Source organism: Ixodes scapularis, unplaced genomic scaffold (assembly GCF_016920785.2).
Source record: "Ixodes scapularis isolate PalLabHiFi unplaced genomic scaffold, ASM1692078v2 PGA_scaffold10__122_contigs__length_95168666, whole genome shotgun sequence".
NCBI lineage: Eukaryota > Metazoa > Arthropoda > Arachnida > Ixodida > Ixodidae > Ixodes > Ixodes scapularis.
Window position 1 is genome coordinate 27,051,840 of NW_024609836.1, and position 129,984 is coordinate 27,181,823.

The 129,984-nt window shown below is 45.5% G+C and overlaps 3 protein-coding genes across 3 annotated transcripts; 2 read left to right on the plus strand and 1 right to left on the minus strand.

The window, feature by feature from the left end:
* Positions 1-1,647: 1,647 nt before the first annotated feature.
* Positions 1,648-12,184, plus strand: LOC8040327 (beta-1,3-galactosyltransferase 1). The gene is made up of 2 exons (XM_029971477.4): positions 1,648-2,915; positions 10,931-12,184. The coding sequence occupies exons 1-2, from the start codon at positions 2,228-2,230 to the stop codon at positions 11,410-11,412; spliced, it is 1,170 nt and encodes a 389-aa protein (XP_029827337.2). The 5' UTR covers positions 1,648-2,227; the 3' UTR covers positions 11,413-12,184.
* Positions 12,185-28,887: 16,703 nt separating this feature from the next.
* On the minus strand, positions 28,888-69,073 carry LOC8034427 (WD repeat-containing protein 43). The gene is made up of 17 exons (XM_042287555.1): positions 68,857-69,073; positions 66,116-66,268; positions 63,166-63,287; positions 57,089-57,206; positions 55,518-55,642; positions 52,220-52,319; positions 49,671-49,735; positions 47,835-48,009; positions 45,279-45,371; positions 44,648-44,752; positions 42,090-42,218; positions 36,921-37,039; positions 35,930-35,993; positions 34,475-34,588; positions 33,611-33,677; positions 30,568-30,623; positions 28,888-30,395 (listed from the first exon to the last, which is right to left on the minus strand). The coding sequence occupies exons 1-17, from the start codon at positions 69,040-69,042 to the stop codon at positions 30,279-30,281; spliced, it is 1,908 nt and encodes a 635-aa protein (XP_042143489.1). The 5' UTR covers positions 69,043-69,073; the 3' UTR covers positions 28,888-30,278.
* A 432-nt stretch (positions 69,074-69,505) lies between these two features.
* Positions 69,506-111,687, plus strand: LOC120835972 (equilibrative nucleoside transporter 3). Its single transcript, XM_042287564.1, has 13 exons — positions 69,506-70,027; positions 76,685-76,766; positions 83,116-83,264; positions 85,517-85,611; positions 87,587-87,637; positions 91,616-91,701; positions 93,085-93,231; positions 96,499-96,532; positions 99,966-100,036; positions 101,150-101,264; positions 105,924-106,009; positions 106,124-106,323; positions 109,787-111,687. Exons 1-13 carry the CDS (start codon positions 69,837-69,839, stop codon positions 109,896-109,898), a joined length of 1,419 nt encoding a protein of 472 aa, XP_042143498.1. The 5' UTR covers positions 69,506-69,836; the 3' UTR covers positions 109,899-111,687.
* The last annotated feature ends 18,297 nt before the right edge of the window (positions 111,688-129,984 follow it).

Consider the following 129,984-nt stretch of genomic DNA (forward strand, 5'->3'; position numbering starts at 1 on the left):
GCGAAAATCAAGGGACGGATAGATTAAATTGACGTAATCAAAATCAATGTAGAACTAAAACACTACTTGGATATGTGGCACAAGTCTATCCATCCATCCACCTATCCACAAATTTCTGTTAATGGTGAGGTAAAGCGCTGCATTTTCTACTTTCACCAACATCCCAGCGCTTCGATAACTCAGCGCCAAAAGTGTTAGCACAACAACGCGTGCCACGCAATCAAGATTTGGTAAACAGAAAGAATAAAGCAAACTCGGGGCGCGGGACGACGAACATTCTAGAGGTAGTGCGTTATGGTTCGTCGTCCATCGTCCAGAGTTTGCTTTATTCTTCTGTTGCCAGTCAATGTTACCAACACGCTCTTCAGTTAATGTGTACAAATATCACTTCACCAAATAAACACAATGCGAAAAACAGGCTTTGCCGCGCGTTACCCAAGCAGCGCATGAAGGGAACTGACGAGCCGGGAGATCCAAGATCTGCGCCGACTGTTCCACCCGCGACGTCACAAACGATGATGATGATAGCTAGAGAAGCGCCCCCCCCCCCCCCCCCCCCCACCCCCTTGCCTGTGACGAAAATTTTATATTGTTACGTGCAGGCGCCGGTTTTTACGGCTCATGTTAGATCGAGCTTCGGCATTTCAGACAGCCTATATACTGAAGCAATGGTGAGGGTGCAGGCTAGCTGGTGTAAATTGAGCATAGTTGTAACCCGAGACTGGGGATACGGACAAGGGACAAAACACAGAACGACAGGGACGAAGTAAATGGAAATAGAGCTGCGTTTGAGACTTCGTCCCTGTCGTTCTGTGTTTTGTCCCTTGTCCGTATCCCCAGTCTCGGGTTACAACTATGCGCAGCCTATATACCTTTAAAAAGGAGCCATTTTCTTTAAACGTGTGTTCGTGACGCTATGAAGGGTTCTCTGGAAGTCCTCGAGCACGGTATAATGTTATTAATGCTTCTCTCAATGATGCAGCAACTCTCCCATCCAGGATAAATCAGCTTTCTACAGATTCATCACCACCTTCGTGCCACCCTGGTGGTGGGGAGGCGAGCGAGATTTCCCTTCCCCGCCTCCGTATTGTTTCCATGAAATATTGTAAATGTCTGGAAAGGGAGGGGGGGGGGGGGGGGGGATTGCTTCCTTATTCCGACGCCGCTGTCCAGGAGTATGTAAGAACATCCTGACCACGCAATGAGTATATTAGTTTTTGAAACATCACCCTTTCTCAGATGTCTCTCACTGCGAAAGGTGGGCCACCTTACCCTATCCCGGAAGGGCGACCCATTTTCGGTGTTCTCGATCTCTTGAACGAAACAAAGTCGTCAGCCAGACACTCCGCAAAAAATGCCGCAGATCTATTTCCATTTACGCCATCGCCGCACGCTACAACATGCTGAAGCAGCCATTCAAAAATGCGCGCGTAAAGGGCTCCTTATGCGTCCGTCTGTTCGTTTCGTCCCGTATTCCGACACGCGAACACATTAGCGTGACGTCACGGAGTTACTCTAGGTCACGTAGCTATTGCTCTCCGCGCCTCCGCGCTCTCCGCTTGCTGCCACACGACGCGATCGAACGCAACCGCAGGTGACTCGTCCTTGAGCGAGCGTCGTCTGCTTTGGAAGCGCGCCAATTTCCATTTACGTAATTTTTGCACACACGTCCCACGAGTTGTCCCCCCGCTTCCGCCATCAAACTCGGGCGTGGTCGCAGCGTCTACTTGCCGCGAAACGGTCTCCACCCCCGCCTTCAATTAGTTTTCCCCGTGAAAGTTTCTCTTCCGACGATCTCTTCCGCCGAAGATGCATTGCGAGACGACGGCGTCGTGAGTCGCCTGCTCAGCGGGAGCGTCTGATACGGACGAGCGCTCTTTTCGATTTGAGCGACAGCGCAACAGGCAGCACAACCGCACCCTGCTGCGGCGTGTCTCTCCGACGACTACCCTCCCCGGCTCGCCTTCATCCATCCAGACTTCGGAATTGGTATTTTCGCTAAAACAAGCTCATGGGGCACCCCTGCGTTTCCCTCTCGACGCCGTTGAGCGAAACGTGTGATCGGAAAGAGGCAACGGGCGGTGGGACGTTCGGCGCGCGGCGCGTGGGACGCCGGCGGTTGTGCCTTCTAATCTCGCGGCCGATACGCAGTCGTTGCCGGCACGGAGAGAACGAAGCATGAGCTGAGTTCCAAGAGAAACGATCGCGATTGGCCCTCACGATCTCGATGGCTCTTCGCGCCAAACTAAAGAGGAACGCTTCAATCTTGTGCCTGGTGGTGTTCACCTACATCGTTGTCTTCAAGGCTGTGCAGCTGCCTACGGTGATTGACCAGACGGATTCGGTGCCACGGAGTTTGAACCCTCAGAGGTGCGTTCACGACCCGGTGCCTTGCCCGAGGATTCTATACCCGGAAAGAGACAACGAATCCTTGATTGACCTCAAGAACTTCAGTTACGTCTTGGATGCGAAGTCCTGCAGTGAGAGCGGAGAAGAGAACCTCTTGGTCCTGGTTCATTCGGCGGCTGACCACTTCGCTGAGCGGGACTCCATTCGAACCAGCTGGGGAGGTGGCAGCGGATGGCTCAAGAACTTGACCATCAAGGTGGTCTTCCTGTTGGCGAGGACGCCGGAGGAGTCACTCCAGGACCTTATAGCCCACGAGAATCGGAGACACGGCGACACCGTCCAGGGTGACTTCGTGGACTCGTACCACAACTTGACGTACAAGCACCTCATGGGACTGCGTTGGGCCGTGGAACGATGTCCCAGCGTGGATCATGTGCTCAAGATGGACGACGACATCTTCGTGCACCTGTTCAGGCTGAGTGAGATTCTGGGGAGCGCGGCCGCCATGAAGCCCAGGACCATCTTGTGCTACGTGCAGAAGCAGATGCCCGTGTCTCGGAGTGAAGGTGAGAACGATCCAAACTTATGCCGTCGTCAAAGATCGATCTAACCAATGTCCCTCACCCCCCTAAATAAATTTTAAAAAATGCTGGTTTTTATTTTACGGGCATTTTCCGACTAAATTTATTCAGAAGGTTTACTGAAGCCTGTATGTCACGGTGCAGCAGTGCTGTCGATTGCGAACCAAGGATCGTACCAGGCCATCTGAATTTTTAACTAAAATATTTTGAACAGTCCTGGTACTACAGACGCGCTCAAAATACTAATCTACGCAGCTACATTAGTGTTATTCAGACACGAACAAATATACCGGCAGATGACTAAATCTGATGCTTGCATGGCGAAAAGCGCTTTGTCATTCTTTGACTTTCTCTCGGGTAGGCAGATTTATAGTTAGTAGTAACTATGCAAAACCCGCCACTTTGGTTCCCAGCTTTTACGTTTATATTAGTGCAAATCTGCCGAGTTAGACCCCTATATTTATTGTGAACTGGCAGATCAACACAATTGTTGACCTTCTGTATCGTTCAATTTTTAATAAAACGTTTTTTTTTTTTTTTTTTTTTTTTTGTATAAGTGTGTTACACGAAATAAACCAGTGAGAATATGCTAGGCTCACTGTTTCTAATCTTGCCAGCTAAAGGGATAAATAAATCGCGTGTTGCTGATGCAAGGTCAGGAATGTGGTGGTCCATCAATTACCCGTCACGAAATTGACACGCGTATTTTTCTAAAGTTTATGCAAGGATAAATAGACTTCCCCCTGAAATTGATAGTCCCGTATGTAGGCTTCCTAGAAATGGACAGAGCGCCACTCGTGCCCTCTAGGCGACTGGTGGCCGCTGGTGGAACTCAATTTAATCTTGAGTAAAACACCTCCATGTTGGGGTCTTCCCGTAAATCATTATATGTAACATTCTAAAGTTTCGCTTGACCTACACTAATTTAGAGGCTTCAATTTTAAAACCAGTAGTTGGAAAAAGGCATTAGTAAATGAGGGCTGCCTGCTAATCTGTTTGATACATTGAAACATTGTTTATTTCCATCATATGAGCAATTTGGGGGGGGGGGGGGGGGGGGGGGTGCATTGAGGAAAAAGTTGAAACTATCCAGCTTGACGAGACCTCGGTACCCTTACAAAGGCAAACAACGACAACACGACACGAAAGAGGAATAATAATCATAATAAAATACACAGATTATACAGACGATCTGAAATAAGGGTAGTGAAATAGGCTCTGGTGAACGAACAGGCTTATAACTCTACGTAAAGAAAAAAAAAAAAAAAAGATGAAAAAATTTACAACACAACGATTTTGTGTTGTTTTTAAAGGGAAACAAAAACGGTTCTGTATTTGAGGAAAAACACCCAAATCCTCCTTAATTGGCCTCAAGGATCACGAATATCCAGATTATTTTTTAATTTGGTGCACGGAGGCTGCAGAATTTAATTCTTAAAGTACCGCTGACGCTCCTTCGCGGGGTGTGACGTCACACAGAGAGTTTTCGGAATCTCTGCTCTCGCGCATCTTCAGCGCCTGTCAAAGCTATGCACGCGCACTCTTGCTATTTTCTAAATAGTCAGAAAGAGACGTCATGGCAAGCTTGCAATTGCACGCGCTGCCATCACGAGTGACTCGCGCTTGGCGGCCCGAAGATCCTAGTATGACGTCACGACGAGTGGTCGGAGGTTTTTCGTGTTTTCTCGCGTTTAGTTACATCTTCGGGGTAAACGAACGTGATATTCAGATTCACGGGATGAAAATGCGCCAAAATTCACCTCTAACTTGTTTTCTTTTTTCTTTTTTTTATGAAATCTTTTAGCTTTTTTTTTTTTTTTTTTTTTAAGATGTCTGTGTGTTGTTGTCTTTTTCCCCTTTGTCTCGGGTTTTTTTAAGAATACAAACGGGGGGTGCTTTTCCGTGCAATTTTTTTTTACACCTGCAATTATCAGTAGTTTATTTAGGGGGTACACTTTACGGCGTATGTATATCCTCATGTGTCCGTTGCTGTGTGCGTTATTTTGTTTACGTGCCACTACTAGAAGCTCGTTACATGGCACGTAAACAGCGTCTCGGTAAAGATCATGGCCCGGAGGGAAAGGGGGGGGGGGGGGGGCTCAGCCCCCCTTCACCCTCTCTTCCCTGGATGTCACCAGGGGGGGCACGAGCCCCGATGCCCCCTCGTAGTCTACGCCTATGAACACGAGCATAAACATACAAAGAATGAGGATGCGTTAGAAATATTTGCACCTTCCGGCTTGAACTGCTTTTTGATGTCCGCAATCGGTAGGACAGTATAGAAATTATAATGACTAGATTAATTAATTTATTAATATTCGGCCAACATCATTTTTTATGACTTCTACTACCCGTGAATTTGCTTGCTGTGACTGTCTGAGGAAAAAAAAAAGGAGTAAGCTTTTTATTTTAATTTTTATATCACAGTCGCAGTTATATTTGTATAACACGTACAGCTGCTGTCTAGCACTTTGATAGGAAACGTATTCAATAGACGACGACTATGATCTTCTCAAATTTCCTGATTGAAAAGATGTTGGACAAAATTAAACGCTGGTTAATTTGTATTATCCTGCCGCAAAAATAGTTCTTCCCCGGATTCGCATCGCCTTTAATCTTTCAATTAGGATCAGGTGTTTGATTTTAATTCGAAAAAATTTTATTTTCAGAAAAGGGGCGAACGTTAGGCGGTGGCTTTTTTCACCTTGTATTTATCAGGTTCGGCGCAGACATTAGACGAGGCAATAATGGCTATTAAGTTGACTGATTAACTAAAACTTTCTTAATGGGCTTTTTAATTATTGGTTTTAGGGGTCATATGCGAATTGCAATGTTGACAGCAAAAGCATTGGTTTTAGGGGTCATATGCGAATTGCAATGTTGACAGCAAAAGCATTGGTTTTAGGGGTCATATGCGAATTGCAATGTTGACAGCAAAAGCATTGGTTTTAGGGGTCATATGCGTATTGCAATGTTGACAGCAATGACTATCAGAGGTCAGACCGATTTAAAGAATTCGTAAAAAAAATGTAATATTTTTTAGATATTATTCAATCATTTTTTTTTTTGCCTGATTTAAAAATGTTTGCGCAAAAAGAGCGCATCAAGGCCTGGCGATAATGAGGCTTGAAAGAGTGACGTAGTTGTTTAGGTAACTTCGTCACTGTCGTCGGCGCACCCACCAAGGACACGCTGCCGAGACAGGGATAAAATTATTCAAACGGCGACGTCACTTTTGCTGTGACAGGGCTTCGACGCTCTTTTTCAGCGCGATTATAAAGGGGCCATGAAACGATTTTTCTACTTTCGCTAAATACTACTCAGAATCACTCCCTAACGCTAATAAGCGAATAAACTTGCCTTATTATTTTTTTCCTTCTGAGCAATGGCAGTCGGCAAATAAATTCGAGAAATATGAGCATCGTTCATCCCCTCAACTCGGAGTCAGAAACGGCCGCGTGGCCTGGTGCCTATTTTATGCCATCAACTAGTGCCACTAAATAAGCTGCGCTTCAGAGTAACGACACTTGGCCATATTGTGTCTTAAAATCATGGTGTTATCTGAAGCTTTATCTGAAATCACAGGAAACGCCTTTCCGCCCTCCACAAATGTTTAAACAGTTCGTAACAGAGCAAAGCAATATTGCGTGACCTTCTTAACAACAAATCTAAATCTGAGGAAGTCGCACTTTTGAATCTTGACGATCGGCAGTTACGTCTGCTCTGCATACGAGCCAAAATGGCGGCGCCCACAACAATGCCGGGGAACGGAGTGCCGATACTCTAAGCGCAGCTCATTTAGTGACTCTACCATCAACGTTAATCATAGCCACGCGCCGGCACCGCAGTGGTTGTACACGAGCCACTGCCCGAGAGTCCGCCGAGGCATTGTTTGTTACGAGCCGAAATCCACTCACGCAGTTCTCGTGTCCAATCCATAAGCCGAGCTCGACCGTGTCGTCAGGCGGGTGGTTTCGATCTCGCAGTTACGTCATCAAACTTTGCGAAGGCAAGACTGAAAGGTGGAGGTCCGTGCGAGTATACTTGGGGGCCAGACTAGGAACAGTACGCCTCTGTAAAGTCATAAACTTTCCTACCCGATGTCGTTTCATGACCTCTTAAAATCGGGCGCCACTGAGAGCGCGAAATTTGATAGCGTAATGTCTAAAATTCATGACCTTTTAGCAGTCTTTAAATTGGTCTGGCCTGTAATAGTAACTGCCGTCAATACTGCAATTTCAATATGGTCCCTAAAACCATAATTTAACAAGTTAATCGACAGATTTTAGTTAATTAGTTAACTTACCGTGACAATTATTCCCTCATCAAATGCCAGCCGAGCCGATAAATACATGGTGAAACCGAAAATTGTCTAACTCTCATCCTTTTTTCTTTTTTAATCTGGTCGAATTAAAATTAAACACGTACCGTGTATGTTAGTTTCCACGCATACCAAGTCAAGGTATCAAATTACAGCGTAAAATTGTACGAGTGATTTTTGTTTTTCAACCTGCGATGTACAGAGAACAATTAAGATAGAGAAAAGCTGTTTTAATATACACAAAAATTATATGCATATTGTATTTTCTCCACGTGATCACACAGATTTAGGCACTGAAATGGCACCAAAATTTGGATGACCTCCTCAAAAACAGTTGCTGCCTGTTCCACCACGCACAAATAAGACCTATACAGTCGGCACGGACATGTACTATGGAGAGAACTTCATGAAGTTTTTGGAAGGACGAACATACGTCCATGATGATAAGGGTCAGGGAGGAACGTCTGCGACGACCGGCGTTCTTGTTCGATGCGGTGGTAACCTTCCTTGAGGAGGGCATCCAAATTGTGCCACGTCATGATATATGTACGGCGATTATGTGGAGAAGTCGGTACAGTAAGTATCTAACTGGTTATGCATATTAAATAATTTTTCATGATACAGTTGTCGTCCAGTGCATCAAACATTAAAAAAAAAAACGAGAGAAAAAAACGCGCGCGTCAACCATTTCGTCGTTTACCCTGAGACTGGGGGGTTTTTGAAGAGCAGAAGTAACAGAAAAAACAGACAAGTCTCAAATTTTTTGAGACTTGTCTGTTTTTTCTGTTACTTCTGCTCTTCAAAAACCCCCCAGTCTCAGGGTAAACGACGAAATGGTTGACTTCCTTGTGGTCGGCTTTCTAAGATTAGCCAAACAGGCACAGGGGCATTGCCAAAGTGTCAACTTCGCCCGTGCATTTTTAAATACATTATCGAACTTGTCGCCACCGATAACAGGTAGCCAGGACCATAGCTCTTGACGTCACGACGAGGCGAATCCTGGTCGTGACGTCATGGACAAAGACCACGAGATGGCTCCACTGAAGCAACATGGCTCCATAACATGGCGAACGGTACCGCTAACTATAATAGGGAGAGAGGCCGTTACTGCGCTTGCGCGCCGATGGCCTTGGCTGTGGAGTTCCGGGTATCGTAGCGGGTTGCGGAGAGTGCTGTGGGACGGCGAAAACCATATACGTAAACTCCCTAATAGGGAGTGATCGTTTTTCTCCTCCGCTACGGTATCCCCGAAGAAAACGCCGCAGCTGAGCATGCGCGCCGCCAGCCTTGTCTGCATAGTTCATAGAGATCATACATGTGGCGGATTACGGAGCGCTATCCGGGTGCTTAGCGGGCTGCGGGAACGGTCTACTACAATTCCCTAATGACTACAATAGGGAGTTTTCTTAGGTCGTTTCCGCTGTCTCCCAAGCGTTCTCCGCAACTCGCTACGAGATCCGGGACTCTGAAGGCAAAGTTAGCGCCGCGCGTGCGCAGTGGTGGAGTTTTCGTACCAGAGAGCGTATACGGCGGAGCTGGGGAAACGGTCTGCGAAAACTCCGTAACGTTGATGGAGTCAAGTTGGGAAGCGCTGTGAAAAGTCGCTGTCAGAACGCGCCTTGCGGCGCCGACGACATCCAGCGGAAAGGACGCGAAAAACCGAAGCGGGGAACTTTACGGCCTATCCAAGTGTGCAGCGAAAACTGGCTCGCCCCGGCGGTCGAAATGTGAAAGGACGTCAGATTGCCAATTTCATTTTTTATAACTGAAGTAATGCCCATAAAATTTTAAGAGAAATGTTATCAATAAATTGTAGATACTGTGGGAAAGGAACCAGGGTTTCCAAAACAAGGAACTACATTTAATGTTTGAAGGACGGGACGAATAGTGGAACACTATTCGTGCCCCACACACTAGAGCGTTCGGCGTGCGGGTGCCCATGGCCGGCCTCGGTCCAGAAGATCCCTTCGCCCTTGTGGCGGCGTCCTTTTAGGTCCAGGATCCGAGGCCCTTGAATGGCGCGCGCGTCGCGCTCTGCGCCAGCGTGCGTTCCTCTCACAAACACGCAGCCCGCGGGCCGCACGCGGCCCGCAAGCCTCCCACGGATGCGAGATCCCATTCCCTAGAGTAAATGCATAGCTCTACCATTCCCATGCTTTGGGCGCCATAAATAATAGTATTATATTTTCGAATCATTTCCGCCCGAAAAAGATTTTTTCTCATATAACATGTTCATTCATTTTGTATTATTCCCTTTTCTTTTTGGACGGACTTGGTCTAAATATTTGCTTCTCGGCCCTTTCTCACGTAAGTCAACCGGAACGGCACTACCACTACACCTCGGCTGCACAAACTCTTGCTCAGCTGGAGCAGCTCCCGGAGATGAAGCTGTGAGCTCGGGCTTCTGGCTGTCTGAAATGCATTTAATATTAAAATATTTTCTTATAATCCTGGTATAATAATCGGCAGGAAAGCAAGGACTGCCATATGATGATAATTTTTCTATGCCTGTTGGGTCTTATGAATTGTGTGATATGGTTCAAGGACGGTGTGCTTGTTCTCGTTCTGTTGAAAACTGCCAGCACGTTCGTGTTTTAAATCTTCTTATAACATCAGGAGTGGGCCCAAGGTTGTTGTACATGCAAATGAAGGCTAAAGATGGCAAAACGGTGAGCTTACATAAAGCAGAAAGCACAGGGTTCCTTCTCTAGAAAATCTCTGGGGTGTTACTGGGACAGTCGACTTTTGCAAAGTGGAACACCACTGCTGTCTGTCTGTTTATATTTTTTGTCCCGTGATAGCAAAATAATGTCCCTCCCTCTCCGATGGCCCTCGTTCTTTCAAGGGTGAGCAATCTGGCCCCCACACTCGAATGAGTTTGAGAACCCTGCGCTAGAGTAACCGTCGAACTGCACAGAGTAACTGTACTCTACGTTGCGCCAGGCGCGCAAAATTAAAAAAAATAATTATTTATTTTTATTTTTGCTCTTTGTTGCGTTTTACTTTTTTTAAAATGAAATTGTTGCAAAGTTTTTAAATGTGGTAGGCGGAGAACTCCCATATTCCTGCGTGCCTGGAACTAAAACAGCTTTCGTAAGGAAGTTCATGAGACACTTCTCTACGTTCAGTAAAATAAATTAACTAGATTCTGTTTAATAGAACTTACAAAGCAGCAATAAGAAAAAAAAAACGAACAAGAGGACGAAAACGGACATGAAAACAGATATGTACATGTCTGTTTTTGTCCTCCTGTTCGTTTTGTGCTTGTTTACTGTTACATCTGGTCCAACACGCTCGTCAAAATCTACAAAGCAAGATTAGCAATTGACTATAGTTCCATTCAAGCGATTCTTGAACGCAACCGTGCAAATAAATTGAGCGAAACTGCATAGTTGAAAAAAAACGTACATAAATTTCAAATTTATGATCTGAAAAAAAAAAAAAAAAAGAAACACAAGAGAGGATTAAAGTCATCGAAAAGACGGTCCACTCTGCGGTTACACATTATAAGAAAAGTGAGCCTACAAGCACTTGTTATGTCAATAACCCCAACGTGTTATGGTCTGAGAGCCAAGGAGATGGGGTATCAATGACAAACTCAACCTTAAAAATCAGTCTTTTTTTTAATTTTTTTGATGAATGAAGTTTTATTTTACTGACTTCCTCCCACACCATGCAGGCGGGAAGTGGCGGGTCCGGGAGAGCGACTACCCGGGATCCTTCTTCGAAGACTACTGCTCCGGCTGGGCCTACATCACCGACGTCGCGTCCGCCCGCGCCCTGGTCGGCGAGTCCCGCTTCCGACCCTACTTCTGGGTGGACGACGTCCACGTCACCGGCACGCTGGCCCGCATGGCCGGCCTGACCCTGGCCAAGATGAACGGCGTTTTCACCACCGAGGCGGACTCGCTGAGCCTCTGGTCTCAAGACTCGCAGAGGCGGAGGCTGGACTGGCGGTTCGCCTTCGGGCCCACCTGGGGCGACGTGGACCTCGTGTCTCGGGCACACCGGAAAGTGTTGTGGTGTCGGCGGAACGCGTGTGCGTGCTGCTTCAGGGCGTCTTCCGGAGGGGACGCGGAGAAAGACGTGCTCGGGCGGCGGAGCGGTGTCAAGGGTGCGGCGGCAGGAAGGGCGGTGGTGCGCAGGGTGTCGCGCCGCTGAAGGAAAGCGAAGGAAGCGGTCAGGCGTTGCGTCGGGTTCATTCCGGGTGAAGGATTTCGTGTTGCAGCGAGCTCTTGATCAACAGTGGTGGGGACAGGTTGCTCTCCGAGTAGGATAGATCGCCTGAAGTTCGGTGTGATATTGTTAAAATGTTTGAGGATTGTCAAATTAAAATTCGATCACAATGGGATTTTCGGGAATGGGGCTAAGGTGGGACTGTAGGTTGTATTCACTTGGCGTCGTATTTGAGCACGGTAATCACAGCGCATGCCCATGAATGGGCCGCCACTTTTTTTTTTTTTTTTCCTGAGAACTGCAATCTTGGTAATCTGGAATGCACGTTGCGGAAGCGCTGTGGAAGTTGATCGTTAGCTCGCACTCAGTAGGGACGGACTCGACTAGGGCTGCCTGTGAATTATCTGTATCTCATAAACGTTTACAATGCGGGCGAAGATACAGGCTCGCGAGCCTAGTTCCGTTAAATCGGGAGCACTTGCGAATAAATCGTGACGCTATAAAAGGAACTTAGCAGAGCCACCTGTTCCTGCTCGTGCCTTTTTAGCACTGCAAATGTTTGAGAAAAGGCAAAACACAATGACGCAGTCTATGGATTCCTGTAGGTCGCGTGCTTCACAGCAGATAACTTTTGTTCCCAGCGTTTTAAGATGCTTTGTCAAGCATCTTAGGTTTTATCTGGACTCAGCCATGCACAAAATTCAAATGACAAAATATAAATTCAATAAAAAAAAAACCCAGCTCAAAAGGAAATATAGTCAATTAAAACTTGTTGTTGGCCTAGTTGGTTCATGATGCAGTATAGAGGTTTTTTTGCGCGACACAGGGGACAATTACAAGCGAGTAGACACGCACAAGCGCAAAAAAACCTCTATACTGCATCAAAAGGAAATAGTTGTTCGAGGCCCTCGGGTATATGGCACATAACTAAAAAAAGTGTTACCACTGACAGGTGCAGCCGCTTTGTAGATCTGCTTCGACACCGAACGCGCAGAACAGGCGAGGTAAGACATCATAAATGCCAAGAAACGGGCGAATATAGGAGAAAGGGGGGGGGGGGGGGGGGGGGGAGTCAAATGCCCCCCCCCCCCCCCCCTCAGCTTTCCAAGGTCAGCTTTTCTCCAATAAAATAATTGATAAACACCAGCCAAAAGTTTGGGGACATAGCAAGTATTGGGTGAACAAAACAGATTTGGGCAACGTTTCGGCCATAACCGTCCTATCTCAGCAGACCCCCCCCCCCCTCCCCCCCCCCCGGGCAAGCTGAATACCTACCGCCCCTCCTAGGCCTGACCCATAAATCCGCCCCTGCCGAGAAAACGGTTGCGAAAGCAGACAATTCGCGTGTTCGTTTGTGTGTTGAGTTTCACCACGTACACAGTGGCGTCACTATAGGTCAGCGGTACCCGCCTCGGGTACCGCTGACCTATAGTGACGCCACTGTGTACGTGGTGAAAAAAAAGGTGGGGGGGGGGGGGGCGCCCCGCCCCCCCCCCCCCTTTTTTTTAGCTTTCCGGCTACACTTCCCTGAGCACTGCACCCAAGGAAGTTTCCCCCCTAGTGACGCCACTGCGTGTACTACATACCACAGACAATATGAGCCAGCCCATCGTGCTACTTCGACGCTCGTGCAAGATTTTTCTTCTTTTTTTAAAGCAGTTTTGGTTCAAACCATAGACACCTCTATTGTAACGAAGCCTGGCAGTTCGACGACGGAGCCACATGCTGCGGTGCGTTGCGGAACGCCAAGCGTCGTCGGTTGCTAGGCGACCCGCTTCTGCAGTCGACCGCAAGCATGCCGCACCGCACTGGAACGCAGTCAAACGCAACTGTCTGAACTGGCCTTACATAGAGTGTCCGGTTGCAGATTTGGAGCGCGAGGATTAGCACAGAGCATCAAAGAGCCATTTCTTGGGGAACCTGGACATCAGCGCACAGCTTTGGCTGCGGCGAGGACACGAAACACACGTGTTCGCTCGGGAGAGGTGTGTTTCGGCGTCTCGCCGCATCGGGGCGCCGGTCACGTGGCTCTCCTCTGATCCGTTGTCTGCTTTTTTTCATTTCGGCGGCCGCTTCTCGTGGCGATATGCCAGGCTTTGTCAGTGTATAGGAGGCTATGTTCAAACTTAACTCGTAAGCAGGTCTCAATCTTTGAGCTTTTTGACAATTTGGGAGATAATGGATCTTGTGGGAATGGTAGGCGCAGCAATACGTTCATATTTCAGCTCATATTGTCCGGGGGGGTGTACTTCCCACGTTGATCTCTACTCCGTGCGCGTACACTGCTCACAATGCACGGCGGGGCTCGCGATTACGAGCATCAGGACGTGAAATATTCTAGTCTAGCTTCAGTGCATTAGGAGCATCCTTTGTTTGAACGGACTATGCACTAGAGGGCGGTTAAATAAAGGCGTGTTTAAACGAACAAAGGCCATATCTTTCGTACTGCCACGAAACGAGTGGATCTCCAAAGGAAGTCGTTCGTCTTATAGGGACACTGTATTCCCCTCCAAATTTGTTTATGTGACTAGGTAGGACACGTATTTTCCGAACTTGCCCTCCCCCCCCCCCCCCCCCCCTCAAAAAAAAAAAAAAAATTAACAAAAACAACAACAAACAACATATAAGACTAATTTTGATTGAGTTAGGAGACTTGAAACATGCTTCTGTGTGAAGACGCCGACCCAGAAAAGCATGTTTCGATATCGATCCTAACTCAAAATGACCCTAAAACGTAAAAAAAAAAAGAAAAAAGAAAAGAAAAATAAAAAAAAAACCCGGACAGCACAACGAAGTCTCTACTATGGATGTCATTCACCAGCTCGCCTGCGTTTGTTTTTTTTTTTTTTTTTATTTTTTTTACCTTTTTTTAGTATATTTATAGCCCTTTCTTTTCTTTTTTTTCTTTTTTTAAAGGAAAAAAAAAAAAAAAGGGGGGGGGGGGGGAGACTTTTAGCGTACGCGTTCTCTCCGGATTAAAAAAAAATGTTTTGGGAGAGTAGTGTCCTTGAAGTGCGGTATTCGACTACCTGAATGTTGAAACTTTTTTTTTTCTCTTAACTCAAGCATTTCCACAACAATGAATGGCGCCACTTTTCCCAGAATTTAGGGCATGGTATACGGTCGCACTCCCACGCGGCTAAAGAAGTTCCATTGCTCCTTCCTATAGGCGACCGTGAAGGTCACAAGGTAAACAGATGTATAGCCCGGTCATAAACATGGCAGGGCAGCACTGAGCATCTGGCACTGATCAATTTATTTAACTTCTTGGAAACTTTTTCGAAAGTAATCGAGAAAGAAATAAAACACAATCACCCAGGTAACACGAAAACATTAGAATAATGTTATTTTTATGTTCGTCCCAAACGTTCGAGGAATGTTCTTAATGTCCGCCTGTATAAAGCTATTTGAACGTTTGGCAGAACATTCTTATAACGTTTTGATAAACGTTATTTGAACACTTGGAAAACAATTTTGCAACGTAAATACAATGTCCGGAAAACATTAGCATAACATTACTGTAAACATTGTAATAACATTTGTACAACATAAATAAATCCTTTACGCAGTGTTATTACAACAGAAATATAATGTTTACAAAACATTAAAATAATGTTCTGGTAAACGTTATAGTAACATTCGTAAAACATGTTATTACTACACTATAGCCAGTGACAGGTCAAGAACCAAGTAGAAGCTCCTCCCACCTCTTTCCACTTGAGCAGAGCAAATGCTGGAGAGGAGCTCGCTTCCTCTCCAGCGTTCGCTCTACTAAAGAGGAAAGAGGTGGGAGGAGCTTCCACTTGGTTTTTGACCTGTCACCAACTACAGCAAAATGTATGCAAAATGTTCGGAGGAGTGTTCTGAACCATGAAGACAAATATATACTGTAAAAGACTGGCTCGGCAACAGCCCTGGCTATGACTGCATAGCCAGGGCTGTTGCCGAGAGACGGTAAATTGCCATGGCAACACCTGTCACTTACGGTAACTCAGTCGTCTTACCAAGGTGCAAGCCCTGCAACACAGTCAAATCAGTGTTTGAAGTAGCCTTAGTTCAGATGTGCCCCGACACACAGTATATATTTGCCTTAATCAGAAGTGTTCCTCCAAACTTTGCAGACATTTCACCAGTGCAGTAACATTCTCTTCTGTTTCACAAGCATTAACACTTTTTGAAACAATATGTGGTGGGCCAAAACAATTCTACACAGCAATGACACCCCAGCTATTATTGAGTATTGTTTACTCAGAAGATGGGGGCTTTGCAATGAGCATAAAAATGTGAGGCGCAATCATTATTAGACCTTTTCAAAACAGCAGATTAACACATTTCAATATTCCACGCCAGTGAAGACTAAATAAAACAGACATGTATGGTTTGTCTTCGTGACTCTTAACAGTCCCTCCAAACATTTTTTCATAAAAGCAATTGCATCTTTTTTTTTCGTGAACACTAAACAAGCTAGGTGCGCTTTTTGCTAATACAATCAAAAAAAGAAACAAAAAAAAAACCCAACAAAGCCATAGTAGTGTGCAACCTCGACCTATGTGTGCGCGTCCTGCCGGTGGCGTGGGGAACTATCCCCTCCAAGTACTGGCAGATTGCGAGATTAGCGACTATCAACACTCAGTTATGTGGCCTGCACTGCTGCCGTACTGACAGTCATTTGCCTAAAGTGGCGCACTGTACACTGACATTGAAATGTTTTGTCAGCTGAACAGACAATGCGCTTTTCAAGAACTTTATTTGCAACGATGCATGCTTTTGGTTCAATATGGTTGTCGTGATGTGAATCAAAGCTTATTGTGCTTCACTGGAACTGTAGCGAAAACAAAAAGGAAAGACATTCTGTTGCGTTCCGCAATTCCAAGTACACACGATCAGCTTATTCGATACAGATAACCAGCCTTATCGAGATGCAGTGTAGAGAGTGCCACTCTAGGCGTATGGTCGTTAGTATGGTAGCAGGGCGGCAGAGCAGGTCATCTAAACGGATGCTGACAGCAGCTAATTTCACAGCTAGCTGCAGCAGCCATCGATACTAGTTCTTTTCGCTGCCGTCATGAAGTGTGCGAGTATCTCGAGGCCGCACGCTCCTGTACCTTCGTTGAATCTTTCCACGTCTGTACATATATGTCAGAAAAGGATTCTACTCCAAGTGGCCTTTTAATTTATGATTATTGTAATATCTTTGCACTCTTCACCCAAAGTTTCAAGTGAGATCTAAGCAGAGAATGATAAACAAGCAAACAAAAGTTGATCTATGTTTATCATTCTCCCAAACTTGTCAAATCTGTTTGGCCATATACTGGTTGTCCCAGTAATTGAAGAGTGTGTTTGTGAGAGGCATAATAATTTAAAATATTGAACACTAAACCATCACAAAGCTTCTTTGCGACAACAGATGTAAGCATAAATATAGAAAGACAGTTGTTCGGAACATAAACAGCTGTGTGCGCCTCACACTTTTCCGGGGAGGAATAATCAGAAATTCATTTAGTCAGCTTAGCCATAATGCCACTCGACACACCACTAATTGAAGAAAAAAGTGTTCCCTTGGTAGAAAGTGTGGGATACAACCATCACCAGATTTAGCACAGCACAAACAAGCATCCATACAGGTGATTAATTGTAGAAGAACTTGTAGTTGGGCTAGTTGGTGAACATTGGAAATCATAGTGTAAGGCGCAAAAAAGCAATGGACACAAGAGAGAAAACATACATACAGGTGCCGCTCACAACTGTATTTGAAAAGTGCAGAAAGAAAGGAATACTTTGTCATCTTCATCACATCCACGCATGCGCTTAGCCATGTGTTAGACGAGGCGTACATCACATGGCTAAGCACATGCGTGGACGTGATGAAGATGACGATAGATGTATTCCTGTCTTTCTGAACTTTTCAAATATATATAGTTGTGAGTGGCACCTGTATGGTCTGTTTTCTCTCTTATGTCCGTTGTTTTTTTGCGCCGAACACCACGATTCCCAGGTGATTAATTGCAGTCTACCCCTGCTGTGAAAAGAAAACAGTTTGGTACATGTTTATGAGTACATTTATTGACTCTCCAAATTTGGAACATGGAAGTGTACATGAGAAGCGACAATATTGCTAGACTATGCAGTTAAAATTATTTTCTCTCTAAAAAAAAATAAAATTATTTTCCCTCTAAAAAAGAAAAATTAAAGTGAAAAATTATGAAAAAAATTCACACTTTCGAAGAAGCTTCAAGGCCTGTAAATTGGGTTCATGAAGCTCACATAATTAAAGATAGGAGCGAGAAAACTCAACAGTGTTTCTCTACCGCAAAAATAAACTACCGTAGACATCACAACGACCTCAAACTCTGGTAGAATATAGCCCTGGCGATTGGAGTAGGGTGCAAAAGTTTGAAAACACGACATTACATGGATCAAAAGATAATAATAAAAAAAAAAAAACGAAATTTCTCTATGAGCTGACGTCCATCTTAAGGCTAATTTGCGGTACATAAAAAATAGCACCGAGAATGCTAGCACTAATTTTTGTGGAAAAAGCTTGCCATCATGAAGAAAAGCAAGATTATCTTTCCTGCTCACAAACTTTCTCATTAAAATGAATGCCACAAGAACTAAAATGTCATCTTACGGTTTTTCAGTGGACTCTCTTCATACCAAAATTGTTTCTCTCTATTATAATTTTATTAAATGTTCTCAAACGTTCACATCCTACTCCAACCGCGAGGGCGTTCCAGAGGAGTTTGAGCTGCTTGGCATTCTCATGCCGAGCAGCTATAAATGTTCAAGTTGCAAAAGTAAAAATAGAGCTATAAAAAGCTTAAAAACCTGTCTGGAACACATGATTAGGAAAAGGCTTTAAAAGAAATGTCCACAACCGATGACTAGATGAAAGCAAGACAAAAAAAAAAAAACATTATTGCCATACTGAGCAGGTGGCAAATACTCATGAATAAATTGTTTTTAAAGGATAAAATAAAAGTAAACACAGAATGTCGTCTTTCTAGAGCTGAGATTCGCACCAGCACTTCCTGCTTTGGACACGATGCTTAGGACTTCTTTGCCTGCAAACAAAACAACACAATACTAAATGCAAAACACCTAAACTTGTTAACAAGGTGCTATAAAGGAAGCACAGCATGCTTTCCTGAACTTACTTCGCTTAGTTCAATATTCAGCCCTTTGTCAAAGATTTGCAGGGATGACGGAGAGATAATGTGGGCAGTTGTCGACTAATAGCAAACATTTTTGTTGAAAAAGTAGTGCGAGTTGACCTGTTTTCAAACAAGGTTCTCGAAAAGTTCTCCTGCCCTCCTAGTCATTGTGCATACCTGTGGGGACTGACATTTTCAGCTTTTGCAACAGGCAAAACAAACAGTCGTGTCCCCATGTGGGACCAGACCTCTCACTAGCATTTGCCCAAATTTCACCGAAGAATTTCCAAAATCGCAAAGAAACTGCTGGGCACACCGTCGCACTGATGACCTTGCCCATGTCGCTACTATAGCTCGCTTGCCAAGCTCAAAAGACCTTCACTTAAGCTGGACGACCGGATTTCAGTACCACCCGACTCTGAATCTGTGTCCACGCAAAGATCACTGAAACCGTTCGGTAGCACTGCTTAAAACCTCTTTCGCTCCGTTGTCGCTGTCCTCTGCTCTGTCGACCATCAAATCCCTATCCGCCGCCACAAAAACTGAGTTCGGAAAAATGTCTGCAAGATGGTCGCGGACGCTCTCGGCAATAATTCTTTTTTGCCGGGTTGCACAGACGATGTAACGGTTTTCTATGTCATTTCATTTCTCCCCCTCTTGTTACTTTTGAAACAAAGAGAACGACAGGATACCGGTTTACGTCAGATTGTTTTCAAGAAAATAAGCACGTGCACAGTGGTTATCAAAAAGGTGGTTACTTACCGTTCTCGAGTCCCGCCGTCCAGAAGCTGTTTGGTTGTCCGCTTTGTCAGTCAGCAGTCACCGTTGTGGACGCGGCTGGACGTAGCTTAATTGGAAATCAAAGAAACTCAAAGTTCAAACTAGTTCAAGCTATTCAAACCGTCCCAGAAGTTCGCTCGAAGAAATCGAACCGGCGAAACCAGCGGTGGCAGGGGTCACAGTTGCGTCGGTTGCGTTCAACTACCTCGTTGGTTGCGTTGCAGACTTGCAGTGGCGGGAACGCGGATGGATGAATATTGGCTGTTCCCTTTATAACGGGCGGTAGCTTGCGCCACCTAGCCTCGAATTAATTAATTGAGAAAAATTTCCTTTTTTCTTTTTTCCGTTTTCTCCCGTACTTAATCCTCTTCCTTCACCTCCTTGCAACTATCACGGGGCAGGTAGAGAACTTTTCAGAAAGACCTTTAAAAAATCGGGCGAAAAAAAAAAAGGAACCGGCGAACATATATTTTTTACATTATTTTATTGTTTTACAAATAAAGTTATTTGAATGTTTTATTTTCAACATTATTTGATTGTTCTACAAATAAAGTTACATTAGCGTTTTATTATTCACACTGAAATAATGTTAGTAATGTTAGTAATAAATGTTCCAAAATCATTATTTTAAAGTTCTATTTTTAACATTATTTGACAATTACATATGTGATGTTACATTAACGTTTCAATATTAACACAGAAATAACGTAAGTAATACATGTTCCAAAATCGTTATTTGAACGTTCTATTTTTAACGTTATTTCACAGTTACATATGTGATGTTACATTAACGTTTCAATATTAACACAGAAATAACGTTAGTAATAAATGTTTAAAAATCATTATTTGAACATTCTATTTTTAACGTTATTTCACAGTTACATATGTGATGTTACATTAACGTTTCGCTATTAACACAGAAATAACGTTAGTAATAAATGTACCAAAATCATTATTTGAACGTTCTATTTTTAACGTTATTTCGCAGTTACATATGTGACGTTATATTAACGTTAATAACACAACATATAACATTATATGTTTTACTGGAACGTTATACTAATGTTTCAAATACAACTAAAACATAATATGTTTAACTTGAACGTTACATTAATGTTCAGGTATAACACATAACGTTATTTAAACATACGCAACAATAAAATAACGTTACTACAATGTTTGGTGCTACCTGGGCAGTTATTTAAAGAAAAAAAAAAAGCTGTCGAATAACGTTGTTTTTATCCCTCAAGAACTGCCCTGTTACAGAGCATTTGTTGAGGGATGAAAAGAACGTTATTCAACAGCTCTTTTTTTTTCTTTTTTTCTGTGTATTAAAGTATCTTTCCCGACCATCGTCCCACCCACAGCCTTCCCTATGCCCCTTAGGGTGTTAGCTCTGGGAAAAGCTGATTTACACCCTTAAAAGGGTGTAAAAAGTTTTCGTCTCACGTTTTCTTTCTCACCGCTGATGTTGGCGGCCGCTCTTGGGAAACGCTGTTTAAAAAGCGTGCTATTGCCTCTTCCACCATTAACGGGGTCTGGCAATCCAACGAATCGATACGAGTGACGCGAGGCAAAAAAACAAACAAAAAAAACGTGTCTTCGCGTCAACTGTCGCGCTCGGTCGTGTGCCGTCGTCTGCTGGCCACTCGAGTCGCGATCGCGGCGGACGGCGCAGTGGCCTGCTGCCATGCTCCCCGGGCGGAAGGTCGGTGCTGTTGTGTGACCTGAATCCGGACGAGTGGGCGCCCGTCGCGGCGGCCGAAGGACCTCGCGTCTCGGTTCAGTGTGGGCGACGTCCTCCAGGCGCACCCAACGACAAGGCCGCCGCCGGGCCACACTGTACAAGTGCCTCCGCTATTCGACTCAGATATAGACCTATACACAAAAGAAAAGGGGATCGCTGCAGACACGAAGACAGAAGTATACCTGCGGACATGCCTCATTCACGTTCCAGGCATGTTTGCTTTACACACATTTCGAGCTTGCCTGCAGACAGCTTTGAGTGTAAACAATGCTTGTAAAACCCGCTGAACCCTGAGCGTTCCCCGTAAACCCGAAGCATCGATTTCGGGCTATCCCACATGGTCAGAACGTCCCAACCCTGGCAGGACGTTTTGGAGGCGTCCCTGGGGAATTCCAAACGGTCAGTATATTCTCGTCCAGTGAGGGATTTTTCCAAGACATATAGGGGCACGGCCGCCTGATCGCATGCCGCTTCGCTACAGCCTGCCGCGCTTCACAGGGAGATGAGTCGAAGAAGTGATCCATGCGGCCGAGTATCCTGAGTTCGTTGGAGGCGCATGCCACGCGGCCCGCAATGGGTCGAACCGAAATTTTTTATCGGCTCGGTTCCGGTTCACGGCTTTCGGTTCAGTTTACGTTCAGTTCCGGGGAGCCACGATAACGGTTAAAACCGGTTCGAACCGCTAAACTGAAAATATAGTTCTCGCGTTGTCTTGCAATAGGGACTATTTTTGCCGTGAAACGAGCAACTATATAATTTATTTTCTTTTTATCGTTCATTCACTTTGATTTTTAGGTACCCAAAATAAATTTCGTTATTTAATTTTGACGCTATAGTAAAAGAAAATCTAGACAACATACAAAACGTCGCATTTATACGTCTCAACGTCCATTCGTTTTTCAGTCACATATATATTACCATAATTGAAAGGTTGTCAAGAAAGTGGTACGTCGCCTAAAATACCTGTGATTGGTGCAGCGTTGCAGTTTTCAGTCGAATAGTAAAGTTGTGCTTTTGACCTAAGGAATTGCAGTGCATAAAATCATGGAATGGGCAGCTCATCGCCATACATATTGTAAATATAGCTATGACGACGCTACTTAGCTAATATATATATATATTTCAAAATCTCACAAAGTTGTCAGGACAAGCTCAATCAGTTTGCCTTCAATAGAAGCAGAGGCAATTACAACGCTTGTTTTCATAACAAAACATTATTTACACTCAGCATGGTGATGCAGGCAAAGTATCATGCAGAAAGGATTGTTCAAAATTGTCCACTCTAACCTAGAGTCACTAAATGAGCTTATTTGCCACTAAATAAGCGTAGCTTATTTAGTGGCAAATAAGCTCTAATCTATATGCACCTTCATACTCGGGTCGAATATGGTCTAAACTGGCACGCACCCAAGTAAACATTTAGCCTGGCTGTTAGGGTTTGTTCTTGACAAAATGCCGGTCTAATCAATTAGCCAAAAAAGAAAAAAAGAGAATGCACACCACGAATTGTGGCTCTGCTAACACATTTATTATTAGGGTGTTTGAAATAACCAGGCTCTACCTAAAATGGGCCGTAAAAATCGGCGCCTGCACATACCAATCTAAACTTTTCGTCACAGGTGTAATTCACGGGTCAGTTTTATCTCGTAAAATTACAAAGCGTAGCTCCCTCTTTCCTAAAAACTAGGGTAAAAAAAACTTGCCAGGGTAAACGGCGGACGGCGACACAGACGACCGTGTGGCGGGGCACGTTTGACGCACATAGTTTTCTTGATTTATTCTTTATTTCTTTATTCAGAGATTACCCCGCAGTGCCCGAGGGCGTTACAGCAGGGGGGTTACAGTGATGAAAAAAAAAAAAACACAAAAAAAAAACATCTTCATTTTCACTGCACACTTGCAGCTCCGACAGCTTATATATCCACTCTCAGTTTTATTTTTAAATATCAAAAACTGAAATTTTAAACAAAATTTTTTTACGACGGGCTGAGAGAGGTTCCCAATTCAGTTCAGTCTTCATACAGCTGTCTCTCCGCCCGTACCGTCCCAGAACAAACCTATTTTGTATTTTTTCTAGTTTGTCTATTAATGTTTTTTTTTTTTTTTTTTTTTTTGTTCCGGGTCCCAGACGGCACAGGCATATTCCAAAATCGGCCTAACACATGTTAAATACGCGGTTTCTTTTAAGTTAGGAAATGAAAATTTTAGGCTTCGTTGAATAAAGTTCAGTGCCCTGCCAGCCTTTACAATCACGTCATCCACATGTGAATTCCATGGACAGTCAGTTGATATCGTGACACCTAAGTATTTATACTTAGAGTCCTTGTTTACTATATTGTTATTTATATAATACTGGGTTTCAATTTTTTTTAGTAAAACCTAAATGCACACACTTTTTGGGATTCAAAGTCATTTTCCATAAATCTATTTGCAACTGGTTGGCATCATCTTTGTTACTAATTTTTCTGTACAACACGCAATCATCGGCCAACAACCTAACACATGATGAAATACCCAAGCAAATATCACTGATATATATTAAGAACAAAAGCGGGCCTAAGACAGAGAGAGCACTGTGGGACTCCCGATGTAACATTAACGTATGCCGAACTTTTACCATTCACTAATACACACTGACAACGCTCTAGTAAATAATTTTCGATCCATCTTAGTACCGTCAAGTCTATATTTAACATCTTAAGTTTATTGAGCAGAAATGAATGCGAAACGGTATCGAAAGCCGTGCGAAAATCTAGGAATATACAATCTGTTTGGCATCCCCCATCAACATCAGATGACAAATCATGATAATATTTGACAAGTTGCGTGGTGCAAGATAAGCCTTTACGGAAACCGTGCTGTTCTTTAGATAATAGATTGTTTTTTGTCATGTGATTTATTATTTCAGTATATAAATATGTTCTATAGCCTTGCATGAGATGGAGGTTAATGAACTAGGCCTGTAGTTTTCGAAATCTTTCCAGGAACCATCTTTGTGAATGGGAACTACGTGAGCGGTCTTCCAGTCGTTTGGCAAAAGACCCCCAGAAAGTGACTTCGCATAAATTAAATAAAGATAGAGCGAAATCGGATGAGCACACGAGGAGATATGTCATATGGGACATTTGCCTTAGTTAATTTCGTCGATGCTGTTTAGTAGAACTTCAATACCACTCACGCTTAGTTCTACTGGCTGCATTATTGGGACAGTGCTCACGGGTGAAAAACAATTACGGTTGTATTTGGGTAAGAAAACAGATTGAAAGTAATTATTTAGACACGAAGCTTTTTCTGCATCATCTACAATTACCTGCTGATTATAGGTAATTTCGTTTATTCCTGCAAAATTGGTGCCGCATCCCTTTAAGTATTGCCAAAACATTTTAGAATTTGTTTTCATCCTATTATTGAGTCTACAAAAATAATTTTCCTTTATGCTCAACTTGCATTCCCGAGTTACCTCAGCAAGTTTCTCTAAGTGATTATTACTTTCGGTTTTTTTTTTTTTAATCTATCAAATGCTCGCCTACGTTTTTTAATTATTCCAAAGACACGTAAAGTCACCCATGTTTGTTTTGTGTTTTTTTTTCGTTTTTTAAGCATTGTTGAATCTATGCTTGGGATATACTTATTCGCAAGTTCAAGTAAATTCTTTTTAAAAAAAAACGACCATAATGCGTGCACATTATAATCCTCAGACAGACACTCAAAAACACGTAAGTGGTCAAAAAGTTCACTGGAAATACTATAGTAATTACTTTTCTCAAGGAAAAAAACTCTTCTTGATGCACACGACTTCAACCGATTAGTTTTAGTGTTTATGCCTGCAACGACCGCGAGATGATCACTAATACCTGGAATGACGTCTACCGTACTAACGAGATTTGGTGAGCAACAAAAAAAGAGGTCTAGAATAGTATCATCCCGAGTTGGCTCCTTCACGTACTGTAACAATCCGAAAATGTCCGCTATGCTTTTCATTTCAAGGTTGACGCGGCTATTAACCTTGTTTACACAAGTGCCGTCTTGCCAGTCTAGGTCTGGCAAGTTAAAATATCCCGCTAGCAAAATACTTTGGCCAGAGGCCTCGGAGACAATATCGTACAGTAGCTGCAATGTGCCAGAATCCGAGTTTGGTGGTCAGTAAAACGTCCCAACAACACACGAAGAATGATCAGTTAAAGTGGCTGTGCACCAGATTGACTCGACGGCGTCGTGACCAAGATCGAGTACAGATGACGTTAGTGAAGAATGAATTAGCAGCGTTAGTAGAATGAATAGTGATAGATGACGCTACCTCCTTATCGAGATTATAGTTAGCAAGAGTTGTGCGTTCTTCCCCGTAGCGCCGTCTTTCCTGCACGGCATTTGGAGCCTGCTCCTCATATGACTGGATTCGGCGAATATCGGCGCCACCGCCACGCTCAAAGGCAGGGGAACGTACGCCGCGGCGCGTGCAACGTCTACTTTCCTGCACGACATTTCAGTCTGCTCTTCACGTGATCGGATCTCGGCGAATAGTGGCGCGGCGGCACGTGGCAAACAAACGCGCAACTCTGGCTCTAATCGAGACTGCTCGAGCGCAACAACCGTGGTCTGTTAAAATGAACATAATCTTTTTGTAATGCACCTTTGGTTTAAAAATAAATGCGGAGAATGAAGGCAAAACTTGAACTAAAATTACGCGGTTGCATAACGACTGCGCTCTAGCGCAGCCGACGGAATTCGTCAGCGCGTCGTCTGCTTTCTTTCGCTGGTCGGCTAGACCTTTCGACGGCTTTATTCCTACACTGCCACCGACGCCAGCTGTCAATATGTGCATCAAACGCACCCCGCCACTCGATTAGGTCGTTGGCGTCGACCCTGACAAGTTTTTTTCTTTTTCCTAGTTTTTGCATTTAGAAAGCTACGCTTTGTAATTTTAAAAGGTAAACCCAGACCTGTGAAATACACCTTTGAAGAAACCATTGATGCGATTGGCCTATGCCATTTTGGAACACTTTCGAAGCAGCCAAAACACTGTTTTGGAGCAGAAAATGTGGCGTTTGGAGCAGCCAAAAGCAGTGTTTGGGAGCAGCAAAAGTGGCTTTTGAAGCAGATATTCTTAGAAATATAAAAATATTTGTTCTAAGTGACGTACAAAAAAAAAAAAAAAAAAAAAAAAAAAAGGCATTTTGTGTTGTGTTGTATTCTGATGTGACGTGTTGTGACGGAACTCGCTGCTTGTGTTTTTACTGCTGAGACAAGTGTACAATGCTGTAGGCATTGCCGAGCAATTCCGAAAATCCGCTTGCCATCGTTTTACTGATTCCCGACGTGCCAGATTTTCGTCGCAAGTAAGCGAACGTAGAACAATCGATTGCAAGCGTCCCGGCTGGTGCCTCTGTCGTGCAATCATGTTCGCATGCACTTGAGGGCAACCTCAGCAGGTTCGCAGTTGTGCATGCATGCTTCGTCCGGAGATGACGGCTGTTCGATCGAAACCGAAACCATACCAGTCCACTCCATCGTCAACTGATTCCCAAAACTGTCCCGCATTGAGGGCTCGTGTCCCGCGTCGCGCAAGGAATTCCCAAATCTTTAAAACGTCCCGTATTTCATACTGTCGTAAGATTCACTCCGCAACTCATGGTGCTGCAGAACAACGGGGCACGGGGAAGCGCGGAGGTCGCTGTTAACCGTGTGAATCGCAATGGTACCCAAGCATTGCGGTAAACGACCGTTTTGCATGAGAACCGACACGTATGCTCTGTTGTGCCTCTCCCTCTCCCCTTGGTGCCAAACTATTAAAAAACAAATTGCTTTAAATATAGGATATTGTTAATATTTTCAAGTCAGTTACTGCGAAATGGTTGCTGTGGACTTTTGTTTTTGGTGAAGACAGCCACAAAAAGCCTGCAACTCACAATGGTCGAAAAAGAACATAATGTTAAAAAAGTGTATAGGACCATGTTGACAAAAGCAAGAGTTGACAGGAAACAATAACCCAAAAAGATTCACTGTTTCCTTTTTCCATTTGATGCTCCAAGTTCTGCTGCAGTTGCTTTTTATGCTTTCAACTTCGACACATTTCGTACCATATTTTGCATAAAAAATATCACTGGGAGCGAAAATTATTTTAGTCTAATTGATGGAATACGTTTTGCAGGTGTATAAACTGCAAAGGATATTGGATATGTTAACAGAGCCTCGGTTCATGGCGTGCGTGTTCATAAACTTCCTCTAACCCCCATAAACTCACCCGGGGAACGACGCGCGAAGCGGCGTGTTGTCCGTCGGCACTCCCGTCGAAAAAGGTGAAATAAAGACACAACTACTATATATGTACAAGAAATATCACGCGCAGAAGAGAATAGGAACACTTAGAAGCAATAAAAAATACACTGGAATAGATAAAATAGGTAATGGAATCGAAAAACAGGAATAATGCGGTCTCAAAGCAGAGCGGCCAGGCAAGGGACAGTCTCCCCCACAATTCATCGCGCGCGGGCCGGGCGCTTGGGAAAATTGCAAATCGTCTCGCCTGCTTATTCGCCCGGTTGACGCGAAACGTGCGAATCACCTGGCAATCAAGTCGTAAATCTAGTAAGACGGTGACACTTCAGCTTAAAAAAAAAAAAAGAGGCATACACGTGCCATGACTTGCATGTTTAATTTTGCGGACCGAAATGCACATAATCGATAATGCGCTTCTTAGCGGGCGATTTTAAATTTGTACACAATTCTTAGTAAAAAATTCGCCTGAATTTGCCGGGCCATTTGTCCGACAATTTAAGAAGTTATGAACATTTCTGCTTTTCTTTGGAGCAGACGTCGCAATGTGACAAACTTCTTTGCCATGTATTCGATGCAGGAGGAGCTAAGCGTCAGTTTCTGATAAGCATTTGCTCGTCAGCAACTGTCAAGCCACACTTGGATAGAAGCGTCAGTATCGGCAAGCTCAATGTAGCAAAGACAAGTGGGCGGCGCTTTGCAACACAACTGTGCGTGCGTGCACAGCTAAGATAACAGCACGTCATTTACTCTGGTCAATGCAAAGCTTTTTTCAACAAAACTCTCCCGATCCGAAAAAAAAAAAAAAAAAAAAAAAGAATCCGAGAAGCTGTGAAAAACCCCGACGCACGCTGTGCAAGCTCCAGACTTGTTTTTGAACATTTGATTCTTTTTTTTTTTCTTTTTAATATGAAAAGAAATTTTAAGGCGCTGTTATTCATTAGGAAGATAACTCACAAAAACATTGTACCGTTTCTTAAAATAAATCGTTTCCAATAAGCATAGACGCGAAGTACCAAAGCCACTCTGTGCTTTGAAAAAGCACATCGTCCGCTTGCATCCTAAAAGCTCCGTCACAGGAAAGCACCCGCAAGGCGGCGCCACCAAAACATCTTGGTCACCATATTTACGAGAGTGAAATGCGGGACAGTTTGAACATATTTGCATTTCTTGCAGGATGTGGGACAATAGCCCTCAATACGGGACAGTCACGCGAGTCGCGGGACGGGTGGTCACCCCAATTGAAAATATGCACACCGAATCTTTCTACAACTGACTGATTTGGTGGGTTTTGATGGCATTCTGCAAGTTTTTAATTGAAACCAACACAGACGATTAGACCGCAATACTATGTCCCCCTGGCCGTACAACTCGCCTGCACAGGCTAAGTTTTATAGCTTTCACGACTTTTTCAAAAAACCTCTCAGAGCATAAAAAAAAATCACAATATAGTGGTTTTCAGATGAAGCAACAGTATGGTCACTAAAAAATAAACACGCAACAAAGCACTGCAAAGAGTTTTTTTTTAATCGTTTTGTCACTGGCATTTTTACACGGTTCAGAATGTTCTGTACACTTCACCACCTGTGCACCGTCCCTTTTGACTCCAAAATTTAACTCCTCCTTCCTCGACAGTATGAAAAAGAAGTTCCAAACCCCTTAGCCATCTTCAGAACACATTCCTTCTGCAACAAAGCAGCAAAAATGTGAAGTATGCAATGAAAAACCATGCTGTGCGTCAACTTTAAAAATCCCAGGGCTGTTTAAGCATGTTGCCCTCCGAGGCAAAGGCGAGAAAGGCAGATGGGCAGAAAAAGTATGTGCCCAGGAAACAACTTGCATCTACCCCAAATACCCGGAAAAAATACGGATGGCACTATGACGGAAGGTTGTGACGAGGACATTGCAAAGCAGACATGCCGAGACTAATTTTGTGCGACCTGCAACCTCCCAATTATAGTCTATCTCGCTAGTTGCGTGCAGTACTGTCGAAACAAACGGGCGGAAGGAGGAGGAAAGCCGCTCATGTAAGGATTTTAAGTGACGGGCTAATCTCCGAGGGGGAGAACAGCACTGTCTGGGATACACAAAATATGGTGGACCGGGTAAGATGGGAGTTCCTCTCCTCCCCAACTGCTTGGGTTATGCTCTCGCCCCTGCACCTTTGGTAACCCTGTGCACAACTAGCGAGATGAAGGATGTCACAAAATTTTGTTCAACCTCAAGGTTCGACTAATACGCCAAACCTTCCAACCTTTGTTGAAACTCGACGAAGTTAGACTCTCCCAAACTGTTGCTCAACTTATACGCAAAAAGTAAAAAAAATTTTACAGAAAAGTAATTGATCTTTCAGTTTATCGACAGAAATTGTGATTTCCCAAGCTAGAAACGTTAGAGAGCCTGCGCACCAGTTTGCTGTAAATCTCAGAAAACGATTAGCAACAATTATGTAAGAACAGAAACATAACGTAACTTTTCACGGTTTAGCTTTTTCTCAATTTCCGCGCGTGCGCGTAATAGTCAAACTTCGGTCGAACTTTGCGTTAAGAGCTAGAAAAAGTCGAACCTGGGGCTCCGAGTTGGACGCTCGGAGAGACAGCCGGCGACGTTGCTGACCGCAGCGATTGGCCAGCGCCAAGCATGACTTTGGCGCCGACCAATTGCCGCGTGCCACTGGCCAATTGTGGCAGTCAGCAAGTTCGTGACACCCACCCCTTCCAACAAATCGCATAATGGAAGCCTCGCCACCAGGCATTGCCTCTCTGTTTTCCCGTCCCTTCCTTCCACAGCGAGGTTTAGAAAGGAAGGCGACATTTTGCTGAGTGGCGGTCTTCTGCACGTGGATGTCTCGTTCTGCCTGTACAGGGGTGACGGTCGAGCGCGTTCGACGAAACATCCTATGCTGCGTCCGAGTCTTCGGCCGCCTCTTCTTCTTCCGCGGAGTCCTCCTCGCCCGTGCCTTCCACTTCTTCGCTCGCTTCGCTTCTGTCCTCCTCCCACATCTCCCACATGTTCTGCAAAGGAAAAGAATGAGACGCCACGTGACTGGGACCTTTTGCCTACGGACCACAATCGGGCAGTTCCAAGTTGCCTCAAAGCCGCGGTTACACTGCTAAAACCTTCGAACGTGCACGGGCATCCCGACAACTGCTGCTGCCGAATCAACCGAGGACGGGGCTAACTTACCTGTACTTCTGGAGATCCACGGCCGTCCTGGTCCATGTCCTCGTCGTCCGACGACTCTGCATTGATGGGATAATAGGCGTCAGCACACATCCACTCATTGGTACCTTCGACAGCACAACGGGTCACGCTGCAATAGTACTCCGGTACAATGCCGAGATTGCGTCTTTGACCGGTGTTTGACGCTGTCACGATAACGGCGGACAATTGTTAAGGGCGGTCCAAACCAGCACGCAAAACGTCATCCGGGACAATCCGTGGAACGGAACCCATTTTATAACTTCACCAGGCAGCAACGGGTGGATCTATGCGAATGCGTCTGGACGATTTAGAGAGACAGTTAGCGCACAGGCATGGGGCGAATGGGAGGGGGTGGTTGAGCGTGAGGGAAAAACATATATTAGTTGCGAAGAGTGGAAGGGAGAAAAGGCCCCCTTGTAGGATTTTTGAGTGGCTTCGAGAAAGAGAATATAACAAAAGCAACTGCTTCTTAAGCCTCCCTTTGTCCTTTTGTAGGGTTCCTGAAAATGAATAAATGCACCCCCCCAACCTCCTACCCCGCACAAGGTTCGTGAGGAGGGTAAGGAGGGTGGGTGGACCGCCTTCCCCCAATTAGCTACTTCAAAAATCCGGCGTTAAGCAAAAAGAAAAATACAGTCGACACTCATTAATTCAAACTTGCAGATAATTCAAACTAACATGCAGGTCCCATCCTATGCGTCTCTATGGGAGGAAACTCCCGGTAATTTGAACTTCACTTATTCAAACAAATTTTCGGTCCCCGTTAACTCTTTCAGTACTGCGCCATAGGAAATCGGACACGGAGTTACGATGACTTTCAAAGCGTCTGGAAAAATACAAATTGGCGCATGAGAGACAGGCAGCGCCACCTAGTTTGCTTATAGACATCTACTCTATCAGTTTCGGTTTGGTTTTCCATCTTCTGACGTGAGGCGGCGCTGTAAAAAACGAAACTGTAACCGAAAGTAACAGCGTAGTCTGGAGCCAAGGCACCGCGGTCGCCGCTCACACCGCATAAGCGTAAGGCTGTAGCAACCAGTTCGGCCGCTTCTGTTGCTGATTTTTACGACTCAAGCAGCAGTGATGACTCGAGTAACAATGTGGGGCCGTCAGATTTTAGTTCTGATAGCGACTCTCCAGCCCAATGTCCTGGAATGTCAATAGGAGCTCGCAGGTGCATTTCGTTTTAGCTTGCACGTTGCAGTTATACAAACACGGGCTTTATAATTGACAACAGTGTTATTTTTTGCATGTTTAGAGTATCGACAGCGTATGGCAAGGATATTTTTCCGAATGCATCGCTCTGTATCCAGTTTTCACCCCAAGAGACAGCCCGGTGTCCATGTCGGCGCAGTACTGCGGAGCGACTCGCGGCGGTTCTCAAGAGCACTGGATTTTTTTTCTTTTATTTTTCACTGCCTAGGTGGTAAGGACTTTCTCTGAGAACACAAACAAATATGACTGGATGCATATTTTGAACCGGCAGACATACGCTCGACGTGACAGCTCCTGGAGGAATGTCACTCCGCTGGAGATGCTGAAATTTATTGGGATTATCATCTACACCGGGATGGCTGAAGTTCTGCTACTGCACTTATACTGAAAAACAACAGGAATATTCAGAGGCCATCTCGCACCAAAAATTATGCCAAGAAAGCGTTTCTCTGCAATGCGTGCGTTGGTGGAAGACACTGCTTTTTTATTGTGTGGACATTGCATGCGTAAATAGCTTCATACTCTTCCAAGAACACCGAAAAGAGAACCTAAACGTCCCTGAACTTTCTAGAAGTGCCTACTCTGACCAGCTGGCATTTAGCGAAGAGGTAATTCAGCAGATCTTTGAGTATGATGAACCAGCACCAAGGCCATATCCCGTTCTCACCCCAGATCCCCGCTCACCGCCAACCAAAAATAATGGAGAGAAGAAACTGCAAGCTCTGCTATCAAAAGACGAAATCACAATCAAAAACAAACGTCTTCTGCTCCACATGCGAAGTTTATCCTTGCTTCCTGCCTTCGCGTGATTGTTTTTGTGAGTGGCACAGCTATCGGGACCATTAACTTGGCTGGCCACGAAAAATACAAAACGTGCCGTACAGGACTGAAAGATAGTGAAATGATGGCTAGGGCCACTTGCAACAGTTTGTATATTTCAAAATTGTGAAAATAATTTTCTGGCTCAGTATAGCCACTCATTTGTTTTTTGCTTTTGCTTTTTTTGTCAACTTTTTGTTCATTTGACAAATAAATTCTCTTAACTGTTTGCATTCATAACACTGCCGTTTATTTAATTATAATGCCCAGCTAATAACCTACAGTTTGATAAATAGCAATGTCTAATGAGCCCAGTAGTTCCAGAGAAAAAAAAATATTTGCTGAAAGCACTGAAAATCTGTCATTTTTCCGCAATAACAAGAGTTAAGATTGAATTCACGAGAGTCAACTGTATTGAACTTTCAGTCCAAGCTCCGGGAGCAGGAAATATGTCACTGTTGACGTCACTTTCATTTCCTGGGTTGTTTAGGGATACGTTTTGCTATCTAGTTTAAAAAGGGATACTGAACCGAAATTTGGATTTCTCAAAACAAGGCCACAGAAGCGTTGAACGGGATGCTACGAACTGCAAAACATCACTCATACATCAATATATCAAACGGATGGCCATACATTTGGAAAAGAAGGGCGCGATCAAGCAAGGTCTTTGATGTCATTGTCCTCCGGGAGAATTCGAGATTGAGGGGAAGCGGCCTCAGTTCTCTCCTCCTCACTTCGGCTCACCAGAATACGGCGATCCGTTAAAGATATCGCTGTTCGAGTGATGTTTTTGGGTTTTGCAGCGTCCCACCTATTCGTCCAGCTTTGTTTTGTGGGCCCGAAATTTCGGTTCAGTATCCCCTTAAGCAGAGCATGACACTTCTACGATGTCATCGCACAGAAATCCAGAGATTGCTTAAGAGGGAATGGTAAACAAAGCAGACGGAGACACATTCCAGGTGCTACAACCCGGGGTGTGCTTACTACTCACCGTCCTGAACGATGCACAGGGGCTCCGTGGGCAGTGCTTTGAGCGTGTCCTCGTGCCGAGCAGTCACCTGCGAGCGTATCTGGCGTTAGGCGAGTGCCCATTCCTCTCGATCGGCCAGTGAGAAATCGTCCGGTGGTCAAATTGACGGAAAGCGGTTGCAGCCAATGATCAAGACTCACCCTTGATTTCCCATAGAGAAGGAAAAGCATAGCTTCGGGACTATTCATGCAACATTAGACATTGAAAATACAGCACCTAAAATGACCCTTTCGATGTGGTATCTAAACCGCTGTCACAGCTGACTGTGACTTGGAACGGACCAAGAGACGATTGCCGTGTGCTTGAGCTTTTTGCGACATCCTCACAACTAAAGTCATGTCGTCCTCGTCTTCAGAAGGAGCAGGTTGCATTTGAACCACCTTTTACTTTCATGGCCAACAACCAATGGCTATAAAAAGGTTGACACGGCAATATTCTCCCCAAACCGACACTTTTATTTCATTGTGTCGACCACAACAGGTTGTCGGGATCCAATCGATCGGTTGACGACAGACGAGCTTGCTGCCGTCGCTGCTCGCAGAGTGGCGCCGAAAAACTGCCCTGAAAGTTGGCCTTCACTGACCGCCCCCTAGGACCACCTTTTTTGTGACGAAAAGCCAACCTTCAGGACAGAATGCCAGTCGGCAAAACACAATTGAACGCACGACAGAAAAAGACGGAAACTAACAACCATGACAATGTAACCGCAGGGGCACGTCGACGCGGAAAAGCATTTCGTCTCACCCAGATCCCTCTGCGCAGGCACGGCATTCTCTTACACACACATTCGCGCGTGTGCATGCCTCGTCGACAGCCACCACCCACCTGTGCCATGATGAGGTCCACCCTGCCGCGGAGCCTGCAGACCTTGTCGAAGACCTCTGTGCGTGCCTCCAGCAGCTCCAGCAGGGGCGTCAGCAGGCCGCTCGCCTCGTGGCACTGCACAGTCATTGGGAAACGTCGCTGCTTTCTCCGGCAAAGGGCACAAAAGCGATGGGAGGGGGGTTTGCTGGGTGCAGGTTTTATGGCACAGGAGCGCCGACAGCCATACCGCTTCGAACTATGAACGTTAAAGAACGGTACTTTGTTTCACCATAACGTGGCACAGAGAACGCCGCGGCTTCTTCGAGCCAATCGGAGCGACAGAGGCAGAGCACGTGGCAGTCCTTGCCAAAGGTACAGGGACCAGAGCATAACTTAGGCAGTTGGAGTAGAGGGGAAGGAGAACTCTCCTCTTACCAGAGTCTCCTTTTGTGCGTCCCATACATCACTTTTGTTCCTCTGGAGGATTAGCCCTTCACTCAAAATTTGTACCAAAAGCAGATTCCCTCTCTTTCTTGCCGGTGGCTTGGAGAGCACTGCGTGCAACTGGTGAGTTAGAGTATGCGATAGACTCTCACTAGTACAAACTCCAGGAAGCCACGAATTTCGTTTGAATAATCAGAAGTGCATCTAAATACGATGCAAGATGAAATTATGATTTTCTATATGGGTGGCTACAGGTAAAAAAGCAGATATTTGATTATTTTCTCTACACAGGCCTATCAATCATAGGTGGGTATGCCACACATGAAACATTGGTGAAATGTATGAGACAATTTTACTCATATCTAATAAGTGTTTTCTACCGTGGACAGCTTAGACAGCATGTGACACCTCAAAACAAAATCAAAAGTTGTTGACTGTGGACCACTAGCCCCGTCGAGTGCGCTTCTTACCGAGCGCCAGTGTACTGTGGAGAAGCAACAGATGCGGGAGAGAGCTTCGCGAGTGTTGCTTCTCTGCAGTACGCCAATGCTTGGAAAGAAGCGCGCTCAACGGGGTTGCGAGAACAAAAAATTTCAATTACATGAAAATGCTGTTTGAATTAAGCGGCTTATAAGTACATGAAAAACATTGCGGGACGACCAAAATTTTGAAATTTGTTTAAATTAGCCGGAAGCATGAAATATTCCGGCTCCAATTATTGCGAGCCTACTGTAGTCACTTACTTCCCTCCGATGCACCGATTTCCTCATTGGGACCGCAGCCTTCATAGCTTGTTAAGTTACGGTGAGACAAAGTGCAGTAATAGTACACTATGATTGGAACTGGTCTATAGTGTTTGTGTAAATGTCCCATATGTTCAAGAAAAACCAAATGAGGTTTCAAAGGTATGAGACACTTGTCCCCTCGGAACAGGGCACGTTGTAATGGAATGCAGAACTTGAAAAACTCTGGGAAGAAAATGCTCATATTGTCTTACGACACTGATGGGAGGAGGGGTGGGCACACACTCACCGTCATAAGGTATGAAGTGTGCATAGAGATCACTGCCTTGGTCCACTTCATGTACGGGTACACTCTGCAACAGTGACGGACATTTGCAGAGGCTGAATCGTGGCCCAGACAGCTCTGACACACGCCTTTTGCTACTCGCGACAGTCCGTCGTGATCAGACACGCTCGATAGAAATCCCATCCAACCTCTGAAGCACGCATGCCTCCTCTGCACAAGGGGTGTTAAGTGGGCAGTTGGATATTAGCTGAAATGATGGTGAGCGGCATTTTCGGTTGACACATTTTCTCGGCGTTTCTAACCCTGTTTTGTCTCTAGCTCAATAAGCTGTGCTTCCTGTCGTTCTTGCCTGGGTGGGGGAAGACCTTGGTCTAGATTTCACAATGATTCAGGCTTTCACAATAACCCGATTTCACATGTGCTCATGGCATGCACGCGTCAAGCTCCATCATCCTGCATTGATGCATGCATCGAGCTTTGTTACTTTGCGGTGGCGTGCTAGCAGTAGTGGCTGATGCGGGGAGTGTCTTCGATGGGCTCGCACATTCTTCAACCATGATCATAAAAAGGCAGGGACCTTCAGATAGCTCCACTATATCAGCAAGGCCTTCCCGCGAAGCCTTCGGCAACAAGGCCTTCCCCAGCAAGGCCTTCCCAGCAAGGCACCTGCTCACGAAGCCTCTGATAGCAAGGCCTTCTCAACAATGCCTCTGCCCGTGAAGCCTTCACCAGCAAGGCCTCAGAGAGTAAGGCTTTCGCAACAATGCCTCTGCCTGCAAAGTCTCTGCCAGTAAAGCCTTTGCAACAATGTGCCCACAAATCCTATGCCGGCAAGGCCGCCCCACCATGCTTTTGCCGGAGAGGCCTCTGCCGGCAAGGTCGATCTAGCAATGCCTCTGCCTGCGAAGCCTTCACCAGCAAGGCCCGTGCCAGCGAGGCCTTTGCGACGATGCCTATACCCGCGAGGCCTTTTCCTCCCCCGTGGATCACTCACCCGCTTCCCCGGCAGTGCATCTGCTTGTGCAGCTCCCTGAGCAGGGGCAGCACGCTCGACAGGGGCAGCCTCCGCACCGTGTTGCGCACCAGGGAGTCGTCCGTCCGCTGGAGCACGCTCTGTTCCAACGAGACAAATCCCTTCTTACGAGACGCACGGACCGAGGGGGGGCTTTGTTTAAGTGCTAGACCGCTGCCCTACTATGTCTCACCTTCTGGCGTACTACAACAAACGCTACGAGTCACCGAGCCAGACGGTAGCTCCAAACGTGTCATGTAACCAGGCGGAGCAACGAGCTAGACTGGCTTAACTTGGTTCGTACCGTCTGCTACAATACGTTGTAAAGTGAAACAGAGTACAGTCTCCAGACAGTACAAAAATACCTATTTGCTGAGGCAGTTTTCAGGTGGCTATGGTGCATTAGCTTTGGCAAAGCCCACATATAAAGGGATGACATCCCGTCAGGAGACTGATTTGCCTTTCGTACCTTTGGACCTTCCAAGGAGAGTTCCTCTATTACCTCGGAACAATAAAAGAAATGAATAATTAAAAAACGATAGAAGATATATAACGTTTATTCTATCATCACTCCCACTCACTCACTCACTCACTCACTCCCTCCCTCTCCTCCTCCTCCCCTCTTTCCCCTCCTCCTTCCTTCCCTTCCCCCTACCCCCCTTCAAACAAACAAAGTGCCTCTGGTGAAAGCGTGCCTAGCACTGCCGTACACACTGCGTCGGCAAAGGGGTTTGTAGACTGTTCTGCTTGTAGGAGGGGGAACTGGGAACCAGTCAGTGTACCCTGTGCAGGGCTTTCCAGCGTGCAAAATGTTGCGTACAATGCTATGTAACTAATGAAGTTCCAGCAGAGCCCTCGGGGGTTATAAGAGCGAGCGTATCCTCCACTAATTGTGTTAACAATGTCTAAGCTTCTGAATTGCTTCACCACGAGACCGTCAAAAGGTGCAAGGGTTAAGGATTCCTTAAGACTTAAAAGAGGTTGACAACCCCTGCCATAATTGACGGCAGCTAACTTAAAGGGAAGCTGAAACACTTTTTGAAAAAAACGAGTTAGAGGTGAATTCTGGCGTATTTTTGTCCCGTGAATCTGAATATCCCATTCGTTTTTCCTGAAGATGCAACTAAAAGCGAGAAAACGCGGAAAACCTCCGACCAGTCGTGACGTCATACTAGGATCTTTGGGCCGCCAAGCGCGTGTCGCTCGTGTGGGCAGTGCGTGCAGTGGCAAGCTCGTCAGGTATATTTTGCCGCAATTACGGCAGTCTCTTTCTGACCTTTTTGAATATAGCAAGAGTGCGCGTGCATAGCTTTGACAGGCGCTGAAGATGCGCGAGAGCAGACATTCCGAAAACTCCTAGTGTGACGTCACGCCCCGGGAAGGAGGGGCTTCGGCAGTACTTTAAAAAATAATTCCTGAAGCCTCCGTGCACCAAATTGAAAAATAATCTTAATATTCCTGATCCTGGAGGTCGAATGAAGGCCATTGAAGTTTTTTTTCTCAAATACAGAACCGCTTCAGTTTCCCTTTAAATACATTGTTAATGCTTTTCCCAAGTCGTGGTTTCTGCATGGAGGTGACACGACGGCAACCACGGTATCTACGTCAGCGACCAAGAACTTCAAAGCATGTGGTACTCAAAATTTGCAATGCTCCTGCCTCCTTCTCTTCCCCCTTTGAGTAGAAACAGATGCAATCTAGCACACCTTCGGCTTCAGAGTTCTTGGATAAATCTGATAGGCAAGAAAAACATTCACCAGTAAAAACTTACTAAATTAAATAAAAAAGAACAAATTCCCGCTATAAAAATTTTTGGGGTCATGGGACTTCGCTTTGTTGGTGTTGTCAGGTCACAATTCTTTTATACACAAAAATAAACGGTACACTTACTTAGCAGTTGTAAAATGATCAAGCGATATCGAAATTCCTTGTGCGGTTATTTTAACCACCAGGAGAGATATCCGCATTGTCCGACAAATTGGCCCTGGGGCGGTTTGCTGGTGGCTGTGGCTATCTCCCCAGGCAGTTAACTTCCCCACAACAGAAACCTTAAGGTCACGTGACTGACCCCATGGGGGGGAAGTACCTAGCATTCCAACAGATTCCGCTTGACAGTTGTAAACACCTAGCCTGTCGTTTTCATAAATTCTCACTTAAAGGGAAACGCTGGTCTTGGAAGTACTTGCCTTAGCTATGCATAAAATACAATGGAACTTTCTATTCTTGTTCCGTTTTGGTGCTGATTTCAAACACCTCATAATTTTTTTAGTAAGTCAATTACTTCTTTAGATGATTAGAAATCTCTAACCATTGTTTGAAAAAAAAAAAAACTTTTTTTTTTTTTTTTACACAGTGTTAATAACATGTGGTTAGATACTACAGAGTATAATGAATACAATGCTGGAAGTACTTTTCAGGCTGGGAAATTATTAGCGTTATTAAACACACAAGAGTTCAGCATTCAGTCTGTGGTTGGCAACAGATAAACAATAGGGCAATTAAAAAATTTTCTTAACCCAAAGGCAGTTACCATTTCTTTGTACACTTTCAAAATAATTTTTATTGTTATTTTGGCGTCTGTGATGCCACTTCCTGAAGATGTGAAAATATTTTCATGAACAATTTTATGTCCCCCCGTCAAAATACTTCTGTCATTATTTTCACGTCTCAAACTTAGAACTTTGGAGATTCCGAGTCTGGACTGGGAAGAGATCGAAAGTGGTGGGGAAAAGAAACAACATAATCTTGCTTGCAGACAGTGTCGCGGTTCGACACATATTTTCTGAAAACAAATGCCATGCGCTCGGCTGTTGTTTTTTTTTATAAACTTTTAGGTGACGTGGAATGTAAAAAAAAACTTCTCAAATTACATCAGCAATCAGGCCGCACATAACGTTTGCTTGGTTGTGCCCAACATTAAAGAATGCGGCACCGCTGCTTTTCATAATTTATTTCACATGTTTTATATACACCAAGGAGCTTTGTGCAGTGTCCTAAAATTTGCAGTTGACTGGAAAATGTGTATCTTGTACAACCGTGCCAGAACTTTTGTTTGTTTGCACCGGTCAAGAAACACAGAGGAGGCAAAGTTTGCATTCACAATCTTTCATTTAACATACCAATTGTTTCGTACAGTCGCCAACCGTTTTTTCAGACTCCGATAATTCGGACTTGTTCTATATTTCAGACCTTAAGGTGGAACCGTGACTTACCCCATAGAAATAGTGTATATTCACGTGTTTCGGACAGCTTGACGTCCAAAAGTTTGATTATTCGGACAAAATCGTTGCGAGCGATCAGTGGAAAACACCATCGAGAAGCGGCCATTTTGAATTCTATGTTGGCTGCCAATGGATTGGCTTGGTTTGGCAGCGCTACTTGAGCACTCCTGAGTCCTACCGCTAGGTGATGCTATGCTAGCCCTTTTTTTCCCATTTAGCTGCGCGTCATCATCATCATCAGCATTATCATTTTGCTTTGTTTTTCGTTCCTTCGCGTCGCCAGTCGCCATTTTGCGCTCGTGGATTTGCGCCTCTGATCTCGTTCAAACAACGCTGGCTTGGACATCATGGCCCCATCTGTTCTTCTGCTACTCGACCATAATGCTAGAAAAGAAGGCAGCGATTCTCAAGCTAACAGAAAGCTGTCAAACGGAAACGGAGGCGTAACCTAAACAAGGCACGCAGGTGTAACCTGAACCAAGGCACTATTTACGGCTTCTTTAAGCCCACTTGGAAGTAATAAAGGCAAGTTTTTTAATCTGCTGATTTTTCGGTCCGAGCGAAGTCCGAATAATCAGTAGGCGACTGTGGTTATCCTAGTTAGCTGGCTCGTTATACACAAACCAAAGAAAAAATCTAAGCTAAACAACGAATGCACGAAACCCAGTTAAAAACAGGGTAGAAGCCACATGCAAAGCGAGACTGCAACCATACGAAGATGCACTCTCACGGTATGGAGCCACAAAAGGTGTGCCAAATTCCTCAGTATTACTTAGTGTACGCACTTACATTTGCTACATGCGGTGAAGACTGAGGGATATCCAGCTCACCTTTGTTGTAGATTCGAAATTTTAGGCGAGACGCGTGTCGAAATAACATGCGAGCTCAGAACATTGTCGCCGGGCGTGTCAGGTCCGAAAGGATCAACTGTCGAGCCAGTTATACACGCACACTAAATATGGGACATTTCCGTTAACAATTAGGACCGAAACATCTTAGGCAAGCAACGCATGAATCCATCAACGTAAACATGTGTCAAAAAAATAATTTTTCGCGAAAAAATTATTTTTTTAGAGCAATATTGTTGGCGCGAGATTTGTTATAAATTCTGCGCACAAAGTCCATGATGTCACGGAATGGTCATACACTCTTTACACGTCAACGAGATGGCCATACACCCTCTCCACCTCAACGTAATGGCCAAGTCGATCCACTTTCCTCCACGCACCAGAAATGCGGAGAAAACAAGTGGAAAGGGGGTAACTACAGACTAAATCGCGTCTCGCACCGTCAATATTGCTCTAAAAAGTTTTTTTTTTTTTTTTTCGCGTAAGCTCAATTTTTTGGACACGTGTCCCCCAACCAGACTTTAAAAAAAAATTATTTTCTTTTTAGGAGTTTAACATGAACTTTTTCCAGAAACAAACTACACACCGCATCTAAAGTACACAAATACGATTCATTTAAATATTTCGAGCCTGTTCGCCTTCTTTCTCTGCTCAGACTCGGATTCAAATAATCTAAGCGAGGGGGTACTTATAGCAGACATTTGTCTGGAATGCCATACCCACGGACAACTTTCTGTGTCATTTCCAACAAGAGGAGCGTGCATGCAAAGCATTAACCACGCTCAAGCATGTGCTCCCACCCCTTTAGCTGCATAGCCACACAAAGTTGAACAAGAGTGCAAGTGCCTTTAATTTCTCGTCCCCGCGGAGCCACTGTGACCCCAAAGTCCATCTTGAGGCTAATATACCCGCAGGACCAGATACCGCATCAACGAGTAAACCGGCCCAGAGGTGTTGAGTTAGGTTAGGTTTATGATTGATTAAGTTAGGTTTAGTGTAGGGTAGGTTTAGGTGAGATTAGGTTTGAGGTAAGGATGTTAAGCTTAGGTTAGGTTAGGTTAGCAAGGAATGGGTTCACTCACGCTGAGCAGCCGGGGGTCGTTGCTCTGCAGCCCCTGCAGCAGCAGCTGACACAGGTTGTCTGCACGGGGAGGCTCTCGGCCCCCCGGGGTACCCCTGGCCTCTTCACGGAGTCGCTCCTCCATGGGCAGCTGCAAACGAGCGACACCACTTTAAAAGGACCTTCCCTCCACGGCGGCCCCCGCTGAAGCACCCAGAGTGCTGCCACTTAGAATACCACATTTTATGGACCTCCTCCCCCCTTCCCTTCCCCCCTCCCCCCCAAATTTCCGTCGGTGCAATTTATGTCACAGTGTACATCTACACTTTTTCTTTTTAATGTAAATTAGAGCTTAACTGCACAAAGTTTGGACTGCATCAACATTTACGACAAACGAGGAACAACGGAGCACCCGGCGGTAGCTTGCTGTTCCAGCAGTTCAAAGCGTGGCAGCGCAGGTCCAAAGCCACAATACTGCGCCTAAAATTGCGATTGACGTACAAACTTTTTTGTGAAAACGGCCGTTTATACGGGGGTGCAACCTTCACGGCGGTGCCATTTTTAGACCGGATAAATCGGTAACCGAAGCCTTCGCGAACGGCCTCCCGTACAACAAGGCAACATAGCACTTGGACGACACCAGCTCGGTTACTGTGCCCACTCCCACGTCCTTCGACGCAGGCTCGACCGGACGCAAGAAAGGCCGACGCGGCCCTTGCATGCAATCGGAGTCTTCGCTCCATCTCCTTACGACGTCGTCGAAGCACAATCATCACCGACAGAACAAGAACGACTGGGAGGAGCTTCGGCATTTTCTTCTCTGACCTGACCTTCCAACGTTTGACTGCGCCTAGGCATCTTGCGCACTTGGCCAACTATGGCCACTCCTATTTTTTTACTGGTTTGGAAACACACTAAACACCTACCTGCCCACAAAATAAAAAAATCGGCAGAGGCAGCTAAGACTGCTTATGTGTAGGAACGCTTTCGCACTCCTACACGCACTGCATTCCTACAAGCAGCGCTCCACGCCTTCACATTGCACTTAAGGCGCTGCGACGTTGACATCACACTCCCCCCCCTGCGCAGGTGCGGCGAACCCTGCTTGCTGGCTTTACAACGATTTCCGTGACGAAGCAGTGCGTTGCTGTGCTTTTCTTTGTGTTTTATTTCTGAAGCACATCCGCTTTGACCATGAGCGCACCTGTTGGGTTCTGTGACGAGGCATTTGCATTGCTGTGCTCTTCTTTGTGTGTTATTGGGAATTTAGGTGTCATTTTTCTGCTACAGATGGTTACAAACAACGGTTACAGACAAAGCGCCCACTTCACTCCATAAAACAGTTAACGCTTTCGCTTTAAAAGAAAAGAAGGAAACAGAGCTGAGACAGCAGCAACCTTTCCCCCCAATTAGCCAAAGCCGCCCTTGACCGTCCAGTGTGAATATTGCGCATCTGAATTTGTGCAATATTCTTTCGTCTTGTTTTCAGCTTGCTCCTATGAAAAATTTATTTTCGAGGTTAGGTTCGCTTTATAATGACGACTGGACAAATTTTCAACCCCCACCCGTGCCTGCTCCTACCTGAATGAGCATCCCCCCCCCCCCCCCTACCGGCACATGCCCACGTAACCACAGCCGCGTGATGCACGAGAGAAAACTCCAGCCGCAGCTCACTGACCAAGTTTCTCACCTACAGCGTCAATCGGCGTCGTTGTAAATCAAAGGCAGACCAACTTTCTGATGCTCTAAACAAAAAAAAAAAAAAAAACCTAACCAGCTTTTTTCTTTACAGAAAAGCTGCTAATGACTAAGGTTCCGTGCGTTTTTTGTTGTGCAGTGACTAAAAGCTCCACGCTCGCACCGCCGCATGCGCATGCCTTCCCCGTATAAAAGATTCGAAGTAAATAACCAAAATAAAGCATTGACGAATGCACGTGCAAGATACCATTTGTTATAGGCGTTTGCTTTAGAACGGTTACTGCTGCAGATGCCAGCACGTGCGGCACGTGGAACACCATTCTCTGCATTCTCCTTGATGCTTGCGTAATTTATCAATAGGTCTGTTCAGCAGATTAGTTTTTTATAGGCACCATTTTCAAGATCAGTAGACTCTCGGGTACATAATAAAGATTTCTCAAAGATTTGCCGCCGTGCGACCAGCGTCAGCCGTGTCTAAGCTCGCACCACCCTCTCTTTGTCATCGTTTTAAGCGCTTGCGTGCCTAATTTCCTTTCCTTCCACTTTCCCGAGGTGGCGGTCCTGTCGTGCGTGTCTACTTTCCGCCGAGTGGCGGTCCCTCGCACATGTCTAGTTTCCTCCGGCTCCTGGGGGCGGGTCTGTGTTGTGTGCTAAACAGCTTCGCTCATCATCCACCTTCACAAAGTAAATTATGGCTCATGATTTTCTTATTTTTTTTAAAATTCTTTACAGGATAGATTTAAAGGTATTTATAGCACCTTCTAGAAATTCTTTGAGATGAGCGGTTAAGAAATGTACGCTGGTAGCCAGGTCCAGTCCGGGGCACAAAAATGCTTTAGGCTTTCGAGATAACTGACCCAACAAGCCAAGGTTGCAGCTCACCTGAGACGTCGGTCCGGTCTTCTTTGAAGGAGCCTCCACCCTGGGTGCCAGGTGGCCGGGGGCCAGGTTCGTCACCTCCTTGCTCACCTCTACGGGGTGCCGCACCTGCATGAGAGCAAAAACCTTGCACGGCGCCCGAAAACTCCACGCCCGAAGCGCTCGCAACACGAGGTTTCGCCGTCACGCAAAATGAACCGTTCCCGCCACTCGCACATGCATCTTCAGCACTCTCTGGCAAAGCCATTTCTTTACAACGCCAGATAAGACCGACTTCTAATTTCCCAGAAATGCATCGTACACAGCACAACCCGGCCACTCCGTGAACCGCTCGAGCAAGACGCGGTGGTGTTACAACAAAATGTTCTTGAATTGCCTAAGTTTTGTCGCAAAAGGTTAGAAAATTTTTGAGTTGATAAATTGCCACCTTAGGTGTCTATCTTTTCAGTTATCTATCTGCACTTCTAGGTTTCAAAGTATTTCGCTGCAGGCATGCTAGTGCAAACAGAACTGCAAAACAATTTGTTCATTAATCGGCATGACGATGCAACAACGACCTTCACAAAGCTTGGAAACAACTGCGGACAAACCACGCATCTGTAGGTACCACACCACCATGTGAGGCTCCACTCACCAGGGATGCAGCCTCTTCGAGCTTGTTGGAAGAGGCCTCCGTCCGTGTTTGCCTGACCAGGCAGCTGTGGCCACGGAGTTCTCCGACACCCTTCTGCAATCGCAAAGAGACACCTTCTGAAGACACCCTCCACCACACAAGCCCGAGGTAGTAGACTAACTAAAATGGCAGAACCAGAGTATCGCCTTCGTTTCTCCTTTTGCCGCCAACTCCTCATCCGCGGGAAAAAGTCACCCACGCCAGATTTGACTATGTCGCTTGCGGGAAGTGCCTAGACGGGCGCCTGGTTCCGGGAGAGCATACTCTTTGCTCTGCGCTAGCCAAGCGCAGATTTTGCACTCAGGTCTGATGAGGAGGAAGCTTCTTGAACCTTGGAACATTGTGTGTGCGTGTCACTTGGACACATTTAATTGCATTCTTTTTGCAATGCAAGTGCTGTTTCGAAGCGGCCGTGCACAATCAGACGACACTACAGCCGACGATGCAGCGCATGCACACACGTTTTCGTGGGATTTGGGAGATGCATGATGGTGCACGCGCAATGAATCGCCGCCTTGTGTCGTTACACCGTCACGTCTCCTGCGAGAGCGACAGTTGCTTCTCCCGCAAGTTGGAAGTAAAATATTTGAGACAGTCCCAATATTATGCTTTGCAAGCGGAGTCATCGTCCGACTCAAATGGCAGCCAGGAACTCTTCCCAGTCTCAGTACTGATGCGATTAAGCGGTGCAAACGCCCACAGACCTTGTAAATAATAATGCACATACAGTAGGCTCCCATTATTTCAAACTCCGGAAAGCCAGAAATTTTGTTTGAATTATCAAACATTCATCTAGATATGGTGCAAGATAAAGTTACCCATTGCCATATGAATGGCTACACATTCAAAGCGGATATTTGGTGATTTCCTCTGCATAGGCCTACTGATCATAAGCAGGTATGCCACACAGGAAACATTTGTGAAATGTATGACAAGTTTATTTACGGTGTTTGTGGAGAATAACATAGAGGACGAAAACCGGACGACACGAAAACCGGACGACATGGAGAAACGTGTCGTCCGGTTTTCGTCCTCTATGTTATTCTCCACAAACACCGTAACTTAACCAGCACGCTCCATTTCCACAAGTTTATTTATCTCTCAAAAATGTTGTTTGCCATGGACTGTTTGACAGCACATGATAACTGAAAAGTTAAATTTAATCATCGGGCCAAGAAATTGTCCATTGTGGACTGTTAAGGGGAGACACTGCCCACAGGGAGACACTGCCCACACACAAAAAAAAAAAGGTTTCTGCAAAAAAACTTGATTTTGAAAAATAACATATTTACATCCACCAACATCTAGAGAGTATTCCCAAAAAGTTTAATTTTCACTGCATAGTTAATTTTTTATCAATTATTTTCTGTCCACCAAAGCTAAAGAAAAGGTAGGGTTCGGAGCACTTTGAACACATTTTTCTCCATTCCACTTTTTGGTATAAAATTCATTTTAGTCAATCTATCGTTTGATAATGGCAAAACAGGGAAGGCTCATTCTTCCCTTTTCCTGACTGAAATTTAATAAGGAATGCGGCTATGGAACTTTTTTGACACTTCCTGGATGTCTTTTATAAAAAAAATGTTGACATTTTGTAAAAGACACAGAAGACCAAAAAGTTTACCAATTTTGCAGAAGAGAAAATTTACAGAAATAAATCACTTTTTAGAAAAAACGTTCCATAGCCGCACCCTCTAGGCATTCTACTACATATCTAGCAAATATAAATCTTGAATATTGTGATAGTTTTCTGACGATAGATTAACTAAACAATGTAGGTGTGTTGCTGATAGAAGCTACTCTACTTTCTTTCTCATTTAACCGCCAGACCTGAAATTTTGTTATACACCCTCTAGCATGACCACCAGCCTACCCTGTAAATTTAATTAATTTTAATACAAGAGTTCAAAAGTTGACCCCCCTAGGGGGTGTGTCCCCTTAAAGGAACTGTCAGGTCGAAACCGGAATTACAAAATTTTTGTGCTCGTTACGCCGAGGGAGCTTTCATGTAGTCATAGTTTTTATTTTGATATACAATCTCCCCATATTAATTAAACCTTTTACGAGCGTGTACAAAACTGCACCCCAAATTTTGACAGTGTCAATGACTGACATCCGAAGCTGCTGCGTGACGTCACATAACACAAAGGATCGTCGGACGGTCCGAATAAACAAGCGTTGGTCGATGAATGTCTTGTATTTCGTTTCTAATTATATACCGTATTTACTCGCATATTGTACACACTTTTGTGTAGTACAGTCGAATCTCGTAAATTCAAACTTCTGGATAATTCAAACTAACATGCACGTCCCATCCTATGCGTCCCTATGAGAAGAAACTCCCGTTAATTCAAACTTTGCTTTGTTCAAACAATTTTTCGGTCCCCCTCGTGTTTGAATTAACGAGATTTGACTGTATATGTTAGTGAGAGTGTATGTGAGCGAGACGGTGTGTGAAGGACTGTGTGCAAGTGTGTTTATGTCTCTCTGTATAAGAGAGCGGGAGGAGGCACCCACCAGAACCTCAAAGGCCGGCCTGAGGAAGGTCCCGTAGCAGAGCAGCAGGGAGTCCCCCTCCAGGAATCCCGCTGCCAGGATGGGCAGGGGCTGGGGCTTGTGGGGCGCCTGACCATTGGGGCCCCCAGAGGCCATCTGCACCGTGGCACGGGGCTGCAGAGGGGTTTGGCACCGCCTGCACAACGGGCACGAGGTTGAGCTGCGGGCAGATCATGCCGCTGAAGGACCGCACCCGCACGGTCGAATGAGAATAGAAACTTGAACTCACTCAAACTAACAAAATGGCAAACTGCTATAGCTACGGCCCCAGCGAGCCAATCGACGAGTCGGAGGGAAGTTTGTGACGATGCATCGTCGGAGTACAATCTTTCTATGCAGAGTTACTTTTTACTACGCTCCACCGCCGCAATTGGCCGGAGGATTCGGTAGTGCGGAGGACTCGGTACTTCGTTTTGGGGCGACTTTGCAAAGTCACCCCAAAACGAAGTACGGCGACGTCTGGTTAATACGGACACCCCCGGTTCCCCGAAAAAGCGTCAAAAACAGGGGTGGCCAGACGGATACGTGCAAACAGCAACAAAGAAGAACCATTTTAAGCGAAGAGCTGCGGTAAAAAAAGGGTGTGGCAGTTTTTATTTCTTTTATTTTAGTCGATGTCCACCGCATATTGCTCTAATAAAGCCATTGGCCATTATGCGTCTTTATTGCGCGCTCCCGTTCGTGAAAGAAGCACCTTGAGGACTGGCTAAGTGTTTGTCTATCCGAGTTGCACGCTCCTTTGATCCTACTGTTCATATTTCAGAAACGTGTTTTACAACTGTTCATTCGTCGGAATCTCGACAGTAGTTTTTTACTTGCTTTTATTCTACAATTTTTGTTATGATATTGCCCTGGGGGGGGGGGGGGGGGGGAGGGTATGCGTCCCAGGGAGCCGCGAGCTGCACTTGGACTCGCAAAGTTTGACCACCCCTGGCCTATGATGTGAGTAGTCCATATGAACGAGACAAAAATGCACATATTGACCCAGTTCGACCCCCAAAACATTCATATAGTGAAGGGCACCCATATTAACGAGATATTACTGTAAAACTTTTCAGCTCTTATCTCTGACAAAAAATGCAGAGTCACCGCGTGTGCGGCGTCCGACATGGCGTTGAGGAAGAGAGTTACTTCGCATGCCCGGAATGTGTGCCCCAACCCAGTAGACAAGATGGCAGTGCACAGAGGAAGGATTTTGAAAGGGTGCATGGAGCTGCACGCCTGGCAAAGTTGCCAACGCGTTCAGCCGCCATGTGAGGTCACGGGGTTCGAATCCCCGCTCGGCTGTCTCGTTTGTTGACACTCGCTCTTCCGGGAAGTCCTAACCCGTTCACAGCCGTCGTGGTGCGTTCGGGTTTTGAAACGGTCCCGATCGTACTGCGCGCATCGAAGCGTTGATGCGCCGCGTCAAGGAAGTCACCCTTAAGTTGCCGACGCAAGATGCGTGGTACTTTTTTCTACAGTTTGTGGGCACAAAGTTCGCCTCATTGAAAATTTTGCTTTTTAAATCTGAATTTTATTTTCTTGTGACAACAGGCAGTGTTAGGTTGGCATACACAAAACCCTTACATACACAAAGAAACAGCGTCGTTGGCACTGCACTTGCGCCAAGTCCGAGCTGCATTTTGGATTGACACGTGGCGACGATGCTCTTTCTTCCCATTCTAAAACTCGCCCTGATTTGGCAGTAACGAAAGGGCCTTTCACTTTGAAACTAGTTTTTGCTTGTCTCTGTACGGAGCGAACCTCCACATTCGGGCTAGGCAATTTTAGGAGCGTCAATGCGTGTGAACTTGCCCGTTGAGCTGCAGGTCGAAGATGTGCAGGATGCCGGTCCTGGTGACTGCCGACAGGAGCATTTTCTGCAAAAGGAAGAGGGGGATCAATCCTGGGCAACACCCCCCATAGGCCCGTGTCTCTCGGCTAGGGTGCACCGTAGCGTCCGCGAGACGGCACTACTGAAGAGGGGGCTGCGGCCTCCGCTAGGGTCAGCGAGATGCGACCAATTAAGCAAAAACACTACCCTCAAGGTGCAATCTTTTTCTTTTTAAAGTCACATTTTTAGCAAATAGTCTAATAAGCTTTCAAGTATCCTAAAGAATGCTGTCAAAAACATTCCCTCCTGTAGCTAAAGTATTTTCTCCGGGATAAATTATTTCCAACATACTGGCACCCTCTAAAACATACCTTTCAGAACCTACAAATGTGTTTATCTCAGTTTCACTTTTTGGCATCAAATCTTGGTTCAGGAAAACTATTATTTGATAATGAATTGATGTGTGGAGCCAGCTTCTATGCTGCAATTCTGCAAAGAATGTGCCTGTGAGCTTAGTTTCTGCACTTTCGTTGTCTTTTGTATGAAAAGCTGCAGTACCTTCAACCTAATGCATGCAAAAAAATAAAACATTGTTTTTACATTTTGACTTTTACAGCGGGGCTGCTAAGGACTAGTTTCCCCAGGATCGTGTCCACAAACAAATAAACGTCGACACAACACTTCGGACAGCTAGCGCCATCTATGAGCGACGGCGGCAACCAGACAACCGGCTTTCCACTTGTTGCCGTCGCTCCCCCATAGATGGCGCAACCTTTCCAGCCTTTCCACTATGGCTTGCCAACTTGTGGCCGGCCATTACTTCATTCCCGACCATAGTACAGCTTCGCTGTTCTTCCTTCTTCACCAGAGTGGAAAGGCTGAGTTTTTTTTTTTTTTATTAATAATGGCTTAATTTTTGTAATTTCTTTCCATAGTCACATGACATGGGTGTTATACTGCCTGTTTCACGAAAAACACTGGCCACTATCGTCACCTTTCCTAAACGACAGTTTTGCTCAAGGGGCGCAGTGTTTACTGATGAACTTTTACGCAACCCTTTGAAGGCTAAGCTTATAGACAAAGCTTTGCACGTCATACACTTTTCCAGCTATGAATATGCCCCAAATTTCCGAAAAACAAGACAGGCGGTTTACCCTCTTGAGTAGTGTCTTCCCTTAATCCCAACGTAAAGCGGCGTCCCAGCGTCCCATTATGCACAATCCACAGGCGCATACGAGTGTCTGAAAGCATGCCCTGCTGGGACTCTCATTCGATCGACGGGAATATGAGTTCCAGGTGAATGCCAACACAGCACTAGGGTGCAATCTGTGCTGTCCCGCTGGCTCCTGGTGGGTGCCGTAGACTTCAGACAAAAGCATGGGCGAGTTGGCGATTCACGGTGCCAGTCTCGGCACTCGCTGCCGAGACTGTGGCCGCGAGGCCGACTTTACGAAGCGCACTGTATTGGCTCGGGGTGGCACCTGGCTACCGTATTTATTCGAATATAAGTCTACCTATTTTTTTCGGAAACCGTGACTAAAGAATTTTGACCTACATTCGCGACCAAATTTTGCGACCCTACCGGAGGCATGAAGCTATTGAGTCACCGAGCCGGCGTTGCCGTAGAGCCGCGCCCCTTCTTGTTTCAAAAAGCTTTTGGTAAACAACAGAAATGGCCCGCCTGCGGTGGCCAGTGCCGCTATCGCGTCGTATTTCGCCATCGCGCCTCTAGCGTTCCCCTTGCTGGGCAACGGGGAAGGAGAGGAACGCGATGCGCCAGGCACTTTGCCCTCCATCCTCGCAAACGCGCACAAAAAAAGAAAAAAAAAAAAAAGATGTTACTTTTGTTAGTTGCTTGAGGCGGCTCGGCTCGCGTGTTGCTCATGGCGACACGGCGGCTTTGCTTGCGTCTTTGTAGTTTGTCTTTCGTCACTTTGCACCTTCTTTCGTTTCTTCTTGTCGTCATTTTACAATGGTGTCAGTGAAGTGTTGTTGCGAATTTGCGAGGATGTCTACCAAGCTGACGAAGCTTCGGACGACGATGACATGTCCAGAAGTTCTGACGGTGATAAAGTTTTTGGCATCGCCACGTGATTTAGCTGAGAGTGATGTAAATAAAGGTTGTTTCTTTCTTTTGCCCAAAATTTTCCCTGTTCTTAAAAATAAAAAAGAAGGTCGACCTATATTTGAATTATTTTTTTTTAAATTCTCGGTGGGTCCAATAAATAGGGTTCGACCTATTTTCGAGTAAATACGGTAGTATGAGAAATCACCGAGGCAGAAGAAATTGTGCGGCCAGAATACGGACGTGTAGGCGCCCCTCCAGTGTCTGACTGGCGAGGAATAGGGCTCTTGGCAAAAGGGTTGATGTGACGTGCGTAGCTCTTTTTCGTTTCATGGATTCGCTTCTTGCAAAGGTTCTCTGTTGTCCCAGTCTTTCTTTGTAGTGGCTGCTTTCAACACAGAGTTGTTTAAAGTTGTCCAGACGTGCATGCCGGGAGAGGCGGGGGAGGGGGAGGAGGACACTTACCCGTGCATTGCCTGTGGAAGATGAAATTCCCATATGCAGTGCGTCGTCAGAGAGCGTCAGGCACGCCAGGGCGCTCGTGCTTCCCCCTGCCTGCAACTGCCTGCATGGCACGACAAGGAAAGGGGCCTTCAGGCACGAGCAAAGCAAATAATCATCATACCATAAAATCCCGAAAGATGCCCCACCCTCGAAGGGTAACCCACCCCTATTAAAACGAGAGCTTTAAGGAGCTCGTGTCGCAAAAAAGCCAGCGTTGGTGTCGTGAAGATCCTGATTGGTCTACAGGGTCATGACGTTATAGCCACATGACCTCGCGTGGGAATCTCAAATAACCCAGAGCGCTCATGTGAAACGTGATTTCAAGCGTGGAATGAAAGTGATTAAAACATGACATGTAATGCGAACTAAAGATTGCCGCATTCCACAAATTACTTCACTTTATAAAGTAATTATTTGCCTTGAAGAAAAAATTAAAAGAATTTTAGGCGGAGGCAGGATTCAAACCCACGACACTTCAGTTGTGAGCCAGACACACTACCAACTAGGCCACACAGACACGCTTGCACGACCTGGGAAGCAGTGAAGATTTATATTTCATTATTGCGTTCCACTCTAAGAGGCGAAGCTTAAGCGTCCTCCTGTAATGTCTTTGACTTGATTTGCTATATATTTTTTAAACACCTATGTGTTTAATGATGACCTCAGCGGAAATTCGTCTAGTTATCATGGCAGGATATAATGAAACATTGCTGACTGGAAAGTACAGTCATCTTTGCTTCATTGCCCCTCACCGCGATAACAAGTTTGGCAGGGAAACATAATCTAAAAATAGCATTTTTTTTTCCAACTTTTCTTGATTACACATTGAAGGTTAGACCACTCCTCATTTTCACCCAATTTTCTCTCGATTTTAGGTGGGCTACCTGTCGGGATATTATGGTAATAATAATAATAATAATAATAATAATGATGATGTTTTATTGTATAGAAACACTTACGTCAATCTGACAACCTGTGACCGGGCAGACTGTAAAACATTTTACCAAACAGTAATAAGACATACTAAAGAAAGAAAAAGTCAAGGAGCAGCTAACACCTCGCTATGCCATGTAAAACTATTACAAGCAAAAACAAACACATACTAAAACAAACACATTTTTGCAGCCTGGATCACCATGTTTTTTCGATTTTCCCCCGCAGTTTCCATTTGACAACATACTAATTAAATTATCTGGTTATTTAATTTTTAATAATTTGCGCAGTCAAGCAGACAACAAGCCCTCCCCCCGCACCCACCAATAGCCGAGGAAGCTCTCAGGACGTTAGTATAAACCGTTGCAAAGGCCTGCAGGCCTCGCAAACAGTAACATACACACTGTTTGCCAGAGAGTCACGTGTTGGCAGGTGGCAAGAGATTGCCCGAAGTAACGCTTAAAGGCGAACCTACAGACGCCTTCTGCCAGGAGGAAAACCGGTTCCCAGTTTTCTCCTCTCCATTCCCCCTCTCTTTACAGGAGTGGATCTCAGAGCTACTCGCCGTGGAAAGGAGGAGGGTCTCCCTCTCCCTTGAATAAAAAGGAGGAATTGAGAGGGAGTTTCCTCCTTTCCGCTCGTTGGCCGGCCTTTAAACTGGAAAAGCACTTTAGCAAGGGTGGGAAATGTTCGGAACGATCCAAGTACCAAGGGGGGAACAAGAATGTATGCCCTACAGCAACGGTTAAATTCGCCATGGTCATTCGCAAAATGAGAATGCCCGGCCCCCCGCACGTAACACGCCTTCTGCCGGGACCTGGCGCAGTCGAAGTTCATGAGAAGCCAAAGTGTCAAAAGTAGGAGGCTAGCACTGGAGGCGGGAGATGTGAAGCTCTTCCTCTGCCCTTCTCGCCTCGTCAGTGACCAGAGCGTCTCTGGAACTCTGCACTGCGTGCGGCATGCGCAGTTTCGTTAGTTCCCCGGCTTGTCTCGTCCAAACGGCCCTCGAGATGTCAATGAAATATGAACATCACAGCCAACTGCCCGTTTGAAAAAGAATGAAGCAGCAAACCGAAGTGTGGAACCTCCAGCAGAGCGAACGTTGCGAGAGAAAGTTGACAAGGCTCCAATATCAACACGATACAATACTTAATGGCACACTATTTCGGGCCATTGCCCCGCTGAAGTTCGTTTCGCATCGTACGAAGCGAAGCTACAAACACGAGTTTGCTGCCCCGAACGTTTCCGCCGCACGAGCGCACACGCCCTTCGAGGACGTTAGAATTTCGGCAGCTTCCTCTACGCTCACACTTACGACAGTGGCTAGCCGCCCCTGCCCTTTTTGATTCGTATGAATGTCACACTGGTGTGCGGTCGCATATCGCTACTGTGTAATGCATGCTAAAGACCCCTATCTCTGATGGCCATACTGCACTGAGAAAATTTATCATCTACGGCAAAGACACCGGCTGCCCAATGGTGCTGCCCAAGTGCCCACCATCTAAACGAACGCACGACGCAACAAGGCTGGGTGGCAAAAAATGAAACTGTCGTTGTGTCTTCCAATACGGCCTTCAGCACCGAGCTCATATGAAGTTAATCTGACCCCTCCGCTCAGAAACTAACCGTACGCGTTGCATGCTGGCTAATGGACACTCGTGAGCTTAGGGCATGATGATCTCCCAATTAGCAGGCACAAACCGCAGCGCCCAAAAAGCTGCTACGTAAAGCACAACTAAAGAAAGAAGAAAGAAGAGCAGGTATGAGGTTTTTGTGCTTAGACGGTCTGCCCACATTGTCACTTCGCTGTATTTTCCGGTGTACAAGTCACACTTTTTTCCCCTCTTAATTTCTATTGCTAAATTTCATACAATGGTGCAAGTTATATGCTCAGACCATACAAGTATACAGGTGTGACTTATATGACAATTCCTTTTTGTCTAAATGGCCACTTATAGAGGTCTGCGACTTACGCAACATGATGGTGCTAGCATGCAAATAGCCCTCGAACACTCCCACTTTGACGGCGAGTCTCGCAGTGCTAGCGAGATCAAATCAATGGCGCCATCTTTGTGAAATGGTTGCCCTCTGTACAGTCAGACGTAACTCACTTTAATGCAAAAACAATGATGAGCAAAAAATCGGGAAATATTGGCGGACCGGAAGCGTGGCCGAGCTAGCTGACAGAAAATGCCACCAAAAATGTTGCCCAAAAAAAAAAAAGGTTGTACAGAAGGGAGAATATGGTACTATCAAAGCGTGGGTGGTACAAGACGGCAAAGAGAGCGAGGACGAGAGCCCGCCTGCCCCGAGGGCGACCCCTCACCAGGCGCTCAGCTGGCGGTCTCCGGCGGCCGACGAGAGGAAGTAGCACCGGGACTCGCCCCCTTTGGGGCCGGCCAGCACCACGGGAAGCAGCTGACGCACCTCCGTCGCATGGCCCGTGAACTTCTGCGGAAGGAGAGACGAGCGCAGAAAGAACGGAAAATGAGGACAGCCCCGTCAGGGAGCGGACGGTCGGCGTCTCTCCGACACGACCGGAGAGACCCAGTAAAGAGGACAGCCCTAACGTCCTATGCCATTGCACTCTCTTTTCACATTTATCGAAGTACTATGACCGTTTGATTTCCTCTATGACACCCAGTCAATGCGGAACTTACGCTGAAATAAACCAGAATTTGTTATGCCTAACCTTGGCAAAACCAAATCCAAACACCAGAAAAAGTTTCTAGTTTCTGTCAAAGCGAACGTGGCCCTTTGACGTTTGCTTCGACGAACTAATACCACGTTACTTGGAAACACCGACATCAATGAAGCGCCACGCTTCGACGGGCAACTGCGAGCGAACCGCGATGAATTTAGATTCCCGTCTCCAACATTTCTGCTAACCGGTGGCCTACGGACATTTGCGACGGCACTTTTAGAATGATATTGAATCTGCAGCGTGTATCTGTCGAATGGCACCGGTAGCAATATTCACCGGTGCTTCCCCCCTGAAGCGGCCTTTAATAGCCAGCCAGCAATGCACAAAGAGCTGAAACCCACCGGAAAACATTTCCCGGTCTACCTGGAGCGAGCACTTTAACCTTATAGCAGTGGTCTCAAACTCATTTTAGTGTGGGGGCCAAATAGCCCGCACCAGAAAGCTCAAGGGCCAGTGTAACACGGGGGGGGGGGTTAAAAGATTCTGGAGAGAAATGACCTCGTGCTCTATGCTTTGTGTGAACTGACAGTTTTGCCAGTGAGATCTTTAGATTTGATTTGTTTATATCACTTCTTTGGGCCCTGACCTGAAATTATCACAAGAACTAAAATGACACTGCCAACGTGTTGGCATTTTGAATGGAACAAGAGTACACTGTCGTTTCCGTTGCTCAATTCACGCAGGAATTAACCTAGCTCTACATGTCTCTAAAAAAAATAGTTAATTTGACAAGTTGCTGGCGATTTTTATTAACACTCTCAACAAATACTTGTATTTTAATGGCGATATTTTTTTGAAGGCGAGGATCAGGAGCTCGTAGCTTTATCTTTGGCAGTTGCCCCTGCTGATCGAGTTCGCAGTCGAGATGCATCCTTCAACGAACAGCTCGCGCTTGCAGCATAGTAGTGGAATCTTTGTACATTACAAAAAGCTGGGAAGTAAAAAAATAAAGCGCAACAAAGGGCAAATGAACACAGATAAGTATAAAATATGTGAATTTGTTAAAAGAGCAGAGCTACTTTTCGAGCAAAAATCAATCGACGAGATGAGATCACTATGGCGCATGCCATTTCTAGCGCTCAAGACATGGGAACAGGGACCTGTAGCCGGTTGCTTGCGGGCCGCATACCAGCGAGTCGCGGGCCGCGTGTTTGAGACCCCTGTCTTAGAGGAATGTGATGCAGGCTATTTACCATGAGAACAGTCTTGCTCTCCACGTCCCACCACTTGACACTACTGCTGGCTGTCAACACTGTGCCTGCATCGACCGCTGCCACCGCATGCACGCTGTGACGGTCCGCCTTCCATTTGCTAGGGACAGAGAAAAAAAAAAGACATTCTGTCACCATCAAGTGCACTCCTAGATGACTACTGGAAAAGCTGGTACAGTGTAGACCGCATATAACATGTCGCGGAAGTCGCAAAAATCCGCACTATAAGCGGCAGCGCGCTATAATCAAAACAACAATTTTTCAGGTCAAAATGCATGCCATGAGACAGCTTACCTTTGTAAAACAATCTATTTTACATCAGATAAAAAAATAAAGCTCAGTCTGAGAAAAGTTCGTATTTCACTAGACTAGTACACTTTTCTCTGAAGTGTGTCACGTATTTTGAAAGAAATTAGTGATTTTTGCCTGGCGCTGCTTTTTAACGGCGTTGCAGACGACCTGGTCTGCGATAACGCTAAGGCATTTGAACACCTCATCATTGAAGGAGATCTGCTCACAGTGAACCTTCAGTTTCTGTAAGAATTCCAGTGCGTCTTTACTTGAAACTTCCGGCGTGTTCTCTTCGCTGTCGTCCGACTCATCTTCGGGTGGACTCGCCCCAGAACCTCGCACCGCTGCAACAATGGCTTCATCGGTGGTTGCTTCCTCACGAATAACAGAGTCATCGTAATCCTCATATATATAGTTTTGAAATGTGTCGTTTGCAGAAACAAAGTGGTTTTCCACAAGGTTGGACCACACGTCCGCGCCGATCGCCTCATCAATTGCATCACTGCACTGAACGGCATCCTCCGAATTCCCGGCATCGCGCACAAACCCTGCGTTGCCAAAACACTTCTGGATAATTGTGGCTTTTACTTGCCACCCCGACACGGTGATCATGTCTATGGTGCCCCTCAAGTCTACCTTGATGGGTTCCTCTCGTTGCCATTTCAAGATGACTCTTTCGAACATGCGCTTCATGTAGAGCGCCTTGATTGTAGCGATGACGCCGTGATCGAGAAGCTGGCTTTTACCAGTGGTGTTTGCCGGCAGGAACTTCAAACTGACTGCGCTTAATTGCGGCTGCACATTGTGAGCGCTGCAGTTGTCCAAGATAAGAATGAGTTTTTCTGCGATCATGGCCTCATCGAAATTTTTCAGCCAACTAGCAAAGAACTTTTGGGTCATCCAGGTCTTTCCATTTGCTGTGTACACTACAGGCAGACATTCTGGCTTCTTGAAACAACGGGGTCGTTTTGATTTCCCCGATTATTAACAAGCGCCGCTTGTCGGAGCCGTCCATGTTTGCACAAAACAAAACCGCGACATGTTACTTTGAGACTTTGCGGCCGGAACAAGGTTCACCTCTCATCGCGAGAGTGCGATCGGGAAGCATCTTGTAGCACAGACCAGCTTCATCGGCATTATAGATGTCATTGTCTGCGTACGCGGAAAGCATCATCTCGAGGTGAATGCAAAACCACGCCTGAATGCTGGCGCCGTCGACTTCCCCACTTTCGCCCAAAATAACTTTGCAGCTCATCCCGTGGCGGTCTTTAAACTGCTCGATCCATCCGTTGAGGAGGTTGAAGCCTTAGTGTTCGAACAAATGTCAAAAGGACCTAGCCTTCGCTTGTAGCATTGGGCCACTCACTGGGACGTTCTTGGCTCGCAACCTAAACAAGGCTTTGTCTACGTCCTCATACTTTGAAGTACGAGTCCTCTTTTTTGAGAGCGACGCAAAATCTTGCTGTAGCTGCTTCGGTACCTGCTCCCGGTTCTTCCAGACAGTAGAAACCAATCTGTCAGCGACGTTGTACTTTGCCACGACGGAAGCTTTTTGCATGCCACTTTCGACATCTTTGACGATGCTCTCTTTAGTTTCGAGAGACAGGACTTGTTGTTTCTTGGCCATCTTGGGCTTGGGAGACAGAGACAGATCGGCGATGGACGGTCGATTTCCGTACGATATGCTTGATGCGGTCCAAACAGACGTGGAGCAAGCCAGCAAGCTGCAAAAAGCAAAACTAGAAACTACCCAGCCTTCGTTTTGCGCGCGGTGTAAGAAAGGAGGTTGGTTTTGCATCACTCAAGCGAGGGGGTGAAATCGAAAGGCAAAAGGCTTGGGTGGCTCATGGAGGCTTTCGGAGTTGAGCACACGTGTGCATGTGTCGCACCTTGCTGCGTCGTCATTTGTTTTTCACCTCCCACCTTTGCTTCTCCTCGCTTCTTCCGCGCAACGTCTTTGCCATCCTTGCCCCCGCAAGTGCTGCTTGCGCGGTTATCTGGTGTTGGACAGGGAAGCGTGCTTGCTGTGTGTGCCGGTCGGCGGGCCATTCCAGAAACCACACTGTAACCGGTATCTCCCTTCGTGCGCCTGCATTTTAAGCGGTATGTAATTGCATAAAGTTGTATGGAAGGCGGATTGGTGGTTGAAGAAAGCTGCGTTTTATCCGGTCCTGCAATATAAGCGGTTATGTTATGAGTGGTCTATACAATAGTAAGAAGCAGCAGAGAGTGCAACTTCAACCTGGCAACATGGTGTGCCCAAAAGACCAACGAATTCCCCACAGCACGGCACGTTTCCTTCCAACGCTAGGAACTCCACACCCCCCCAAAGGGAGCAACCTTTCTCACTAAGTCCCGGTGGCTGGACAAACCCAATACGAGTCAGAATGGCGGGCTTTCTTCCGCTTCTGACCTCCACGCACGAAAGCGAGCGGGCACCGAGAGGATGCCGCAACGCGACCAGCTCTTGGGCGAGTGTCCCTTTCTCCTTGTCGTTAGACCGATGTATGCTGTTACTGTAACCAGCGTGACTTTTAGCAGACTTGTGCTCGCACCATGTAGAACACCACGGCAAAACTACGGCGCCTGGAACGCGTCTGATTGGCGTGTTTACCGCGCCCCAAAATAGTGGTTCCTCAATTCCCACCTGACGACGTCACAAAAATGCCGAGTCGTCGCCAACTGCGATCCTGGCGATGTCGCAGCAGCGTCGGTGGATGAGGCAGACGTCCATTCCGCTGCAGGTCGCCCTCCAGCTCGACGGACCACGAAAACTTCGGCAGCCAGGAGTTTGGACACCCCGATGACGAACCTCGTGCTCGCTTGTACTTTTTACCGAGGCTTCTATACTCGTTTTCACCTCAAGAAAAGAGGACGTTTTGTGCATTGTTCATATGCCGGGCGAAGTAGTTCTTACAAGATTTGGTTGTTGGAGGAAGAAGCGATCGTTTTGGCGTTTAAAACGTATACGTCTTGATTAGATAACATATATGTAATCTAAAATGCACCCACATATATATTAATTCTCCTCGTAAAAGGGAAAATTAGTAATGCTCCGCGAGGAGCCGGACTTTTTTTCCTTTGGTTCTTGAGGTGAAAACGGGTATAGCACCGGCCGCAGGAAACGCGACATCTGAAAACCGAACGCGCCGGCTTTTGTGGTGTTATCTGTTGCCATGTTGGGACCACGCTTGACGTACAGGCAGGGTAGGACGCTAAACACACCAGTCGAAGACGTGTTCGAGACGCCGTAGTCGCAACGAACCCTCCTCTGTGGTAGAATGTCATGCCGCTGAGTCGGGGCTGCCAAAGGCCAACAAGAATTTCACTAACATCAACTCCAAAGAGTCCTGCACAAAAGCTGACATAGTTTCTATTTGTTAAGGAAGCTCAGAAGTTAATAAATATAGTTCAATTATTTTACGCCGCCGCATTTGAGAGAAACAAAACAAACAGTTGTTTAGATACAAAACTTGAAAGTATAAAACAGAGAGGACGAGGACGGGAACAGGACATCTTTCATTTAGCAACAACATAGAATGGCACAACGATAAAACCGCCCCCCAAGGGTCTCAACGTTCTCAAAGAGGGCTGTGCAAGAGCTTCGCCAAGAACACCTAAAATTACTTGAATCGGACAAAACGGGTGTTTTTGTAATTTTGGAGGAAAGTGCTTTTAATGATAAGGTGCTTGATGCCTTGTCAAAGAATTTTGAGCCCTTAAAAACTAGGCCTTCGGGTAGACTGCGTTCGAGGGCAAAGGAACTTTGTTCCTCCTTGAACTTGACCTCTCTTAAGAACGTCATTGGTAGTCCTGCCAAACAGTATTTGTCTGTTTTCTTTACTGCAAAGACTCACAAGTATGGAGTTCCCTTCAGGAGCATAATTTCAGAAATTGGGTGTTGGCAAAAGCCTCTGGGTCGTTATCTACAAAAACATTTGTCTAATATCATCCTCCCTCAGCCTTTCAGAGTCCAAAACTCCCTTGAATTAATCCCCCGCTTCGATTCGCTTCATTTTTGTTCCATCCCGCACTCAGTTATGTCTTTCGACATTGAAGATATGTATTACAGCCTAGAACCAAAACTCATCTTTGATTCTGTGACTAATGCAATCCATGAACACGGAATTTGCGACTTTCAAAATTCCTCCGGTGTTTCGATTGAGGGCTTCATCGACCTGATAGATATTTATTTACAGTCTACTTTGGTAGAATACGAAGGAAATATTTACAGACAAAAGAAGGGAGTTTGTATAGGCTCTTGCCTTGCACCTGTCCTTAGTGAAATATTTCTTCTCTTTGTTGACAGGGCTATCAACGATCAGTTGAAAAAGTCCTTCCAGGGTTGCCTAGTTTTTAGGTATGTTGACGATTACTTGGTCATTTATCCAGATGCTGCGTCCGCTGACAGCATCTTTGAAGTTTTCAAAGGCTGTGCGGCAGGGCTTACTTTTACCCGGGAAAATCCTTCAGTGGAAGGATTACAATTTCTGGATTTACGATTGCATCCTCATTCCTCAGGTGTTTGTTGGGCCTTCCAGCAGAGGTCGGAGAAGCCAGTCCTCCCTTTCACCAGTGCTCACTCCAAGTCCGTTAAGCATGGAATAGTAATGTCACTTTTCAAGTCCTCATTCTCCAAGTCGTGCAAGCATTTCTCGGAAAGTAGCCTTAAGTTGCAGCAGCAGAGGTTAGAAAAAGCAGGCTTTCCTGCTGACCTACTTCGCTCCACCCTTGAGAGGTTCATTATTAAACCACAACTTCCGCAAGTTGTTTCAAAAAAGAAAGGTCGTTTCGCTGTGATTCCCTACATGCACAATTCCGCGCACCGTTTAAGGTCTATCGCGTCCAAGTTTGACACGAGTGTGGTTTTTTCCTGTCGTATGCGCCTCAAACAGTTGTGCAAAAAGGTTAATGGGAGCGATAGTCCCCGAGGGTGCAATGTAAAACATGCAAAAAAGTTCGTAGAATGCGAAGAAAGGAAGGTTTATTCGATTCCACTAAGCTGTGGCAGTCAGTACATTGGACAGACTGGGAGATGCGTCAACCACCGACTCAGAGAACATAACTTGGAAGCATCAAAGGCTTCAACTGAGTCGTATCACCCCATTGTCGTTCACAGCCGCACATGCGATGATTGTACACCTCATTTTTCTAATACTAATATACTGGGCGGGCACAATAACAGATTTGGAAGAGAAATCATCGAGTCATTTGCCATGGGGACTGTTAACAACAACATTTCTGCACCGTCATTATCATTGACAAAGACAGAGGTCGAATTCTTAACACCAGAGATGACTAGAATATTGACACCTCGTCGTGACGCTACAACTTTTTAAACTTTTATATTTATAGTACAATTCCCTTTTTGGACTGCAAACAAGAATAATTCCGCATTATCACTGACAATGACCAAGGTTAATTCTAAGTAATCGAAAATAACTAGATTACTGATGCGCTTTTCAAACTTTTCTTTAGTGTATTCCCCTTCCTTTATAACTAGTATCTCCTTTCCCTCTTTGAGAACGTTGAGACCTTTGGGGGGCGGTTTTATCGTTGTGCCATTCTATGTTGGTGCTAAATGAAAGATGTCCTGTTCCCGTCCTCGTCCTCTCTGTTTTATACTTTCAAGTTTTGTATCTATAAACCAACACGCTCGTTTTCAACTGTAAGTTGTTTAGGAACGACAGCATTCGGCGCCAGCGATGTGAATTCTGTAGCTACGGCACGCAGACAAACAACAGACCGTGCACGGAGGGCACACTCACGTTCTGACTTTACACGAGGAGACACTCCAGTGGACTATGTGTTGGTCGTCGGAACAGCTGAATAGGGAGTCCGACTCCGCGTGCCAGGAGAGGCCCCGGACCGCGGCTGTGTGGCCGTTGGACTGTCGGACGAAGAGGGCGACATATTAGAAACACAACGCCGGGTGCACAAGCAGGACAACATATTTCAAACAAACTAAAAAAAAAAAAGGAATGGAGAAAAATGAGTTGAACAAACAAATGAATGACCACAGGGAATGCAAACTGAGACTGAATTTGCAACTCTCAGTGACTGGAAGGTGACAACAGACCGTATTCATATTTTTGGCACCATATACCGGAAACTTCGGAAACATGATTCAACCTGCCTCAATGATGGCGGCACGCCATCCTTGTTTTGAGACGCAATAGAAGGCCACTTGCAATATCATGCATCTAGGTCAAAGTGACGCATCAACTTACTCAAAGCATTCTTCGTCAATCTGAGTGCCTCTGATGCAGCACTCGCATCCGGATTCTCAATTAGGATTCTCAGTTTCGCTGATCTGCATAAATCTTTAAAAAGAATTCCCTCCTTTGGGCTTCTTTCTTGATGCAAAATGTCTTCCCATGTTGCAAGGTTCCATGTCAGTTCTGACCGCTGCACCCCTGCCGAACACTAGCGCCTTGTACGGAGCAATCGTGAAGCTGTGCGTTTGCATAATAAACTTCAAAATTTGTGCAACGCACCTTTTTAGTTTATAAACACTCTTTGCTAGTTCGAAAGCAAGAGATTCAATGAACGCTTAATGATTGGATACTGTGATCAATAACAAACTCTGTCAATGGTCAGTGTGCGAAAAATTGTTTTTCATTTTTAAGTTAACGTTCACCGCGATTTTGAAACTCCTTGTCCAGAATTGGGTAGGAATGCAGATGAGGAGGACCTTCGAGGCTTGCAGCCCGGCATTTTCAACCATGTGCCGATAGGCGGCCCCCAAAATGCATAAGGCCTATCGTATCCCCTAATAAATTGAAACCTTCAAAATAAAGACATTTGCTTACACCTTCCTAGTGTAAAAATATAATGGAGGCTTTAAGATTACTCATATTTAACAAAACAGTATTACTTACAAATCGCAGATCTAACCTCACACCGCTGCTCAATGTCAATCATCAAGATGACAGCCATTTTAACAGATGCCAGTGCATTTCCTACATGTAGTGAAAGTTGAGAATTCGAGCAGACAAGGTCTGTCCTGCAGACGAGCTTAGTGTATTTCGTACACTAAAAAAGCCGACACGACAACGGGCATGCAAACTGATAACACTGCTTTCGGGGAACTAACATATGCTTTGGTTCTTTATCACACCATACCATTCGAGGGGATGGGTCTGTGTGAGTTTGGGGGGGCTTCACTTGGGCATGCCTGCACTGATGCATGCACTGCGTCCCATATTGTCAGATAAGAGTTAAGAATGCACCAGAGGTTTCTCCCACACCCCCATTATCGCCAACCACTGTTTCTCTGCAATGCACAGATAGGTCACGACCGAAGTTCACGAAAGGCCGACATTGCATAGCTCACTGTGGCTACTGTCTTTTCTGGTTGGTTTACAGCGCGATTCAACACCACATAGCTGGCACATTGAGATATTTCATAGAAGCCAACAAGACAATATGAACATTTGAAGAATTACTTTAATTAAAGCTGTTATTTTATGCTAGCTCATGAAATCTCTTGAATTGAAACTGTACCCCTCCTCTCAAATGCTGTAAAGATTGGAGATTTTATTTTTATTTTTGGGGGGGAAGGGGAGGGGGCGGTTATCTTTTTAGCAGCATCTGCAACTTTCCCCATTAACTTGCATGCAGGCAATTCTGTACTGAAGTGGTTTTTGGTGGGTGTGAAATGCACAAGCATGGTGAGTGGCTTCATTGAAGAACTCAAGTACAAACGGGAACATATTTAGGCAGCATAAGCCTATGCTTCTACCACTTCGTTTTTAATTTCGGAGTCACTCCGGTGGCATCTATTGCAACCATTTTGGCTGCCAACTGGTCGGCCTATCGGTCGCCAGCTCGTTTTAAGTTCAAATAAAGACTGGTATGCATAACACTTGAGAGCCAGTCGACACCCCTTTATTGTTCCAACTACCCTGACTGGTACAATCGATCGCGGCCCGAAATAACTCGAGCAATCTGAAAAGTGCTACCTCCGCGCATGGAGAAGCATAAGGTGGAAGTTCATCAACACGGAGGTTTGACGAGGTTTCAAGCCCGAAGTGAGTTATGGGAGGCCTCCCTTTTTGTCGCAGTCAGGGTGCCAACAGCAGGGCGTCTTCTTCAGACCCCTTACCTCCAGTTCAGTTCGGAACGCGACTCAATCGACAAAAATCCTCTAAGCACCCATTGCCTTCCACTGTGCATGCTGAAAGCACACGAGACGCCAAAGTGTCGTTGAAGGTAACAAGCTCACGCTGGAGGTGGGACAATTGACAGACCTCTCTGCGGTTCTCGTCCTGTCGGCAACTAGGCAAAGAGAGGGAGAGGGGGAGATGAAAGCGCGCGGGGATGTTAGAGCGTCGAGCTCCGATTGGAGGGATTAGCGGGTAGACACAAAGATTAGCTGCCTTTGTCTCTACTCACTGTTGGAACGCAGAACAATGGCGTCCGGCGTTTGAACATGAGACACTGTGCGAGGAGCAGACGACACCCTTGATTGCCCTGACTGGAGGGAGAGAGTGAGCATAGACAAAGGCAGCCAGCTTTTCCGTCCACCGACTAGCTCTTCCAGCCAAAGCTCGGTGCTCCGACGTCCCCCACGCGCTTTCGTCTTCTCCTCAGTTTATCTCCACATACGCCCAATGCCGACTCGACGTTTGAACCAAAGCACATGCTAAGGCGCTGGGGCACTGGGGATGCGCTTTGTGTCCGTGGCTTGTCGTCTTCCAAGGCCGAAGCACTCACCAGCTCGGAGTGGAGGTCCCCTTTCGCTACGCTGTAGAGCACCACGGTGCCGGAAGCGGTGCCCATTGCCAACAGCCCAGCTTCTGCGATGGCACCTGCTGCTGCCGTGTCATTGGAGCTCGTCCTGGGCCGCTTTTTCTTCTTTGGAGATGCCTGAGGGGCAACGGCACAAAACGAGCGGTCACCATCGCGGCAGGCCCAGGCCAAAAACAATGCACTTCAGACAAAGCAGCGTCGCCAGCTGGTGTGTCGTAAGGCTAGGCAAACACGAAACCTGTGGAGGCGATATACCAATGTGCGGCTCTTGCGTCACTATGACGCGTTGGTGCTGCTTTTGGCTTGGTGCACATGCAGACACTTCGTCTAGCGCTGATCTGGTTTCTGCACATATGCAGTGCCCACACCCAGTGTGAAAAAACGGGGGGGGGGGGGGGGGTACGAGAACATTGCACTGGCGTACACAGAAATTAGAACCCCTCAGCGTGTTTGCGTTTGTATTGCAAGTGGCGGTGCACGAGGCCCGTGTCTTGTGCGGCCCTTGGAAGCATATGGCGGCACAGCACTGAAATAAGTGGCCCTTGAAAGCGAATGGTGGCGGAACATCCGCTCGTGGCACACGTCGTGCACGTTTCCACAACAATGGTTGGCAGTGCTAGTAAAAAAACACGCCGAAGACACTTAAAAGGGCACTGAAGTCATTTTTGAAAGAGGTCGTTTTTGATCTTATATTGCTTGAATGTGTTAGTTCCCACATACACCAAGTGCTATATTACAAAACTGCCTATTCATCTCAGGGCAATAGAAACACATGTTTTTTTGTTTTTTTTTCTCGCAGACTGTGGACTAATGAAAGCCCTACAATACGTGCAGATTTCGAATGATATTTTATTATAACTCGTTCTGAAGAGTCTGATAGGTACACAATCGGATAAGACTTTTTCTCCGCGGTCGAAGCCATCGCTTGCAACTGGCCGACAAGCACCCTTCGTCGAACACTTCACTCTGAAGAAAATTCTTCCCACAAAGGGCGTGCCCCAAACTTTGAACACGCTTTTAACGAGGAAATAAGCTATGAATGATTGTGATTTCAGGTTTGTTGGGATGCTTAGAGCGTCTAGATTGAGCTGTCACCACAAAAGGACGATCTCAACATTGACTTCAGCGTCCCTTCAAGACTGCTTATCTGTAGGAATGCGAAAGCATTACAGTCCCACGGGTGAAATGTTTTGCTCCGTTGGTCACATCACGCTCCCCCACTGCGCAGGTGCGGCGCCCCCGCCGGCTTTACGGCTTCTATGACAAAGCATCTGCGTTGCTGCTTTTTTTTTTGTTTTGTTTTAAGGTGACAGTCTTTCTTGTTCCATTACGCGCAAAAGCGGCCGCGTTGTGCCTAAAAGGTAGTCACACCAACACGTCATCGAGCACATGCCTCAGAAATAAAACACAAAGAAAAGCACAGAGATGCTTCGTCGTGGAAGCCGGTGGGGTTCGCCGTGCTGCACAGTGGGAGAGCATGATGACACCACCGGAGCGCCATGTGAAAAAGGAAGGCATGGTGCGCTGCTCGTAGGAATGTTTTTCTATTTCTACACGTAAACAGTCTTAATATATCTGCTGAATTTTTTTTATTTCTGAGGTGTGTCTGCTTTGACTTTGAGCGGCACATGCTTGATGAGAATTTTTATGGCCATCTTTCGGGCACAACGCCGCCGCCACCGCCTTTTTCCATAATGGGACATATATAAAACACTCCTACACCAAGGGGCTTTAGCTGACATGTTCTGAACGATGCCTTATGACATGTTCCGTCTGCAACAACAACAGCAACAGAAAATAATTCAATGAGGAAATTAAGTTGGATATTTTCATGCATGTTTTGAAAGGTCCAAAGTGACGTGTTGGCGTCTGTTTTGGTGGAGGCAACTGAGTCCACCAATCAGATGCCAATATGTCACCTCCGTGACGTTTTAAAATGGACATGTAAATGTCCAACCTAGCCATCCAGGATTTGCCTCGCGTCACGTCACAAGTTGTGATCCAGGCTGCCCATCGCCAGTTTCGAGCGACGAATTCGATGGAGTGCATAATCAGCAAAGCGCAAGTAATTGGAGAACGCTGTCGAAATTGACAAGCCGACAATGCTCTCATGCCCGTGGCGTGGCCAATCGTGGAAAGCTGACCACAACGCTTTTGGTCTCGCACATCGCTAATAACCGCCGACAGTTTAAGAAACGGAGGACGTGGCAACCACCGGTCACCTTATTATCGCCCTTCAGCGAATGAGACATTAGCCAGTTAAAAAGCAAAAGAAAGAGTCGCGAAGCAAAAAGAGTGAACATAAGCCACTGTACCCGTGGAAGATGCATCATCATTTTGAAGCTACCGACTCGATTTATCCGGGTACAAGTGCCACCAGGGTGATTCAAGGCGTATTTACTCGCTCATTTAACGGACACGCTTTATTGAGAGCGCTCTTTCTTCGCTCCATTACGACCGCGCAAGTGCGCCGGTGGTTGACGGCGCAAAAGCCGTATTGCCAACATCCGAAGCACATGGCCCGTATGCCAAAACGACGAGTTCCGGCCCGGTGGAACCGATTGAAGGGCACTCCCACTAGTCGCGTGCAGAGGCAGTTTGGTTACGCTTGTCATCCGTGCGTGTTGGAACACACGGCAACGTTTCCTCGCGAATGTCGGCGTAAAAGCGCATTTCGGCGGGTCGAATGCCGACAGGGCACTTACGAAGTCGTGCCGCGTAGGTCCCCACGACAGGCATGTGCACGTCGCGGACAAGTGCGCACTGGGCGTGTACTCTTGCTTGAGCTTGCCACTGGTGCCTTCCCACAGTTTGAGTCGACCATCGGGGCTCGAGTACGCCAAATATTCGCCGTTATTAGAAAACTCGACGGGCTCCACGAGAGCCGCCATATTTTCCCGCACACACGTGAACCCAAGATGGCATCCGCGCATGCGCCACATTGAACTACCCTCGGTAGCAGTGACCGCAGGGACCCGAGAGAATACTTGATTTCCGGTTCCGGAATCTGGCGGAAAATGAATCACTGGGCTAGAGAGCCTAGATTTAGGAGAGAAAGCAACTCAAACAATCAAGTCATTCAAGTATACACAAAACGTAAGTTTACCCGAAGAAAAAAAACAACGTAGTTTATGGACGTTCTTTGTGTTTTTCCGGAGGGTTTGTCGTGTGCGTACCTGCGCATGCTTCTCACAGCTGACTGAGGGAAGAGGCATTGGGGAAAAAGAGGCTCAGATTTCTTGCGCAGATCGGTTGAGATGCGCATCGCTCAACGCTTTCGGCACGGCCAACGAGGCACGCACGGCCCACAAACCACGTGACCCCAATCATGCAGTTGGAAAAACTCACAAATCTAGGCACACTATTTAGTTCTTCGGATGCGTTCTGTCGCTTGTTCGCTCGTCCACACACAGCCTGCGATCTCCGCAAACTATGCGTCAATTAAGAAAATCTGCGTAGCACGGCGTAACAAGCCCAGTGGGTTGCGTCGCTCTTCGATTTGTCTCTCCCTCTATCCGGCGCGCGTTGACATCTCGTGATCGGGGCCGGAGCGATGAAGGAACGATGACCGTGCGTCAGTGCGAAGCCGTGGGGAGCTCCCGTGAACGTGACAGATGTGAACCAAAAGTACCGTGACGGGTGAGACAAAACCCCACCGTACGCCTCCGAACCTCGGCGTCCAGACATGGCAGACGAGGTGCCGACGTACAGGCGACATCTGAGCACCTCGCTCGCTCTGGGAGGCAACCAGCGGCCCCGCAGCTCTGAGAACGATCGCGACGCCAGGCTGTTCGCTGCCGACGAAGTGTCCGCCAGCGCGGAGGAGCCCCTACTGAGCCCCGAAGGAGACCAGCCTTTCGTCCTACCCGTCGACAGGCAAGCAACGCTAAACCCCAAGCTTCTCTAAGCGGTTTCTTCTGTGCTAGGGAGTGGAAACCTTGTTAAATGTTGTTGGGTACTTTGCATGCCAAAGTAACTCGGCAGCATAATTTTTTTTTATAGGTCCAAGGTGGCATTTTTTTTTCAGTACTTTTCTCGAAAAAGCTCCCCGTGAGGGTCAGCTGTTTCCCAACAGCTATGGCTTGCAGATGACGTCATCGCGCCATGCTTCCACGAAACTGTCGCGCCGGGAAAAAACAAATTCGCAATGTACGCTGCAGAAGGTATAGCGCTGAGCAGCAAAGCTACCACTGTGTCAACAGATGTCGCGTCGGTGGAAGGGGTGATAAACTAACCTGGTTTGCAAAAACGAGCTCTTGCGGGTAATATGGTGAAACTATTGCTTTTAGTTAGGACAGTATTTCTTGACCATGCATAGGGGATGTTCACTGGTGACGGCAAGTTTTCACTCAGTGCTTTTGCAACATGCGTCTAACACCATTGAGATTCCAGGTCTTAGACCCTCTTTAGATGGAGCAATTTTTCTTCGCAACTTGACGTCGCTAGACCAGCAACACGGGCCCTCCGCGTTCACATGCTGCAACCGAATTGCTACTATTTGCCATCATCGTTATTAAATTTCAATGTTCTTGGACTATCTAGACACACAGTTACTCACTAAAAATCTATTCTTAAATCTTTAAAGGGCAACTCCGCTCAATTCCGAAGATTTCGGGATAATGAGTGATTTCGAATTAAAAAGCCCCAGTAAAAGACACTACGTCGTTTGCTTCGCGAAAAATGGGATATATATTTTTAAATCTAATTTTAAACACGAGCGGAAATCGAAAACGAAACTTCGGCTCCGTCCGGCAACATTGGCCTCGGGCCGCCAAGTACATGGCCATCACGTGGTACGAGATGTCACGTGATCCTCGGCCCAACAACGGGCGGGATGGGGGCGGCGGGCGTGCGGCAGGCGCGAGTGTCGTCTGCACCGCACTCTTCGCCACGTTTTGGTGTCTACGGCATTCGACGACGTCTGCACAACTGCGGCATAAGTCTGCGACTCTGCGCACGTGGTGTCCGTAGTGTGGACGAAACTCCGAGAGGCAATAATCACAAACGGTGAGACGACGACGGTGGTTGTGACGCGGAAGACGGCGGTAACGGCGGAACCACGGCGGGCGGTTGGTGTGCTCCCAAGAAGCGCGCTGCGCAGGCACGTACGCCAATCACGTGGACACCGCTGAGCACCGAGAGGCAACGTTGCTGACGTCATGCGCTACGCTCGATCGGAGAAGTAAAAACAAGCAAAAGGGGGCCATGATGATGACGTTTAGCTCAATGTTGGCTCCGCCCATGCCGTAGCCTTGACTGCGCTGTTGGTTGCGCCTAAATTCGCCCGCTCGAGTCAGCCGATTTCGGCAACTTGGCAAGTTGCAAAGTTTGCCGGACCGTTTAAGAAACTTTTAGACAGAACTGCGTCGTAATATTTGACGTGTGGTCTTCCTAGGCGATACTGAAGAGGACTGCATTGTTTTTTCAAAACCAAAAATGAAGCGGAGTTGCCCTTTAAATGGTGTTGAGAATACTAATTTAATTTTCTGAAACGATTTATCCCCAAAAACAATTCATTTCAAACCCGTGCCACACGGGCAACTCGAATGCCATTTACAGCGAATGACATTTGAACGATCGGCCAATCAGCGCGCGACACTCCGAGCGTGGGGCGTTCCACGCGTGACAGATCGCGAGCCGATTCGTCGATCACACGAATGTCATTCATTGTAAATGGCATTCGAGTTGGTCATGTGGCACGGGTATACGTCTTTAGTTGTCATCATCACCACCACAGGGATGTCACGTTAAAATATTGTAACCCATGATTGGCTGCTACTGCTTCAAACCTCTCCGAGTCGGCAGTTGCTCGTCCATTTCGAACCGGTCTCGAATCCAGCAATTCGTGTTACAGCGTGGGGACCAAGGGAGAGCAAAAGAGCAACTTGCTGACAACACCAAAATCACTGGGGAAATATCCCAGTCTGAAGCGCCATATTTTAGCTAAGTTTGTTTTGAAAATGGCGCGGCAGTTTCGTGGATAAGTCAGTTTATATGTGGAGCCTTGGATCCGCCCCATTTGAAAAGGCCGCAATGGCTGTTGGGTCTGTGACGTCCTTCGCCCAACAAGCGACGTCCACTTGCATGCGATCGCAGACTTGGCTCTCCCGGTGTCTCGCACTTGTGCTTCCTCACCTTCGGTATTTTGAGCACGCAGTTTCAAGACGATGATAGCTACGGCGTCGCTCGCTTCATCGGAGTCTCCGACACTGATCGCAATAGAGATGAGAGTGATTGTTATTGAGAGATGTTAAAAGCTGATCATATTGACTTCGACCCACTGGCAATCACTACGAGATTGTCACGGACAAGCTCACTGTTGTTGCCGTCGTCCACGATGACCTCGCAGGTACACGCAATGCAGGGTGGAAGGGCAAGGGGCAAGTGCGAGAGTAGTATTGGAGTAGGCGAGTAGTGTGGGAGTCTGCGATCGTATTGTGGCAAGGTGAGCTTGGGCGAACATGGGGCGCCTAGAATGAGAGGGCGTTCATCTCAATGTCATGATCCCATGGTTTATGGGCACCATGGTGCGACTAACTTGGGCAGTGTTGCCTGGTCGCCAGGCAAAAATGATCAGCATTTGTAAATTGATTATTGCAATCACTAGAGATCTAAAAATTGTGGAACTTGATGTATATAGTGAGTAACCTATGAGTATTCCACTTCAAGAGTAATCTACCCCGTTTTAATTTTCGTGTCCTAACCTCTCTAAATGGCCGTTTGCATGAAGCAGGTGGCACATGACTTACATCTTTGTTTAAGCTGCACTTGTATATTTGCCGAACCGGCACCGCAAAATTTTATTGATGAGCCTCAAATGTGCAAGATGTGATTGCTGCATGTGCACTGTCATTTCAAACATTCTCATCAACGAATGAAACGAGAGATATAACCCCGAGGCAGATTTGCACAGCTAAGGTGCATACACAAAGAAAAAATTGCATATTATTCGCACCGGCGTGAATTTTGTAAAAACAATTGTGACTTATGCATTGGAAAATGCGGTAATTTAGATCGGAGATTAGCGGATGAAGAAAAAGGGGACAAACATAGAGTCCTTAGCGTTCCGTCGACACTCGTTTCTTGGAATTACGTTTCGTAGATTACTTTTCATAGACACACATTCGTCGACGCTAACATTTCATTGACACTTGTTACAGAAGTTACACGCTGTAGGGACATTTGGTCGTGTGTGTATCACTGGAATTCATGTTAATCCATCTGACCCCCCCCTATCCCCCCCCCCCCCCCCCCCGTTTATGTCGCTTCACGGTGACAGTTTGTGGCAGCTCATTACAAAAATGTTAACCCATTTTGATCCACACTATTAAAAAATTTTAACCCATTAAAAATGTTTACCACACCATCAAAAATGTTAACCCATGAAATTGCACCACACTGCCGCCGCGAAGCAGCGACAGTGTGGTGCAGCTTAATACAGAAAAAAAGCTAATCTGAGCTGTTGATATAACGATTTGTTGATGAAACAATCTGTCGATGAAACATCGCATTTTGATAAAACATGTTAAATGAACTGATTGCCACCAACCAATACACACGTCTTAAATGCAGCTGAGTAAATTTAATTGAAAGATCATGTTCATACACCACTCCACTCCCTCGTACAACATTCGCCGATTTTGCATACATTCACGCAGCCACTCACCACAACATTCCATCGCTGTGTCCTCCATGCCTCAACCATTGGTACAATATTCAGACATGCAAAAGCAGTCTCAAAGTCAAGCTAACTTTGCAGACAAAAGCGATCAAACTACAGACTGTATGCCATCCTGGCCCCTTTTCTCCCTACCTCACAAAAACAAAAACCTTTGGCTTACGTACACCCAAAGCAATTGAAGGTTGGCTGATGCAATTTGAAGAGTGTGTGCCATCTAGTGACTACTGCACAAATTATGCAAGTTCCACATCAGCATTCAGCGAGGCCTTGGGTTCAGTCACACGGTCTGTGCCCAAGAAATGGCAACCGTCAGGGTTGCTTGATGGGGTTTTGGATAGAGTTTATTGCACAAAGTCACAATATATTGTCTCTTTCAAAATCCTTTTTGAACGGTTTTTCTCTCTGCTTAACGCTGTATGTAGTGCTCTCCTACGCAGGAAAACAGTTATTGCACTCTTCCACCTGTTCTTTGCATTTTCTGAACATTATTCTTAACAGCCCTCATGTGCACGAGTGACCTTCCACTTCAGCAACACAGTGTTTGCCCGACATGAGAGAACACACAGGCCATTGGAATGTCGTAAACTACACAAACCTGCATTTGGCATTCTATGGGGGCTTCCCTGTGCCGTTTCAGACATGCTTGTAATCATTGGCACTATAGATATCATTGGGGATAGTTATGAAGTGCACCTTCCCTTCACAAATTTTTAATGTTTTCTACTTTAATGTTTTGAGCCACGAAAAGGACAGGTTGTCCCCAATTCAAAAAAGCAAGATTGCCATTATTACACACCATTACGGTGTTAGGGGAGAAGAATCACATAAATGACTAGGACAGGACGACACATTGCTATTCATCATTTATGTACTTCTCCTCCTCTAACACCGTAACATTACTAGCCCGCTCCATTTCCAAGGGTACAAATCATGATAGGCCGTCTTTTTTCTTTCTTTTCTGATACCTTTATTGATCCTCCCCAGCTCCCATGCACTCCGCTCCTTTGTTGGTAACCCTTGGAAACCCTATACTCAGTTCGCCCCTAGGCTGACATTGCATTGGAGCTACGTCTTGCTGGACCAGTCGGACGCGTCCCTTTCATCACTTTACCCCTCTCTGTGCATGAACATGGGCAGGAGCGGCTTAGCGTGGCAAAAGATAGCAGTATAACTAGTCCAACGAGCACACAGCTTCCACTGCACTGTCAGCTAATGGGTGTACGGGGTTTGAGGGGTGATGCATAGAGTTTGAAGGGTGATGTTCAGAGTTTGAAGGGTGATGTTCAGAGTTTGAAGGGTGACGTACGGAGTTTGAAGGGTGATTTACGGTGCTCGGAGGGTAATGCTTGGAGTTTGAAGGGTGAAAGGGTGATGTATGGCATAGAAAAAAAAGCCCCTAGGCTGTTGCTTTGACTGATTGACTTTCTTAAACTTATTTTGTGAGAGTCTTAGCCTCATCTGTTGGTGAGATGAGAGAAGTTGCAAACAAATCTTTTCGTTCTACTTTCTAGATCTGCACATGACTCTTTGACTGCCAAAGTTATTGAGTAGTCTATTTGCTCATTGGTCAGCTGTTTTGAAGGAGGCCGATTGGCGTGTTTCAGAGTTTAAAGGAGGCTAGTGTTCTGCTCAAATATGGATCCCCTACACATAGTGCCGGGGATCCATTGTTTTCTGACGGATGCAATGGGCAAGCGTGTAAGCTTGGCAGGCTTGCAGCCATGCCACTCGGCATGCACAAGCAAATGCGTGCCGAGGATAGTGTCAGCTCCCCTGACAACCTAAAAGCTGAGTGAACAGACACTTTTTTCTTCGTTTTTCTAGTACCGTATCTCCTGGTCTGTAAGTCGCATTCCCCCACAAATGAGTGTTTTTGCTAGAAATTTTGTAATACGAGTCTCACCCTTGGTGTCTCTGTGTGGGTCGCATATGTATATTTGTAGGCTCGATGTGGCAAAACTTCATTAAAAAGCGTGCATGTATATCGTGATCGCGAGATATGCACTAATGCGTAGGCAACATTCTCATCAATGAATTGAATAAAGAATGTAATCCTTGCAAAAGTTAAGGCACAGCTTGAAGAAAAAAAACTCATATATGGCACACTGTTGTGTAAGATGCTCCAACAGAATTTTAGTGGAAAACCACGGCTTTTACCCTGGAAAATATGGGAGTGTGATACTTGTGGTGGGGATGCCACAACTGTCATATATAGACAGTACGAGTTTTGACAACCATGGCATCCGTTCCTTTGACAACTAGGAAAAAATTGGAATGGAAAAAGTTCTTGCTTTGTCATTGAAGTAATGTGACACTTGTGGCGTGGTTTGGCACTTGGTGTGGGTATTAGAGGACGAGTAATTGGGTTGAGCATATTTACTTAGCTTCTGTTGGGCTGCACACTGAACGTTAGCCCACCCCTCTTTTCCATCCCGTAACACCATATTATGGTATTAGGTATGTTCATAGTGCAGTATTACGGATCTTTTCCATTACATAATGCCATATGGCAATATTATGACCATAGATTATGTTGCAGACCTCCCTGTAAGTAATACCATGGTGTAATGATCATAATAGAAAATACGGACCTTTTCTTCCGATAATATTTTATATTAGGCTATTATACCCGTAATACAGTGTTACAGATCTTCATTTCATAATACCAGATTACAGTCGATACTGTATCACAATACCATATTACAAACCTTTTCCACCCTATAATGGCATATTGTGTTACGGTCACGCCGGTAAGGCAATCCAGAGATTTGTAGGGGAGGCAATTGTTTTGCCCGTTTCACTCTTTTGTGGAAATGCTGCTGACTTGCTTCCCCTTCTTTTCTTTGTTGCAGGTATTCTTTCGTGAAGAATGTTTTCTTCCTGCTTGGCATCGTCGTCCTTCTACCCTGGAACTTTCTGGCCACTGCCAGCGACGTGAGTTTGCACCTTTGCCATCTTAAGTGGGTGCAGTTCCGTTGCCCTAAATTACGGGTTTTTAAGCAAGGTTCCTGGGAACCTAGAGGCCCTTCCAAGAACCTTTGAGGGTTACCAGAGCTCCCAGGTTTTTTTGCTCGTCCCTGCACCTAGGTAAGGTATACTCCCGGCTTAAGGCATTGTTCATTTTCTTATCTCGTTTTGTTTTCTTTTAGACAGGGTCTGAAAGAGGGGCTAGTTCAAAAGGCTAAGAAGCCTGGTGAGGTACCTGTCCCTTATAGTTAGGGTCCCGTGTTTTCTGATAAACTAAAAAAAACAAATTCGAAAACACTTGCCGGTAAATTTTTCGTCCATTTGGATTTATCCGGAAAACTCAGAATTTCGAGGTTGCAACGACAAGATAAAAAAAGCAAATAGGACTGGGTTTTACAAATCAAGTTCATAAGAGCACAGTGTCAGTGGTCCTGGAGAGATGCCACTTCAGTTTCGTTTGAAATCTAGATCTATTGACAAAGGGGGTTTGCCTTCAGCATGTCAAGGTTCCTTCAGGACAATGGGTCATAGTACCGAGAATTTCTTATTATATTGTTTGAATATATAAGAACATAATAAAATAAATTCAAAAATTCAAAGAATGGGGAATTTAACAAAAATAAACCCAAAATTTTCTGCAAAAATAAACTCTGAAAATTACCCTCTGAATTTGACGAGAAATAAACTCGGAAAACATGGAATCTCGCTTATAGTTCACACAAGTACTTGCATAAATGGATGGGAAAAATCCATTCAGCTGTAAGTCAGAAAACTCACATTGTGACCGGCATCTTTATGCTACGGTATAGACCTTTTTTGCATACTCTCGTCCCCAGCCACCTAATAGGCGTATCCGGTCGGGGCGACGAAAAAATAATAAAACGTTTCAACCTGTAAATAGTAAAAATATAGAGGGGAGGCAAAACGAGAACGTGTGACAGTTACACTTATATCCTAAATGTTTTCGCCCATACGGGAAGTGACGACAATTCAAGATGGCAGCACCCTTGTGAAAAAGGTCTATACATAACTAACAAGAACAGAAACGATGCAAACTACGGAAAATGCAGGTATGATGGAATGTGTGGACGTAAACAGATAACTGAAAACATCCAGCAGCATAAAAAAAAACAAAAAAAAACTGCATACATTTTTTTTAAATATACGATACAGCATGGTTTTTATTTTATCGAAACTTGATATTACTACATACCAGTGGTACTTTACATTCTTTTTAAAATATCCTGAATGGTTGTGTACAGTTTATATTGGGTGTACCTTTAATTAAAGGGGCCCTGCAAGGACGTTTTTACTGGTTTTTAATTTGCACCGAACCTGAGCACACTGAATGTAGTAACTTAATGAAACCTTTCTTTTTTTCAAATTTCGCTTTAGTTTAAAAGTTATAGACAAATTAAAATTACAAAACAAGCAAAAAATAACCTCCTTCATGACGTCCTTGGTTGCCTGAGTGACCGTGAACTAGAGAAGGGTAGTGAGCTCAGCGAGTGCTCACGGTTGCTGCACTCCGTGTCGACGGCTCAAGAGGGCGCCACTAAAGCATGTTCTGGATAGGCTGTATGAAGCGGGCAGCCAGGGCGGCTCGAATTGCATTTGCTGCGTGATTAAACACTGATTCGGCATGATAACACTTCATTGGCCACAAATGACAGCAAACACGGGGTAAAGATCAGTTTAGAACGGGGGCCACTTCTCGCTGCCATACCGCAAAACGGCCAAACAGCAAGCCAAGCCTGCGCTGAAGGCCTTCGGAATGCTCAGAACCGGTCGAATCCTCGAGTCCGTAAACGACCGCAGCGCCGCCTCATACATCCGGGACCTCTCTGCGCTCGTGGGAGCCTGATCCCACTATTCCTTTCTAGTATGCGCTGCCTTTTTTACCGCTTGGTGCCGCGTATGTCGACGGGCCACTTCTGGTTTCCGGACTTTATGAACTGTATTTGTTTCTTTTCTGATTTAAAATACTGATCAAAAACTGTTTTCATAAATAATTGAAACGGTTGGCGCCACTTATATTTTGTATTTCGACTAAAAATAAGGTTTTAGCAGCTCTGACCAGTAGTAAGCCCAGGACCAAACACCTCACATTCCGCGCGCTTTCGGTACGGCGGTTTGCCCCCGTCGGTGGAGGAGGTTTCCGCCTCGTCCGGTTAAAATACGACGCACTGATATTTAGTTACTCTCTCCGTGCCCACTGGCTTGCCCGAACCCCAAGAGGCGTGGAAACCGCAAAAAAGGTAGACGCTTAAATATGATTGCAGGGCCCCTTTAAGTTAATTGTTTAAAGGGGCGGTGCAACGATTTTCAGACTTTGGCCAATTAACTACGGAAATTAATCTGCGTCACCTATGGAACGAAAAACAGAAAACCACATTTTCTTGTGAGCGCTAGTTCTTATTTTAAAAAAATGAAACAAATCGAAGGTCGAAGTGCCTCTCAACTCTCCACACCGACTTTCGAGTGACATACTTCGGGGGTTCACGTGGTTTCCCCTTGGGCCCTCTCTTCAGAGACCCCAGCCGCTTTCTCCGCGATTGTTGACTTTTAAAGGATTAGCCTCGTCGAAGGTCGCGGCGAGTGATCGACACAAAGGACGTTTCGCCACGGTGTTGACAGCGAGTGTAGCAGCGGAGGGGGACAGGTTTTGTTGACTTTGGCTTCCGCGTATCCCCCAGAGACGCCGTCATTTTAGTTCTCGTAGCCGCCACAGGTGGCTGGAGATCGGCAAATAATTGTTTTTTGCTTTGCGATTACGCAGCAGAATAGCAGTTTTTCAGGGTAAGGTGACGCGTTTTTGGTCACTTGGGCTTGTATAAACAATATAAAAAATGCAAACTGGCAATTCTTTCAACATTAAAACCATTGCACTGCCCCTTTAATACTGTGAACTCTGCTTCTCGTAATTTGTCCGGGTATTGGGTTTAGAAGATTTGAGCCGGCCATTGATGCATAACCATCTGGCAAACATTCCTTAGTACATTCATTCAACTTTACAAGGTCTGTGGGCTTCTGCTGTATTTCATTGCTTCACTGCCAAGACCCAAAAGAGAGATAGGCGTCGCTCGAGGTCGAAAAGCTTGAGGATGTCTGCTCAAACTCATGCGCTATGATTTCAATTGGTTTATAGTATTTTTGCTAAAATTGGGTTTTGATTATGTTTTGAACAATGGTGCAAAATTGACTTGTACATATCTGAACTTATTCCGATTATAGAGTATTAAAATTCTTGAACGCTCGAAAAGCTGCCTATAAGTTTATCTGTGTGGCCCACCTAATAGTAATATCATACTTTAAACAGCCATCAACTTTTTGATGTCATTTTTTTTTAGGAAACATTGCACTTTCACCGCATTCTTTTTAACTGGTGGCAGCCCATCTTCAAATTCCTCTCTTATGAATGTCTCTTTCAGTTGCGACGAAGCTCAGCTAGCTCGGGCATGCAAGAACTTTAGACTAATTAGTTTTGTCTTTATGAGGTATACTGCACTGCAAAGTTACGCTGAACACATAAACACGTAAACTATGAGACAATATGGTAGACAGATAAGAACATGACATACTTGTGAAAGTGTAGACTAACAACTGTTTCTTTTTCGTTTATTCTTTTTCCTTCTTCATACCCTATGTTTTGAAGGATGAAGAATGCCTGATAATTCTTGGAGTTGGAAATGAATGTCATTGTAGGCAATTGTAGGACACAGGTGTTTTAGAAAATGAGGAAATGCTGAAGTTTTGGATGACACATGTGTACCTGAGAAATCGTGGAAAAGGCTGGGGCGATTGATGTATTTTTGGTCACTTGTAGACATTTCGTATTGATGCTGTGTGTATTTATGCTGTAGGTACCCTGAGCTGATATTGCCCTGTTGTGCTGCGGGATCTTTTTATGCAGTTTTATTTCTTTTTATTTGAAAGTTATTGAGGGTTCACTAATGCACATGCCATGCCTTCGTAAAGCCATGTGAAAAGTTTTCATGATTTCACGCTTGGTCATGTCTCTTGATCCATCTAAGATGGCTGTAGTTTGAAAGAAAGCTCGAAAGGGGCGGATAAGGCCACTCTTCATGTTTTTCTGCAATCTTTTTTATCCTATGCGAAAAATTGTGGGGGTATGGCAGCACAACAACTGTTTTTTTTTATCTACATTCCTTCTCCTTGTTTTTACCTTTGCCTGGGAGTGTGTTTATGCATTTTTCTGCTATAGACACCACGAGGGGTTTTGGATCACCGCTTGCTTGTAGTTGGCTTATCTGTATTTGTAGGCCACCTGGCACTCTGTGGAAACACGATTTTCTTATGGCTTGCCAGACACAACCTGAGGCGACGCTCCTTTTCACTGTGTACTCCCTTGACCTTCTTCCTGATCTTTGTACATGTCATGTTTATCATTTTGTTAATCGAAAACCATACCATAAAATCATCCACGTATCTGAAACACCTCACCACTCCACTCTCCTGGAAAGACTGCTGTAATGTCCTATTGCCTCGTGCGATGTAAATGTCGCATAAGACTGGTGCTATGCATGAACCTACCGTAAAGTTCCGAGAGAACGCCCGCCCCCGAGAGATCGCCCATCCCGTTTTTCTAGCTAAATATCTGTAACATCAAAATTCTGAAACATCGCCCACCCCCCGGATTTCCGTCGAAGGTCACGCAATGTCCGACGGGAATAGCATCAACCGTGCAATTTGCTGTACCGGCACGTCTGACAAGCGAGTTTATAGCGGGTTCCCACGTTTTTTGTCCGCGATCTGCACACGCGATATCGGCTCCCGTAACACATGAGTTGTTCCCACATGCATGTCGCACTATGAGCTGCGAATCCGCTGCGTCCGCAATCTGCGGTATCCGTTCGCGTAACATAAAGTGTTTAGTGGATTCCCGCGTTTTTGTCCACGGTCTGCGTGTGTGATCTCCATTCCACACGAGTTGGTCCCATGTGTATATTGTATCGTGAAATACGATTCTGCTGCGTTCGTGACCTGCGGTATTTGTTCCCGTAACATACGAGTTTCTAGCGAATCCCTGCCTTTTTGTCCGCGATCTGCGCACGCGATATCAGTTCCTGTGACAGGCAAGTTTGTATCGGGTTCCCACGGGTGTATTGCATCTGCTGCGTCCATGATTTGCAGCATTCGTTCCCGTGAGATGCAAGTTCTCGGCGGGTTTCTGCAGGTCCTTCGCACCGTTAAACGCGAATCTGCTGCGTCCACACATTGCAGTATCTGTTCCCGTGACACAAGGGTTCGTAGCGAATTCTCGCGTGTTTATCGCATCGTGAAACTCGAATCTGCGGTATCATTTCCTGCGTCATGTGGTTTGTAGCCGGTTTTTGATAAACTTTTGCTGTAATGTCCCCAAAGATAGCCCACCCGATGTTTTTCACCATTTATCTGTTCATTTTGGGTGGGCATTCTTTCTGAACTTTACGGTATGCATATGCCTTCTTTTTGAGAGTATACTTTCTCTTCTAGCATGGTGTGTAGGGAGCATAAATAGTTTCGTACAAGACCTACATGTGCATGTGTTAAGTGTAACTAGTCTTGGCGACAAAAAGTGCTTTTTAAGGGGTGGTGGAACAATTTTTATACTTTTAGTAAATGCTGCTGACAATTTTTCCTTGATGGTGATAACCTACAAAACATGCAATAATTTTTGTATAGTCGTCAAAAAAAAAAAAAAAAGTTAGAGAAAAACTAGCAACATTCCCTCCATCAACTCGCAGCCAGAACGAGCGGCCATGTGATCTGGTGCCAATTATATGCTGCCAATGTTTATCATATGGACATTGGTGGGGTTGGCAAAGCACAAGGCACATGCTGAGTTCCAGACGTCGTTGTGGTTCGGCCATTCCCGTCATTGAAGTGAGCGGACACAAGCTGCTAACCAAACGCTCGTCGAGGCATTGATTGTCACCAGCCCAAATCGAGTGCTCGTGCAGATCTCGTGTCTAACCTACCAGTCAAATTGGGCTATTGTCACCAAGAGGTTATTTCCGTGACCATGACAACATTGCAATCCCCGTGACTATGTCATCAGGTTTTGCTACGGAGAGACTGAAAGAGGCGACCCGATTTTATTCTTCAAATTCCGCAGTGACAAGATCACTTCTTGGTCAGTGATGTTGCGTCTGAGCATACCTTGGTCTCACAAGTGCTGGGAAGCTTGTGTAAAGTGAGAAACATTCCAACCCAGTATCGTTGCACGCCTCCTTAAAGATGCCTGGAGTTGGGAGGAGAGAAAATATTAACGTAATTCTCCTCTTTGTCTGGACGTCCCTTCTTGCATTCGCAGTACTGGATGTACAAGTTCCGCAACGTGACATCTGGGAGTGATCCGCTGAGCCGGACCTCGCTGCAGACGCACTTCTTTGGGGCCTTTGCGGTGTCGAGCACAGTGCCCTCCCTTCTTGCTGTCCTACTGGCGACGCTCGTCAACGACAGGTGAGGCACTCGGGAAGGCTTTCTTGTCACTTCGGCCATTTTCTATATAGTATATATTTATTTATTTATTACGCATAACGTGTATAGGGCTGGGTGTTCATAGGAAAAGTTCCCCAATAAGTATTAGAGAAGGGTAGAGGCTGGTTCGCATACTTGCATTTGGTGGCAACCGAGTGTGCTGTACAGCGGAAAAGTGTAACACTGTAAATTGAGCCGACCGATGCTCTGCTAAATTTAGCTTTTAATTGTAATTGGTGTATACTTAGCAGACAGGGTTCACGTGACTTTATTAGCATGGTGGTGGTCGTGCAACCCGACATGACTCCAAACGGGATCATGTGGTGCGATGCGACATTGTAGTGTCACGTGATGCGGTGTCATATGACATTGTAATGTCGGAGTGTCATGGGATGTCAGGTCGTGTGAAAGCACTAAATTTTTCAGGCTTAATTTGGGTCCCTTGCAGTGCAGCTAAAATCGTGCTTCATCTTCTCTGTCTTCCGATTTTATCTGTGGCATTAAGATACATTAATATTGAGCCTTGGCAATCAAGGTCAGGGTTCAAGCTATTTATACGAGGAGGGTTCACAAAGGTCATGTGGGCATACTCCATTCAGCGAGGCAGAGGGTCGTTGACAGATGGTCGTGGACTGTGGTCGTCGGAGTAGTGCTGTGTCGTAGTGCCTTTGTAGGCCCTGTGTTTTTAACTAGGCCTTGGCAATTGCTTGTTTGGGGGGATCATTGCCATTGTGGCTGTTTCGAGGTGTTCGTGGACAGAACATTTATCTCCATGGCAATCAGTTTCAACTGTCAAACTTCTTTTAGAGCGCAGCTCTTAGGCGCCCAATTCCGGCTTGAGCGGCGTTGCCGTCGGCGTAACCGTGAGGTCACGTGACCCCCCCCCCCCCCCCCCCTTGAGATCACGTGACCCCCGTGAGGGGAGGAGGAGAAAGGAGGGGAGCAGGGAGGATGAGCACGGGGGACGAATCCGAATTTTCATTACTCCGAAAAATGATTTTAAAAAACTTCTATCTCTTGTCCCTTGGCCGGCTTAGAACCGGAGCCCTTTTGTTTAGGAGTAGCAGGCTGGATCACGAGGGAGGAGGAGAAGGGAGGGGGAATATACCCTCCCCTCAGTACCCTTGCCTCCTCCTCCTCAGGAGCTGCGCTCCAATTCGGCGTTACAGGGAGTTGTAAACGGCTTTAATTTTTTTTCTCGATGCTTAAAGTCAGGATGCGTGTAGAGAGCATGTAGGAAAATGTTTGTTGGTCATTGCGACGAAGTAACTGAGCAGTGTTGTCGGCCATTTTGATTTTATCGTGAAAGGTGCGCAAGACACCTCTAGAGTTGCCATACTAGGATTCTGTTGTAACTTGCGCAAAACTTAAAATAAGTCCACTTCATGAATACGAATTTGTTCTTGGATTTTGTCGTACGCACCTTTTTTTGTCCCGAGATTGTTTGTGAATCTGGCCTCAAAGCACCTTGGGAAGGGAGCACCATCCATTTTGCCTGACTGCTCTGTAGGACTGGACCACACGAAGTGCAGTGGCAAACAGTTCATCGAACAATGTTTAATTGACATGCCACATTTCATTGATAGTCAGACTTCATTGAAAAGCTTCCCGCATTCACTTCATTGGCCCACCTTGCAACATTCTGTCGAACACAACCCTGCTGTTTTTGTAACAAATCTTTTGTGTCGCGCTTGGTTTACGGGAGAAGAGAGCTTGAGGCTCAGGTAAACACGCCTCAGTGAATAATGAGCTAGCCTTTAGCAGCTTTCGGATTTGATTACGCACTTAGTAGAAATAATGTGTTGTTAATGAAATGTTTAGGACCATGTGTTCACAAAACAAGTTTCCACCAAACACCACAGTGTCAACAAAATCTTTGTCCACGAAAAGTTGTCCATGAAAACCCAGTCTCAATGAAATGTCTGTCCACGAAAAGTTATCCATGAAATAAATCTCCATGAAATGCCACACAATCGACAAAAAGTTGTCCACGAAATGCCATAGTGTTGATGAAATGTCTGTCCACGAAAAGTTGTCAACGAAATGAGTTTTCACGAAATGCCAGTGTCGACAAACCTTACTGTGTCCACGAAAAGTTGCCCATAAAACATGTTTCCACAAAACGATACGGACCTCGCGAAGTGAGTCTAAGTGGTGCCTTTCTCTCTTCCCTCTTTCTTATTCTTGCTCTCTCTTCCTGTCTTTCTCTCATCCTATTTATTTATTTCACCCAGGATTCGTCAAGAGGTTCGTAATGTGCTGTCCCTGTGCCTCTGCCTGGTTCTGATGGCGGCGGTGATGGCCTTTGTGCAAGTGGACACGGACAGCTGTGAGTCCCGCGTGCACCTGTTGTGCCTGTCCCACCACAACCGCCTGGGGACCTCGTGACTATACGCGGCCGAGCTAGAATTTCACATGCCTCTATGAGTAGCAGACCACGTGTGAAAAAAAGTATGGCAGGAGCACGTTGGCTGTAAGCCTACAGTAACACTGTTTTTCCTGACAAATTGTAATTTCAAGGGTAGATCTGGGTCATAAAATGGTCAAGAATTGTGAAATGTTTTATTTTTGAAAAGACATATTTTGAGTGGGTGTTGTCTAAGGTGACTACCTGCTAGGTTACAGTGACCTACTTTGGGTGTCTGAGTGCAAAAACAATTACAGTTGCTACACCTCTGCAGCACTCAAGTGATGAGATTGAAGCAAGATGTTACCAAACTTTGCATCCGCATTGTTCTGCTGCCGCTTGTCCTGTCGCTGCCATTTTGCTCTTGGTGGGCAAAGCTGCTTCTCTTCCCCACATTCCCATGCCATTCACTCTTTCAACGACTTCGAGCAGCACACACATTCTGCCGTTTTTCATGACCACGGTGGCAGTTGCTGGCTGGTCAGCATATGCATGTTTTGGTTACGTCATGCCTGCCACTTCGGTTTTCTCTGGGGCAAAGCACCGGTCTATGGAACCCCAGGGGGCAGGTTTGAATTTTGGGCTAGGTGTCCGCAATCCGACGGAGGCTTATTGCATCAAGGGTGTAATGGAACTTTTGGTTGCACTTCAAAAGATCTCCAGGTGGTCAGAATTAGTCCTCAGCCCTCTGCTGGGTTGTGCCAGACACCCTTTGTTGGTTTGTAAAACCCCCAAATATGACTTGCCATGTCATGCCAAGACACGCTGCTCCACTCGTTTTGTTTTCCTTCTCTCGATTTGCTTGCCGTCGTCTGCTCTGTTCCGTTGGCTTTTGGCTTGCTGCTTTGTTAGTTCCACAGTTGGGCACGCATTGTCTTCGTTTTATTTACACGTTTGTTTGCATCTGAGTGTTCCTTTGCCGCATGTGTATGGTTTGTTCCGGGCAGTTAAAAACGATAAGGGACGTTGAAAGCGAGCACGTGGTAAATGCACGTAAGTAATGCATGGCTCACATTTTGACAAGCTTGCATGCAAAAATGCTGCTTCAAATTCTTGTCTTGTCTTCTGCTAGATGGCAAGGAGGCACCCACTGAAGTGCACATAGATATGTTGAGATAGTAATTGTATCTGCTCTGCTGCAAAGCAGGGTATTGCAACAATCTTTCAATTCAATTCAATTCAATTCAATTTTTATTTTCAGATCAAGTCATACAAAATAACGAGCTGGGCCACAAAAGCAGCATTCTGCCTGTATGTGGGGCCAGGCGATCAACTAGAATACATGTTGTTACAAAAAAACAAACAAAAAGAAAGCACAAAGAAAGCACTCCGCAGCACAGAAAAAAAACAAAAAAACGTTTTACTCCAAGTATTGCAAGAGAAGCTACCGTCACATTTGCAGGAGATGCAATGGGCGCAACTACATAAGGCGGTGGTTTCCCGTGCATGCGCTGTCGTGCGTCTCCCAAGTCCCTCGGAAGCACGCACGTGCTGCGTCATGGGTTGTCATGTTGTCTGCTTGTGTTCGGTCTCTTTGAAACGGTGCTTGCATTATAAAAAGAAATTAATTATGCATGTCTTAGTGGCACACACAGTGTCCAAAGGTTGAAGAATCTTCCTACTTGTAAGACTTCAGTGTAAAATCTACATTTCGCGAATGCAGCACGAAAAATATGTCCCGCCCCAAACCCGGCGCTTTGCAAGGCCATTTTCCCGCGACAGGTTCCTTTCTTTCTGTTTTTCTGCAAAGTTCGCTGACACACTCGAAGGGATTATGGTGTTGATTTCGACTGCTTTTTATTGAATCGCATTTGAACATCATTTCTTTTTGGTTATCAATGTTTTCCGGAGATGTCTCGTGAAGAGGCCTAACCTGCACCTCATTCTCTGTTCCCAGGGCAAGATGGCTTCTTTGTGCTTTCTATGGTGCTTATTGTGCTGGTGAATGGTGAGTACGCCCTTCCTATAGTATACTATACAAAAAAAGAATTAATGCTTAAGGCTGAACTCCATGGAACGAATTATGTGACAAATAACTGGCGAACGCCGCCCGACGACACGCTCGTTTTGCGCGCGACTTAGCAGCCACTGTGTTGATTCCACGCGCAGAGCAAAAGTCGCCGGTTAAAATTTGTCGGTTATTCGCAGCATATTCGTCCTATGGAGTTCAGCCTTTATTTTGTAAGATTTTGGCAATCTCTCGATATCTGGTAATTAGGGTTCTGTGTTTTCGGTACATACTGATAAACCACGAAAATCAAGCCCTGAGCTGGTTTGATCAAAAGCGGAAAAACCTAGAATTTGAGCTCTCCTTGAATAAAAAAAACCGGAGCTTCACGAGAAGAAAATTTCTCTCCACAGCTTTGTTTTGTGTTGACCCAGAAGGCAGGCCCCCGGTGAATTGTCTGTGAGGCCCCTGCTTGCTTCAGAATCGCACATCTTATCTCGTTTGTTTTTCTTATCAGTTTGTGGACTATATTTCTTATCAGTTCGGGAAACGGTGAATTTGAGAAACACTTGGAGCATGTGGAGGCACGGTACTGTGCTAAAGTTACCGCTCGTGCAGCAGGCGCAAAGCTGGCGTTGGGAAGACGCCGATGATAAGGGACAACGCAGGCCCGTTTTCGCACCCACAGCCTTGCACCTGTTGCACGGATGGTAGCTTTAGCATACCACTGCACTTCTCACACCGCTCCGCCTTTCTAAAATAGATTTAGTATTGGCCAAATGCGGCTCACCTATTGGAACCGTATGTTTATCTTCACTAATTAAAAAGTTTTAGTTTATTAACTGATTTTCTGTGACAATTAGCCCCTATATTACCTCGTATGTCCCCTTGTCCGTATAACTCGCTTGCACAGACCGCATTTGTGTAGCTTTGACGGTAGTCTTAAAGATAATGCGTAAAGCCCAAAAATACACCCTGTATAGTACATGGCTTCCTTGTGACATCAGTTTGCCCTTCTTTCTGGTGGCGAGAAAATACTCGTTAACGCAGCAGAAGGTACCCTCTCACTTGCCCTTTCCCCCATTACGTCTGACCAAGTGACATCAGTGGAAGCTATGTATATGTTGGGAAAGTGTCCTTGGAAAATAGTAGGTACAGCAACTTTATTAATTCATATCATATCTGTGATACTACCTATAAAGAGTCATTTCTAGAGTTCCGGCTTTTTGCTTTAGTATAAATTGTATCATCAATGTAACGGAAGGATTTTACAATATTGTATCAAATATTTCTACTGTTACTGATGTCATTTAATTTCATATTAGGGTACAGTCGCCGACCAAATTTTCAGACTTTGCAGGGACCAAAAAAACGTCCGAATAATAGAGCAGTCCGAAAAAGCAGCAGAATAAAAACTTGCCTTTATTACGTCTAAGCGGGCTCAAAAAAGCCGTAGGGTAAGTAGTGCCTTGCTTCAGGTTACGCCTGCCTGCCTTGTTCCAGGTTTTGCCTCCGTTTGCGTTTGGCAACTTTCTATTAGCTTGAGAATTGCTGCCTTCTTTTCTAGCATTATTATCGAGTACCTTTTGCGTTTCTTAGCAACACATTGCAGCGGCAGGAGAACAGATGGGGCAATGACGTCCAAGCCAGCGTAGTTCGAAAACACGATTCACCGAGATGAGATGCGCAAGTCCATGACTGCAATGGCGAATGAACAAAGCAAAATGGAACAATGATGATGATAATGACCCACAGCTCGAGAAAAAAAAAAAGCCGTACTGCGTCACCTAGGCACTTCTCAAGTAGCGCTGCCAAGAGTAGCCAATCCATGTGCCGCCACCATAGAATCCAAAATGGCCGCTCCTCGGTGGTGTTTTCCACAGATCGCTCGCAACAATTTTGTCCGAAAAATCAAACTTTTGGACTTCAAGCTGTCCAAAACATTGATCTTTAATATGCACCATTTATATTGAGTAGGTCCGGGTTCTTCCTTTAGGTCTGAAATACCGAACGAGTCCCGGCGTCCGAAAAATTGGTCGGTGATCACCGACCAATTTTATACGTACAGTCGACTGTATGTGTAAAGGCATGTGCAAGGATGGCACATTACCGCAAAGATTGTTCCAGCTGCCTCTGAAGCAGAGCAGTTGTTATAATGAGGAGAAATGCCAGTATTCAATAGCTCCTCATGCTCGCTGAGCTGTTGAAAGAAGTTACAATCGAGTGTTATGTCTTTTTGTAGCGGTCTGCAAATATTTGAGTTTTCAATTTGCATCAAATAATGGTTTTTGGAATAATTCTATTAGACTTTCGGATTCCTAGGACATTTGAGTTTCCGGATCATCTGATGCATTGTATATTGGCACTGTTGGCAAAAATACATGTTTATTCAGGACCGCTGCTCATATAGTGAAATAGTCCTGTGTTGGATCTAAATCAAGTCTACATCCTGCGGCTTTGACCAACGAAATCATTTCGACAAAGAGTAGTTTGTTTGATCTGTTTCTCAAACGAAGGGTTTATACACTACATTCTGTTTGCCCTGCAGGACAATAAACACGTAAGAGCTTTTGTCTCATCTATGCGACTTTGTTTGCTTAGTTTCTTTAATATTGCGAATAAACGTTTTGGTATTTGTAATCTATTCAACATTCGACTGTTTGGCCATTTTTTGGCACTGTTTTACTCAAATTCGATTTGAGTTCAAACTTCACTATTCTTACACCTCTAGATTTTTATCTACAGCTTTATCCACAAAAATTTCTGTTTAGGACATGCAAAAAAAACCAAAAAAACATCAAACTGCAGATTAAATGCACATAGGACCCTATGAATATTGAAAACCAGTTGCGAATCAAACAGGATATGAAAAATAAAATTAAATATCAATAAAATAATGAAGCAACATGCACATATGCACACTACGCAAAATCTCGATGACTTAAGTATGTTGTCGTCTTCTGGCCTGCAGTATTGGAAGCCTTTTTATTGTGTTTAAACAATACCAGCTAGTTTGTGCCCTTACATTTAGCTTGCTAACTAAACATGAATAACAAAATTTGCAAATATATTTCTTTCAAAAAGCAAAAAAAACGAGTAGCATATCATGACATAATCTGAAACATGGTAGGAGTTTTGAACAATGTGAACTTCCTAACTGCCTGTTGCAAATTCACCTATGAAGAAATGGCGGATGTCATGTGAGGATGCGATTCTGAAACAGAGTGTAGGGTTACAGTATGCCTTGACATCCGCCTCCTTCTGGGGTCCCCCGACCCCTGCAGGGACAATGAACTGTGCCGTGCTGTGCCTAAACACTAGCGAGCCCCCTGAACCCCCGTAGAAGGTAAAAACAAAGTAAAGCTAGACTAAACACTCGCAGGAGCAAAACTTCCCGACAATATTTGCTGTGGTAGGAACGAAAAGGAAGTGTACGCTTATGTTCTAAATATTTATTTTGCTGTTCCAAACTGGATTTTTAGCTGCTCCAAAAGGTGTTCCAAAATGGCTCAGACCGATCACAGAACTGCGCGCAGGAACTCTCTGTGAACTCCTGTCTCATGTGAACCGATACCACAGATCGTGAACGCAGCAGATTCGTGTTTCACGGTGTGGTAAACGCACAAAAACCGTCACTGAACTCGCATGTTGTGGGAACCGTAGTATGTGAACCAATTGTGGGCACAACAAACTCGGGTTTCGTGGTGCGATAAACGTGCAGGAACCCGCCACAAACTTGGTTGTCACACGTACCTATACCGGAGTTCGCGCGATTGACGTAATTCCCGCTGGACGTTGCGCAACATCCGACGGGAATCATTAGGTGTCTGCACGTAAACAAATGGTGAAAGTGGTGGACGTTGTTCGTCGGCGTAGCAGAACACGGCTTGACGGATGGGAAAAGGTGTTTTGTAGGACCGTCTCGCAACACCGTGCACCTTGCGCGGCGGACTTCATAGTCCACACCATCATTCGCAGGCTTCTCGTCGTGGCTGACGATGGGGATCACCGGCCTGGCAGCGCGGCTGCCTTCGGATTACATGCACAACTACGTCATCGGCATGGTGAGCCTGCGGGGCGTAATATCATGGTGCCTGGGCCCTGTCTCCAATTGGTGCATGTACCGCATCCTAAGAAGTGTTGCTTTGATTTTCGCTCGATGGCATCATAGAAGTGTCACGTCGTCACCGGCCGCAATCCTGGCAGTGAAACAGCGGCGGTGGTGGACGTGCGGACACATTGTTTTGCTGCAGGTCGCAGGGGCATGAGAAAGCTCCATGCCCATCGGACGTAAAAGGAATGTTGAGGGGTGGGGAGGGGAGGGAACCCTCTCTTTCACTGCAAAGTTCCTGCCATGAACTGACAAGATAGTGAGTGTTTTGGGGGACGGGATCTCGGGCAGGGACAAGGTTTAGTCCTACTCGTAAATAGGCCTAACGTTTGTGCAACGTGCACACTCGCACTTAAGTCTTGCTTTGGACATTCCGCAAAAATCTACTACAGAGGTGTGACTAGATGGTGCATGCATAAAGTTAAAATGTTGGCAGATAAACTTAACGTAGAATACCGCGCATCCGCCCATTCCACATGTATTAAGCACCCATTATCAAATTTGTAAGATTGAGAAAATACGCACAGTACATTTATATGTAAAACTGATGACCGGACAAGCGCCCATCCCCCATTTTTGAGCGATTATCTCCGAAGTTTAAGTGGGCGCTTGCCCGCTATTTTGTGGTACCTCGTTCAAAAAAGAAAAAATGGAGAGCCCGTTTTGGGCGTTCTAAGGCGCAATTGCCCGGGCGATGCACTCGGTGCTCGTTGACTTCGAGATGCTGCCGACAGATGGTGTATGCATCGAAAAACTTTCGCTAGATCATCTGCTATCGAAACCCTAATTAGCGCGCTCCGCGCCTTCGGCACCTATGCCATCTGTCAGCATCTTCTCTGAGTCAACGAGCACCGTCCAAGTCTCCTGGGAAATGGTGCCATAGATTGCCCAAAGCAGGTTCTTCTTTTTTTCTTTCTCGACTGAGGTAAGTTTATTCGTTGTTATTTTAACTCCACGCGTGCACCACCTAACCGCACCTTCGTAGCAAATCTCAGCGCGATATGTTGTGAAACTGATTTTTGCGAACTGCCCAAATTGCGATAGAAGCATTAGTGTACGTGCTGTATATAGATTGTATTTTATGCAGCATGTGTAACGCGCATGTAGTGTTTCGCGGCATGCATGCGTTTCCAGTAATAAACGGGAGCAGAAGTCTCTCCCTCGAACAAACCAACATTTGTGTTTGTGCGTGTGGCACCTGGTCGACGAATGTACGACGAACCGCATTGGGCCGACTTGCCGGGGCAGCATGCGAAGTCCCATGTTATATAGGGTCACGGTTCCTATAGATGGATGGGGGATGAAAGGAGGTCACACCAGATCCCGTCGTGCGCAGGCGGTGGCCGGCGTGTTTGCGGCCGGGCTGCAGGTGGTGACGCTGCTGGGCCACACGGACCCATGTGTGGCGGCCCTGGCCTATTTCGGCTGCGTCCTGGTCGTGCTGCTCGTCTCCCTGCTCTGCTTCATGGCCATGCAGTCCTCCGTGAGCGCTCCTTTCCCCCCTCTTTCGCTACCCCCGGGACCTGCAACATGTCTCTGATCAGCAAGCTCGGCCAATAGAGTAAAACTTTGTTACGGCGGATCTGGTTACAGCAGACGTTCGGTCGTAACATTTCAATTAGGGAAGTTTGGTTGGTTTCCCCATCTTTGCCATTGAACCAACTTTGCTTATAACAGATTTTGTTATAATGTACATTTGTATATACTGTATTAGGGAGTTTGTAAGTAGCTTACAATTCCGTTTTAGTGGACTCTTCGACAGCAGTCATTATTTCGGACATTGTGCGGCTTGGGTTCGGTAGCGGTGACACCCATTTTGCGAACTGTTGTCGTCGTGCTTGGCGCCTCACAGGTCTCATATGACCATAAGTGCACAGTGATACGACCATAGGTCATATGAGGCTTCACAGGCCTCATATGACCCTAAGTGCACAATGATACGACTATCATCTGTACATCTCAATAAAAAATTGCTACCTTTAACCCTTTGACGGTCACTGCCGCACACGTATGGCATGAATTACACTTATGTGAACTTTGGTGATCTATAAACGTTATATTCGCACATTGTTTCGCGTTGCTGGGCTTTTTATAGTTTAAGTCAGATGTGATGCTCACTTCGAATACCGACCTCTCTGGCAGCAGTGCCAGCGGGAGCACTGGCTCCTTCGATGCGAACATCTAACGCTTTTCGGAGTTAAGTTTAGAGGACGAGAGCTCGTCATCCGACGGAGAAGTTTTGTAAAGTACCTTCAATCAGGAATCTCAAGCCACTGGAATGTCGCGGAAGCGTATGTGCCAAAATGAAACTGAATAGAAGGTGACAACTTTTCATCTTCAGTATTTTTATTTGACGATTCTAAATCTAAACAGCTCGCAAGCCCCGCATGTGCTCCCGCTAGATAATTAAGAAAAGGATTTAAGTTTTGCAAACAAAACAAAACCATTAAAAAACAGAAAAAAAACAAAAAATCGACCGTCGAAGGATTAAAAGTTTGTAAATTTCAATAGACCAGTTATTTTTTTAATGGATCAGTGTGGCAAGGCAGGCGAGTTGGTTCATGATTGCAACTGGTAGCAGCACGCAAAATACACACGGACAAGGAGGAATGCACAAGACGAGTGCTGATATTTGTTTACATTTCGTTGGTCTCACTGGTTAGAGCGGTCTCCAGTCATGATCCATGTCAAAGCCTGTGGTAAGAGTGGGCGTGTTAAGTTTGCACTTTTTACTTTTACTCTGACGCTCCGAGTTCCGTACTCCGAACGCAGCAACTAAACGGAGCACAGCGTACAGGAGCGCAACACACCAAAACTATCGACGAGCTGCACAAACTCCTTCCGACCCCACGGTTACGATGAACCCTGCATCTCGAGGATACGGGTGGCAGAAGCTGAAATTATTTGCAAAATAGATTAAAGGGAATTCCTACGGAGCTTCTTGAAAAAAATGAGTTAGAAGTGAATTCTAGTGCATTTTTACCCCGGGAACCCGAATACCCAAACCATTTGCTGCGCAAGTATTGTTGAACGCGAGAAAACGCGAAACACAGTCGCTGTACTTGACGTCGTCGACGGATCTTTTGGCTGCCCAAGGCTAAGGAGGTGGGGCTTCAGCCCTATTTTGAAATTGCTCGTATGGCTCTCCAGCGCTTCGCACTGAAATATAATTGTGATATCTGCTATTCTAAAGGCCAGATGAACGCTATTCAAGTGTTTTTTCTTAAATGCAGAAGTGCCCCATCTTCCCTTTAAGTAAGGCCTCTGTGGAAAAGGACATGGCGCGATTTGTGAGAAATTTTAATGCAGATTGCATTTTATCAGCCGATTTCTATGAAGTTCTTTAAAATTTGGCTGTAATGGCCGGCTGTGGAGGTCGGCTGTAACAACACCGAAAAAGTGTTACGCCCATAGGGAACCATATAAAAAGACTTCAGTTCTCCGGCAGGATTTGAACTCACTACCTTGACGTTGTGAGCCATGTTCTTTGCCGATTGAGCTATCCAGGACAAATGGTGGATCACTCAAAAGCGAAGTTTTTGACATGGTATGCGAGAGAGCTTTTCTCTTCTTCCTTGGAAGGCCTATCACATATTCTGTGCTTACCTGTCTGTCAGCATGAACAAGCTTGTATAATTTTTTGTTCCACATGACACTCTAGTGGTATTTGTCAGTTATGAGTGCTTTGTCCAATTTGCAGAAAGTTTAGCATATTTGGAAAGTTTAGGCGTTTTATAGTGACTTTAACTAAAGTTTGTGGCAAAGAGACGACTGCATAATATTTAGTGTGTCACCGATGTGCATCACTGAACCTTATATATTTTCAGCCTTCTACAGGGTTGATTACACCATGTTGCAAAAACAAAAAATTTCAGAACATGCTTTGCTTACTCATAATGGGCAAGCTGCGAGTTAAATAACGACATTGAGCGCCTATGCAGGCTCTGACTTCGGAGCTTATGCATTTGAATGGTTTTGCCAGGGGGACTTCTGTAAATCCCTCACCCCACAGGCTGCTGTCATCAACAGCCAAAGACCTACCGTAGAATACCGTGCGTTTGCCCATTCCACACTGAGCACCCATTCCCAAATTTGTAGATCTGACAAAAAACGCACAGTATATTTCTATGTGAAATTGATGACCAAACAAGGGCCCATCCCCCATTTTCTCGCCATTATCTCCAAATTTTGAGTGTGCGCTTGTCCCTGTATTTTACGGTACCTCAGGAGAGTTAAAGCTATTGTCACCGGGTTGTTCTCTCACAGCCATGGTCAGCTCTATTAGCACATTTGCTGCGGGAAGGCAAACCCCTCTTGTCGCAAATCTGCTTTGCCGTAATGAGACATCATTGTTTTTATGCACTCTGGAAAGCTCCGCAGCATATAGTTGTCCAAAACCTACAGTTGCCAGTATTTTTTTTTAAAGTTTGTCTAGCGGGACTTTGAAAGTATGGCTTGACAATAAACGTCACCGCTCCACTTGGGTGGTAAAGTTGGTCATTTGACTCCGGCCTGTATGAGTATCAAAGGATGTCTGTTTCAGTACCATGTGCGTAGAGCTGAAACAGACGTGTTATGTTATTACCTCTCACTAGATTTTGGCAAAGCAACCTTCTATCTTTTGTGTGCATTGACGTACCAAACTTGTGTTCTGACTGCATTTCATGCAACATTGCAATGGCCCTAAGTTGTCACATGGGCTTTGCATGTCTCACCAAATCCTGGTGTGTTTTTTTTGTTTTTTTTGCAGGAATTCTTCCAGTACTGTTTAAAGAATCCACAACGTGAGTTGGCCGAGCTCTATTTTTTACTACATCGTAGGGACCGCAGCATTTAAGTGTTGCCTCACAGGCACTACCGTGTAAAAACGCTCGTACCACCGAGGTTTGGCGAGGAAACGCGAGTCGGTGGGGAGCGGCGAACCCGAACTTGAAAAAGACAATATCTTTTTCCAATTCGAGATTTAGTGAGGGTACTCGCAAGAAAAATTACACAAACTGTTCTATAGGTCTATTTTGATTCCAACTCTCTTCTTTAGTTGTCACCTTCATATAGGTTTTATCCGTGCGAGGTACAGTCACTAGAATAAAATAAAACTACCTAAATTAGGTAAAGGTGTGGAAGGAAGCTTGGACATAACCTTAATGACTTTGGTTTTATCATTCACATGCCTCTTTGTTATCATAAAGTTCCTAATTTAATGAAGAAAGTTTTTTTTTTTTTAGTGTGAATTATGAAGTTTAGTTTTATTACAACCTTTAGAACTTGAATAAAACACCAATTTGTGTGCTCAAGATTATTCTAGCATTATTTCACTGGAATATGCTATTTGGTTTACATTTTATTTCACACTTAAGATAACCATTCACAGCAGTCCATACTGTCTTTCATCGATTAGTATCTTGTTGCCATGCCTAGTGCTTCTCTGTGGAACTAAAGAGCCAGTGCTGTGTTCGAGGGAATCAGTCCTGCCGTGCGGTTCATGCTGGCAAAAGTTTGCACAGAAGTGTGAAGGCAAAGCAGGCATGTTTCTTAGTTGGATAGGCCAACACACAAATGTTAACATGTAATATTCACAGTGGTATGAATAAAAATAAAGTGTGTGTGACAGTTACTAAAATTTGCGAAATATTGAGCCTGCAAAAACAAAGTTGTTTATGGTATTTGTAATATTGGCGCAGCGAAACTGCATTGAAAAGTGTGTATATGTGTATTTTTATTGCAATATACGTGCAAGCGAGAGCAATTTTAGGAATACTCGTCACCGAATCGAACAAGAAATGTAACTCTCCTGGTAAATTTCTGCAGTTAAGGGTCATACTTATAGAAAAAAAGGTTAGGCTGTGTACATAATCTGGGTACAAGTTTTAGGCATGACAATGTTTATGTGCCAAGTCTAGTGAAATGAAACGATTGCATAAAATGTAACAGATTTTTTTGAAGTCACGGAACTAAGGGAATGAGACTCAAGTATCACTGTTGGTTATTGGATATACCTATTATTTATAAATGCTTTTGTTCGATCAATGCCTTGTTTGGTCTGGATTGTTGCGTTTCCGCGGCTGTGTCGGACATGCGAGGCTTGCTACTAGATGGCGGCGTGGGTGACATCACGTCAGCATCAGACATACTGTGATCATCTTGTTGGGTGCATATATCTTGGACGGATAGAGATATCTTGATGATTTTCTCACCATCATGTATGGCTTCATGGGATCTATAGGTTTGACATTTCAGTGATATGTACACAAACAGAATGGAGACATGGGCCTCGACGGTCAATTTTAGGCTCAAGTTTCAGCTTTCACACAGAAATAGTAACCCAGTACAGTGTAGACCGCATATAACGTATGTCTCGGGAGTCGCGAAAATCCGCACTATAAGCGGTACCGCACTATAACCAAAACATCAATTTTTCAGGCCAAAATACATGCCATCAGACAACTTACCTTTGTAAAAGAATTTATTTTATGTTAGATGAAAAATAAAGCTTAGTTTGAGGAAAGTCTTTATTTCACCAGACTAGTACAGTTCTGTCTCAAGTGTGTCACACATTTTGAAAGAAATGAGCGGCTTTTGCCTGGCGCAGCCTTTTAAAGGCGTCGCGGGTTGCGGACGGACGTTGCGAGCGTTCAGGATTGCTAACCCTAATCACTTTTCTCCGGAGATAAAAACGCGTGAAAATTCGCATCCTTCATACGGTACGCGCCAGTAATACCTTGAACTTGAGCACACGCATGAAATGCGCCTAATAAGAAATCCGGGCGATGTTCGAGGACACAAATGCTTAGAAATCACCACTGTAGTCGAAGTAAACAAACACGACGACACGGGCGTTTCTGCCGTCTTGAGAGCTCCTCCACGACATCGCCGCACGAGTAGGTGGATCTTACCTTCTAGTACGTGCTGGGTTATCATAGCCACACGACGAAAATTCACAGTCAAGGATAGCGCTTTTACACAGAACGATGAGATGCACGCTGTCTACGACGACGATCACAACCGACGCCATGTTTGCGGAACACAAGCAGCCGGCCCGCGACCGGTATGCAACGCGCGCGAACACTTCTCCTCGACCTGTGATTGGTCTGTCGTTGCGGTTGTTTGTTTCTTTGTTTCCAATGCAGCGGAGGGACGCACGCACGTGAACGATCGTGCGCGCGTCCCTTTGTCGCTATGGCAACTGAAGCCTCTCTTTTCGCTTCTCCCCGCGTTTTCGAGCAACCTCCTTGCCCCGCGAGTGCAGCTTGCGGCTCGCGCCGTCAGCGCCGTTATCTAGTGTCGCACAGGGAAGCGAGCTCGCTGCTCCGGTCGTCGGCGCGGTCGGCGGGCTGTGCCAAAAACCGCACCAGGACGGCACATGGGTACCTGAATTGAGGATCCACCCCACAGCGTAAAACGCTTAATAAATATGTTTTGTCCTCCTATAACCGGTATTTCCCTTCGCGCACCTGCATTTTAAGCGGTATGTAATTACATGGAGTTCTATGGGAGGTCAACCGGTGGTTTAAAAAAAACCGCGTTATACCCGGTCCTGCACTATAAGCGGCTACGTTGTAAGTGGTCTATACTGTATTGTCACAAGTTATATGTCAGCACCTATTGTGGGGTGTATGTCTATTCATCTTTGAAATTATACCAGAAAGAAATTAATCAACTGAACGACACGTCTGCTAGCAACAGCGGGTCAAACTGTGCTGAGCGTGCACTCGAACGGCTCATCGAAAGCGCCGTTTCACTCCACGCCTGCGGAAGAGGGGAACGAAAGGGTGTGTATCAAACGAGCGAGGCATACAGTCAAGGACAGTAGCTACATAACGACACGAGAACAATTGCTTTCTGGTTGAAAGTCGCAGAGCAGTAGGCTGTTTTAGTGAGGTCTGTTTTCGTTGCACAATGTTTTCGTACATACACCCCTTCATGTAAGACATTGCCACGTCTGAAATTACACCGTTGTATAAGACGCGCTGATGACAATTAAAAACAAACAAACAACAAAGGCGACTTGTGCACTGGAAAATACGGTGGTTTGTCATGTCACATTTTTTACTGCTGCATTCTTGACTTGTCACCGACTATCGAAGCAGGAAATTTACCAGCTACTTTGTTCTTTACACCATACCAATAGAGATGCAGAGTTCCCGGTTGTTTAGGCTGTAAACACGCTGTCCCAGCCATCTGAGGACAGGAATGGCAAGCATTCTCATTTTTCTGCAGGCAGCATGCAGGCCATGATCAGCTACGAGGACCTCGAGATAAGTGTGTCGCCCCTGGTCGTCTTTCGAAAGGTTGGTGCCCTTGATTTTCCCGCGTTTAGTGCGAGCAGCAACTGACATTGTTTTGCAAGATTTAATCGATTCACGCCACTGATCTTGTCTAACATTGCCATGAGCCTAATACTTACCTCTTCCTGATAGTCGTCAATTTACCTTTGAATAAGGTCTTACTCTGGAAAGTCTAGTTTTGTAACTACTGTTACTACAATGGCGTGTTGTCGACAATCCATTTCTTTTTACCGGCTGCTTCTCACGAGGACGACAAATTAAGAAAAATACCTAACTTAGTTTAAAGCCAGTCGCTATAGCTCTGTCCCGATCATCGAAAGACCTTCGTCGCACTATTTTTAGGGGTCATCGATAATTGGTGCTACGTGTACCAACACACTGAGCCTAATACCTTTGAGTTTTAATGTTCAATGTTTTGCACAAAAACAAGCTTTCCTGTTTCTTGTTTGACGATTGAAGACTGCTTTTTTAGAGATGAATAGATAAAAATATGTGCTAGATCTGATTTAGTAGCTGAAAGCTAGTTACGAATCCATCACAAATCAAACATACTAACGTGAAAATTTACTATAAAAGCGGCATACACATTCAAAAATAAAAAGTAAAACATTGAATTCAGGTAATACGATCTGGGGCCTTATGCTACATGGCGGGACCAAGCGACCGTCACAACGTTGTCTGCTGCAATTGGCAAGCGCCGTGCCGCTGAGCAGTCACAGCAGACAGCATTGTCCCGGTCCCTTGGTCCCGCTTGATTTCGCCGTGTAAAAGGGTAGATATCATAGATTACACAATTATAGAATACACTCGAGCAATTAGGTCTCATATTTCTTGACCCTGATTTTTTTAGTTAATTTGTAAATCCTACGTAATGCAGTTGTGACAAAACAAACTTCCAGCTGTGGGCAGCGCTTATGCGATTAGAACACAAAATTGTTGGTGGAATATTGTCGTATGTTTAGCTCTACCTTAGCTTTTCAGGGTGGCAACAAACCATACCTTGCCTCGTTTAGAAACGGGTACTATTTGGAACTTGGCTGGAAACCCGATTCAGCGTACCCGAAAAAAGATGAAGAGGGATTGAGGAGTGATCTCGGACCCCCTTCCCCGCCTCAGATGTGGATGCAGGGCACGTCGTCCGCCCTGGTGTTTGGAGTGTCCATGATGGTCTTTCCGGCAGTCACGGTCTTGGTGGTCTCGCAGAATGTGCTGTCTGGATCTGCCTGGACTGGTGAGGAAAATAAAATTCAGCATGTCTCAATCATATACGATAGACTTGGAGATGTATAAAATGTGTTGCAGATGAGCTGGGCATATGCTTTGTGTGCAGTTCAAAAGGTCATGTCACTCTGTGACCTGCAACAGGATGTCATGTGACACCTACGTGTTGCATCAGATCTTGGTGTCGTGTGACTCCGTGACACCGTGACACCGTGAACGTAAAGGCTGGTTCATGCACTCGCGTTTGTAGGGTTGTGCGAATATTCGAAATTTCGAATAGTAGTTCCGAATAATACACTATTCGATATTCGCTTCGAAAAGAACTGCACTATTCGCGTTTTTCGAAGTGTTGATTACGGCTGGTTAGCCCCGTTGAGTGCGCTTCTTACCAAGCACCGGTGCGCTGCGGGGAAGCAAAACGCGCGGAAGTGAGCTCCGCGGGTGTTGCTTCTCCGCATTACATTGGTGCTCGCTAAGAAGCGCACTTAACGGGGCAACCCGTTGCGATAAACAATATCGTAATTGCATGCTAAAGAAAAGCATACATTCAAAGTGGGATGGTGCACCCGTGCCGACTGTTTTTGAAAATAAATGGAAACTTTGTGAATATGTATATCTACATTGTAGTAAAAGTTTCAAAATTAAACTTATATGGAAGAGTATACTATGTTAGGCAGAGATGCTTTTACAACCTGTGTTCATCATGCGCGACTCATTCTTTTTTAACTTGAGATTAAAGAAAGAATATTTTATATATCAAGATTTGTAAATTCACTCAATTGGTATAGTTGGCCATCTATATAGGATTCGCTTTATGTCAAATCCGTCGTTTACTTGCCATCCCGAGACACCAGACCTTCTGAGATCACAGTTCATAAATATAGATAGATTAAGCTCAGCTTATGAATGAAAAAGTGGAATAACCTTTACAGGTTCAGCTGGGTTTTCGTCTAAGCATTATGCAATGGTAGTGAAAGTCTTGGAAAAACTATTCGATATTCGAATCGAAAATATTCGGCCAAAACCACTATTCACTTCGAATTCGCTTCGGACTCAAAATCCACTATTTGCACAATACTACGCGTTTGATTTCAAGCGGGCGAGTGTGTTTGCTGCCCTCTTGCAACCAGAGAACAAACACACTGGCACGCTGGAGCCAGTTATGGTGTGGACCTGGAACTGTGTTTCACTAGAGTGAAGGTTTTGCAGTATTTACAGCATCGAATGTTGTCTATGAGAAATGGTCGTTCATAACATTGCCGAAAGATTTTCAAGCCCATGGTGGAAGAAGGATGCACTAACAAAATTGGAAATATACAAGGTGTTTCAGCGAAGGCTTTCAAAAATCTTTAAAAATAGGGTGGTGGGTGGTCGGGGAAAATAAGACACCTTTTTCGGGAACAAACTGCCAGACATGGAAAACATCGGGAATCGCATAAAGACGTACGAATTGGCTAAATGATGACTAAAACTTGCTAATTAATTTTTTAATCAGTGAAAATAAACATATGGTTCCAATGAAAAACTTGCTAAGCGTCATTGAAAACAACTACCGTTATATCCCGGGGCAACCCCACCTTCGAAAGGTAGCTCATTCCTACCTTTAAAAACATTGAAAGAGCCCGTTTCTAGTAATTGCAGTGCCCAGGCCTATGGTGATCTCAATGGGAATGGTGTTATAGTTGGCTATGGCTGGAGATAAGTGAACATTGCAGAGGGTGAAGGACAGTCGTCTTTGGTTCGTTGTTTCTCGCTGCAACGGCAAGTCTTGCGAGTCACATAATCTAAAAATAGCATTATAACGCAAGAGCATTAAGGAGCTCTTGTGGCAGAAAAGCCGGCGTCAGTGGCGTGCGCTAAAATCCAGAATTGATCGATAGGGTCATGACTTCACAGCCACATGACCTCGCGTGGGAATTTCAAACAACCCGCGACGCTCGCGTGAGACGTCACGTCATGCATGATTAAAAAACATTACATGTAATGCGAATTACAGGTCCCTACATTTCTCAAATGATTTCACTTTATGAAGTAATTCATTTGCCTTAAAGAAAGATTTGAAGAATTTTAGGCGGGATTCAAACCCATGACCCTTCGGCATAGAGTTATTACAATAAACGCTAGAGGTTCAGGTGGCGCTAGTGTGCTGTTGCATTTTGAAGCAGACAGCAAGCAGTCAGAAATTGACCTCCGGTAATGCATTTCTATGGGAAAAAGCGAGTGCATTTTCTTTCTGTGCTCGATTATAAGAGCAAATATCACGAGTAATTTGTACGTACAAGGCACATTGGAACATTTCTCAGTCACGCAGACGAAATGATTGGTCAGTTACAGCAATTTTATTTGAAATTCGTGGCATGAAAAATGGTGTTAAAACCACTTCGTACATGTATTTATGTGCACTGTCAAACACTGTTAGCGCGAACACGGCGTCGACGCTTTTCAGCATGGGGAATATACGTGCCAAATGGACGAAGGACATGTGGAAAACCAAGAGAGACGGCAAGAACTATGCAGTAACACTGGATAAGTAACTCCTTGTGCATGCAGGCGATCAAAATAAATTGAAAGCCACGTAATATAGTCAGATTTGCAATAAATAAGTGCTGCCTTATTTCTGCTCATGAATATGTGCGAAGATGCTTGTTCTGTTTTCAAATCATCACCCGCACGCTCCAAATATTTGCAAATAGGGGGAAGCCAGAAAACAGGTGTGCGATAAAAACTGCCCAACATAGGAAATAATAAGAAAACAGACCTTTCGTAGCCCACATACTTTATTCTTTACGCTTCAAACTTTTTTTTAACCATTCATAAAGATGCACGACGGGGTCATTTTCATATAGTGGGAGGACAGGCATGTTAGCAATATATAGGCACCAATGGAATGCTGGCGAACTTTGAGCACACTTTACATTCCTTTAGATCGTTAGTTTGCTTAGAATCGTCACTCATTTTTACATACCTTCCATGCAACAGAGGTTTGGGCCTGAAATAGAGCAAAGTTTAACATCGTTCAGTGGTAAAGAAAAATGCTGTAACTAAAGCAATTACACTTTTACTATAGACGCTTTGCAGCAGCTGTGCATGGACGCCGCCATAACTGACCTTCAGTTTTTGTTTCCTCTTATTTCGTTTATTTCACTTCATCATTACCATAGCAGGCCAGGTTATTGCCATAGTAGATTCAACTGTGTCCTTTTCTGAAGCATCGGCCTTTGTAGAGAATCGTCAACTACCGTTTCAGTTGCTCGGCATCTCGGTAAGACAAGAGAAGGTCAGCAATGGCGGCTGTAATTTGGCGCGTGTGTAAAGCGTCTATACCAATAAAGGTACGTACTATCTGGTACAACCGAGATAACAAAAGTTATTCATGTTATTTTCCTGCGAAGAGACGAAATTCACGCGCGTTTCCCCATAGGAATACACAGGGAGGCTGGAACTGTAGACTGCATGCTGTCTGCTTCAATTTGCAACCGGAAGTTCCATAGACACTAGCGCCAGCTGAGCTTCTAGCGTTTATTGTAATAACTCTATGCCCTTTGGCTGCGAGCTAGACACCGTACCGACCAGGCCACGCAGGGCACGCTTGCACAGCTTGGGAACAAGCGGGGGTTTATATGTTTCGCCATCGCGTTCCACTTTTAAAGGCGAAGCTTAAAGGGGCACTGACACATCAAAATTATATTTTTTTTATTATCCAAAACGATTGAAAACAATGCCGAGATATTACCCTCGAAATTCGAAACTTGGCAATTCAGTATTTGTGAAGTAAAAAACAATTTCCAAATGCTGAATTCGCAGTTCCCGCGCGATCCGCGCCGGTGCGTTGACGTCAAATATTGCGGAGTCCTGAGAGTCCACTTTCTTTCACGACTCCGTACTGTTGCCATCGTGACCCAAAGCGAGGAGGAAAGGAGCGGCAGATGAGGGGCCGGTGGACCGAAAAAACTAGTTTTGAGCGGTGTCGCCTACTTAGGCGACACCAAGGGAGGATACAAATCTAGGAGACGACATCTCCTGCTTCGATTCACTTCGCACTTCGATTCTTGGTATTTCAAAAAGGAGGGCCGTAGTGCGTTCGCAGTTGCATTAAAAAACATGTTTTACGATTGCCGTTATTAAATGTTATAGAGATGTCGCCTACAAAGCTTCTAAATGTCATGATTCTTGACATCACGAATAAAAAGAAGCGAGGAGGCGAGAGGCGGGAGAGGAGGGCGCCAAAAATAAAAAGGCACGCGCGCGTGGGAAAATTTTTTTTTTTTTGCGATGAGGTTTTTTTTGCTTGTTTATGACTACTACTTGCATGGTTTTAGACAATAAAAAAAAATATGACCCCTGGGGTGTCAGGCCCCTTTAAGCGTCCTCCAAATAGTACATGCAAAGGAAAAAAAAAATTTTTTTTTAAACAGCTTACATAGAAAAGGAATGTCATAAAACAGGTTTACAACGAAGAAGAAAACATTTTTAGAGCCATATTTACGGCGTGAAACAAATTTTTAATTAAATTTTTAATTGGAAAATGAAAGTTTAATAAGGTTGTAGGATATTTTTTTATCTTGGCCTAATATTTGGGGAACTAGTTAAGTGATGTCTATCGGTGCATTTAGCCAATTTTGAGGCAAATCGGGGAAATGGAAGGAGTGAAACTGGCCCTTGCTCGCAGGTCGCTTCTTCATCCCCGTCTGCAACTACCTCCTCTTCAACCTGGGGGACCTGTCCGGGAGAGTGGCTTGCGCCTGGCTTCCTCTGGTGAGTCTCGTAGTCCCGCCGGAATGCCTCAAACGCGTCTCCCTGCCAGGCATGCCAGGCAATGTGCCATTGCCACCTGCGTCTCGCGCCGCTGAACGGGTGCCGCGGTTGCAGGACGAGAAGCGAGGCAAGCTGGTGTTGTCGCTGTCTGCGGGCCGCCTGGTGTTCGTGCCGCTGCTGATGCTGTGCAACGCCCAGCCCCGTCACTACCTGCCGGTGGTCTTCGGCAGCGACGTCGCCTTCGTGGTGCTGATCGCCGGCCTGGCGGTCAGCAATGGCTACCTCTACTCGGCCGCCATGCAGCAGCTGCCCAAGTAAGAGAAGGAACCGGCATTGCGAATGGGGCCTTGTTCGGCTCCACGCTCTTCGCTTTTTTGGGGAGAAGTTCCATCCATTGTGCTCGTACAACCCCATTTTGTGTTACGACGGACTGCGGCGCACACTACGTGCCTCCCCGACCGATCCACCGCTGCAAACGAATCACACGACTACGTGCCCCACTTGTTGCTGCACCCGTTCTGAAGGTTATGCGACATTTGCACGGCATTGGACTTAATTCTGTGACTTGTAGCGTTTGTAGCGTCTTCTGCGGTTCATTGTAAGGTGAAAGATAGCAAAGCAGTGAACTGGAACACTTGGAGTCGTAATAGTTATGGCACGCCAGTAAGGGGGGGGGGGGGAGGGGGTGGAGATTGCTCGCTTTTCTCAATGAACGAGGTCAGTCCCACGTTTTGTGCCTCTTGTGCCGCTATTGTCGTAGTGCCGTCTGCATGCTGGCAGCAGCACCGCAACGGCAAAGACCAGGTAATTCTTGGGAAATTGGGTCCTAACTAAACTAAACTGACAAGAAATATAAAAACAAATACAAAGTGGTCCCCCCCCCCCCCCCCCCCCCCTTCCAAAAGAAATAAAAATTCACAGTGTCTTTTTCACCCAAAAATAAACTATGCATTGGCAAACATTCACTCTCCGCCCAAATGTAGCGTTGGCGGTCTGAACCAGGTGCCGAAGTTTCAGAACTGCTACATTCGAGCCCGGTTATATGTCACACTCGGGTGTTTCAAATTCTTGTTTATATCAAACAGTCCAAACATTCCCTTGAAAATCACATGTAAGAGTATAGGAGCATTGTCTTTTTGTATCCAACTCCCGTGGCAGCGACACTCGATATAGCGAACCAAGCTCACGGGCCCGTTGCTTTTCCTGCGATCCCATTGCGCCGGTGGTGGCGAGCTCATCGCTTGTGTTACGTGGCTGGCAGACTGCCAAGCCAGCATACACACCAAAAGATACTCAATGAACCGTAAAAAAAAAGTGGAAGATGGTTAAAGCAAGGAGAAGGGCACACGTGCGTGCGCAGTTAGGGAGAGCAGGGAGTGCCCGCTCTTGGAACGGTAGTCTGTGCCTTTTCCCCCAACACTGCTGAAGCTGAGTGACTCCTTAACCCCAAAATAAAATAAGAAAAAAAAAAAAGAAAAAAAAAAAAGACCTAGGCAAGTCGAGTGTGTGGACAGCAAGGGTTGTGCAGTCACTCTTTGAACGCCTTATCTTTGTTCACTTTTCTTTTTGCCATTATTGCTCCAATTTTTTTTTTACTTTCTTTTTTTGCTGCCTGAATTTAGTGAGTTTTCTTTTTTGTTGATTGCTTCACTTTTTTCTATGGATCAAGAGATTGTATGCATCTAGCTTTTCCGTTTTTCTTTTTTATTATTATTTTTTGTTTTGTTGCTTTTTCTGTGTGGAGGTCCCGGCAGGCGTGCATGTAGGCAGGCGCGCGTGTAACTGTGCATTGTAACCGGGCTCGGTGCTTGCGGTCTTAGCTCTACTGTATATAGCGGCTCTTGGATGCTCTATTCGGTAAGCTCCCCTTTGTCCCGATTTTCGGTATTAGCAGAGACCCCAGAAAATTTGAACTCGAGCTTAAGGGGGGAGGCTGGTCTTTAACTTCATGTTTTTTATCTTTCATTTATCGTGCTGAAATTAAGTATACTGATGTATTTCTCAGTGGTGATTTGAAATATGCAATTAGTTTTCAGATAGCTTTATTACATCCTGAGTTATCAATAAATTAGTCATTTTAATTAGGTCCTCTTTACGGGTCGTTAGCGTAAAAGTCTTCAGAATATATCAGAAATTTTTATAGAATTGCGTTCCCCGAGACATGTTTTGTGTGGTGATGCTATTTTTGTTGCTTTTTATCTCATACAATAATTTTAATTAATTAGTCTTAAAAAGATATAACCTCCCGTTTTTGTGCAACTTGGTTGCAGATGTGTTTTACCAGTTCAAGGTTGGCGTCCCAAGCAGCCGCACCAATTTGCACTTCCACTCGTTCATTCCCAAAACCTGCACAGACTGGAACCACCTCCCCGCCTCCATTGCTTCAATCACCGACAGCGACTGTTTCAAAAGCGCCATTTGCAACCATTTTTTGTAATCTCCCTGCTGTGTTCATGTTCATGTTTTTTTGTTTTTTTTTTTTTTTGGTTCACCACTCCTTTTTGTAATGCTTCGGCCTTGAGAGTAAATAAATGAAATGAAATGAAAATGTAATATAATTAGATCAGACTTAAAATAGCATCACCGCACAAAACATGTCTTGGTAAATGCAATGCTATAAAAATTTGTGATATATTGTGAACAATTTTATGGTAACGGCCCGTAAGGAGGACCTAATGAAAATTACAAATCTTTTAATAACTCGGGATCTAGTAAAGCTATCTGAAAACTAGTTGCATATTTGAAATCACCACTGAGAAATACATCAGTATTCTAAATTTCAGCAGGATCAATTAAAAATAAAAAACAAAAAGTTAAAGACCAGCCTCCCCCCTTAATTTAACATATTTTTGTATATCAAATTATTGATATATCAAACTATTTTATGATCCCCTTTGAATTCGATATATCCAAGTTCGACTGTAACTGTTTTCTCATTAAAAAGTTAGAAGTGGTTTTTCGTAAATTTCAATGGGAAAATGCTGCCCGTTTTCGGTAACCGGGGCCATTCAGCTCCGTGTATTCGAAAGCTCAGTGGGCTCCATTTTCTCCTTGAAATTTCCAGAAAATCACTTACTATAAATTTTGAAGGAAATAAGGCTTTGTTTAAAAACTTTGGCATCCGGTTTTGACCGCTGGCACTACACTTGGGGCGGAGAACGAGCGTTCAGCGATGCATACTTTACTTTTGCGGTGGCAAAGAAACCTCATACATTTTTCTGGGACACCCGTATGAGGGGTCATGTTCCCATTTACGGCAGAACAATATCTCTATAGAGCTCATCAATGCAATGTTTAATTTGCTTGTTTTTCTCGGCATCATCACTTCTAGCCCCGGAGTGCGAGGGGGTGCCGCTGCTTGCGTAGGGATTACGTTGCTCTCTGTGGCAGGGCGTGTTTTTCGAATGTTCGGCCTCCGGCATGCTTCGAATGCCCAACCTCTGGCACACTTCGAATGCTCGACCTCCGGCACGCACTCCATGCCATCTGTCGCGCTCGACGTGCACGAAACGCCGAAGCGTCGTCAAAGGCAGGAATTTCGCTCCGGAGGCGGGGTTATAATAACGGTCCCGCCTGCCATTCACACCTCGATAGCAACTGTAGGCACGAATCACGGGACCGCTCTCACTCGCACAATTGTCACGCCTCCCTTTCTTGCCTGCCGTACCGCGGCCCGTCGTGCCAAAACGCGAGCATCCGAACTGGCCCTCGTTCCTCGACCGGTCTCTCGAGCCCCGGTTCGTCAAACCACTCTCTTGCCTTCTCCGTTACCCGCAGGAGGGTGGAAGGCTATCTCCAGGAGAAGGCTGGCTTCCTCATGACCCTGTGCACCATGGTGGGGCTGTGCGTGGGGTCCTTCTTCTCCGTCATCCTCGTCAAGCTGCTGTGATCCCACGCACCGACGGGAATCTCGATGCACAACGTGGGCGTCCGTCCGCGCTCCGAAGCTGTTTCACACACGTTCCACCGGGTCCGCGGGAACCGGTGCCTCTTGCCCAACTCCTCTTTCGCGGACCTTGGGAGGCCTCTTTTGTTGGTGCGTGCTCCGGGAGGGACGTCCCCGTCAAACTCTCGACGAAACCTTTGATGTCCGTTTCGTACCACCCTCGGCGAAGGTCACTTCTTTTGATGATGGTTTTTTCTTGTAGTAGTTCGGTCGACCTCGAGCAGAGTGCACCTGCAAGAGGGCTCGTTCCCAAAGCTGGGAATGGGTGCCCGGATGGATCGGTGCTCTCCGTCTCTTGCGTATGCCGTAGACTTCCGTCGACCTTACCGGTCATACTTTTCCACAGCAAGGTGGGTTTATACCTGCTAGACATCGAGGCCATAGTACTAGATGTTTTATGTCACTTGTCGGAGGCCAGTGCAGCATACAACTGAACCCAGTGCTCCGTTCGGCTAGAACTTGCGTCTTCGCCGATCGAACATGAGTTCCTGCCGATCGCCAACGCAGCACTCGTGTCTAATCTGTGCCGGACGCCGGCCTCTGCTAGGCAACATAAAAAATCTACCACTAAGGCTTCGTTATCTAGAACGTGTTGGGTAGACGGTCAAAACTTGCGGCTCTTCTCACAACGTGCCTCTTGACGACGTAATAAGTGTTCCTCTTGTTTGCGAATTTCATTTATTTCGTGTTTGACACGTTTTATCTCTACTGTTTTTCCCTTTTGTTTACACTCCAGGGGGGGGGGGAATAGCTTTGTCACATGGAGTAAGGTGGTTTGTTATTGTTTGATGTGTACACACTGATCACATAGTTAATTGTTGGATCTGCGACGCAGTTTGCATTTATATGGCGTTCGCATTTGTGGTGACAACCTGTTTTTACCTTGTTTTTATTGCTTTATTTGGAGGGTGGTTCTCCCCACGAGGAGTTTTTCATCTCTCAATGACTGAAAGAAAAAAAGATAATCTCTTGTTAGCAACTGATGTTACGGGTGACAATCATCTTTTAGGATGCTGAGATAGCACTTGAGCTTTGACAGATCTGAGTGCAACCTTTGATTAAGGCATCTGTGTCTACTGGAAGGGTCTGTTTACAATGCAAAAGTGCTCTTCCCTTTGGAACCTACCTTTTTACCTAGAGTAAGATCTAATGCAATGCCATCTAGATGGACACCACATTGACTTTGTGATGCGCCACCCAATGTAAGAGAACTTTCTGCAGCCTACTTTTTAAAATGATCTAAAGAATGGGACATGCCTCTTCAGTCTTATAACCAGTCTGCATTTTCTGTTTCCGCAATTTTTTTGCTCGGTGGGCTGCCTTTGGTTCTGTGGGAATCATGCATCACTGGAAAAAATTATGTAGGATGCCAAGCCCCAGGGGCACACAGTGCCATTGCAGCTGTGCCGTGCCTTTTGCTTCTGGATTCAGCCTACTTTGTGAGAAATATAATTACCATAGTTTGCCCAGGGCGCTCTATGGTGTAGGACCGGCCCTGCCTACGGCGTTTTACGGTAGGTGGGTTGCACCGTGGAATTCAGTCTCGTGCTGCTTAATTGTGTTCTAGCTGCAGTAAATTAATTCACTTTTGTAAGGATTGCTCGCACTCTCATGAAGGCAGCAAAGTCAGACATTGCCTGGTGCGAGATACTACATCGTGTTGTTCAAAATTGTGACGATGTAGTACCAGGTATTATCGCAAATTGTCTTGTGCTGATTAAAATGTTCTGCTCTCACTGTTCACTGTATTTGACTGTTGCTCTGCCCGGAGCAAACGTTAGAAGCGCGAGCTCCAAGCTCTATGGTGCGCTCTTGTTATGTGGCCTCCTGTCCTCACAGTTTTCGTTTCAGGTGGAGAGATTGGATGAAAGAGTAGTCTTTGCTTTGTTTCCAACCCCCTGTGCCACATGTGTGAGGGTCTTTGTTTTGTTATTTATTTTGTCTCATAGAACATGTACAGTTTAATAGATGGGACAGATTCTTGAACGATGAAGCGGCTGATATGAAGGGAATAAATAATGCCAATCACACAGTTTTTTGTCACAATGTTTTTCGTCACTTCTGTTTTGATGCAAGCCATCGGGATCAATCAATCAGCCACAGTGCGTTGCATTTCTCTGCACTCCACATATTAACTGCACTCGGATGGCAGCATCAGCAATCGGCTATACCTTCATTATTTCACTTCTGGCTGTACAGGGTATTTTCTACAGGGTGTTGCATCTCATTTGCATGTGTCCTTGTGTGAATGAGGTGGAGGGTGAAGCCATGCATTTGCACGAGTGGTGCTTGCAACATTGCAGAAACTGCACTAGGCTCAAAAATGTTGCATAAACACCAATTTATTCAAGAAAATGTTCTTAAGTAGTTCAGGGAAGTCAGTGCAATAAGGAAGAGGGCTAGTAGCAGTGATGCGATTGCTGCCCAATTTGTCGCAAACCACCAAAGTGCTCACACCGATGCATTGTTACGTTTCACGAATGTGAGTATGTTGCACCAACATTGAGCCAAAAAAAAATATATATATTGCCTGGTTTAGTTGTTTTGTCAAATCAGTGAAGGTGTGACAGCACTTGATGGAGGTTTCAACGAGCAGCAGCACTTTTTTATCGGAATTGAGCAGATATATTTCCCCGCTAAATTTGTTAATTGTTGCATCACGTCAGGTGGCACTCGTGTCACATGACATCACGTGACACTGATGTCACCAACATTATTATGTTACCCAAGTTGTGCAACTTCCGCGGAGGGGAGTACACCCGTCATTCCCTTCAGTCCGCCTCCCGTCGTTTGAAGCGCCATCTAGATTTTCGTTTCAAAACTGATTTTCATAGAGTATGGTAAAACACCATCTAGACGCTGTGCTCTAAACGTGTGTATTCCATAGAATACACTGCGGTTGCCACAGCAGCCGTCCCCCGAAAATGGTGGTACGTCGAATGATGGGAGGCGAGCCGAGAGGGGAAAGGAAAGGGGGGGGGAGGTACTGCTCTTGCAAGCGGTATAAGCAGTTCCTCAACTACGTTGGATGTCAGACGACACCATGACGTCTCGTAACATCATGGCGTCATGTGACACCATGATTTTCCCACAAAATTTAGGGGGGAATTGATGCCGCGTTAACACTGACGTCGTGGGATGCATGGGCGTACCAACCAGTGGGGGGGGGGGGGCGGCGGCAAGGGGGACACTTACCCCCCCCCCAGCTCTCAGAGTGGGAGGACAAGGCATGTGTTTTGCCCCCCCCCCCCCTGAAACAGCTGCCACTGGGCAGGGCAAACAATGGCCGTCGGCGGCCAAGGTATACCAAGGGCACCGCACCCCGGCCTTGAGGGGGGGGGGGGGGGGGGTTCCCCCCCCCCCCCCCCCCCAGGGTCTGGTTTGCCCCCCCACTCAAACACAAGTTAATACGCCACTGGTGGGATGTCAGGTTATGTGACACCATAAAGTCGTGGTTCCACGTGACACAATGACTTGAAACAGATGCCAATTTCCCTGCAAAATCTAGTGGGGGAACTGATGTCTTGTGACATTATGCGGTCAGACCAACGCAAGCAAGAAAGGCTTGCGAGTCGTTCCTATATGAAGCTAAACCGAGGAACTATTACCCGAGACTACCCAAGACGAGGAAAGGAGAAAAAAACGCAAATAAAGGAGGACATTCATGCACAACTTCCTTTACCCTTCTTTTTATGTGCCTTGTTCCTTTCGATGGTTTCAGGTTTTGGTTGTGCTTACAATTCATCAGCTCACCTGTACGTGCTACCGCCTTTCAGTTCACTATATGCATGTGTGAATCTTCTGAACTTTCTGAGCCCTTTCACATTCGCAATTTAGCTCGCACCCTCGTGCAGTGCGTACGAAGCATGCTCAAAACAAGCTCTCATATTTTTTTTTTTTTTTTTAATTTTTCCTCTTACTGTTAGTTCCTCCCAGTGGCAGAGAATGGGTCACGGGATCAAAAATTAAAGACGCAATACTTTTTTTGTAATGCCGAATTAGAACACAGCTCTTGAGGAGGAAGAGGAGGGGAGGGTACCAAGTGGAAAATATGCCCCTCCCCTCCCCTCCTGCTCTCCTCCCATAATGTCTCGCTAAATTGAATGGCAAATTTTTCCAATAAATTTAGCGGAAAAATTTTGCCTCTAAATTTAACAAAAAGTTTTAGAATTTAGCAGAAAAATATTACCCACTAGATTTAGTGGGTAATTTTTTTCTGCTGAATTTACTAATGAAATTTTTCTGCTAGAGTTAGCGGAAAAATTTTTCTGCTAAATTTAGCGGGGAAATTTTTCCGCTAAATTTTGTGGGAAAATCTTTCTGCTGAAAATAGCGGAGAACTTTTTCCACTAAATTTAGCGCGAAAATGTTCCCCTAAATTTAACAGAAAAAATTCTCTAAATTTATCAGAAAAATTTCCCCGCTAAATGTAGCGGGAAAATTTAGCAAAAATTTCCCATTTAGCAGGAAAGTTTTGCGAAAAGTTTCCTCTAAATTTAGCGGGGAAATTTTCCCATAATGCAACGCGCGGTTACGCCGACGCCGCACGACAACTACGCCTCACAAACCAACGCGCTTCTGAGGGAGCGCAGTCAGCGCAGTGCCGCGGCATCGCTGATCTTGGATAAAAAGGGGGAGAACATTGTTTGCTTTGTTCAAATAATGGCCGAAATACTATTCAATTTGCTCTTGCGTGCACATTGGTAGAAGCCAATTCATGAGAAACTCAAATAGCGTAACTTGTGTATCTTAATCGGCATGACCCCCTACGTCAAGATGTAAAATAATAATATAAAAGGAATATATATACTGTTCTTCTATGGTAGGTGACATAAAAACTAGCATCGTCAATCCTCTTTAATTGTTTTATTAAAAAAAATGGAAGACCGGCATTTGCTGTAGTTAACAAGGCACACAATGAATTCTTCATCGAGGTTTACTGACAGGCGTCCCAAACCTTCGCAGACCGAAATGTCCTCTCCAAAACGCCCCACAGCTAAACCGAAACTGCTGGAGTCCGTCGCTTTCATACCAGTTTCGGTTTTGTACGGTCGTACGCAGTACTGCAGCAATTTAGTCTGGTAGACTGAAATCCAACGCGTTCTAAACATATGAGGTCAAACTTTACTTTTACCTTGTTGAATTCATACCTAATATGCAACGGTGTCGACGCTACTGGCCCGCGCCTCCTCTGGCGCGAGCGCGTGGCTTTGCCTGTGGTGTCGTTCACGCGAGCGCGCGTTCGAAGATCAACGATATCAACCTCATGCTCGCACCAGTAGCTTTGGCAGCGTTGTACGCGAAGTATGACACTGAGTATAGTTGGTTCAACGTGACAGAAGAGGAGATGAACATCACTGTCCCTCCGTGTCCTCGTCTGTCTTGCGAGCGCGTAGTTGGTCATCCATTTCAAAGTTGCGACGAGTCACTCGCTGTAGATGAGAATTTTAACCAATGCAGTACAACCGCCAGCCTGGGCTCTCTAACGTACACCAAGCAGTAGTGGTACCCCTCCGCTCCGACTACGGTAGTGGTTTTGGCGTACGCCAAAATCAATACCGTAGTCATTTCGGCGTACGCCATAGTCAATACCGTAGTCTTTTTCGCATACCCCAAACACACTACCCTTACGCCAAATTCAATACCTTGAATAACGTCGGTTCAGCAGGGTTTGAGCTCCGCATTCCGCTAAAACTGGCGGAAGTAACTTTCTGCAGCATAACACCCTGATTGTTTGTTGTTGTTTGTATGAGCGGCGGAACGCGCGCGGCAGGCGTTAATTATTTGTGATTAGCGTTGATACGGCTGACGGCGCGCAGAGCTGAAGGGCACAAGCAAGGAAGCTTGGAGTGATTCTGTGTCGATGTGATTTGACATCGCTTCTTTCTGGTTTTTCGATCATGGTGCAAATGCAGGTGCCCGACTCCCGGGCGATTCGAAGGCAAGAGTGGTAGCCTGTCCGCTGGTCTTTCAATCGCATGCACTGTCGTCATTTTGGGCACAGCGGAAGAAAATAAGACGTTCACTATTTTAAATAGCGTGCGATCGGCCTGTCTAGGTTCTGGCGACACCGTTTCAGGCTGTAGATGAGAAAATTTAGCCACTACAGTACGACTGCTAGCCTGGGGTCTGTGCCTCACAACAGATCGAAACGGGTAGGGGTGAGGATCCCTGGCAGCGGGACCTTTCGCCGTACGAGCTGCGGTGCGCTAACACACTCGATTTCCGATACCCCCTTGGGTCACAGCGCTTGCTGAAAGAAGTTTGGATCGTTTTACGCAGATTTTGCAGTGCGTACGAGGCGCGCAACAGCTACGTACTACGTCCTAGATGCCCAAACTGAGGCTCGCTACTTGTGCGCGGCTGTCGTGATCTGCAGCTGGGAACAGTATGCTCGCCATGAAAACGTTGCAGTGAGAAGTACGGAAAAGTAATACTATAAAAGTATAGTATATAAAACTGGCTTACATTGTCACTGAACATATGGAAATAAAACTGATTAGGAATGCCGATCAGATGGGTGGGAATGTTATATAATGTGCTCAAGTTATGTGTGGCGTCACGTCGGCACAGGAATTCAAACTGGTTGCCCCCACCCCCGCTCCTAAATTCTTCCAATGCTGCTGGCAGCTTTTTTATATATATATATATTTATTGTAACTTTAAAGGCCCCAACAGGAGCATTACATAAGGAGTGTGTGTGTGTGTGTGTGGGGGGGGGGGGGGGGGGGGGGGAAGGGGGGAGTACTTGAAAAATACAAAAGATCAACATATGAACAGACAGGTGGCTGATACCTACAGGGCTGGTGAGTAATATAAACAGTGAGAACAAGTGTGTGTGAAATAAAACTGGTACATAAATACACTTGCTAAAAGAGTAATCGAAGGATTGCGGAACAAGACAGGGTCACCTATGGCCAGGCACAACCAGGGTAATCACCGACTCACACCAAGCATACCGGAGCTTCCAGTCGAGCTTGGTGTCCTGAAAAGCGCTGCAGGTGCTCAAAGACAAAAGACCCCCAAAGGAGCCCATAGAATTTGAATGGGTACCTGCCCCCTCCGTGGTAGAGGGCAACAAACTTCCTCACCAGCAGGCCCGTGCACTGACTTACCGGGCCACAGCCGTGGAAGAGGTGCAGGACCAACCCATGATCACCTAATAGGAAATACCAGAGGCTCTGGGAAATACTAGTCGCATTCTACTGCAAAGAAAGGCGAAGACTGCCAGCCCCGCATCCTAAGTTAACGCTGGAGGAACAGGTAGCGTATAGGAAAATTCAGTCGGGGTCCTTCCCCCACCCCCATTTACTCAGTCGCATATGTTCCCCACTCAATACAGTGGGAACTGCCCAGTGTGCCAAGAGATAGGAGCCCTCCGCCACAACATACGTGAATGTTAATTCAATCAAGACCACCCACCACCCACACCCTTTCCCCTGTAGAGCGATGGGAGAACTTGCTGTCCAGCCCCGCCCTGGAGGATCAGCTTCAATTGGTCAACAGGGGCCAGGCAGATAAGGCAGCATATAGTATCTCGTGAAAAGGGAAGCCCTTCCTTCCGGCACAGACCACCGTGCTGAAATGCTCAGAATAAAAGTTTATTCTCTCTCTCTCTCTGATTGGTTCAAGTAGTTTGTGATCCGAGATACGTGACATGGGTGATTTAGTCGAGACGATGCTCTTCAAGGAGGAAGTACGAGTGAGTTATGAAGCATTGGATTATAATAGAAAATTTTATGAAATGGGGTTAAGCATGATGTATCTTGTGGCGCGACTTATACAGCGGGCATTTCAGTGCAGAGACACTAGTTCCTCGGTAATGGTCATTAAGAATCGACCTGGCCGTGTGATTTTGAACTGACTCAAGATGGTTAATGGGATAAATTTGATGAGCATTCCGAATTGCTGCTGCATACTCCAACTTTGGTGCAACGTAAGTCTCGTATGCCATTTTCCGGAGATGAGATGGTGGCACTTTCAGATTTCTTTTGATGTACCCGAGAGTGCGCAAAGCCTCTGCTGAGTCTGTTTCAATGTGGTTATTCCAGGTTAAGTCATTAGGTAGTGTTGCACCAAAATATTTATAGATGGAGGCAGGCAGAGATGATTAGTCCAGAGCCAATGGAATACGAAAAATATGATGTTACATGTTTCCAAGTAAAGCGAAGTAATTTACATTTTGACATGTTTAATGACATTAGTCATTTGGAGCACCAGGCACGAATCAGGTCAAGGTCACTCGGAAGATTCAAATGGTCATCAGACAAAGTAATTTTGCAATATAGGACACAATCGTAAGCGAAGAGACAGACTACAATTGATAAGTCGTTAATAAAAATAAGAAACAGTAGTGGACCCAGTAATGCCCCCTGTGGAACCCCAGATATAACGTTAGTAATATCTGACATATGGTTGTTAGCCACAGTGAACTGAGTGCGAGAAAAGAGAAAGTCACGAATCCAAGAAAGGACCAAAGGGTCAATACCCAGGATAGAAAGTTTTGAAATTAGATGACGATGGGGAACTCTTTCGAATGCCTTCGAGAAGTCAAGGAATACAGCATCGGTTTGGCCCTGCGAGTCAAGGTTAGTGATTAACTTGTGTTTGAGTTCAAAGAGTTGCGTCTCGCATGAAAAACCTCTACGAAATCCATGTTGATGATTGTAAAAAATATGATTGGCTTCTAAATATGATATGAGATGGTAGTTTGAGTCCAGCACACGATCACCGCTTTTAAAGACCGGAATGACCTTCCCCAGCTTCCAGTCCAATGGTATACTCCGTTCCACCTTCAGTCCGACTGGACGTCGGGAAAAAATTGCATGACCTTTCGGTTGGCCAGAGCGACGCAGGGAGCTCAAGGTCACATGACACTCTCTCAACGCTGAATTGGCTGGGATAGCTCCTAGCGTTTGCTGCGCTCGGACTGAAGGTGAAACGGAGCATAGGCAATCCTGCTGTGATGACTAAGAAAATATGAATCTGAGGAATTCACAGATATTACTTTGGTGTTGCTAAGAACTTTGGGGCTAATATTGTTTGGACCAGAAGATGATGAGAGTTTTAACCCTTCTATAAGTCAAAGCATTCTGGAAGCAGAAATGTTAGTGTCAATGGGGGCCATGGGCTCAAAACCAGAGCAAGGCAAACTTGGTATATGATCAATGCTTTCATTTGATAGTATGGAAGAGAAATACTTATTTAAAGCGGTAGTGCAATGTGGCTCACACAGCGCTTACATTTTCATTCTTTAGTCGGATAGAGTCAGTATTATCTCTGGGTGAAAATACCTTCCAGAACTTCTGGGGGTTACTTAGCAGAATTCTTGCAGGTTCAAGGAAAATAACTTCTTTTTCGTCAACTTTACGCTCTGTACAAGATTTGAGACATGAAAAATAATCGTCCCAGACTTTGTTATTATTTACTCTTTTAGCTCTTTTATACATGCGCTTCTTTTTGTTATTTATAATGATCGTAAAGTTTTATTGTACCAGGGGTTATGCCCGTCGCTGTTTACAATAACATTCGGAACAAACTGCTGAGTTAGATTATTAAGTTTGTTTTTAAATAGTAACCAGTTTTCTTCCACCAATCTTGAACAAAGGTTTTCGACATACGACTGATAGAACGATGACACGTTCCGATTTATGGTGACGTAGTAATCACCTTTTTGTTATAGCTCACGAATTGTTTGAACAGTTGGGCTCAGCGTCGGCACAGGGATAGATAACTCGATAATCAAGATGCCGTGGTCACTTAAGCCAGCAACACAGTTGACAGTTTTTATTATTTCTGGTGTGCTTGTAAGGGTACGGTCAAGAATATTGTCGCCACAGGTGGGTTGTTCAACAACTGGGGTGAGGTTAAAATTCAAACATGAAAAACTCTCGCGCAGCATTCGAGCTGCTCGTGGTAAGATGAACCCAGTCAATGTTTGGAAAATTTAAGTCGTCAAAGATAGCAAAGTCTCCTTTTGGGTAAAGACTCTAAATGTCGAGCAGTATGGTGCGCAAAGTGTCGCAGTGCTCAGAACCATTGTTCGGTGCCCGATAATACGATGGGCAGGAGATCAAACTGTAAGGGGTACTTTATTTGAACTTGTTCCCACGGCCCGGTGTTTACTACCACAGCATAACAAAGAAATTGAACCTAGTCATCAGTCGTGGGCACGTTAACAGCAAAAAGTAACAGTGTTACAGTTACAGTTACCTAGGGGGGAAAAGTAACACTGTTACAGTGACAGTCACTGGCTTCAAAAAGTAAAATGTTACAGTTACTGCAAAAAGAGTAATGCCGTTACTTTCTCGTCACAGTACAAAAATTGGACTTGAGAAATCACAAACCAAAACAATATTATTTTATTTGTTACACTATACAGTAAGAAGAAAGGTAAACTGAGAAATTAGAAAAATTTAAACCCGAAGGGTGTTTCTTTTTTTTGTGTGATTCGCCATTTCAGCATTTTGATGTGCATAATTTATTTGCAATAATTGATAAGCCAATGCTTTTGATGAGCGACATCGAAGATGACGCTCCAAAGGCCACTTTTTATACGACCAAAGCGCTGGTAAGAGCGAAGCGAAGCACTCGTATCCAGACCGTGCATGACAAGCAGTCTTGGGCAGTAACTTGCTACTACTAATGCGTTACTGGTAACTAGAGTTACTTTTTGGTAACGAGTTATTCTTTACTGCTGGTAACTTGTAACTGTAAGACTGTTTCTTTTGTATTAGGTAACTGTAACTGACTCCACGCATTAAACAAACAAAAAGTTGTCTGGTTTAGCACACGACTGAGAACCGAGTCAGCACGAAACCGGGAGATAAAGGAAGCAGCACCCACAGTGGTAGGGGCGGCGAACAATGTCCGTTTCACCAACTTTGTCTCACTCTTCTCATGTGGGGACCATCTGCAGGTGTCGGTGCTCGTGCAATATGTCTCTGAGTGTTCCCCCTCTCTCTTCGCCTTTGTAGGATGTGCGCTGTCATTCTTACACCCAGCGGGTCACCGTCTCCTCTTCCCTATTAGTTTTCAAGGAAGCCGTCCCCGCATTGTGCAGAAAGCCGGCGCTTGTTTCACTTATTTGTTCTCTTCAGAGCCGCTCGAGTAAACACGGAGGCAGGTTCAAATGAAATATTTTTTTTCGTTGATAATCTCAAGAAACACCTCAATGGTTGGACACTTTGCTGTGGAACCACAGATGGCTTTTTGGACAGAGACCCCGCAGTGGTCGTCATACATTCTCATTGAGTACCAGAAGGCCTCACTTTGTCTCCTTTCCTGTATATTCTTTCGAAACTGTTTGACCCGCTACGTTCAGGCCTGCTTCCGAGTATATCCCGTGAGGTAATTATGCGATCATCCGTGTCCTCAGTCGTTTCGGGGTCAAAAATAAACAAGAACATTAACTGATGTGGGCCGATGACAATTTTGAAAAACAGTTTATTCTAAGTTATAGTCATATGCAAATAGTGGATTTTGAGTTTGAAGCGAAAAATTTTGGCCAAATATTTTCAATTTGAACATTAAAAAGTTTTCCCATGATTTTCACTGCATTATATGCTTAGACGAAAACCCAGCTAAAATCGTGAAGGTTGTTCTACTTGTTCATTTATAAGGCAAGTTTAACTATCAAATATTTATGAACTCTGACCTCAGAAGGTCTGATGTCATGGGATGGCAGGTAAACGACGGATCTGATATAAAATGAATCCTATAGAGACAGCCAATCATACCTATATGAGTGAATTTACAAATCTTGCCATATAAAATATTCTTTCTTTAATCTCGAGCTAAAAAGTGAAAGACGTTTACAACTCCCTGTAATGCCGAATTAGAGCGCAGCTCTTGAGGAGGAGGAGGGAAGTAGTGAAGGGAAGGTATACCCCTCCTCCCCCCTCACCTCCTTATCCTCCTCCTCTCCTCATTCTTGAATCTCCTCCGGGGGGGGAGGGGGGGGGGGTTATGTGACCTTGGGGGGGGGGGGGGGGTCTCGGAGGGGGTCACGTGACCTCGGGGAGGTGGGGGGGGGGTCACGTGACCTCGGGGGGGGGGGGGGGGGGTCACATGCAGCCCTAGTGGTTAGTCCATGCTAAGTGTGAGGAAATCTAACATGCTGGGAGCTTGTATCCATTTAGCCAAAAAACCAATTACTTTTATCTAATTGGAGACGTTTGGCTAACAGCTAGGAGGGAGAGAGAGACAAATTTTTTTACAATTATGCTTCGTCCGCATTATCTGCATCTCATTAGCGGTCAAAAAGATGCTGGTAGTGAGGGCGGCAGCACGGTCTCTGCGACGTTGAGATTGTGTGACACTAATTGGGGCCATAGTGTCAGTTGTGCTTCCCGGGGTGGGGTGGTGCAGCTCTTCCAACTGACAGATGTGGAAGGCATGAGGAGGAAGGGGGTGAGGTATTATGAAGATGATTGTGCACGGGTACAGATCGGTTAGGGTAGGCATGCACTAGCTATTAGGCACATATTCCAAAAGCGCCGCAAAGCAATATTTAGCCGACATTTAAGCGTTTGCACGGTGCAGCTAGGCACATAGCCAGGATTTTGTTTCGGGTGGCGCCCGCCCATGACTAAATTCTGTATGAGGGGGAGGGGGGAGAGGTGGTCCCAGCAAAATGGAAGATTTCGGGGGGAGCCTGGGCACCATGGGTCTCTCTCCTGGCTACGTGCCACGGTGTATACATGAGTAAATCCTAGTGCTGCAGGGGGGAGGGGGTATTATTGTGTTGCGAGACTTGAAAAGTTTAAATTTGGTATACAAATCACTCCTTTTTATTATTCCGTATACACTGTGAAAACATTTCCTTGCCATTTGCATACTGTTTGGTATACACATCTAATATATTTGGTTAGAATATTTCTTAGTATAGTAGATCCCCAGCTAAAATTCTCATTAGATCCAATTGAAATTTTAACTGGTTTTAACCGGAATCGATTGTTTTTAGTGGGTTCCAATCAGCACATTGGCCAATGGGTCTCATCAATTGTAATTTAATAATTCGGAGGCATCCGGTTTAGAGAAGCTCGTTTTAGCGAACGCCGTTTTACCGACCCCGGTTTATCGAATCCCTTGAGAACCCGTTTAGAGAAGATGGCGATGAGCTTCCCCTTAGCGAATTCGGCTGCCATTTGGCACGGATAAATTGGTTGTCTGAAAACCCAACTGGTACCAATTTTAAATTCCAATTGGAATCTAATGGGAATTGGGATGTCATATGCAAATTAACCTTCAGCACCAGCATCTTCTTTGCCAAGCATATTTTGTCCCTTCATCAGGGAAAGCAACCTACTGGTGCGATAGTTTTGTTTAACCGTGTCTTTCATCTATTCTGGGTTCGGGGCAGCCGAATTGAAAACAACCTGGGTCCGGACATTTCGTTGAACGCCGTTTCATCGAACGCCGTTTCATCGAAGCCGTTTCATCAAACACCGTTTCATCGAACGCCGTTTCATCGAACGCCGTTTCATCGAATGCCGTTTCATTGAACGCCGTTTCACTGAACGCCGTTTCATCGAAGCCGTTTCATCGAACGCCCTTTCATTGAGCGCCGTTACAGCCTGTAATATTTTTGTAATTTATTTTAATTTTTATACACAACGTCATCTAATTCTCCCTTTTTTAAATCACAGGGTGCAGTGACAAGATAAGTTCCATTGTGAACATATCCTGCTTCGAGAAGAAAGCCTCCATAAAACAATGACCCCACTCCATGTCACATAAAACAATTAGAAATGAGACAAAAAAAAACAACAACAAAAAGCATGATGTGCTTTCTGGGAAGCGGGTAGTGTTTTATTGTCTGACAGCGTGTACGTGTAACCTTGGGTTATGTGAGGATCCGAAAGGGTTCTTGTCTTCTTCGGTGACAGAGTACAGCCAGGGCTTTACTATTGTCTGGTGCGGGTTGGCCTTCATAAGAAAGCGCCCTGTATCATTCATAGGCAAAAGGGCCGTTGATAAAGTTAACAGTGAAGGGGAGGTGATTCCAGTCCAGGTGATAGCCCGGAACAATGTTGGCTGAAACTTTGCGCAGCTTTTGTCTCTGTATAGTTTAAAAACTAAAAAAAAAAAAAAAAAAAGCAGAAACGTTTAATTTGAGCATAAAGCTGATAATCAGAGTATCGTTATGTTTTATTTTGTGTGCTCTCCTGGCAGAGTATCGTTATGTTATAAGCGTGCTGCCCTGGCAGTTAAATGCTTTCCGTGAATAAACCTTCAACTAAACGTAAATGTGCAAACGAGCTGGTGTGAATTGCACATTACTGAAACCCCCAGACTGCCGGTAAAAAAATGACACAGAAACCTAAAAGTGTTTGAAGTGTCGGTCCTTTACCTCCAGTGTCATGTTTTCTGTTGTGTATATATGAGTAAAACTTTTCAATAAGTCGCATACCCATTTGTTTTTATTTCTTTTTATACCAATGGTTTTTATTTTTAGTAGTTTGTCTCCACCTTAAACGCAGTTTCACAAGTGACTACTTTTGTCTTAACAAATGTAAGGTAAAACATCTATAAAGCACTGTTATGCCCCAAAACTCGATACAGAGAAATTCGATGAAACGGCCCTTAGCGATTCGATGAAACGGCGTTCGATGAAATGGCGTTCGATGAAATGTCCATTCATTCGATGAAACGGCGTTCGATGAAATGTCCGCTACCCAAAACAACCGCATCTCCACGTGGTGAATGATGTTGATTGGGGCGAAGCTCTGGCGGTGCTTGTCTGCGTAGACGCTGAGCCGCAGCATGCCGATGCCTTTCGTTAGTTTTCATCCATGTCACGCTGCGGTCAAATGCTCAAATGATATAACCACGTTCCATACCACACATTCTCTTTCTGACATGGATGAAAACAAACGAAAGGCTCGGCATGCTGCGGCTCAGCGTCTACGCAGACAAGCACCACCAGAGCTTCGCCCCATCAACATCATTCACCACGTGGAGATGCTGTTGTTTTTTGCCCCACACGAGCACAAGAGCATGTGCTCACGTGCTCGTGAGCACGAGCACCCGACGCCGGACATCGGATGGACATACGGACATGGCTAGCCCCTAAGGAGCTTCGCCCGTAAAAAAAAGAAAAAGCGCGCTGTCCCACAAGCCCGCTGGCGGGACAGCGACCTTGGTCGGAAAAGCGTTATCTGTCCCCGCCTAAGTGGAGACATCTGGTCACTTTATTGAAGGCTAAACATAAAACAGCGCAAAACAACAAGGACTAGCTCCACAGGACTAGTGCATCGTTCGTCCTGTGGTGTTTGTTCCTTTCCTTAGTCCTCTTTGTTTTGCGCTGTTGTACCTACATGACGTTTAACCAATCATAAACCTGAAATTTTTTGATCTACTGTAGTTGCTCTTGCAATTGTTGCTTGAGCTCCTGTACCATCTGCTCAGCCTGTGAGTTGCCGATGATGAGGTGCGCTGGTGACTCAGATGATATTCATGCAATAAATCATGGTAACTTAAAGCAGCTCCGTTGCCCAAACAAACCTTTATTAACACTTCAATTGTGTCTAACAAAGACCATAAATCCTTGATTACTATACGCTCGACGACATGCTGCTATCTTAGCCATTAGGTGTATAACAACCTGAAATGCTTTTCAACACTGAACCAGCAAAGCCTATGTGAATTTCATTCCAGGATGTTGGCCATTCTCAATGTCAGTGTTTTTAGCTTGGCTTTCTGGTTGTTTGGCATTGAGTATGGGATCCAGACATAATGGTCCCGGACCTTATGATCCCAGACAATATGGTCCCGGACAAAATGGTTCCCAAGTGCCAGGCCGCACAAAATGGTCCCATGTTGTTCTCACTGCATTTCTTTTTTTTGCTTTTCACAGGTTTGTAGATTGCATGTATTTATTTTTGGTAAACATTTGTGACATGAGCCATTGGTTATTTTAAAGTTACTTTTTAATTGCTTGGTCTTCACAGGTTTATGTTATTAAATGTATTCGCAAAATACTTATATTGCGAGCCGTTTGTCAATCTAGAGTTTATATTTTTCACGCATAATTTTCGCCATTTGTTCTACTTTTCGTGTGTTCAACTTGAGTTTCAACCAGTCTACCGAGAAATGCAACAGAAACTTCAAACAATCTGCATACACGTACAAACAATTGAGCCGTATCATGAATGACCCTCTGAAAGGCGTGGGCCAAGTGCCGTTTCAAGATCGTAGACCTTTTGGACTGGATTGGGTTTTTATGGCGCAAGGGCTGCTGAGGCCAAACAGCATCAAAGAAGGGTAGACTTTTTGTGGGAACGTAATAAAACATGTCATGTGTTCAAAAGCATGTTTATTATTTTCCATTCATATTTTCTAACATTGCATCAAAACATGCGGTATCTGCACGGTAGATTGCCTTTATTCCCCCTATGACGAATAGACCGTTAAAAGTAACCGCTGCAGATATCAGTGACATTTTAGACAGTGCGTCAAATGTGTCGGAAATTTTACTCGGGACCATTTTATCCAGGTTTGCGCTTGGGACCATATTGTTTGGGATCATATTGTCCGGGATGATATTGTCTGGGACCATTTTGTCTGGGACCATATTGTCCGGGACTATTTCGCCCGGGACCATTTTGTCTGGGACCATTTTGTCTGGGACCATATTGTCTGGGACCATATTGTGCTACACCCATATATGCTATTTTTCCCAATTCCTGGCACAGGCTTTCATGGCGATGATTCTGAGGTATACGGAGTGCACCAGAGTCAGCGACCCAGACCGTGGATCCATTGGTATCACAACACATGATCCCTGCATTAAACAACATCATGTCACCAACACACTGATCTCACCAGCTATTGTGCACATGCTTGGTGACGTCATAACTGCTCACAGGAGACAGACGGCTGTGCACAAGACAGGTGGTGTCGTTTCGTGTACTGCACGCACAGGCCCACAGCACGGTTATCGCGTGTGCAGGGGACTGCAGTTCTCAGAATGAATAGCGGCAGCAGCAGCGTAACAAAACCCTTGAATAGGTCAAAAATATCCTCTCTGGGGCCTCCAACATTTCTACTCTGAACTGCTTCAGACACGTGCGAAAGGGTGAAATTCTATGTGGTCTTTTCTGCCAGCTTCTGGAACATAATTAGAGTCTCCTGCAGGTCAAGAATAGCAGGAGAAGTCTCTGTCCCTCTCTCTCGACATTGGCAGAGCGAACACTGGAGAGAAGCAAACCACCTATCATGACAAGTAGAGGTGGTTTCGTCTTCTCCACTCTCATGCTATTCTTGACCTGCAACAGACTATAGCGCCCCTGTCAACGCTTGCAACATGAGCAGAATTGTGGGAGGGTTGGGCTCATCCTTGCCTGCAGGAAAGGCAGTCTGCTCAAAATGTCTGCGTTCAGATTCTTCAACGCTCGGCTACAGGCAACACTGAATTTGCCTGCTGGCACCTGTCAGCATCATGGATCGTCTTGATCAGCTCGAGGCAAGGATGCCGAAAACCTCGTCCTCGGAGTTTTCGTGCAGCATGGACTCTGACAAACACTGTTCCAAGAGTCCGCAAAGAAAAAAAGGTCCAAAGCACCTAGGAAGAGAGTTCCTGTTCAAGCTGAGTCAGCCGCAGACACTGCAGTCGCTGACCAACGTGACTGTCAGCTCGGTTTCTCAGCTGCGCACGGACATCATCGCCTGGTTTCACCAGATAAATTTCAGGTTCCAGACGTTTAAAGTTGCACCAGGTGAGGCCATCCCATTGATTGTATCCAAGCTACCATCTAAGGACTCCATGTAGATTATGTACCACCTCAAGACGGCCAAGCTAACAATGTAGGAGCAAATGAAGAAAGCTTTCCGTCGTCGTTACAACCTGGACAACGAAGCTGAGGCAAAACAAAAGATGTTCAGCACAAGTCAGCACTCGGGAGAGTCCTGCACCGACTCCGCCTTCCATTTACTGGAGCTCATCCATGAGTGCAGCTACCCAGAGACGAAGGCGGAGAAATGCAAGGTTATCCTGGCCACACTCTTCCACAAAGCACGAAAGCATGCTTCGACAGGCGCTTCGCTTCGTTGAATGAGTTGCTGGACTCTTTCCTTTGCTTTGACCAGGTTGTCTTCAGCCAACCAAAGACACCGGTTTTGGCTCTCGTTGCAGAGCGAGTGCAAGCTGCGCAGGGACAAAGAAAGCGCACTCCTTCCTGCTCTTGAAGCAGGGCCGGCCACCGCCTCATCGGAACGCTGACGACAGCAATCGTCACCAGCACCCTTCTGCAACAGGGAAGCAAAAGAAGCAGCATGTGTCGCTTCAGCATGTTTCAAAAACTTCGCGGGACTTTCAATGTTCTTCGTCCCAACACGCTGAAGTTCGTCCGCTCCGTCTCATTTGTAAGAGACGCGGCCACTTTGTCACGTGATGCCGGCAAGAGCTGACCCAAGAATTTCTGGAATGGCAACGGCACTTTGAGTCTGTTGCATTGTTGACGGAGAAAAGTGAAAACCTGATGCCCCTACCGCCTGGAAGGTGTCATTAGTAGTTTGTTACATCACCTCTGGTGCTTCTTTTTAAGGACTAGCTCGAGTTGTAGGAGAGCCCACTCATGAGAGTCAAGGCAACACTATGATTTACTGGCCCTCGCCAAATCGTGAGCCGGCTCTCTCCCGTGAACTACGAGCTTGAACTCGTGGACGGTACTGGCCGCAATGTAGTGCATGTGGAGAAACTGAAGCCGGTCATCAAATTTGTGCAGCCTCTACCTGGGGACTGAATTTTGTAAACTTGATAAGTTTTTTTTCTCATTTATCACGTCGTATGTATATCATTATTTAATCATGTGCATATTGCTCAATGCAGTATTTGTTTAATGTTTGTTGCATGGCAGCGTGATATCAGGTCGACACTTAAAACCCTTGGCACGTGACGAGCTGCAAGAGACATCGCTCTGAAGCGGCTCGTGCGAGCGCTCATGATCGAAATAAAAGTAGTTTTGGCATGGTAGTTGATGACGTTGACATGTCTTTCCTGAGCACGGTGCCCATTTATCTTGATGACCGATCCAGATCGTCACAACAACATTACCCAGGTAGAATTCCATGATGGGTTTTCCTGCTAGGACCGTCTCCTTGCAGAGCTGAAAAATTGCCGCGGCAGCCAAAATTTTTAAGAGCATCCTTTTCACTCTGTGTCGTCCTTTGATGGTGTTTATGGTGAGCATATCTGCTGTCTCCACTGTCACACACAGCTAGTGGAATGCCTTGTGGCTGGGGCCTCTGCCGTGGTCTGCGTGGGGGTGGGTTGGGGCACAGCGAGTTTTCTTATCTTCCCCTCTGATTATTCATTGTTTCCATACGTGTATATGTGTTATCTTGTACTTACGACTACAGTTTGTTTATGTTTATACCTACTCAGCGGCGGGCTAGCAGGCGCATATGCGTAAGGGTATTAACCTTTCTGCCTAGCCTCGCACGCCGCTGAGTGGGCAAACTTTCTCGTGCAAATAAAAATTATTATTATTATTATTATTAGTGAGGTCCACTGTTGAAAAAATAGTGCCTCCAAGCACGCTCACCACAAAATTTGTTACAGCCCACATCAGATTTACCGCCAGTTTTTCAACAGCGTTTAGTGTTGTGTTGGCTCGATTATGCCTTAGCTTTGGAGCATCCGGAGTTCTGCCTCCACTGCGGTACACATTGCAAACGGAACAGGGCTAGCCTTCAAAAAACGCAGTGCTGCATCTTTTTTCAGATCCAGGTTCACCGACGGTTCTTTGTGCCTGCTCATCCCTGGGTGAAGAACTTCCTCATGTGTCAGCAACGCGTCATCTAGGGTCTTGCAGTAGAGTGCGACTAGTATTTCCTTTTAGGTCACCATGGGTTGGTCCTGCACCTCTTCCATGGCTGTGGCCCGGTGAGTCAGCGCGCAGGCCTGCTGGTGAGCAAGTTTGTTGCCCTCTACCACGGAGTGGGCAGGTACCCATTTAAATTCTATGGGCTCCTTTGGGGGTCTTTTGTTTTTGAGCACCTGCAGCGCTTTTCAGGGCACCGAGCC

Coding starts and splice junctions, on each gene's coding strand:
- LOC8034427 (XM_042287555.1), bottom strand. CDS start 69,042: ATGGCGGCTCTCGTGGAGCCCGTCGAGTTTTCTAATAACGGCGAATAT. Junction 57,207..63,165: donor TCCTCGTGTAAAGTCAGAAC/GTGAGTGTGCCC, acceptor CTCTGTCCCTAG/CAAATGGAAGGCGGACCGTC. Junction 42,219..44,647: donor AGACCGGACCGACGTCTCAG/GTGAGCTGCAAC, acceptor GCTCGTTTGCAG/CTGCCCATGGAGGAGCGACT.
- LOC8040327 (XM_029971477.4), top strand. CDS start 2,228: ATGGCTCTTCGCGCCAAACTAAAGAGGAACGCTTCAATCTTGTGCCTG. Junction 2,916..10,930: donor GCCCGTGTCTCGGAGTGAAG/GTGAGAACGATC, acceptor CACACCATGCAG/GCGGGAAGTGGCGGGTCCGG.
- LOC120835972 (XM_042287564.1), top strand. CDS start 69,837: ATGGCAGACGAGGTGCCGACGTACAGGCGACATCTGAGCACCTCGCTC. Junction 70,028..76,684: donor TTCGTCCTACCCGTCGACAG/GCAAGCAACGCT, acceptor TCTTTGTTGCAG/GTATTCTTTCGTGAAGAATG. Junction 85,612..87,586: donor GCAAGTGGACACGGACAGCT/GTGAGTCCCGCG, acceptor CTCTGTTCCCAG/GGCAAGATGGCTTCTTTGTG.